General features: G+C 37.4%; 4 protein-coding genes across 5 annotated transcripts in view; all 4 read left to right on the forward strand.

Annotated features, from left to right (window-relative positions):
* The first annotated feature begins 457 nt into the window (after window positions 1-457).
* LOC149065241 (serine/threonine-protein phosphatase 1 regulatory subunit 10-like) lies at window positions 458-78158 on the forward strand. 2 transcript variants are annotated; one of them, XM_089254200.1, is made up of 18 exons: window positions 458-949; window positions 22600-22656; window positions 23603-23719; window positions 41024-41121; window positions 62176-62262; window positions 62907-63091; window positions 63537-63605; window positions 64592-65248; window positions 65463-65690; window positions 66453-66610; window positions 66774-66987; window positions 67621-67785; window positions 68103-68221; window positions 70180-70310; window positions 70428-70503; window positions 73286-73447; window positions 75983-76337; window positions 77147-78158. In XM_089254200.1, exons 2-18 carry the CDS (start codon window positions 22654-22656, stop codon window positions 77248-77250), a joined length of 2928 nt encoding a protein of 975 aa, XP_089110326.1. In that variant the 5' UTR covers window positions 458-949; window positions 22600-22653; the 3' UTR covers window positions 77251-78158. The 2 variants fall into 2 exon arrangements, with proteins under 2 accessions (XP_089110326.1, XP_089110327.1); XM_089254201.1 differs by lacking the exon at window positions 23603-23719 and having other exon boundaries at window positions 482-949.
* Window positions 78159-90015: 11857 nt separating this feature from the next.
* On the forward strand, window positions 90016-124464 carry LOC149065242 (uncharacterized). The gene is made up of 3 exons (XM_089254211.1): window positions 90016-90119; window positions 93705-93878; window positions 121850-124464. The coding sequence occupies exon 3, from the start codon at window positions 122155-122157 to the stop codon at window positions 124156-124158; it is 2004 nt and encodes a 667-aa protein (XP_089110337.1). The 5' UTR covers window positions 90016-90119; window positions 93705-93878; window positions 121850-122154; the 3' UTR covers window positions 124159-124464.
* Window positions 102867-112006, forward strand: LOC149065243 (uncharacterized). Its single transcript, XM_089254161.1, has one exon. The coding sequence runs from the start codon at window positions 103365-103367 to the stop codon at window positions 105699-105701; it is 2337 nt and encodes a 778-aa protein (XP_089110287.1). The 5' UTR covers window positions 102867-103364; the 3' UTR covers window positions 105702-112006.
* Window positions 124465-142894: 18430 nt separating the features above from the next.
* Naxd (NAD(P)HX dehydratase) overlaps window positions 142895-144179 on the forward strand; it is a 2184-nt gene continuing 899 nt past the window's right edge. Inside the window, exon 1 of the mRNA XM_089254212.1 lies at window positions 142895-144179. This exon is cut by the window's right edge and continues 899 nt beyond it. Within this exon, the coding sequence (XP_089110338.1) occupies window positions 142956-143933 (978 nt within the window). The 5' untranslated portion in view covers window positions 142895-142955 and the 3' untranslated portion in view covers window positions 143934-144179.

Raw genomic sequence — 144179 nt, forward strand, 5'->3', positions numbered from 1 at the left:
TTTTCTTACTGGTGAGTGGACGGCGTGTTGCGCTGAGTGAATCACGTTGCGCGCGGCACAGGAAACCTGCTCCTAGGAAAACCCGGCTTGAGGGGGATCGGGGCATAAAAATATATTCATTTGCGCTAATGCGCATGCACGCTCGAATGTGAGGCAGAATCTGGCAAAAAAGTTGCCAGACGAGGAAAAATTCATTGTGGAGATGAAGGACTACTGCAAATCACAGCGCATGTTACACAACAAAAAAAAGAATAGAACGTTGCGCACTCGACAAAAATGTTATAAGAAATATTTTCATTCACAGTTATCAAAATGTATTTCATAAAAATTTACGAAAATTGTCTTAACTTTCATGAAAATGTAAAGCCGGATAGAGAAAGTCCCGTAAAGTGAGGGTTGTATGGTCAACACAATAAAACAATCGCGTGCTAGTCGTTGCAGAGGCATCACTCGCAAAAACGACACGCGACCGTGTATTCACTCATTCGCCATTTCGTCCTCGTTCTCTACTTGTAAAATTGTCAGGTCGTCCGCGGATTCTTCGGAAAATAAAAAGATAAATTATCCGTGTTATTTAAATATTAAACATAACTCCTTTAAAAAAAGATTTATTAAATAAACATAAATATATCAAAAGGAATAAAGATTTAATCTTCGGAAATGAAATCTGAGCGAGATATAAACGCATTTTATCATTGAGAGTTGACCTCCATCCATCCCATAGAGAAAAGAGGAAAAAAAAAAAAAAATGGCGCTGGCCGCGGAAGCCTATTCCCGATGGAATCATTTCCTCGAAGCGTCCCTATAATTATTTCGCTCGTTGAAAAACAGCGTAATTAATTACATTTTATTTATTTTTAAGAAATTGTTAATGTATATTGTCAACGGGAGCCGATTCGATGAGGAGGAGGATTAATCATTCCCCGACGAAAACTTGTTTATAGGCAAGGTACGTTTACATATATCGTGAAATTATAGTCAATTTTTTTTTTTTTTGATTTGTATATGTTTATTACAGGTGATGGCTACGATATAGTCATAATGATAATTTTAATGACGCTAGAGGGTTAAATAAATCCTATGGTCATTGAAGCGGTGATCGTGTTACCCATGCCTGACCCACATACTGCAGGACCCCCCTCTGGGGTCTTTGACGCCCTACCTTCAAGACGGGCTTTTCACGGGCCCTTCAATTGTGTGGAAAACAAAAAGGTAAGAATCGTTCCGGGGGCCCTTACTCTTGTAAGTGGCCCCCCATGATGTTACGTTATCGATGAGCGCTAATTTACGGATTTGGGGTGGCTTTTGAGTTTTTACAAAGTTTTTCAGGGGCCCAACCCGAGGTGTGAAATATGTGTTGACATTTTTTTTTTGTTTCTTCGGTATTTTTTTCGATTATTTTTGTGTTAGGTGCTATTTCGACACCTCTATTGATCCAGTCGTTCAGGCGCTAATAGCCATATTGTCCGCATATAAATATAGCATAACTATCAACAAATATATTTTATATTTTGTTGATAGTTCTCACAATGTGTGGATTGTTTATTATAAAAATGGGTATGGGTGGTCGTGGGTTTTATTTTGTAGGGGAGGGCTGTGTAATGAGATCATATCCTGGTTCTTACGTGGTTTAGTCCGCCATATTGGTCGTGGGCGATGTGCGCTGTTGCTATGGGCTAATGCGATTTAGGTGAATTGTTTGTTTTTCCTGTTTTAATTTTAGAAGCTGCGTGGGCGGACACGTGAAGAGCCACCCCCCACAAAATAAGGATTTGTGTGGATGAACTAATGTGGTGTTATGCTCCCCCCCCCCCCAGACCTTGAAGTCTACCTTGCACTGAGAAGCTTTCGTGTTTATTTTTGTGATGAGTAAAATGCAGTATGACACTTTACACATAAGGGTGTTGAATGTGGTCTATAATGGATCTTAACCTCTTGTGTTCCTTGGACGCTTTGCGACAATAAAGGCTCAATTATACATTGGGCGAGTAAAGTAGCTGGGAAGCAAACTGGTTTCAACTAGCACAGCAAATTTTAGTTACATTGGACTAGTAAGCTAGCTTACTAGACGAGCGAGCAACTTGTTATCTTTCTCATTTTTTGTCTATTGTCTTCCTCTTTTGTTGTGAGCCAAAGTGAGGGGGGGAAAAAAGTAGCCACACCCATGTTGCATCAGAGATAACACGCTGGCGAGTAGCGAGGAAAGTACCCTACCCTTTAATTTTTCGCGCACTAGCAGAGTGAGTGGCTAGTTTACTTGATAACGCTATTACACTTCAAAATTAGTAGCAGCGAGTAAAACTGCAAGTGAGTAGTTAGTAAACTCGCCTAATGTGATTTGAGTCTTTAGATGACCAGGGACCCCCATTAGGGAATATTAAATTTGTTAAGGTTCAGTTACATTGAGCAAGTTTGCCAGCCATTCTTTGGCGAGCAAACTGATTTCACCTGACTCAGCTTCTCGGACTACTTCTATAATCACTCACTGGATGAAGGAGCAAATATTTTTTTTAAATTTTTCTCGTTTGTGAGCCAAAGCAAGAGGAAATTGTCACACCCATATTGCACCAGGAAATAAAAATGCATGTGAGTAGCGAGAAAAGTACCTCGTATTTCAATTTAGAACTAGCTAATGTTATCAGTGACTTCAGTAGCAACAAAGGGCTACCAAATATGTGCAATGTAATTGAGCCCTTATGTAAGAAGAATAGATTATTACGCTCAAGACCCCCATCGAGATGTCTCCCTCAGATGCGTATCCTCAGTCGAACCATCGCTTCAATGTGAAAGATCATCGAAAAAGTTTTTCTTGAAACAAACAAGTTATAGATGAAGTAATAACATTTATGAATGTGTATTCATGATATGATTTTTATTAGTTTTTCTATGAAGTTTTGCTGATGCAATGACACTTCATGTATGGTAGTAGGACTTGACAAATTGGGCACTAACTGACCGGACCTAACTGAGTTATCCAAAGTCCAGCATATTTCTTTTGCCTGAGCTACTAATTAGTTTTAGGAACCAGTATAAATTCTTTAGTCGCCACAACAACCTGGGATTTGTCAAGTCTTACATATATACAGTTGTATTTCGATTCAATGTCGTCATGACCATTTTGATTTTCCCATAAGTTATTTTTTGAAAAATTTGCGACACTGACAGCAGCATGAGTATTTACTAGTTTTGGTAACTCCTTTACAATTTCATATTTGTTCATTTATTTATTTTTTCATTGTTTTCTGGAAAGCAGCTGCCTTATAATCCCGAGATTAGTTTTTTGGTGATTTTTTTCTGTGCCAAATATGTCCTTCGATCCGACAAAAGTTGCCTAGGTCATACGAATGTAAAAAGAAAAAGCATAGAAAACACCACTATAATGCAAAAAATATTGATAAACAATTACTGGATAAAAATATTCTCCGGTGATTTCTGTGTTAAATAATTCTCTGCGTTAAAAATGATTTTTTTGTTAACGATAAATATATTTACACAAATAAATGAAATAACGATAGCTGTGTGTATAATTGTCTAGATCAGAGGTTCTCAAACTTTTTGTACCTGCGGTGTTCTTATGTCTTATTCAAATTCAAAGCTTAGCTGTGAGCTCCGCCGACTCCCCAGTGTTTTTTAACAAAGTATATTTTCGAGAAACCTTTGCCATGGTCACCGCTCCACAGTGCCTCTGACAAAGGTTGGAGGTGCAAAGTTTGGGAATCCCTGGTCTTCTGGTCTGATGGATACTTTGAAATCTTCCCATTTGACGCTCCTCTCTCCAAAAAGGCATTAAATTTATACATTTTTTGCTAAACAAGCCTCGTGGAACAAAAACAAAGTCAAATAAATTTTAAAATCTGGCTGCCTATTGTATTCTGGCAGAAAGCTCTTGACGTGCCACCAAAAGTTCTCGGTGTTGGTATGACATCCTGTTTCGGAGTGGAGCCCACAAAATCAATGCTGGTTAACTTTCAAATGCTTGTATCTTCTCTCCAGACAATTATAAGACTTCTAACAAAAATTAATTTTCCTACATTAGCTGTGGTAATTTTAGATGAGGCATATGGACCAGGGTTTAAGCTACGGTCACATTTTTTGCAAAATGCAAAAAAAGTAGTTGCTACTTTCGCAAAAATGCGTACAGGAGGTAAGCAACGAGTGGACATCCAATCATTACATTACATTAGCATTGTAGCATTTTGCTAAAGCTTTTCTCTCCATTTTCGTTTTTTTGTGCAAGGAATTTTTTATCCAGCTTAAACCCTGATATGGACATGTTAAAAAACTTTGTTTTCATCATGTATTATTTATTGTTTTTCAAGATGTGTTATTAGACTATTAGTTGAAGGGTATGGGGGTTGAATCTTAAGCAGGAACGTGGCAAGACGGGTACCCCATAAGGAGCGTCCACTGCTCTATATTATCTTGAAATTGATTCACACAAGGAAAAATAATCGCATAGTTTCTTGTGTGAGTCTATAAAAATAATTAGTTTGGTCCACCTCACCACTTTCAGTCTGTTATAATTTTAATAAATTTTCTATCACATATATCAGATTAAATATAATAAATTAATTTTGCATTCCTTTGAGGGATGTCAGTCTTGCCAATCGTAACGCTCTTATGACAGGTTTGTATCTGAGTTGACGTCACGTGGAGCTAATTCAATACAGCTACTATATATAGCCACATATCATTGTTTGGCATAATTCTGGCAGTATAACAAGTTTGCCATTATATTGTATCACAGTTTAATGTATGTAAGGCCTAGAAATTGAAGATGAGGTCACTGAAAATTTCAGGGTTAGAATGTTTATAGATCTTCAAATTAAAAACAAATGATTTGTTAGGTCTAATCAGGGTTGTTTGGTTTAAACCATAACATTTTAACCAAGTGGTTTTTTCAAAAATCAAATAAAAGTGGCCCAAATATATTTTTTTCTTTGAAAAATATTGTATTGGTTCATTATTCAAAATTTTTCATTCTTACCACATTTTATATTCTTGGGGGCATTCTGATTGCATAAGTTTTTTTTTCCAAAAAGTCTACAAAAGTGACCTGAATGTGTATATTTTCTTCATATAAAGTATCTTAGTTATAATGTTAATCTTCTGTATATCACTTTAATATATTAAAGTGATATACAGAAGCCAAAATTTCTCATTCTTACATTTTCCAACTTTTGGTTACATTCTGATGCTCTATCTTTAGCAAATTCATGAATAAGGATTGCATTACACATCTAACTGTAATGGTGCATTATCTCATAGGGTTTTTTTTCTTCACAAAGAAGCAGAAACAGCAGTAACACCATCATGCTAAGTGCAGGTGGTCTTGTAATCCAATAAAGACACCAGCTGTCCCTAAAGGACAAAGACCAGTGTACTAATAGCTACATTACCCTAGACATTTTCATTTTCTTTCCCATAAGAAGTAGCATCTCTTACTGTATATCATCCAGTCTTAATATTCAATAATTTTTTTTATACTTCCACCATCAAGTCCAGTTAATCAAGGTTTTACTGCATAGTAGTAACAGATTTACGGTAATAAAATCGGCTATATACAGGGTGATTATAATTTAGTGTTGCTTCGACAACTATACAATGAGAATTACTGGTCAGAATGACTTGAAAATTTGCATGGATAATTCTGAAGCAATGAAAATCTCTTTGGCAAAAGAAAAAGGTGCAAAATGTACAAGTAGATGATGCTGTACTTGGCCAGCAGGATAATACCATTTTGTGTAATCACATAATTTCGGCACTTTAACAACGTCAGTGTGTGGATAGCACAACTTTTATCAAGATGCACATTACAATACCAGCAAAGCAGCTGCTGAAGAACCATTTTGGCAATAACAGCATGACATGTCACCTGAAGCCTAGACATGACTAGCACCATCACAGTTCACCTGAACTTAACCCTTGTAACTTCTGGCTGTGGGGAAGGGGTACCTCAAAATGTTATGAACAGTGGTCGAATTGCAAGCACATCCACATCGTGATCATGGCATATTCTGATCTGTTGTCGAACAAGCATTTTTATGCTTTCACTTCATATCTAGAACACAGTGGATAACTTATTCAACATTTCTTAAGTAAGTTGTAGTTTTGTGTGTTCAATTACTCATTTTTGTGTTGTTTCCATGAATTATGAAATTGTGCAATGCTAATTAAGTTATCATTTTGCCCTGACTGGCTATCATTTCCATTCTGCAAGCAAATTTCCCATGTGTTGGACGAGTAGTGTCGATTTTACATTTTTAAATATTTTTTTCCCTTTGCCATTTAAAGTTCCATTTCTTCAGGAATATTCATGTAAATTTTCAACTCATTCTGACAACGGTACTTTTTTTAGTGTTTTGAAAGCAGAACTTTAGTTATAATCACCACATATATATATATATATAAAATCATTAATTAATCTGCATTATTTGTGCTTCATTAAATATATTCACCTAATTTTTAATATAGTTTTTGCAAAATATCTTGCTAATTAATCATACTGAAAGTAACTGAAGAAAACATCTTTATATTATATGATTAATAACATTAAAAGAATTTTCAAACACAAATTCATAGTTGCGCAAAAAATAATTAAATTGTAAAAGTGGATTTTTGTTAAAATGTAGGAAATATTTGTGGATTAATTAATATGGGAATAGTGTTAATTACATTAATAAACATTTTATTTTAATTATTAGAAGTCGGAATGATTTTTCAGGAATTTTATTTTTAATGTTAATTCTATTTAAACCAAAAAAAACCGGTTTAAACAAAAAGACCCAGGTTTTTTTTAAAAACAAACTGGCTTTTTACCAACCCTGGGCCTAATTATAAATTACTGGTTAATCAAATGGTTAAAATAATTGGAATTATAAGTTAATTTGCTTCATTTTTATCAAACAAAATTTTTAATATTCAATTTGCGGACCTCAATTTGGTAGACCTTATTATAAGGCAGAGGATACTTATACGGAACCAGATGTTTGGTCAATACACTTGCAATGACATTATGCTCTTTGTCTGATCTCTTAGACACACTTGACATGGGGCGTTCAGTCCACGCACGACAGATTTGATTGTCACCTTGTTGGCTTGCCATCTTTTGAAAGTAACAAAACAAATTAATGCAGTGAGATTTTATTTTTTTGGCATGACGTGTCCCATGGGGCCAGTGGGTGTTTCGTTTGCTGCTCCATGCATCAAGTGCATAATGACTCTTCATCTCTAAACATAAGTAATTCGAAATGAAATCGCTTAAGTAACCGTCCGGAGATGATTAGACTTGATATCAGCTTTGAATACAAGTAAAAAACAAAGAAATATACTGATTATCATCTGAAAAATTAAAAGAGGGAAAAAGTTTTCATTGGGATTTCAGCTATTAACCTTTGTAATATATCAACTGGACAAACAATGAATGCTCTCGCTGGAGTCTGTTATATATATCTATTCTTGAATATCCACTTGTCATTAGTGTGCATTCGCTTTAAGAATGAACGCATGGAAATTACATTTTTTGTTCTGCTGTGCACAGAGTAAACATCTGGCTTTGTATACATATTCAAAACATTATTATGAATGTCTTTTTTTCCCCTAAAATTAATCATATAAATCAGCATTTCTCAACCTATGGTCCACGACAATGGCATAGGTAGTCTACAGACAGAAGACTTGGTAATTCGGCTCTAACTGATTTATTTTTTGTAAATGATAATACCCGTATGGGTTCAAATAAAAATTGTATCTTCATATTTAGGTTCGCCATACATAATCAAGGAAAATGTTGTAAATTTTGATTCCCTAAGTACAGGACGCTAATCGTAGTCAAAAGATGCAAATTTATGACAAGTTGGCTAATTCCAGCAGAAATGGGTGAAGGGAAGGAGGCAGAGTTACAAAATCGTAGTAAATAAAAATTTATTTGTGAAGACACTCACATGGCTACATGACCATATTTCAGTTAAAAAAATAAATGCAGCGGAGATCTTAAATACGGTAAAATACAGGACGTCACCAATTGTTATCACAAACTTTTTTATAAATGGACAAAATTCCCATATTGTAATTGAAATCCCTGAAAAATTGAGAAAAAACGTTGAACTCAACAAACATGCAAGATGAATAGTTGTAATTACAGGTACAATTTATCATAATTAGTTATGAAAACATTTATTCACGATTTTAGTAAACAATACACATTCAAGTAAGCATTGCTAAATAAAATGGGACAAATGTATAAAACAATTCGGAACATATGTGGTCCGTCAAATTGTTTCAGACATTTTACTTGTCCTTGGGTTCAGGAAGGTTGAGAAACGCTGATATAAATGTTTTAGATAGTGATATTTCACAGTACAGCAAAACCCAGGGCTTGACAAATCTTTCAGGTTGCCACTGCGACTAGAACATTGGCTCCTATTTTATTTTTATGTATCGTAAGTGAGCAGAGGAGAGCACAAATTTATTGGATATTGGGTTAGTGTGTGTGGTAGCATAGAAAGAGTCCCCTGCACGTGTAATTACAATGCTTACGTTGTTAGTTGTATCAGAAATTAGAGCACAGTGTTCGGTAGCTACGAGTAAAAGATGTCACGAGGAGTGCAGCTTTTGTAGAAACTGTTCCGCCAAATAACTTAACTTCTGTATTGTAAAACTGAAATCATGCCTTTAAATGAAACCATTTTTTTTTAAAATACGGTAATAAATTCTTCACTTTCAGATTTTTCTAATTATAGAAATTTATTAATTTCTTGATGCAGATTCAATATTAATGTCACATTTTTGTCTCGGGTTGGAAAAGAAATATTAAAATTTATGAAAAGTAATTATTAATGGTTTCTAAACAACAAAATTCAAATTCCAGTGGAAAAATATATTTTCTGTAAAATCATGGCTAAAAACTTCCATTTTCCAGTATTTCATTTATGTGAACAAAGCTAAGTTGTACAACTGTCCCTAAAGCAAAATATGCCAAAAACTGTGTATGTGAAGAACAGAGAAATTTGTGCTTCTATAAAATAATATTGGGAAGAATTTTAAGAAAAATGGAAAAGATTATAGGAATTCTTACCGCAGAACAAAGCAGAACGTTGTTTTGGGGACAGTTGTCAGCACTGATCACATATAGCAGATGGCAAGAGAAAAAAATTGGAAATTTATTTTTCGAAGAAAAAATATTTTTTACATCGAAATACTCAGATTGCCTGATTGAAAAAAGTATAGATCACCTCGTCAGTTTTGAAAATACTTCTGTTTTTTTTTAAATAAAAAGTTATGAAGAAAAATTAACCAATAATCCTTAAAAAACGAAGATTAAAGAGATGGAAAAACATATATGCTTATAGAATGGTATTCAAATCCATAATCTTCATATTTGGGAGCTCTGTTTTACTGGCTACGCCACAGCTTAAGGTTCATTCAAGTATTATGCCAGCATCGATGGGGGGTAGGGGATTCTTATGTCATCAACCACTCTTTATGAAAATATAAAATATTCTTAATGGCATCTTACTCGTTGTGCCAAAAATGACTATCGGATCCTTCTCAGATTACTTAAGTAATCTGGGAATGGGCTGTGGGTAACTTGAGTACTAAACTGAGTAACTGCACTGGGTGCTGTTTAACTGTTCTAAAACTGCCATGTGTCACTCAAGGGAACTCTAAATGTGCCGCAGATTGCTTAAGTGTTTTAGAGCTGTGGCACGGGTCACTAAGTGATCTTAAAATGTGGCACCGGCTGCTTAAATGCTCTGGAATTATGCCATGGCTCATTTAAGTGATCTGTAAATGTGCTGCTTAGTTCATTTAAAAAAAAATTAGGTTTCAGCTGACAGGTCACATCAGATAACCCTCTGGGCCAAATTTGGTCCACGGGCCAGGGTTTATCATATATGACTTAGAGGGTGGAATGAATGAATTTCTTTAAAGAAATTTTTCCCTCACACATCTGATCCCACCAATATGTGTTAGGAGGCAGTGGGCAGAGCTGATGATGGAATTTTGCTGACAAGGGGAGGGGGGGGGGCAAAAATGGCTTAAAAATAGCTGACATAATACTTGAATGACCTCTTATATGAAATTTCTGTTCTAATTCAATGTATCAATTGTCTCAAGCTTAAAAAATAAAACCATTTAACTTTGCCAACTTTTTATTTGATACCAATGTCTAGGAATGTAACCTGTTTATAGATGTCCCAGACATATCAAACAATACACTATTTCAGACTGATTTTCTCGGGGAATGGGGGGAAATATTTGACACTTACGAAATTTTGCAGGTGCCTTAATTCTTTATTTGTCAAGCCCTAATAAAAAAACCTATTAATCATTGTAACAAAAACAAGCAAGCATCAGAAAATCAATTTCTGAATTAACAAATGTTTATCAATTTGAGTTGTAGCCTCCCTGCAGAATGTTTTGCATTGCTCTGTGATAAAAATTCCCACAATAGTAGAGAAAACAAATCTTTTTCCTGAAGGATTTTTTTGTGATGCATGTCAGTTCCTGATACATTCTGCTTTTGGGAAAGTTACAGTATCATTTGTAGAAATTATAATTAAATATTTAATATATATCATAAGCAGGGGGTCTGTCCATCCAGAATTTGGGTCAGTTTTCCAGAGTTTTCACAAAATTCTAGATCTGAAAAACGGACCCTTCACAAAATAAAAAGGAAACGATTTCATTTTTTTTGTGATAGATTATTTTGCTTCCCATAAAAAATTATGTTTCATAAAAAATAAGGAAAATTTCACAAAAACAAGACAAAATCTGGACAGACTCCTGATAGGGCTTGACATTAGTGACACCTTAGCAATTAGAAAATCCATATTGGCACCTAAAACCCTCAAAACACACACACATTTTCATGTTGGAGGACTTGATGTCGCAAAATAAAATTAAGGGTTCGCAGCAAGAAGGTGGTTAGCGTTATTTTTGGTACTTTTGGAAAAATTGAAAAGAAAAAACTGAATTGGATTTTGTGCTTTGAAGTGAAGTCTACGCACTTAGGAACTAGCTGCTGAAGTTACCTTCTCGCTCCAAACAAAGGTTTTTTTTACAAGAAAGTGTAGTTGACTCAAAAATAAAGCTAACCTTCTTCTTGCTGCCATTCTATTGTTATTCTTCGACTAATTTACAGGTTACATAATTTCAGTGCACAAATTTTTTTTTTTAGTTGGCATGGTGACTGAAATTGGTCATGTCCTGCTATATCACTAGAAATGGACAAATATTCGGCCGAGTATGTGAATCTAAGCACAATCTAATTTTAATAAATTATTTGAAATGTTTAAATTTATGAATTAATGATAGTGTTTAAATATATAAGTTGAAATGTTATAAACTTGAAATGTTTTACTGAAAGTGAACATTTCGTCAAATAAAAAAAATACCTAGTTCCTATGGGGGAATTAGGCCATTGCCTAAATTTTTTTCTGTTTCGGAAAGCCCTATTTCTACCATAAATCGTGGTTTGTTGAATATGTCTGATACTAAATCTGAAAATTAGACTGCAAAGTATTTTTATATTTCATAGTGTTTAAAATCTGAATAGACAAAGCAAAAAAATGAATTCCACAGTATAACATCATTTAATACAGAAGTGACACCGTACATCCTCACTCTCTGAACATGCAAGAAAAAAAAAGTCTGTTAAGAGCCAGGGCTAGTAAGTTTTCACTAGTGGGAAAAAAACCACCCAGCAAAAATAGAACAAATTTAAAATTTGAACTATAATTTTTATGGAACTAGATTCAGGGAATATTAACGTGTTCTGCGAAGGTGTAATTTTTAAACTGGAATTTTTCCCTGTAATCAGTGATTTTTCTTTTGATCAGACAAAAGGGTTTGGAATAAATATAAATACAAACTTTCTGCCAAGAATTGTTTGTAAATAGTGTTTTCTCACATTTTCTTGAAATTCTTCTAGATTGTTCTGCAGTAGCAGTGATTGTTCAGCAGTGTGCAAATTTAGACATATTTTGATTTTGGGCGAGAAATGTTTTGTTCAAAAACTTTAAACAAATACGAAAGGTCAACTGATAATAAAAAGCCCTCGCAAGTATACACCTCTTCAATAAAATTGGTTGGAAAAAATTAAATGGAGGATAAAAAAAAAAACTAAAGTTATGGTTTCCAACAACTATTGATTGTATAACATCAACAATGTCTTTTCAACTGTTTTGCTACTGTCCTGGCAAGAACCTAACTCTGGTTAGAGCGAAAAGTAAATTTATGTATCGTTATCGAATTCCTGGGTGAAAAAAAAAGTTTTGTCTTTGAAACCTAATATTTTATTCTGCCCCGTCCTGATTTTTTAATGGCATGTTGGCTAATACAGTATATTCAGGACTCTTTTTTTTGGTAAAATATCCTACATTCTCGGTTTTGTCTTTTTAGATTTTGTCCTACTTTTCTTAACAAATCCTATCAATAAAATTAATGTTTTAATTGATGAGGAAATTATTGATGTATTGCAGATCACAATTGATTCTGGCAAAGCGGAAATTATAGTTCTAAAGTTTATTGGGGGGGGGTGGTGAATGTGAACCACATTTGGTTTATTAATTTTTGAATTTAATTTTGAAGGTTTAACAAGTAGAGTAGTCATTAATAACTTCTGCTGTCTGGGTGAAAAAAAGAAATTTGTATTTTGTACTTTTCATGGTCTTGGCAGAGCCGTCGTAAAGATATGTCTATTCTTTAAAAAAAAGATAGACAACCGACTGTGCTTTTGAAAATGGTCTTGAAAGAGTGTCATTCTTGAAAAACTTATAATAATTTGCCGTGTATTGGCAGAGTTGACAGACACGACTGTGGAAGGCTCCAAAAAAGAATGTAGCGTATTATTGTGAGGAGACAAAAGAATTTGTGGTTGCTAGTGCCCTGTTTTGGCCAAAAAAATTGTTTGTAACCAAGTCATGTCTGTCATTTTGCTTTGGCTTGAGTCAATCTTATAAGATACCAAAGTAGTGCTTAGTGCTATATATAAAAAAAAAATTGATTTTAAAATTATATGTTATGATTATGCTGTCGGGGTGGGGTATCCTTCCGTCTTACATTTTCTTATTTTTTGAGTGGGAGCCGTGAGTATATTGATTATCTCAATGTTTTTGTTGTACTGAACAAGTTAGTAATTCAGAAGGATGCTACATGCACTATTAAAATATGTTAAAATGAATTTAAATTTTCCATAATTATTGTTGGGTTGCCTACAAGCATGGAAGTTTTACCTTGTTTTGTATTTGTTAGTCCACATTGTATATGCTTGGGACTCTTTCTTGTCAGATTCATGGCTGTCAAGAGACTTCACTGGTTGTGATCAGAGCAAGAACTTTTTGGTATGTGAATATATTTCATGTACTTCTGGATTCTCCCGAGCTATATACTGCCTCATTATTTATCTTCCAATTTGTTATCCTTACCACATTATATGGAAGCTTTGCAAAGTAACGAAATTTACCTCAAAGCTATAAAGGAATCTGGCTTTACGGGAGTTGCTAGAGAACTATTCACATTAATTAAATGCTCAAAGCGTGCGTTTTATTGTTTTACCCAAAAAGTGTTTCCTGAAGTGAACGATCTTGTCATTTTTTGGGATGCTGACCTTGTGGGGGGGGGGGGGTATACTATCCACCCATTAAATAGGCTGGCTTAGTATAGAAATGCAGCGATGAAATCAATAATTTTCGGAGACTATATTTTTTTCTGCTGCTCAAAATATTTGGGCTTTTAAATCTCAGGAGTGGGTCTTCAAATCGGGAAAGTCTCAAAAGATTAATCGGTAACGAATGTTTGGTTCTTAAGGAAGTTTGGTCCTCCCTCTAACTGATGTGGAAATAGTTTTGTTCATACGCACGTGCAAAAGAATATTTTGAGTGTTATTTATGATCAACTAACATAATTGGTATATAATCCATGGTTTCGCACTAGAAAAACATTACTTATTGTGGGGTATAAACTCAAGATTGTTTAAAACTTGTGCACTTTAGAAACTTTGTTTTTCTGAACATTGTTTTCAGTGGCGGTCAAAAAATCGAATAGAATGTTTGGTTTCATTCTTAAAATCTTCACATTCTCCTAAAGCAGCGGTTCTCAACTGGTGCTCCGCTGAGCCCTTGGGCTCTCTCTAGGGGCTCTGTGGCCGCTCGAGGAAAATTAAAAAACAGTAAAATTTAAAAAAATATTTTGAAATAGTAAAAATAAATCGAACTTTTCTTTGATTAACTTGGCCTACGGAGCTCGCCACAGAAATTTTTTACTTAAAAGGCTGCGTGAGTCAAAAAAGGTTGAGAACCGCTGTCCTAAAGTGATACTTCCACTTTTCTGAGGCTTAGTTCTGGATTGGAGTATGTTGTCAGGTTTCAGAGACTATACTTACAGAGGGACATTGACTGATGGATAAAATAGGCCGTGAGTTGAATGCCAGCCCAGTTTCCAGATTGGTAAGAGACAATGTTATGTTGTAGTATTGCGGGGAGTTTTTCTCTAAGGGAGGGTTGAGAATAAATGAATAGCTTGTCTGGGGGGGGGGGGGGTCGTGAATTCTAACATGCTTAAAAAGAAATATTATAAACATATTGGGATGAATCGAGAAGCTATACTTGGATGAGATAACCATAATTTTTTATGGGCAGATATTTTTATTTTATAATTATTTGGTTTTATTACTCTTATTGGGTTGCTGTATTTTTGATATAGTTTAGATCATAGTTTCCTAACCTTTTTCCCCCCTTCAGAAATTCCCTCTCCCCCCCCCCCATGCAATCTAACCCATGGGATCCTGTGTTATATCCGTAGCTTCTACCGCCCCCTGGGACATCCCATCGCCCCCAAGGGGATGTTAACGCACACGTTGGAAATCACTGGTTTAGATATATTTGGCATCCATATTTTTCGTAGGCATCTTTTTTAGCCATCTGTCGGTTGTGGCCTTTGTATTTAATGTAGTTTTTGTTGAAAGAGTCCACAGTCTTGGGAGGGACTGCAGGGTTTAAGCTACCCCATCATCGCCACAGTGGTGGTCGGCTGAAGTTTGTTTTCGGTGATTCTGAACTTCGAGGCGCAATCGTTTCAATGGGGAGATTGGCTCGAAGCCAATCTCCCCATTGAAAAGTCTCGCCACAGAGAGCAACAGGCCTACAACGATACAATTACTCAATCATTACATTTCACTCATAGCTAGAAAAAAAACTGACAGATGGCAGCACTACACAAACAAACTTCATGTCAGGTTTCACTACACATACACACACATTTTAACGTGTACCAATTGGTTAGAGGTTCCACATAGCAATATGAAGTGCATGTCTGGTTTTGTAGTAGTAGGGTTTAAGCTATGGTCACATTTTTTGTTAAATGCGAAAGAAAATCTTATGAAAGAAGTAGTAGTTACTTTCGTAAAAATGTTTACAGGAGGTACCAAACAAAAATGCATCCAACCATAAATCATTAGCATTTTGCCAGAGTCCCCTTCCACCATTTTCATTTTTTTGCTAAAGAAATTTTTTATCTAGCTGTAACCCTGGGTGGGGGGAGGCTGATATTGGTTTGTTACCAGAACTTTTTCGGGGGGGGGGGAAGAATCAAACATGTTTGCTGCCCTCTTTGCTCTGTAAAAAGGGTTCATATCTGTAAAATATCGTAAAAAAACTATAGATACTGCCAAATAGGAACGAGGATTTCTTGGAAAAGGGTATTGCTACGACCTTATTGTAACTTTTTCTAATGCTTCCAGAAACATAACTGTGCATCGTAGAAAGCCATGGGTACAAAGCTCAGTTGTCATTTTATCAAGTTGACTTCAATTAGGAATGGCAGATGATGCACGTGTATATTTTGATTTTCCACGTGGGTATTTTTATTTGAAAACAATGTGTTGCAAGAAAACTTGTGGGCGGATCGTCAGTAGGCTGATTGGATCGAAGCAGTTAAAAGTGACCTGTATAAATCGTGGTGCCAACTTTGCGACAAAACTCACAACATTGGCAGATAAGTTATCCAGAACCCTACCGAGCATGTGAAATCAGGAGTTCAGTGAACAACCCCTGATAGCTAAACTTCTCAGTTCTAGCGCTTACGCGAGTGCAAGCCAACTGTAAAGAATTTTGATGCAGTGAAACCAACTACATTTTTAATTGGGTTGCTATATTTTTGAAATATATGACATTCATATTTTTATGGGCATCTTTTTATCAGCCACCTCGTTGGGCATTTTGCCTGTTGTGGCGTTGTATTTGTACATCTTTGACTAATTATGTCACAAAGGAAACAACTTTTAGGGTTTAAATCTTGTGGGCATTGAAATTGCAGAAAAAGGAAATCTGTCATTTCCTAATTGTTCCATTTTTCTCCATAAGCTAAATACGTGTAAAAAAATCTAAGATTATGATGTCATTGATATTGTAATTGAAATTATTAATTTTATAATTAATTTTTTGTAAATTTTAATTTATATAAATTTTTTGATTTAAAAAACCCCTGGAAGTTTTTGAAAATTTGACTGGAAAACCTGGGAAAGTCAAATTTTTTTACGGAAATGAGTATGAACCCAGTGTAAAAGTCTATTCTATAATTTTGTTTCCTTGAAATTCACTGCATGTGGCAGTTCTTCTTTTTTGTTTTATCTAGTTCTAGCCCCAAGTCGAATTGAAAAGGGTTAGGCGTTAGCTAAATTTCTTGAGGTTGAAAAAAATTTTCTTGGACTGAGAAAGAGAGACCTTGAAGTTGGTAACCTTGTTTCCATATTTGAAAAAATTCTGATATGAATTCTGAAAATTGAACCAATGCCACCTGCTTTAATGGTAGCTGCGAACGGATAAAATGCATGACATTTGGTTGGAAATTCGAAAGCTGAAAATAATCTGGTTCCCTAAAGTTACCCCTGGCTATGATACATATCTACTTCTAGAAATTTACTTGAGCAAGTTCTCAAAGGTGTTGGGAACGGTACCCAATAATTTAAAACTAAGCACAGAGTGTACATCACAAGTGTTGTACTTTATTGTGCTTAGCTCAATTTTAGCTAATGATTCTCTTCGCTTGGATGTGAATGTTATTTTTTCACAGATGGTATGTTGGGTAATGTGGAATACTTAGTATTTTCTGAGTTTGGCTTCAATATTTCTTTAAGGGTCGAAAAGTTCAATGAGATAGAAGAGGAATGATCTGGAAAAACAATGTGTCCTGTTCTGTGTGGGGCCCTCCTTGACTGTTATAAGGCAGAATGGGAAGATTGTATTTATGACTGTTAATAGACTGACATCACTCCATTAACTAAAAACTGTTTTTTCATTCTCATATTCATTGTCTTGTTTTTGATCAATTTGAATTAGGTTTCATTTTGAATTCCCATCTAAATTTTATAGAAATACTAGCTATAACACCCACAGTGCTGCCTGGGTTTTCTTCAATTACTGAGAGGATTGAAAAGTGACAAACCGTTAGGGATATGCATGTCTGAAACATTGCTAGGGAACCATGGTAACCAAAGTAAACATTCCTAAAGTGATTGTTTAGGCCCAGAAACCATTCTTGCCTGACAGTTTTTTTTTGCCCATTTCAGGCATTTCCCCTGTTCTGACAAACTTTCAAAATAAGTTCAATCTGGGCCCCTGTTTCGCATATATACGTAATTTGGTGACGATCAATCTAAAATTGTAGATTTGTATAGAGAACACACACATACAGAAAATCAATTTTATAGATTAAAATCATGACAGAAACCTGAATTTTAATTGAAAAAAATAAAGTATTACCCAAACTTTCTATGTATATATTTTAAATTAGACTTTATGACAAAAAAAATTAAGCGAAGTGTGCATGTATAGTCAGACCTGCCCACATTTATCGAGAATTTGGTTTTAACAAGCAAGTTAATGTATTTTGTTTTGGTGCTAATGTTAAGCTGTAGCAATGTTATCAGTAGGGCTAGGATTTATGACTGCATATTTTGATATTTTTTACATGATAGAGCATTATTTTCAGTAATTTTAAGGCATTTTCATGATCTTAAGAATTCAATGTATATTTTTATATTTTGGAGCATTATTTTGTATATTTCAGCATAACAATGAGGAGGGCCCCCCCCCCCAAAGCTCTTTTCTCTAATTTCATTTCCCGCAATTGCCAATTTTACTTAACCTTTGTCATAGTTTTTGGCAATGATTGGTGATTTTTTTTGCAATATTAGCAACTATTGGCAATTTTATTTTGTTTACTTTTCATATAACTTTTGACAATTTCCTATATTTTTCTCGGAAATATGGTCAGCTTATTTGTGAAAGCATTTTTTAGATTTTTTAGACAAATGAATTTTTTATGGCGTATATTCTGTTTTTAGGTCATAAAAAATCTTTGCCCTTGTTTTTAACATTGACCCATATTTGACTAGGCATTGAAAAACAATTTTTTTTCATGAAATTGAAAAAATCAAATTTTCTCATAGCTTGAAAAATCTGTTTAGTTGAAGAGCAAACACATATAAAATCAAAAAAATTTGATAGCTGATTAGTTACTGTCCTAAATATGAGGTGATTGTAAAATGCTTATTGCAGGGTTTAAGCGAGATAAAAATTTCCTTTAGCAAAAAAGTGAAAAGGGTGGGGGGGAGTTTTTGCAAAATATTACAATGCTAATGATTAATGGTTGGATGTCTACTCATTTCTTACCTCCTGTATGTATTTTTTTCGAAAGTTACTACTATTACTTTTGCATTCTACGATTTTTTTCACATTTTATGAAAAATGCGACCATAGCTTAAACTTTGGTTCATTGTTTCTTCAGCTAGATGGAAAGGAAGAAAACATTTTAAGCATAAGCGCTTACATTGAATTTTTTGCTAATTGTTGGTTTCGTACGCATTTTCCTTGGCACCCATTAAGATTTTTGTGATGGTAGGTTCATTTGAAAGTCAGCATTTTTATTGCATTACTGATGCCATTAAATATCCTTGAAAGAACAAAAACTGTTGATTAATTTCAATTTGCTTGAAGCGATATTGAGCAAATATAAAAAATATTATAGAGGGGTTTGGCATAGTAGGGTCAGGTGGGGTAAAATGGTCATAAAAAAGGTGTTTTCATCTTTGAAGACGTATCCTATTTTTGAAAAATTCATATGGTTATATCTTTTGGCTGATATTTTACGTTACATTCTTAGAGAGTATATTAGCACATTTTTCAAAAATATTTTTTAAGTGCAAGTTTTTTTTCAGCAACTTTTATGACCACTACCCCATGGGGTGGGGTAAAGTGAGTAGTGCATGGGGTAAAATGGTCATACCAAATAATGAAATTTTAAGAAAATAATCAGTGGGGATTGAAATTTTATTTAACACATTTATTAATCATTTTCTACTTTTAAATTTCTAACTTTTAATGTAATCTATGGTTAAAACTTGGCTTCATTAAGATCTTTGAATACAACTAATCCCTTATATCATTTATTTCCTCATTTTCTGGAAAGGTATGAAAATTCATTATTTAGGCTTTTTCAAGATATTTAACAGATAATAAATCATTATTAAGCACTTGTCTGATAATTTGCATCATTGGTTTTTGTTCTCTTCATAATAAACCAGCACCCCACACACATCCTTCTGACATCTTTTATAAAGTTTGAATAGTTATATAGATTTGCCTCAGATCTTCAGGAAATTTTTTCTTTGTATATTGGAATTTTATGAAATTTTTGCATATTTCTATTTTGTGTCAGTCAAAGTTCAACTATTTCCTTAATTAAGGGTTTTCCTGTGCCATCCTGAACATGTTTTCATTTTGCCTTTAAGTTCTGTCTTACCCTTTTGTTTTAAATGGCTGAGATTAACGAGGGCAAGGTAGTCAGTATATGGCTCGTTTCAAGTCTTTCATCAGACACAATACTAATATTAGCTAATCTTGACACTTCTTCACCTAAGTTCAAGTCAGCCATTCATGAAGTTGATTCTGTATCTTTATTTTACTTGGTCGGGAATTGGGAAAGTTCAATATCTACAAAAAGGTGGGGGGGGGTATTGAAGGCTTGAAATCTCTTGTTCAGTTTCCTTCACACGTCAACCATGATTTTCTTCTATAATCCTTTTTTCTTGACTTGCTAATGATCCATCTTCTCTAAGAGTGATATGGAATCTTCAACTCGTGTTCTTACAGCTCACATGATACTCTGATGCTCTTTCCAACAGCTAGCAATACTAATGGAAGGATGTCAGAGTACTGTTGTATATTCTTTTCACATATAGGTTCAAACACCTACTTTCCAAGCGCACTTTTGCTCTGGAAAAGAAAAAAAAAACTATAATAAGTAAAAAGTAGATTAAGTAAAAAAACCTATCAAGTAAAAAAAATTCTTATCTTACTATTGTTACTATTATTACTTATCTACTTACTATTCTTATATAAAGTTCAATTATATGTTCAAAATAGCTCCTAACAACTAAGTGTTAGTTAAGCCTAATGCTATGACCACTTTACCCCACATTGTTTAAATTACTATAAAATATGAAATATACTGATTACAACTTACCAGTGAATGAAATGTTCTTGAGACACTACTGGAGTGCCCTGCACAGCCAATCTATAAAAAGTTTGAGCAACTAAAATGTTAGAGGGAAGTTAATCATGCACTCAAAGAATGGAACCCGAGCTTGAACAATAAAAAACACTGTTTATTGCCACTAAAATGTTACTTGGCATAAAATTTTAAGTGAAAAACTTTGCTACTTGCAAGTGAAAGTTAAAACAGAAATTTGGTAGCAATATCAATTGAAATTCTGAAGGTATTGCCATTTTATGTTCAGTATGACAATTTTATCCCACCTGACCCCAAAGTATATCCAAAAATTTCTAAAACCCTAAGTAATATCCAATAGTTATCATAAACCAGAAAGTGCAGATGTGATCCTATTAAGCAAAAAATATTTCCATAAACCACAATCATGGGTAAAGTATTTAATAAATAGATAGGTTTGTAATATCGATATTTTTGGTCCTATTGAATGGTGTGCACTGTAGCAATTTGTTAAAATGAATGAACCACAGATAAGTTTGAAAACATTATTAAGGATGGTTTTTCCTGATCAAAAATCTGTTCCCGGCTCTCAAAAAAATCTGGTTGGTGCCTGAATATTTTTTAATTTGCCAACCCACAACTTCGGTATGTAAGAGAATTGTATTTTTCCATTAAAGGGTTGTGATGTACACAAAATAGCTTTATTAACACAAGTTTCTTGTTTTTTCCCACTCAATGAGCATGTGCTTATATTCTTGTGGGGCAAAATAATTTGGCAAGAGGAGCAATTGTGGTGCCAGCTGGGAAATATCTGCACTTAGAAGCACTGTTTAAAAAAACTGGGTGAAGGTTAAGATGAACATCCTTTAAATTTTCATTGCGAAATTCCATCAAATTGTGATAAACTGCTTTGAAGTGAAAGTTTATTCAGAATGAAGCTGATATCTTCATTTTGCACTATATGCATTAACTCATTCGTATTTGTGTCCCTTTTTGTTATTTATTGAGTTCACTTGTCTAATACATGCAGATGAAATAGAAAGGGCTTCTAGAATGTCTGCACAATCACGTTTAAGATGGTCAGTCTCATAGTGCCAGTTGAAGATATTCAAGTCTGAATGTTTTTAATCTTTTTTCTCTTATGGGAGAATAGATGAACTTTATCCTAATAATACTCGGAAAAATCGCTAATGAATAAGGCAAATACAAGGAAACTTCAGAGTTTTGTATTTTCCTTGTCTTTCATTTTACATGAAATAGAAGTAAATGTGGACAATGATTTTGAGATGGCTATAAATAAATGTTGGCACTTATTTATAGTGCACACCGTTATCAATTAGAACAGTGATTCTCAACCTGGGGCCCCCTTGCGGTCCTGGGATATTCTAGGGGGGCCACAGGATAAAATCAAAAGAAAGGTGATGACATGTGGTGAAGGAAGTCATAGAGAGCTGTGAAGAGAAAAGCTTTAAAACTGTAACATAGTTGAAAAATATTGCTACTTTCAGAATCAATCAGATTCGTCCATAGAAGGGGGCGTCTTAACCTTTGGGTCTATGTGGGCATGACCCGGATCTTCATGTCTATAATGGAGGGAGGGGGACTGCACTATATGGGATCTGCTACTATGATTTTCATATGTAAGATGTTACTTAAAGCTAAGTATGGAGGGCCGCCAGAACAACGGTTGATGTGTTGGTAGGGTCGATTTATCGTGCATGTTCGTTGAATCGTCCCGTATTTCACACAGACAGTTTTTTACAATATAATTTGACTCCTGGGAGAGATGATAATCCACCATTTGAATCCGTGCCTAGCCAGGATTCCAGAGATTGATCTGATTTATTAAAATTTCATACATAATAAAAAATAGAAAGTATCTCACTCTTGGATGAGGGTAGAGGGGGCTCTGGATAGGACAGGGGGCCACGAGAAAAAAGTGTGGTCCATGGGGGGGGGGGGGCCATGAGCTGAAAAAGGTTAAGAAACACTGAATTAGAACATTTATTAGATAAATCTGTGTTCGTTAGATAAGGCTGTTTTTGTGTGTCTTCGATGTTTCTAATTTGTTAACTTCTTCTTTAATAGGTTCTCATGGTTGGAATAAGAATACAGTTCAGATCCCTGTAGAAAATACCTGTCATGGTAAAGTACCATTTACTTCATCTATTCTGTAATTCAAATTTATTTTGCATTGGATTCAATCGATATTTCGAAGTATTTTTTTTTTCCTCCTGAATGTTATTCTTTATTAAGTGAAGTTCTTTTACTCTTTTCAATTTTTCTTGCATCCAAATAGTCTTGTTCAACATTTTTGCTTGTCCGACTGTAATAGGTTAATATTTAATGTAATACTGACAGTTGAAGCCTTTAATAAAATTTGTTTTCAACGTATATGTTGTGAAGTAGTAAATGAGATAAAATAAAAATTTGTGCGAGAGAACATGAGATTTATGTCAATTTGAGATTTTCAGAACTTAAATAGCAAAACTTTTTTATTTTCATTTCATTTTACTTATTTTTTGTAGTTGGCAATTACTGGTAGTCATAAGAATTTTTTGTTACAATTTTAAATGCATGGAGTGTCTTCTCTGTCCTGATTATTGGCCGATGGTATGATAGATTCATAGTGTGGTACAGTTTCACTGTACATTAATTCATTAGGAAATTACTCAAAATTGATACGCTCATTATTTGTGTTTTTCTTTGTGTTAATTTATCAGGATATAATTTGACTATCTACGTAATAATATACCTTAATGAAAATTTGTATAGATTGCAAGTGTAGTGTTAGTTTGTAACATATATTGTCTTTTTTTAAGCAATTCAAATTTAGGTTTTCTATTTTTGGGATATTCTCAATTGAATTTTTTCATCTTATTTTTGCTTTCTTTTGCATTCCACATAGGGGGAAAAACTCAATTGCAAAATATCTTATCTTTTTTTTAATGTCTTATCAGCATTGGTTCTGTGTGATCTGCAGTTCAGTGTTTCTTTTCATAAATTTATGTGTTGGTGGAGGAAGACAGAAATCCAAATTGTTGAGGGATAGATGTTTTTTTAGATGAAATGTTTTGTTTTTTAATGACAGACTAGGTTTTTGAAGTTGGTTCGTCATGGAAATGGGTCTTGGCAAGCATTACCCAATACTGAGGCTCAGGAACTTGAATCACCTGCTCCTCCTGTTAGTACCTCTTTAAAGAAAAATGTAAGTACCACACGGAAAATATTCCAGACTAGGGAACAAAAATGAACTTAAAAACTCCATGCTGAATAATGCAGCATAACATATCTTTGCAAGTCGAAAGAGAAAGTTCTGTGCCTGAAATAGTGTATGTGGTACAAGAAAGGCACGTTTTTTTTTTTTTATTCCTTCCTGTATGTGTTGATATGCTTTCAGTGCTCTGCTATGGAAAAAATGCAACAGCAGATCTTATGTTCAAAACCATTTTCCAATAACGAAGGTGAATGCTTTGTCTGGTATTGGTTTTTTTAAGCTTTGCACTGGCAATTAGTCTTGCTTGCATGTGTATTCTGGTGTTGTACACTTTGTGTTATTACTTTCTGCTGAATGTGCATTGTGACACTGGCATGTTTTTTTCCCCCTTGTGCTTCTGTTGTAGTGGGATTGGTGATGGGTTTTATTTCTATTAGTGATGTAAAGCTGTGTAAAAAAATAGATCCTTAAAAAATATATTTTCTTTATTAAATTCTTGCCTCGTATGCTTGTATGTCTTCAAAAAATCTTTAAAAGAATCTGCTGATAAACTACAATTCATTGTGGCATCATCCTAAATTTTTTTTCTTCTGAAATATTATTCATTAAGTGTGTTAGACCCACCCACTTTTGTCATTCAAGTTTACCCAGTTTTTATATAAAGGAATTTTTCAAATTTATCCTATTTAAATTTCTATTCATCTTGAAAAATGTGCATGTGTTATGGTATGAAATACTTTCAGAGCATTGATAAAGAGCTCATTACAGTTTTTTGCGCTTTATATTCATTGAATTTCTTGATGTTTGCTTTGCATCATTTATCACCAGTTCTCCCAAACCTTCACAATAGATTAAGCATTTAATTGTATATGTGCATTTATATATTTGTGTAAGGATTTTTTGCCCAATTATATTTATATCCTTATTTATATTGCAAATCTTGTTACAATATTGGCTCTCTTGTATATTATCAGTAATGAATTGCCTATTCTATATAATTTGAAATATATCTTAATTTATTCTAACATCAAGCATATGTTTCTAAATGACATTGTATTTTTCATTAATTTCATTAAGTCTTAAAAAGTTTGAAGGTTTGGGAATTAACTGAAAACCTGTATTATAATTATTTTGATAAATATAAAGCATCAAAATTTGAAATTTAGGTGGTCATGACTTTCAAAGAAAAATATAATTTAATAAATAATTTTTTGAAAATATAGTGTGAAAGAAGTTTCAGTATGGTGGTCTTTTATTATGGAATAACAATATAAAATTTTGTGGAAATTTGTATTACTACAATAATTTATTTCGCTGTCAGCCTATTTCTACTGAATATAATGAATTAAGATTGTATTGCACTTTGTCCAACCATGGAATGTGTAATATGATTCTCATGGATTTTCATTGTGCGAAATTAAAATTACCTGAACATAATTCAATTTTTAAAAATGTTTATGAATTGTGTTTAGGAAACAAGTTTTTATTAAACTTCATTATTTCTAACATCTTTTAAATTCATAAATATGTCATTGAACATGTGAAGCAACATCTTGCTTTACATCTTTGAGAGATATTCAGAGAATTCCCAAAGAATGGGTGCATCCAGAAGTTTATTAAATTACAAAAAAAAGAAATGTATAAAATCATTAAAAAATCATTGCCAACTTTGTTATTAGGATATAAATATTAACAATAAATCAAATCCTCTGTTCGATCTAGCAATCATGCTTTACATAGCGTCCAAAGTACTTCATATATAAAATTGTAATCGCTGTCTTTTGATCACTGTTTACAAGTTGTATTGATGTCATTTGTGGTGGTCAATAGAATGGTCCATGTCTGGTCAATTGTATGCCTGTTGTATTGTGCAACTATTGTCACTTGTTCTCCATCTATTACTGTTGCAATTTTAGACCTTTAGGATTGCAAATTTCCTGTCCTCCGTCACTGTGGGATAGGGGTCGCAAATAGTATGTCTTTCTTGGTGTATATTTTTATCTCTCCGGCTTATACTCTTGAGCTGAAGAACATGGATACTTGTAATCATGCAGCTGATGTAGGTTGAATTCGAGATATCTTGAAACATTTTTTAAGACGCAGGAAGCTCAATGGGTTATCTAGCGTCTTTTTCCAGGCAGCCATTTGATGTTCCAACAGGTTAATAAACTGATATTGTACAAGGGTATTGGGTTACATATAGAACCACAGGGAACCAAATATGCAGACGACATGAAAGGATTGTCATAAGCATTTTCTGTGTGTTTAGAAAGGACCCTGCTCAGTTGCTACGGTTGTCTTTACTTTCTCTCTGCCACATTGTCTAACACCAAGAGACTTGTCATTGGGTAATAAATGTATCTTGGTCAGCATTGATATCCCCATAGTCAACTGCCATTGATGTAACAGCTCTTTTAGAATGCCGTAGCATTGCAATTGAAGAACTTCCTGGCTTGTCGGTCACTTCCTTTGCCAGCTTATGTTGAAGTATATTATCTGTAACCAGAATATATGTATCTAATATAACAATACTTTACCGATCATCAATTCTGATCATATATCGCCATTCAGCAATTTCCAACCAGAGGAGTTGAGTGGGAAATGAAGGCTCCATCCATTGGTGGTCGTCTCAGGCTCGGTAGGCAAAGAACTTCTAATATTCTATGCCCGGATTAGAACCCATGGAATTTTCATAGTGGCAGACGAGCACCTTACCAATGTGCCACTCGAGCGCTATCTAATATACCGGGAAGTATATTATCTATAGCCACAGGTTTATGTATTATCAGTACAGGAAGTCTGAATTAAAGGAATCATTATGGTAAATTGGACAAAAAAAATATTATTTAGGAACCCAGTAGTGTGCAAGAAGATTGGTTCCGATATAGTATTTGGAAATGAGTTTAACAATGAATGTTTTTGACATTTTTTCCCAATATTACTCTATCTTATTTGAGTTAACACTTTGGGTCCTTAAATGATTCAATATTTTCTGATAGGGTGTTTTTTTAAGATATGTGGGATGGGATAAATAGTGTTTTGGCCAAATACTGGATATTCAGAGGCTGAATATAGATTTTTCTTAAAATTCATCACAGTTGTAAATAAAATTGTTTTTAATTGAAAATAAAATTATTAGTAATTTCAAATGATGAATTTTAATTATGCAATTTATTTAAAAAATTTTTAATTGAAATATTTTTATTGCCATGATACAGACAATAACATGATATAATCAAATTTAACAATGCTGTATTGTATTTTAATATTATAGAATCAGTTTTTTTTTTGAAGTTGCTACCATTTTACATCTAATTAAGAAAACTAGTAATGCATCATAAAATTTTTGACTTATTTTCTTATTTTTCCTCTTTAGATGTTCTTTGCCCCTTTTGTTTATTTCAGTAGCTCAATATGCATCTTGTCTAGGTAACATCCTTCAGTTAACTTGAGTAATTCATGCTCACTTCCACCTTGCAGTAGGATTCTATTTTTGTTTCCCCTATTTTAGAAATTCACCTTGACATAACCTTTTTCACAGAAAGGATATACACCACACTAAACTCATCAGTAAATTTTCAATTTAATAAATATTCCAATTAATAGTTCTAAGTCTGTTTTGGATGTTTAGATTTACTCAGATATTTAGCCAACCAGAATATTCGGTAAAAGAGCAGAATGCAGAATAGCGGTCAAATATTTGTCCCATCTTTATTTCCCATCATACCCCACAAAAATACGTCTTACTAAGTGGGATGCATTGTATATCTACTTGCATTACAAGATATTCCAGCAGTAGCATTTTTTGAAAATTAAAAATGTTATATAAAGTTGCATTGATGATGACAACACTTACAAGACAGGAAAGCTAAGAATTACAAGTGAGATAATTGTTTTAATGTTACCAGTTTAGTGCAATCATTGGACTGGGTCTTCGTCAGCTATGAAGGACCTCCTTTTAATCCTTAGGCAGCTTTATATATGAATAAAGGCATTTATTCTTATCAGAAATGCATCCTTTATTTTGGATGGAGCTTGTCACATGGGGAGAGAAGGTGCCAAGCAGAATAAAATTCTTTTTTGGACACATACCAACAGTATTTGCATTTCAGCTTTAAAATTTCCCCAATAAAGTCATTTCTTGTCTAAATTTATAAAATAAATTACCTGATGCATCAATTTGGAAAATTGTGTAGCCTGTGGAAATTTGAAGCCGTGTGAATTTGAATAAATATGCAATTACCCAAAATAATAAGATAACTAAATATTTAAAATTTCTAATTAACAAAACACAATATTCTAATTAACAAGCGCAACAAGTGCTAAGTGTATCTCATAAATCAATGTAATCTAACATTAGGAAAATAAAATTATTAGCCCCCCCCCCTCCATTCTTAATCTCCTTTAAATATTAAGAATTCTTACTCCCCCTCTCAAGTGTGGTGATAATTTCTTGGTTCCTCTGAAATAAATGGGTGTTATTTGTAACACTAAAGTTTCAGATATTAAAAATTGTACACTTGCATCTTCATAACTTTTCCGTTATACCTTATACCCAAATGTAAATAGACATGAATATATTATAAAGCATTAATATAAAATGGGTTTCATCGAATAGCGATAGACTATCACCTCCTGTATATTCACTTTTATAATATGCATCGTTAAATCACAATTCCATTTTGTATATTCTTACCTACATTTTTTTTTAATGACAATTGTTCAAGATGGATATGAATAAATATGGAAGTTCAGTTGCATCCATATCCTCATGCAAAAGATACACACCAAAAAATTAGTGGCACAAGTTCATTTGCTTAGTTTTTTCCAAGGATATGTTTTGCTTTATTTGGGGGAGATTGCAAAATCACATCTCTGTACCCCCCTCCCACACACACACACAAATATCCCAGTGCACAAAATGTATATCAATTACTAACTAAATAACTTAAGTTCTTATCAAGATGAAGAAAACTTGTGTAATAGATTTATCCCTAGTTTTGTATTTTAAGTATCTGCTTATGGAAAAAAAATCCTTCCTTTACACCAGTTTTATTTAAAAATTACTTGTTGGTGATCTGTGTATTATAACCCACTATATAACGTTACAAGAAAGTCATGTGAAAATATCTTTATATTCATGGGTTTGCACGTATCAAATTTGTATTTTTTTGCTTGTTCTTGCACACAAATATAGAGCTTTGACTACAATCTTCAAATCAATTTACTTTTTTTTTTTTGCATGCAGCTTCTGTATACTTGGCTGTTATGTGTTGATGGCATTGAGTCTGTTTCATGAATAAAAGGTGTCATTCATTTTTGTATGAGTAAAGTTCTTTTGAGAGCATGAAAATCCAAAGCAGAATACTGAAAGCTTGTAAAACTTTTGGGTAGAAGGGACATTAATAATTTTTATGTTGTGCACCTTGCATTCATAATTTTAAATATTTGGCAACTTCCAGTTCTATATGGCATGGTTAAATATTTAATTTGTTTTCGACTGCGAAGATGAATATTACACATGCAGTATAAGATCAATGAATTCTGGTTCTGATAAGCTCGTGGAAAGATTACTACTAGATTTATTACTAAAGGTACCAATGTGCATTTTACCTAAAAACCTTCTGATTTTTAAGCATTATAAAAATCTTCTGTAAGAACAAAAACTTCCTGTTTTCTTGCAGCATTCCGTCAATAAAGTCACTAGCACAGTACAAAATTGCAAACAATCTAAAAATACATTCACTCTCAACTGATTTCAGTAATAACTTTCTCTAATAACGCTCTTAATTCACTTCAAGACATAATGTGTTCTAGGTGCCTCCTGGCTCTTGCCTTATGGTGATATCGTCCATTGCCCTTGCAGACATGAGTACGTTTGGAACTCCTTTCATTTAATAAATATTGAAATATATATAAAATAAATCGTCAAAATTACGTAAGGTGACGATCAGTCAAATAATTAATACTTGTATAATGAACTATTCATTGACATCACATCAATTTGTTCACTGAACATCCGTGATAGCAGAGTGTCCTGTCATGCTGATTGAATTGTTAGTTTGTTAATTTTTCAATCCAATTTAATATCTACTTGAATTTTGTCAAGATTGTAGTTTTTATTAGGGAAAATAACTAACTATATTATAACTGTAAATAATTTCACTGTGCGGTTATAGAATTAGGGTATTGTGCATTCAAGAAAGTTTACAATGTCAATATGTAATGAATAACCTCAATAAACAGAAAAATTTAATGTGTAAAAAATTCCCAGATTTATCCAAATTTTTTTTTTTTTACTGTGAAATTTTAGAAAGATACAATACAGGAATAAGATTCCTCAACGTTATTCTCCGTTAGTTTTTTCACTTGTCTCAATCATTTATTCATTTGCATCAATGTCTAAATACTTCATGTACCGATGTCATACTGTCCTTGTAGTATTCAGCGAAGGTGATGAAACCTGTATCACATTTCAGGACAACGGTACTAAAAAAGTTGAACTTGACAAAATTTTTAGTCGAGTCCAAATTGAATTATAGATTATATTTCTCGTTTCTTCCACAAAACACTTGCCGATTGTTTCTCGTTTGGCACAAGCTAGCTATTTTGCTTTTAATGTTGGGAAGCTATCATTTTGGGGATTATTCTGGCTTGGTTCTAAGGAACCATAATGTATTAATATGAATTGGTTGATCAACCATTGAAATCCCAGCTAAATATTTGCAGCTGGTTTTAGGTTTTGAGAAATGTAGGAATTCGTGAATTCTTTTCAAGTCAGTTTCCTTCATGTTCCTTTTTTATTTCGAGAGATAATGGATATCGGATAACTTTTTTTCTATGGTGATTCTAACAAAATCAGTTTGGCTAATTAGTGTGACAATATAATCATTTGACCAGAAAACTTCAGATATTTCTGATCTGTATGTGAGGCTGGGGAGCATTGTGTGTGTGAGATTGAAGTATGTTGCACTTTGTCCAACCATGAATATCTTGCATGATTTTCATGGATTTTCATTGTGCAAAATGAAAATGCCTAAACATTCTTGGTACTTTATACATTGACTTACAAAGAATTGTTTGGGATACATATTGTTTGCTCAATTTTTCGTTTCAGAATGTATGAATTGGTATGTAATGAATCATGAATTTTCAATATTTTACACGAAGATGGTGCATTTTACACAACTGAAACTAATTAGGAGAAATGTTTATTTCTTATTTTTAAACATTTTAATTGATAAAATATTGACAAAGAACATTATTAGGTTAACACAGAGTTGTGGCACAAGAGTTAATCATCAATTAAATTTAAATAAGTGGCACATGTCCACTAATTATTTTGAGCATTGTATATTAGCAACAATTAAGTGACTTATAAATCTCGCAATCTGTTCTTCCTGCAAGGAAAAATTAGTCATTATTTACACTTGAAAGTGTCTGCATATTAGTTCTTAGTTATTTACCTTTTTGAACTCTGTAATTTATGGTTTTTACTCCAGACTAAGAAATTAAATCTTTTTATAATAATTTTCTTATGTACATAAATTTTTCTGTAGCTTTTCAATTCTTTATCAGATATAAATCTAGGTTATTTTATTAAATTATTTTTTAAATGCACGGAACTTTCTCTTTTGATACAATTAAAATGATTTTTCATACGAAAGAATACCAAGTTCCATTTGGATGAAGGTTTGTTTTAATTTGTATTACTTGATTTTATGAAGATATCAGTTGTATTTTCCGTGTGTACTTTGGAAAATTTTTTCAGATTTTTTACTCTTGATTATCAAAGTCCTGTTGTCTTTATAAATGTCGAACATTACTATTTACATTCAAAATGCTTATCTGCATATTAATGGTGCAAGTTTGCATTTGAACTGAAGTATTTAGAAATTTTCTTTTTCTTATTACCTTGAACCTAAAGGTTATCCAGTTTAAAAAAACTTCAATCATTTAGTATCCTACGCCTTTTCTTTTCTGCTATATTATGCACAATATATGTAAATTTTAAAGTTTATGGTGCTTTATTTTGGCACTGTTACATTTAGTGTTTGCTTGTCTTGTATTTCTGACAAGAATGTTGTATATTTTACTGGTGAATTGATTTATATATTCATGATTACATGATTTATCAGTCATTATCATCCACAGTTAATGGAGTGGTTTGTTTTAATTATGAAGCAATTTAAATTATTGCAAGTGAAAATTTGAAAACCTTGATAGAATGTTAGATAAATACATTTTCTATTTACAACCACTGTTCTTTGTCACTGTGATGTAGCTTGCCAAATTCTCAAAAATGTCAGAAAATGCTACTTAAAATTTAATTCATGAATTCAATTGTGCATTTTCACTTGTAAGGACCCAGATTTTCCCAGAAAATGGGTCATATGGACCCAGAAATGAACTAGAATAGTGATATTGCTGATACTCCTCGAAGTAAATTTCTAATTAGGCAAATGTTTTTTCAGTATTAATGAAAATTTCCTGAGTTTTATAGAAAAAAATATTCAGCAAAAAAGCATTTCTCTTGAGTCAAGTTTTTCTGAATATTGCAAATAATTTGTCTTTTGAGGAAAAGTTATTAAACCTGTCAAATATAATTGTGGTGTTTTATATGTGGTAGCACAATGAAATTTTGCTTTACCTAGATTTTCCCCATTTCCTCTTGCAGTCAGGAATAATTTTGTTATGTATAGGTTAATTACAAACGGGCACTTGCAAATTTTTGTTTATTTGACCTTGTATATAATTACATTAATTATATAAAACTTCTAACACAATGTAATTATAGAGATAGAGGGGAAAATTTTTTCCCATAAGTACTGTAGGAATGTATATGGATTTTATATTTTCAAACGTACTTCTGCATTTTGTTGATTATGTACATATCTGTGTGGTCTTATTGAATGAACAAAAGTTTTTGCATAGATATGCAGTTTGTAATTGGCATAAATTTTTTTAGCTTATTAGTTTCCAAGAGTTTTGTTTGCTTTTATTGATTAGGCATTAAGGATGATGTCACAGTTTGTTTTAAGCTACTGTTTGAGCTTGCATGTTATGCCTTCTTTTCTTGGCTTTTGTGTTTGTATGTAATCCTTATGTTTTCTCAACTTATTTACTACTTTATGAATTTTTGGAAATGGTCAGTTATTTTGTTTCATGTTTAAAATTGTATTTTAATGTTTTTTGGAATTTTTTTCACATTGATTCCGATATGTAGAATTTTATCAAGATTTTTATATATGTTCATGAAAGTTTTCCTCTTATAAGAATAATTCATCATGCCATTGTAATTTCTTATTCAACTTTTCCCATTCAATTTTATTAACACAAAAATATTGGTCACTACCACAAAAATCAATAAGTTCATGCATGATGTGAATAAGTTCAACTTTGGATATTGGCGAACATTACTTACACCTCCCCCCCCCCCCTTTTTTTTTCTTCAGTGGATAACACCAATATTTTTAACGCCCCGTATTTCTCAGTGGAATATTTTTGTGATCCTTTCACCTGTTGAAAATCAAAGCCTATAGCTTTAAATTTTTTGCTGTTCTGGTAGTCCTTAAATGGGAAGGAAGATCGGCCCATGCATATATTTTTGATGTACAGTAAGTTACAAACCTGTGAAATTAATTGTCAGGGAAAAAAATTAAATCGGTGTATTTGATATTTATCTTGATGTCTCCCTCTCCTGAAAATGTTTCATTAGTGTTCTTTTTTCTAATGCAGCCCATAGGATCCCCCTGTACTGCACCTTCTACTGTCCCTTTAGTTCAGCCTAATGGCTTTGTTCTGGAAGAAATATCACCTATTTAGTAGAACTCTGCATTAACTGTCTAATCATACTATTAGCTCCAAATTGTAGCTTGACTATTATTTTGAATCACATTGTTCTCATATAACGAGACCTGTATGAAGCAGTGTGGCAAAAGACTGAAATAATATCCTGTTTAAGACAGGTTTCTGTGTATTTCATTATAAAAGCAAGCCCAAGTGAAAAACATTAGTTCAGTGTGTTTAATAAACAGTCAAAAGTGTTGCATTCAGTCCCTATGCTATAGTGGTGCCGTCGTGATGAACTCTTATCGTAAGGACCATGGTTTGATTCCAATGATCACTTATTAGTAGGTTGCTGAAGTTTGGCTTGCATTTGTGAAAATTGAAAAACAATCTTCCATTTAAATTCTCTCTCCATAGAGTCTGGCCTACAACATTTAAACTTCACAATATAACGCCACCAAATTGTTCACTTCCAAAATCAGAGGACCGATGGCAGCACTTTTTAGACACATTACAAGCATTTCTCACACAGAAAGTAACTTCATGTTGGGTGCATTCCAACATGCATTGATTCATCAGAATTATTTGATTTTAAGTGCATAGTTTAATGCAATAAATTTTAAATTCAGATACCATAACAGTATTTGAAACTAAAAACACTTTGATATTAGACTCGTGAGATGAGAAAAGAAATTGTATTGTTTTTATTGATAGCACATTTCTTTATATATGTTAAGAAAGTTGAATAACCAAGCCTGTTGACTCATGATAAATATTTAGGATTGTATATTTTATTTTCGAGTATCATATTTGCATTTCATTTAGAATCTGTTCAAAATTTTATTTTAACTGAATTTTAGTTCAGTGAAGTAGAAAATGATAATAAACAGTAATACCTCTAGGTTATGGGATAGGGGGGGTCAGACTATAACCATGTGATTCCAATTTGCATGTTTCAAGGTACAATTTTGCCCACAGACATAAATATCAGTTATTTGGACTCCAAAATTTAAAAGACGAAAAACATTACAATCTTAACTGTTATAGCGATAATCCAGAGATATATCATCAAACTTGATCTGCTGCATTTTATGGTCTCCCCGAAATATCTTGGGTTCTTAACATGCTTTTATTTCCAATGTGGCCATTATAATGCAGATCAGGAATATTTTAAAAACCACTTACAGAGTTAAATGCTGTTATTCCTGCACAAGGTACTAAATGGAAGGTAAAGTTATTTTTGTAATGAGCTAAGGTATTGACAAATCAAATGAAAAATTAGGTGGCAGCTCAAGTTCTTGGGAGCCAAGCATATTTTTTCTGAAAAAAAAAAATTATTCAATCTTTTCCAGGATTTAACTATCTCTTTCCATGTCAGTTGAAACTTTTTTCTGTAAATTTTGCAAAACATTTTGACAATTTTACATTGTACTGTGATTTAAATTTAGCAATAACACGTGGGAAGATTTTAAGTAATGGTGCAAGATTTTTACTTGCCATGACAACCTAAGATTTGTCCATCCCTGATATTACTGTATTCGTTTGATTGTATAATTTCTATTGCTGAAAAGGGTCTCTTCCCCTACATTGATTTAATATTTGAAAAAGTAAATGAAATAGTTTTTTCCAGGGCATTGTGTGTATGCCGATGCAATGTTTATCCAGAGAGTTAGGTTGACTTTGAAATTTAGAATTTCATAAATCAGGGATTCTTAATGGTCATGAAAAATTGGCATGATACATTTGCCAGATTTTCATTAGAAAGTTACCAGATTTTTACCTTCCTAAAGTTGGCAGGTCTGAGAATATAATAAAAACCAGTTTATTGCTTTTTCATAAAGCTTGTGGCCCCCTACTCCCTCTTACAGACTTTTCCAGTTGAATCCTTGGACCCCTGGTCAACGTGCTGTCCATATTTTAATCATGCACAGACATGTTTTTCTGAGTGTAGAATTTCTAAATCTGCTGGATGACAAAATTGTGGTCGGGCAGATGGGGGAAAGGAAAGATGGCACACATATATATATACACACATTATTTTTATGTACACAGAATATTATTTTTAAAGGAGTGTCCATTTTATTGGCACAGGGAGTCAGTGGACTTTATCTTACTGGCACAAATTTTCCTAGGAACACAAAATTGAGTACTTTTAGTCAAACCCCTTCCATTGAAATCGAAAAACAGAAGTCATCAAGAAATTGTTTAAAAATTAAAAATTTGAACTGATATAGGAAAATAAAGGGAGCTCAGAAGGTTCAGAGTCTTCATAGAAAAATTCCAATGCCCCCTCTCAAAAATCAAGTTGCCCAAGCCCCACAAAATGGCAATCATCTTTCTAGTTAGATGAAAGACATTTACTAGAAAGAAACAATTGTGAACATGTTAGCAGTCTCAGCTTGAGGGAAAGAAAACCAAAGTTCCTATGCGAGGGGAAAATTTGTTCTTATGGGGGAAAATCGAATATACACATAGTAAGGGAGAAATGATCACACCACCACCCCATTCATTTGACCCCGTAAATAAGCATAACATTTTCTAATTTTTACAGCATTAAGTGCTTTTGTAAATATCCTTTGGGAGGGGTTAACTTTAGAGTCAATGTATTATATTGAATTTCTGGTAAACCTTCTCTGATTTTCTTGCAAACAAAATGCATATGAATGTGTGTTACATAATTACTGGCGAGTGATATAACACTTCAGCTGCCATGGTACAGAGTCATATATTTGCTGACACAATTTACCAATTCAGTCTTGAGTTGCTGTAACCAGAGAAGTTCTTAAATGGCTGAACTTCTTGCCACATGAATTCCGCTTCTGTTAAGGAAAGAGTGACCCTTTGCTTTTATTTTGAATTCCAGCTGGCAGCATTGCAGAAGACAGTCCATAGTCGACTTCCTGTCATCCTTATCTCCAGTCTAGTATGGGTCATGTAGCCAACGAACTCTCTTGTACTTCTGGAGTATGAGCTTTTTAATGTGTGTCCCCTTGACTTCTCAGGGAAGTTCATGTGAGGGTCATCACTTGCTCTTGCCATTTCCACGTCTCTTGGGTGAGATGCCTTTAGTTGATCTCTGTGAAATGTGAACTTTGGAATAAGAAATTCGCTAAACAGCCAGCATCAGTTTGGCCTTTTGACATCGGAAATTGGCGAGATGACTTGTATCTGCTTTGACCATATGTAGGGCTGCAACTAGATATTTTGTCATCCTGTGGCAAGCACACACATTTTGGTACCACCGTGTAATGTTAAGGAGCAGTTGAAAGGTGAATTTGGCTGTCCCCTTTAGTACAGCGCCTGAGGCACCAGACCCGCCTGCTCCTCTTAGTTGTGGCCCTGCCCATATGTTACATTCAGTCTGTATGTCTTGTTTCAGGCCCAGTGGCGACATTCTATTTGAGAGTAGCAATGACATAATTTAACCTACTGGTTCGAGATGATTGGCAACTTGGTGCTTATAATCGATGTTTTGTCGTGTTTTTAAAGAGGGAAATCCCTATAATTTTACTTTGATCAATGAAAAATCTCTAGAATATTTTAAAAATCCCTTTTATATTTTGTACAAAATTTAGATCAATGCAAAAATCTCAATTTTCAATCTCCAAAGTTGACAGCTATGCAGTGGTTACTCGTAGATTGATTAGGAAACTAATCTTGATAGCTTTTCTTCCATGCTTTTGTCGAAGACATCTTAATGTCCCCCCCCCCCCCTCCTCCAAAGCAGAATGTGTGCATTGTTCTGTAACAAGCCCTCAGCTCGCTGGAAATTTTCTGCGGTATAAATCCCCATGAGTGTTTTCTGCCTTTTTTTTCTTAATATTCTTCCAAATCGTGTTCTGCAGTAGCTCTAATTGTTTTGGGACATGCTTTGCAAATTTGGGCATATTATGTTTTGGGGAGGGATATCACCATCAACCACGGGCGTATCTAGAGCTTGCTGTCGGGTGGCCATGGTTTTACAAATTGTTAAAAATTAGTCGTAGTGTGAGCATGCGCCCCATATTTTCCGGAACAGTCCTGGTTTTTCTGTATTTTTTCTCCTTGACCTTTTTTAAAGTGTTTTCCCCATTTTTTTAATCTTTCTCCCCCCCCCTCTGAATTTGTTACTCAAAAATGTTTGCAGGGGTAATCTTCAACGGATTGATTGAATGCAATATATAGCAGTTCTGAAAATTTCATGAATTATCACATTTTGCTTTGGGGGGTGATGAGGATGATTCCATAGATCCGCACCTGCAGTCAATGGGGTTCTGATCTTTCAGCATACATCTTGATTGTTTCTGTATTTGTATGACCCATTTTTCGATGTCATGCGTATGTAATTCTGTCCAGTCACTGTATTCACTTTTTCACTGACACAACTGTAATCTGTACAGATTTCTAACAGTCAGTGATTCCGAATTCCTTTCCATTGAAACAAATTTCATAATATTCGCCATGAAAGTTCATGGAAGCACCATGCAAAGTTAGCTGGCGGATATCAGTCTGACTGACATTAGAAGCATACAACACATTTAAAGGTAACACTTTTGTGACTGTGCCATCTAAATTTTTAATAGCATATTGCCAGAACCTATGGCTAGCACGTGAACTGTTGTGCCATTCGCGACTTTAGTATTATCTATCCTAATTATCTAATGATGTGAAAAATTGATATTACTCACGTGGCACCAGAATCCATAATCCAGTTTTTTGACGATATGTATAGTGAAAGCAAGGTATCCTTTTGCTGAGCTGCCCTTACTTTCCCAAAGCAGAATATGTCAAAATCTGATGTACATCACTGAACAATCAGTGCTACTGCAGAATTATCTATAAGAATTTTAAGAAAGATGTACAAAACACTACTATGTATTAGAATTTTTACTGCAGAATATTTTTAGTCAGCCAAGGGCTCATTGCAGAACAATACAAAACATTGTTTTTTGGGCCTTGCTTTATTCCCACTTGATGTATTTCCTGTATCTGTTTGTGGCCAGTCTTGTAAAAATAGCACTTTATGTAGGTTTTTTTTCCCCGATGTTGCTTGATCCGAGCTTCATCGTTCTTGTGGATCCAGGCAGCATCAAGTTTTGCTGCCTTATCTTGTATTCAGCGATTTTTGCTGTACAACAGTGAACATCAACTCTATTTTGGCATATGTTTCTAGTGATGTGGGATGCAAAGAAGCATGTAAACTCGACCATCTCAGATATGTCTCTGGAGCCCATAACCTGTGGGCAAGCAGGGTGTGGAAGGAAAAAGACGACAGGACACATAGCCAGGAAACTAAATACGTTTAGTCTGACAAATGACATTTACCGAAGAAAGAAAATGATGAATATTTGTATGTATATATATTGGGTTGGACAAAATATGAGCACCTGTGAAAAATTACTTAGAGGGAACCTGTCGTATACTCCTGCCCTCTAGTGTGGAAGAGTGCCACCTAGCAGGCGAGAATGTGCACACATCAGTCTAGTCGTAGCAGTGATATCGTTCGGATGCGAAATCGTACAGGGGCGTTTACACTTCATTGTGGTTGACCTCACAGATTTCAAAAAAGGCATGATTGTTGGAGCCCATTTTGCTGGGGCCACAGTAAGAAAAATTGTCACCCTTGTTGGTGTTGGGAGAAGTACAGTGTCGACTGTAATGACAGCCTATAGCAAACAGAGACATCAGCTGTCAAGCATGAGTGGCCGGAAGTCGAAGATGACTGATCGAGAATGAAGGGTTTTGAAGCGGATTTGTGGCCAGAAAGCAACAGCATCCCAGGCATAATATCCGAGATGAACGCACATCTATGGGAAGATGTATTGACAAAAACTATCCGCCGTGAACTGCATGCAGCAAACATACACTGTAGAGCTGCTATTCTAAAAGCATTGGTGACACCATGTAATGCCTTGAAACGGTGAACATGGTGTCACGAACATGAGAATTGGACACATTAACAATCGGAGAATGTCATCTGGTCAGACGAATCGTCATTCACGTTATTCTAGACTAACTGATGTGCTGGCTTTCTCCAAACATAAACATAAGCCCATGATGTTGTCTCCTTCCTACTGTTAAGCATTCAGTGATGGTGTGGGAGCCTCATGCCTCTCAGTGGTCTCGATCCACTTGTCCTGGATGGGCGGGTTAAAGCATCGGTTTATGTTGGTATTCTGGCCGACCATCTTCATCCAATGGTGCAATATTAGCTCCCTGATTCTCAACTTGTTCTAAAATAATTCACCCGTTCACACTGCTAGAATTGTCAGACTGGCTTGATGAACACGATGAACTGAAACACCTTGTGTTGCCCGCTCAGGCCCCTGATCTTAATATAATTGAACCTTTGTGGGGTATTTTGGAGGCCAAACTGAGCAGTAGATTTCTACCTCCAAAGACACGTTCTGAATTAGTGGCCTTTTGCAGGAGTGGTGATTACGTATCCCCGTGACTGTTGTGCATGACTTGTATTTGTCCATCCCACAGTGGATACAAGCTGTAATTAATGTAAAAGGAGGGCCAACAGTCTATGAATAAAGATTGTCTCATTTAATAGGTGTTCATATTTTTTTGTCCAAACCCTGAATATATATATATATGTTAGCAGTCAATGTGAAGGAAAGGAAACCAAAGTCCCCCTATGTAAAAAATTGCACATATGGGGAAAAATGTAAATACAGTGATACATCAGTTTTAGTCGATAATATGTCTGAAAGTAATCAGTGAAATCCAAAACCGGCAAAAACAGTCATTTCCATATGAATCAATGTAAATCCAATTAATTTGTTCTAGACACTCCAAAATAATGCCAAAAAACACATTTTATAGAGAATAAATGTAGTGTTTAATACTAAAACAATAAGAAATTAATATCAAATAAACATACGACTAATGTAAAGAATGAATCAACAGTTGACATTTTTATACATTTCTGAAGATTCTTCTCGGCTTATGGAAGGCGGTGAGGGGGGTATAGATATTGTTTGGAATGGGAATTCTTCTCATAAGGACCTTAGGTATCAAGGCACTATCTGGGGTCACTTTCCTTGATTTTTTTTTTTTGGCACCATGACCAGCTTTTCAGTCAGTGGACCCATGTCGCACAAGAAAGCTGGCCGAAGAGGTCTGTTTCCATGCCTCTTTAAGACTTGTTTAATAATGCCCTGCCCCATTTTAGGCAAGTTGCAGATACGACGAAATCAGAGGCAACTGACTGAAACATTTTTTGCAGAAAAAAGACGAAAACTAACAATGACCGAAGTCAATGAAAACCGGGGTATTACTTTATATGCATAGTAAGAGGGGGAATGATATCACTCCAACAAAAATGATTTGCTGTCAAATATGACATAGAAAATTTCTTTAGTGTGTGTGTGCTGTAGCATTTTCAGCCATACGCGGCTTACAGACAACTTTGTCCGTGGTTGAGAACCCTGTCAAAGATAAATGTAAAAGACATGTTTACACTTTTCTAGCAGGAACTTAATGATTGGGTTTTCAGATTTTTGATCATTTTCATTGCAGGCTCCCATTGATCCCACACAGCTATTGAATGCGCTTGCTCCTCTTCTATCATCTTCAGGGGGAATAAATTCCATTGAAAAGGCTCCACAGTTTGCTAGGTAAATGAAACTTTTCTAGCTTCAATATGAATGTGATCTAAAACAAGTAAAAGTGTTTCATTATAAACTTGTTATCTTTTTCAGACCAAGCGACATCTGCTGCTTGGCTGATGAAAGGGATGTATGAAGGAAGGAGAGCTAAAGTGCCTACATAGATAAATAAAACTAATTGATTTAGCTTTTTTCAGAACCATTGCTGTTCCAGGAACCAAAATAAAAACAAATTAATATTTTTTTCTCTTTCAGAGCTTTTTAATGCTTTTTGAAAATATGTGTTTGCATGCAAAAAATCAAAACTATTAATCATCCCCTGAAATGGAAAAGTTATTACAACTAATTAAAACCCGAATAATTGAAAAGTATTTGATAGGTGATTATATGGAACTTGTGAAGTATCAAAGTTAAAATGAATTATTTTATTCGTTAAATCTTTTTCCCAAAATTTATTTCAGAATCCTAAATAGAGTTCCCATGCATTTAATGTGTAGCCTCTTCTTCCCGGATCAAGCCAACCTATAGGATCAAAAATTATACTCTCTAACTTCTGCTGAATTCATGGACTATTCCAGCATTATAAATGATTAATTTGGACCATTTCAAATTACTTTGAATTTCCCTCTCTAATTTTTTGTTTGTCTCATTTCATAGAGATATAATCTTAAAAATAATATTGAAATAAATATACACATTTGATTTCCAAAATAATTTCTTTGATTTTGACACAATTAAAAAAGAAAAAACAAGTAATCTCTCGATGAATCTAATCAAAATATCTATTTCATAGCAATTGGATCCTTTTTGTTTTTGGGTTAGCGAAAATTAGTTACTAGAGAAATAGGTTTTCTTTAATTGTTCAACTTCACACAGAAGTATGTAGATTTGGATAAAACAAAATTTAGATGTTTTAATTCCTGCATTAGTATGTACTTGATTATTCTCGTGTGAGTTATTACCATGGAATCTTTTTAAAAATTAGAAATCAGTGCTTCACTTTGTCAGCTTTTCTTTTCCAGTGTTTTTGATGGTGGACATCTAGTTTTTATACAATAGTAATTTTATTTACGAATTTTGATCGTTCATCATGCTGTAGAAAAATGTGAAAGTTTACTTTATGTGAGGAAACAATAGGAATCTGCATATCAATGTTACCAGAAGCTTATTTATGTGAACTTTGTCAAGAAATGGGTCATCAGTTCATCAAGGATACATGGCTTGGCATGTGTGTGCACACACCATCTTCAACGATGTTTTATGTTGCAGAAATTTGCTTGGTTTGAAATTATTGGCCGTCACTTTGTTTTGTGTGTATGTGGAATTGGCATACCCTCTCAGTTTTCTTGAAGTCCTACAGTTGATTTAAACCTTAACACAATGCAATTTCCTGTTTGAGTCAATTTATTTGGGAGAAGATATTTAAAAAAAAGGAAAGAATCTTCCACAGTTTTGTGTGTGTGTGTGGGGGGGGGGGCTTTCAAATCCTTATAAATTGAAAACATGGTGCAAAGAAATTATCAATGATTGCCTTGTGGAGGTCTTCCAATTGCTTTTAAAATATATCTCCATCCTAATATGCGTACATGCATCCATCTTAACGAAATCCCAAAACTTTTCTCTAACTCCCACCCCCATTTCATTTGTAATCACCACCAAATTTGTTTACCACGACAGCCCCAATTGTGGAGGAAATTGTTGTACAAATTTTTTTTTGACACAATAGTGTTCCAGACTCTGCCACGAAGCTGGGCTGAAAGAGATCTCGGCAACGGGATAAGTCCAGTGGCGAAGTTCTGGCATTCATTCATTGTTGACGTATTCAAGGTAGCCACTCCTGATGTCGTCAAATAGCTAATTCCTTAAGACATTTTTTATTAAAATTATTCAAAGATTACCAGACACCCTAAGTTGAATTAAACTTATTAATAAAAACCATTATTTGTTACATATATGGTTCTCTAGTCTTATAAGTCATATTTAATGTGTCAGTGCATGTAAAATATTTTACGAAATAAAATTCCTGTGCAACCAACATTGAGTTACGAAGTGTTGAATCTTGGGAATATCAAATTCCTTGCCAGAAAAAGGTAATTCAATTCAAGAATAATTCAGTTTAATTTTTTTTGTACGATCCCGTGTTCTATAAGCTATATTTAATAGAATTTCATGCACTAAGATTGTTAGCAAACACAAAAACCCCTTTTCACCACCATAAAGTAGATAGTAAAAAGAAATTGAGTTATGTAACTTTGTAAGAAATTCTTTTTTATTTTTACCCCAAACACTAAAGGTTGAGAAGTTATATATTAGGTGACAACAAGAGTTTGATAGATTGTGAGGGCGGATGCATTTGTTATGGGCAAATTTATTTTTATTTTTTTAAACAAATGACATGATCCTCACGTACTCCCAAATGATCCGCAAGATCTGTCCAGGGAAAAATTTTGATTTGATAAGAGAAGCTTTTAAACAATGTATGAAGCATTAATATTTGTGATTGGACCAATAGGGAGACCATAATGTGATATGCATGTACAGGATTCTCAGCAACCTGGAAAGTCAGGAGAATGGAAAATATTTGATAAAGGTCAAAAATTTTGGTTTTCTGGACAAAGGGGAAAAACCTGAAGTAAAGCATTTGGAAAATTAAGATTTGGAATTACATTTCATTTCTCAGGAGTTTCTATCACTGAAATGACCCAGCAAATTTTGCTGGGAACCTTTGATTGACAAGGTAATTTATTGTATGCGTAGCGTCCACCCAAAACCACTATTTTATTTTTTGCTTTAGCCAGAGTTCAAATCTTTTTGAAGAATATGATGGGTTGAAATCAATTTCAAATGGATGACAACTAACTTTCTGTGCACTTTTGTGTACAAAATAACCTTGGAGCAATGTAATGAAAAAATATTCCTTATGGAGACAAAAAAACTATTAATACAGGGTAAATTTTAATTATTTATTCATTTGTTGTAGCTATTAGCTCCGTATAATCAGGTCAAATTTGGGATATGAGTGAGCATTTTTGCTCATTTTCCAGACTGTATTGGTTGATTGAAAATAGGCTTTATTCGAAAATCTATTTCACTTACGATCTTGAATGATAGTAAAAATGGAAATTTTGGCATACTGCATAGTTAGCATTTTGCAAGAAAACAAGGAGCGTACATTTTCATGACAAATTAACATACACAATGGCTAGTATGTGATTAGAGCTGCAGAAAGGTTTGTTTCTTTATAATGCATATAGCTAGGGAATTGGATTCTGAATTCTGAGAGGTTGAGGTCATTCCACATGCAGAATGGTTAGTTGCTTAAGGATGAAGCTAAAAATGTGAACGATATTCTTCTGGGGAGTAAAGGTAAGGTTTATGCACAAAATATACAAAAATTTATATAGAATTTTCAGTGATATTTGACCTTCCAAAAGGATGCATTTGATGTCATGACAATTTCGATCTGATTCACACATGTCAGTGTGGCATTGCGTCAAGTCCGATTTTCAACTGGATACTATGTTCTTATACAATCTGAGTGAAGTTTACAGCTGAAGATTTGTATTATGCCTGTTGTATTTGCTTTTTGTGGTCTTGAAACTTTGTTCCAGGTTAATCGGTTTTCACAGTGGAGATAATAAAGGTTTGTGGCAATGATTACAAATCATTTATCGATGAATTAAAGTGTGCTCACTATGAAGCATATTAAGAATAACATTTATAATTATTTATATATATTTAAATTATTAGTGCTATTAAGCACCGTTTATATGAAATTATTTTCCTGTTTCATAAGAGATATAAAAATTAAATTTATAAATCAGTTCATAGTAGCCATAAAAATGAACTGAGCAATGTATAAATTATGGGCAAAAAATTTCTATCTTGTGCAATTTTGAATTAAGAAATGACCAGTTTATATAATTTGCCTTGGAAAAATATTGCTCTATTCAAGGGAAGGCTGAAGTTGACATTTTTATCCCATTCGTGATGAGAGTATATATAGTTTTTCTCAACTGTATATTTACAACTTGAGAATGGGCACCAGTCTGAATGTAAAAAGTGCAGTAAAACCTCGATAAGTCTTCACCTCACGTTATCGAAAAATAATGACTTAAGCAAAGTGCCGTCAGTATCAATGTGCAATATTGTGAAAATTGTGTAAATTTAAAATAACGTTTATTAAAATGTGAATCTCAAAATTACAATATTAATAAAATTTATATACTGCAAACAAAATAGTAATTACTTTTTTATCTTATTACTTATTATGGTAAATTATACTAGTAATTTTTTAATTTAGAGACATCAGAGCAACTATTAGCTTTTCTTCACAACAGAACTATTGCGCATTAATTTTAAATGCACATGAAATTTAATTGCGGTGTTTTAATTTTTCATTAGCAGTTCACGATACAACTATAAGGTGACCTTGAACACAGGATCTACTTTTGACTTGAATGAAGACCCTGGGCAGGGAAAAAATAAACTTTAGAACACTTGAAAAGAATGTCTAGTTCCAATAGTCGGAAAACAAACTTTCCCCCAGCATAACTTACGTTACTTAAGCTGTTCCGTTTTGGTACATAGGCTTTTACGAAGACTTTCAAGTATATGGCAATGCTGTTAACTAGCTTGTTTAATGGGAGCCATAAAAATCTGTTCTCGCAAAATTTTTCATAGTGACGAATAAACAAGAGTTTGATTCTTATGAAAGCTGGAAGGGCCTGAAGAAAAACGACTTAACGAGGTTTTACTGTATATATTATACAAAAATGCTGCTAAACACAATTCGTGGCGCACCATTTTTCTTTACAAAAATATATTTGAAAACAAGGAGAAATAATGTGCTATAACTAATAAAACGAAAACTTGTGTCATAGTTGAAACAGGAGAAAAAAAAGTTCTATAACTTCAGATTGACGGATTTCGATAACTTACTGACGGATTCTTAGTTTAAGATAGAGCTGCTTGAAATACAGCTCAGTTCAACACAGCTTCAAATACAGGCTGAGCTGACATCTTATGGTTGTGTAGATTTCCCCTTCATGCTACTTTTTGGCTGTCGTTATTTTTTCCAAATAAACACAATGTGGCTGCGTATTGTTCCAATATTGATTTAAAGAATGTCCTGATTAGTATTGCCAATGAGACCAACCAATACAAGAAACTAATGACCAAACATTGTAGATGCATCCGCTTTTGTTATTGGCTCCTCTTGCTATGTAGTTCCAATCATTGCCAAAAGGGAATCTAAATTTGGGGAATGGAGGGTGTATTATCTCCCTAAAGTACGTATTGGTACTGGTTACAAACTAGAATGATTGCTTTGTATTCTATGCAGAGTAGTTCTGCTTACAATACACAGACTGGACAGTCCGACTACACTACTGGGCTCGAGCGTCTGTGTACTGAACGAATACGTTTCAATCTAGCTAGTTTAATAATTTGTTCTTGGACAACTCGTAGTTCTAGACTCGGTAGTTGAGCAACTGTATCTCGTCCGCATCTCGTATTGAATGCGCATGTATAATCCATAATAAAACGCAATTAAATTCAGCAGTTAAAGCGTTAATAAAGTTCAATCAGCAGTTAACCCCTTCACTTACAGGGTTTTAGCCACAAATTTGAAATATCGTTGATAAAACTAAAAAACTGGTTTCCTTGTTAGCATACAAGGGAAAAATAAGCGCAGTAGATTTTTCACTTTAACACCTCCCCTATTTGTTTGTTATATATATATATATATATAAAAGAAATGTAGTGTGTGGGAGGGGAATCGAATAAGAGAGAATTAGAGAATGTGCACGGTGAGAGGGAAAAACACTTCAGTTCATAGGGTTACAATGAAATTTCGCGATAATGAGAAAAAAAGGTAACTAAACACGGAAAACTTAAATAAATTGCTTCCATTTGCGTTCTCGTCCCTGATGGTTAAGGGGTGGTGGTGTAAAACTATTTCTGCTATAATTGTGCTGCCATGTTTTATCAGTGGCTGTGAACTATCGTCTATTTTATGATTTAAAAAATACAGCTCTAAGGCCGGTATTACACTATAAAAGTTGGATAAAATCCCTTTTATAAAACTTAAAATCCAACCAATGAAGCTCATAGGTTACATTCGAGCAAATGCAAATGATAATCTTATTGGTTGAATTTTCTAAGTTTTATAAAAGGACTTCTAGAAAACTTTTATAGTGTAATACCGGCCTAATACGCGATTAAGTTTTATAAAAGACTGGATCACCTAGCATCGTATAGCCACTCCACCCGACTATAAATATTTGTTAACCAATCGCATACGATTAGGTATTGCAACGTAACCAAATCTCGTCCCGTATTTTTTAAAATTTGGGTTCCAATTCTTCCCCGGAAATGGGCTTTTCATCACTCCCGTCTACATGCTTGAATAGTACAGATGGTACCACCCATTAATATAATCCGGTTTCCATTGTGAAGTAATAGATCTTCAGTATACAGGAAAATTGAAGGACTTGCCATCTGCCTTCCATATTGTTAAGTGAAAATTGCAGCACCGTTAGTACACGAAATGCCTATCTCTGACATCAAAAATATGTTTAGGCCACGCGCAACACTTTCTGGCCTGCACCAATTCATTAGAAATAGCCTGGAGTGCATAACATTTCTGAAAATTTATTTGTCAGGGAACAAGTTAAGATTAAATGAGTTGCTTGATGGTTGGTCAGTTTGAACATTATGCGCGTAAATACTAGCCTGTAAAGAATCGTTCGGAAAAAGTGAGACCATTTTGAAGCTAGTTTTCTTCAATGCCAGAAAATTAAATATCGGTAGTTGAAGAGATAAGCAAACCTAGTGTTATCCGGAAAAATTATTTTGAGTGATTTCACTCCTCTCCAAAAGTTGGGGGGGGGGGGGGGTGTATTTTGTTCAACTAAAATCAGAACTAACTATTGAAGAAAAATTATCTATAAAGGAAACATTTTCTGGATATTATGCTGAGGTGAACTCTAAAAGAAAGGTCATCTTTTCTCCGCCGGGACAGGCCTTTAAATTATCTAAAATTTAAAGGAATATTTTCATTGCTCAACGAAATTTGGAGTGAAATTGAATTTTTTGATGCGTATTGTTGAACTCTTGGCAAACCTTTGAGATATACCTTTCTCTTTGCGGGAGAAAAATTATTTTTCCCGTTCTTACCTGTGTCTCAAATCACCAGAAAGCAATTCTGCTAAGATTGCTATGCTCCTTATATATTTACAATGGGATTGCAAATAAATCCTTGAGCAACCGGTTCTATATACACTATTTGACACGTAGTCTATTACAGTATTCCAACTTATTTGATAAATAAGTGGATTATAAGATATAAGTGAATAAGATTTTTTTTATTCAAAATTTTCAGATAAAGTACTGAGGAATAAATGAAAAAAAATCCCCATTTTTTTTTTTCCTCCCACTCAGTTTCGTAAGATGTAACAATTTTTCGTGTGTTGAAAATTAACAAACAAAAAGTCGTTCATTGGTGGTGGTCGTCCGACGTTGTTTCCGTTGCTAACCCAGACCCCCCACCCCCGGATTGCGTGATCTCGTGCATTTTAATATGAAGGGTAATAAACGTTCACAAAAAAGAAATTGTCATGGATGCGCAATCTCCGGTCTGCCGTTTGTTTGTGTTTTAAATTGTCTGACGATAGATCGAAGTTGCGCATAGTTCTTAGCCAATGTATAGAAAAAAAGAAAAGTATAATTTTCAAATAGATTTTATTTGAGATTCATTTATTTCAATAATCGCATATCGCGTTTTGACCTGAAAGTCTTCACTTGAATATATATATTTTTTTAACATAGGAATGGTACAACCTTTTTGTACAGATACGTATAGTCAGGGCATTTGTGCGAGTAGTATATTTAAATTTAGTCGAGATATAACATAGGATTGGCGAAAAATCGGTGTATGAGAAATCGGAAAAATACATATGCATTTGTGGACCCACTTATAGCCCTAGTCATCGAAAATCCAGATTTAAGAACCAAATTAATGCGTTTTGTTTGATACAGTGCTGAAATTGTATGACAATTCTGTTGATTTTAGCGAGCAATTTGAAAGGCGAAAAAATATAAAAAATAGGATGAGACGTGCACACAAAGTGAACCACACAAAACAGTTTCTATTGCCTCTCGTAATATGGAGATAATTTGAGGGATATACGCCAATAAAATTATTCAACAAATGACCTATCACCCCTTAAGGTTTGTTTTCATTGTGTAGGGACAGCAAACACTTCGTCTAGAACAGTGACCCTTAACCGGTGGTGTACTACTATAAGTACTAAAAATATTTTGTGGTTTGGTTACATTCGTGCCTAGTGTTATCAGCATGCGGCGCTTAGATTTGACTGTCGTGTGTCAGAAAAAACGCCAAAAAGTTTAATCAAGTGTCAAACAAACGTTGTGTTGTATCTGGAATCAGTAAGCGAAAACGATTTATCCTTTTTTGTGCCAAATTTCAAGAAATGTTTAATTCAAAAACTGGACAAACGTTTTTTTAAATGTTAAAAACCCGAAATTACCAGTAAACCATAGCAAAAAAAAGAATTTCATATGTAAAAGAATTTGTGAAAATTAATCGATGGATAATTAATGTAAATAATTACAAAAACTAAATGTTGAAACAAATACCACTCATTAATCAAGGTTATGCGGGGATCAAGGACCACTGGTTTAGAAGGGGTAAAGAATCTGAAAATGATAAACACGTATCAATTTTAATCTAATGTTTAGCTTGCAATACAAACTCCGTGTTTGAGCGTGAGGATCATTAGCGGAATTTATTTTCCGTTCTTTTTTTTTGGGGGGGGGGGTGTGCGCAAAAGCACAGTTTTAACTGTCAAAGATAGATAGGCATTAACTCCTTTAAAAGCGAGCTCCTCCTTATGAGCGGTTCCGACTATAACTTTAGAGGGGGCGGAAATAAGGACCCCCCCCCCCCCCCCAGAAATTTGTAATTATACTTCGAATGGCGATATTTTTCTATTCCCATATAACCGTTTCAGACATGTACGTACAAACACGAAGGAAAAAACAAAAGCACAGTTTATTTTCCGTTCATTTCATGAAGGGTTGCCTTTTCTCACCAGATATTTTGATAATCTCGGGAATTGGGTCTTGACTTCAAGGAGGAATGTGGGTGTTTTACGGGTTATATTTGAAGAAAACAACCCCCATGTTTGTGCGTACTAGGTTTGAAAGGGATAATTCGGGAAAATATTGGCGTGTACCCAACTACGTAAATTCGGGCGTAATGTGAACGATTCGATATTTTTAAGTTAATTGAAAAAAAAAAATATTTTTTTTAAGCCATAAGGCCTGTCTATAGTGTAAACGGGCATTAAAAACTTCGTTGGCCGAGTGCCAGGAATATGATTCGAGCGGTCGTTCCTTTCCCCCACTTTTTCATCCAAATTAGTCATGCAGGTGGGTACGTGTAATGCAAACATGGATAGATTTTAACGTAATGTTTTGTGTGTAATCAAGTCAACCCAGAGAGCTTATCTGACATGCATATTTCCAATTTTCTCCGATCAGCGTCATGTGTGATATTTGGGAAAGGAAATAAAGTTCATGCAAAAATTACTTCCCAAAGTAGTCTTTTCTAAGGCTGGCATTACAGTATAAAAGTTTGATAAAATTATTTTATAAAACTTGAAAAAGGTAACCAATAAGCACATCTGTTGCATTCGAGCGAACTTAACTGATCCGCCTCTATTGGTTGCATTTTTCAAGTTTTATAAACGAACTTTTATTAAACTTTTATAGTATAATCCCGGCCTAGGGTCGGGATTACACTATAAAAGTTGAAAAAGAAAAATGCAACCAATAAGAGCATCTGTAACATTCTAGCAAAAGCAATCGATCACCTTATTGGTTTTACTTTAGAGTTCTGCAAATGAACTTTTATAGAATAATATCTTTTATAGAATTGTAATCCCGACAAAGTCGGGATTACACTAGGATACTTAGGATTTTTGAACATACAACCATAGCGCCCTCTTTACCGAGATCATTGATTTTCCTCCATGGTGTGTCTGTAATGGATCTTCTCAATTTGTTGTCTTCCCACTAAAATACTTCAGGGCAAAGCATCTCCCGCGAATGGATATCAAGTCGAGTGCGTGGCTTTTTTGTTTGCAATTTTTTCTCCATTGTACTGTGGGTGCACAGAATTGAAGAGACTTGTTTCCAAAGAAACGAAGTAGACACCGTTTAATTTTTATTTCCGTTTCAGAAACTTGATCGAAGCCCAGAAATAGATTCCTCCCACCTCATCGATCTGGGGGGGGAACTTTATTTTTTCTTTGCCGGTGGAGAAAGAATAACCATGCTGCTACGCAACTTTTCTTATGCTAGTTGCGCTAAAGGAGGAAAAAAAAGAAATCGGTTTGGTTTTTAGAGAGTTTTCTCTTTTCCTCCGATTCTTCGTAAAGCTGAAATGATACTTAGCGGGCATTGTGCCATGAAAATACATAGAAAATGACTTCATAACTAAATAAGACAAATTTCATGATATTGAGGTTTATCGTTCATTCCAGAGTCAGGAAAAAATTGAAGCTCGTTAAGGGTTCTACGTGGGAAAAAAAGAAAGTTCGGTTAAGGACAAACTTACGATAATACAATGTTAGGAAACGTCGTTTCTCTTGTGACTATGGGTCCAGGAACAATTTCACATCGGTTCATAAGTGCCGAAACTATTGAAGAATGAAAAACGTGAATTAAATCGTTTGGATTAAATGAATTTTAATAAATTTAAATGATATCACGTATTACAAAACCAGTGATTGTGGAGGGGAAACATTAAATGATTTGAGCAGGAACACCGTTATTTGCCGTTGAGCGTAAAGTTATTGAAGATAGTGATATCTGCTTTCGTCGTTTTTTTTTTCGTCGATAATCCGTTCGAAAAGAAGCTGCGAAAACCGAGGTAATTATTTCGATATGAATCGATGTAAATCAAATTAGTTCTAGAAACTCCAAAACGATACCAAAAACAACTTATATAGAATAGTGTTTAATACTGAAAACAGTAAGAAATTAATAGACTAATGCAAAGGAAAAAATGGACATTTAATGACATTTACATTTTTATACCTTTCTGAAGAGGACTTGGCGTATGGGAAGCGCAAATAGTATTGTTTGAAAAGGGAATCCTCCCTCTCTCTCTCAAGTATCAAGGCACTATCTGGGGTCACTTCTCTTCTTGGTCTTTGGCACTAGGACCAGAGTCAGTGGACCCCATGTCGCACAAGAAAGGTTCCCAAACGGGTCTGTTTCTGCCGCCTCGTTTGCGTTAAAGAAGGCAAGGCAAGACAAACAGTTGTAGCCTTCCTCGAAGAGTTACTGGCTCTGGAAACGTTCTTTTGTTCCATGGAATCGTTTGGCTAGATGCGCGGGGTTATGCTGAGACAACAAGAGAGAAAACGCATACTGAACAGGAGAACGAAAATTAGCAACGAGTTCACGTGGGCACGCCGACGAAATCCGAGGTATTAGTATTGGGAAGGCTCAAAACCGGGTAATTCTATAGGTACAATGACATTTCGATGTAACGCCGATCGTTTTTAGGCCCCTTTCACAACGCATCGGGGTTTTTTCTGGGCAGTATGATGCTGGCTGTCTTTTTTTCGTGGGTGGAGGCAGTGCCGACTATCCGAGAGGGTACGTTACGGCCCTGTAAACGAGAAAGAATAGGGGGCCCCTTTAATGGAGGACGGATTTTTTTGTCCGGTGGCGCTGATGCAGTCGGCCAACCAGATGGCATTTTTCCGTCCGGACGAGACGGGCGTGTGAAAAGTCGCCCTTTACGTCGACGTCAATTTTCGAAGGTTCCAGTTAGCATAATTGGCAGGTTGAATTTGCCACTCGCTTGTGAAGTCATTTTTATTAGATCCGTAGTGGTGACGTTACACCGACGTTTGCCTCTATTTATGGGAATTGTGCCCGGAGAGCGGATACATATATATGCCTGTGATAATCGCGAAACTACTACGTCCGTAGAAGACCTTGCGAAGGACCGTTGAAAGCGTAGGTTTTTTGATGCCCCCCCCCCCCCCCCCGGTCATGTCCGTTCACGCTATTTTTTATATTAAAGGGAGGGTCTGGCTTGAAGTATACTGCTCGAAGATGTGGGCTGCAGCTGTAACAGATTTGATCCAAAATGCGTTTATATATAGAGGGCGTTTTCCTAGGAATAAGAGTTTGGTAAGGCCGTAACAAAAGAGGGGAAACCTGGGGAGGAAGGGTCCCTTAGTTTCTGCCCAAAATATGAGAAATATCGTCACCTTATGAAAACCGTACAGCAAAAATTCTCAACTTTACAGGGAGAGCAAACAAATAAAAAATGGGTCGTCTTATTGAATAACATCCAAAAGCGTAATTTTTCCTGTAGAGGTTTTCATTACAAGGTGACGAGGTATGGAATGACATGTTTAAGTCTATTCTTAGTCCCCTCTACGGAATAAATTTGTAGCTAAGACCAGGTGGGGGGGGGGGGGGGGTTTGAGCCTTAGAACTCTTGTAGAAAAATGACTAAATCGATTTACTGCCATTTGCAGATGGGACAGACGTGCCGATTCATTGGTTTTCTGTGGTTCTTAACTTCGAGGCGCGAATGCGAGCCTCTCTCTCGCAACAGATCTACAACGGTAGATATTTCATCATTACACTTCTCACAATTTGAAATATAGATGGCAGCACTGGATACGCGCTCAGACTTTCGTTCTTGCGCTTTTGGCACTTCATCGATAATAAATTGCTCTTATAGCCCCCTTCTCATCCACCCTATGTTAGTTTGACAGCGTAAAAGTGGATAAGACTACAATTAATATAAAGTATATATAATTTAATCCACAAAATAAAGTAATGCATTAATGGGTCTTATTTCCTCAGTCTTGGATTACTATTCAAAAATATAGTTCGAAGGTCAGAAACATGATGTATACAATCATCCCTTTTTTACGATTGCTTCCGCGTCCGAAATGCACACATATGGTTCTCAAATTTTATTCACCGAGGTAAGTGGTAATGCACTTATGAATCATCCCCCAACCCACCGTGCAGCATTTCACAGGCTTGGGGTAGATTTTTTTTATATTATACAGACTGGTGTTTCCTAAAGTGCATCGCCCATTGGGGGTGCTTTGAATTTAGTATAGAATCCTACGGGTTGGGCGGGGGGAACAAAAAGTTTGGGAAACTGATATAGAACAAGAGGGCTTCATCTGCTTTGTGTATCCCTGGCTAAGCTTTTATAATAGGCCTCGTGACTAATTTTTTCCCCTAAAACGTGGGTCGTGTGATTGGAAGGGGGGGGGGGAAAGAATCTGGGGCCCCTTATATATATATATATATATATATATATATATATATATATATGACTAAGTTCAGTCTCGTGAAGTTGTCGGCCCCCGTTTTTTTACTACTGCACGGATTATAACACCAAGACTTGCGCCCTCTCGCCTTATGTTAGGTTGGCAACCGTCCATTACTAATGGACTCAAAAACGCCCGAACTAAAATTGGGGTGTATGGCCAATTTAAGTGTAACCCGGTCGATAACTACCTACAGTAGAACCCCGATTTAACGCCACCATTTATTTAGCGCAATTCTGGTGAGTTGAGAACCTATTACGGTTCTACACGTATAAGACTTAGAAATATATGGCGATAAGCGGATTTGGCGCAACATCGGAAGAGGGGACGCTATAACGGGTTCGACTGTATTTCGCGTTGACATGTAATGTTTTTTAAATTTCTTTTCTCTTATTTCTGTCGTGGGCACTTAAATCCAAATTTACTATCGAAAATTTCTGTTCGTTAACTGTGATGTAGCAACTTCCAGATGTTTTCTGCAGTGGTTCTCAAGGTGTGCTTCGCAGCACCTAGGGGTTTCGCTATGATTTGGTGTTTTGATAGATAGCCGCTCAGTGCTTTCACGCAAGTTTTTTTTCTAGAGATCAATGGTTCTTAACCTTTTTTCTATCCCGCGCTCATAGTACACACTTCCCTCATCACTCACTGTATTACCTGTTCGCCAAAAACTTCGCGAACAATTAATTTAATTTACGTGTCAACGCAACAAAATTAAAATAAGCGTTCCCGTCGATTTTTTTGATGACTAATTTAATCATTGTTTGTTTCTTGAATATTTTGAAAATATGAGGGTTTTTGTTTTGCTTTGAAAGGAGGCTACCCGCATACCGTAACTGACATTCAAGGAATCTTTGCTTTTGTTTTCCGTCAGCAAAAGTGATAAAGGGACCGTTCAAGTATTACGTCAGCAATTTTTCAGCTCCCCCCCTCCCTCACGTCAGCAAAATTTCATCTCTGCCCCCACCTCCTATCACATTGGTGGGATCAGAGACTACACGAGGAGGGGGGGGGGTGCATAAGAGACCCACCCTTTAAGGATAAATCCTTTGCCCGTGGACCAAATGTGACCCGGGTGTTATCTGATGTGGCCTGCCCTCTCAAACCTAATTTTGTAAAAATGAATTGAACGGCACATTTACAGATTGCTTAGGTTGGCACAATTCCAGAGTTTAGGTGGAATTGTGCCAGGTATTTAGGTGGCTCGTGGCATATTTTCAGATCACTCAAGTAGACCTGTGGCATATTCACAGATCACTTAAGTGGCCCGCGACACAGTTCCAGAACACTTAAGCGATCCGTGGCACGTTTAGAAATCCCTTGAGTGACAGTTGGCAGTTTTAGAGCACTTAAGCGACCCCCCAGTGCTGCTCTACATCACTCAAGTTATCCCCGGCACATTCCCAGATTACTTAAGTGATGATTACGGATCACTTGAATGATGCGTGGCACAGTTGGAGAGTACTTAAGTGGCCCAAACACATTTCTAGATCGCTTGAAGGATCCACGAAACATTTAGTTCCCCGAAGTGGCTCTCTAAGAAACTTAACACGGGGCCGTCATTTCAACTTTTGCCGGGGGGGGGGGGCGGCCGTGGCAAAGAGCATGTACTAAAGGTACGTGTATATATATATACCATTTGTAGTGTATTTTCAAAAGCCCCCCCCCCCTAAATGACGGGTCTGACTTATCAATAGGGAAATTGCTAGTTCAGGTTCCATTAAGAATATTTCATATTGTTATAAAGCGTGGTTGATGACGTAAGCATCCAAACCCCCTCCCCCCCTTGTCAGCAAATCGGGGGACCCCCCCCCCCCCCCATCGATGCTGACCTAATACTTGAATGATGATGATGAAATACGCCTTTCACTGAATTGGTACTTGCTTAACAGAAAGCGCAATACAGTTCCCATTGAATAAATTTAAAGGACGGTGGACGAATTTTTCGTACTGTGGATATAGTTGTTAGGTTCTTATTCCATTGAGAACTGGAACGTTCTCTCTTGAAAGCGTGTATTGCTACCAAACCCTTCAATTTATGAGACGAGTAATAATATTCAAAAAATGATGAGACGCAGTATTGAGAATTGTGTTTTATATATTAAAGGAGAAAAATAAAACCCTCAATATTTTTTTTTCAGCGTCGTTTTAGATCGATATGAACAGCCCCCCCCTCCCCCCACCCAACCACGTCATTAATTAATACATAACGTAAGCGTAACGAGAATTTTTGTGGGAGAGTAAACGTGATTTTTGCCGCCCCCCACCACTCGTTATTTCCGTTTCCTCATAAAATTTGGCTCTAGAACCACATAACTCGATGTAAAAATAGCTCAAACGAGTAAAGATATGAGACCTTAAGGGACGGATCAGTCTCTCTCTCTCTGTGAATAGGATTTTTTGTTTATCTTTGAACAAGGGACAAAAAGTTGATCCCATCATAGGCGTATACATGGGCAGGGCGGTCGCCCGTCCCCTTCCAGTAAAAAAAACCCGTGTTATTGGAATGCACTTTTCCACCCCCGTTCGAAGTGCCTATATCTGCTCATGGGTGACACTTATTGCGATGTTTCACTGTAAACGAGTTACCCGATTAAAAAAAAATAAATGATATGGTGTTGCCTTGTCTGTCGATGAGTATGGTAATGACGTAGAACCGAAATCACGTATTCACGCGTAGGCATATTTCGCGTTAACTTTGAACTCCACCCGATACCGAGATTACGATTTGAATTATTCACTGATCCGAATCTTGAGGTCGCATCCGAGATCAGGATTGTGTTGATTTCTAGCAAATTTTCGATGCTCTTCACCGCTTTGGCAAGGGTTCAGATTTCACTATGTCTGGAATGATTTGTTGATCAATGAAAGCTGCATTGAAATGCTTATGAAATTCCGTTTTCTAGCAAGTATATTTCATATCGACGTGTCTATAACTATATTGCTAATTCGAAAAATGAATAAAAGACTAACGATCTCTCTGCAACAGGGGTCTTCAACGCATTATTTTCAGGAAATTTTAAAAGTTTCCCTTTTTTTTTTTGTTCTGATTCATCACCAATATGGGATAGGCCAGAGTTTCCCTAAGTGGGAAATTACGTTTACAATATTTGATATTGTGGATATAATATGGGAATCGTTCAAGGTGTTGGGAGAGCGATGCGATGGACGAAAAAAATTAAATGGGTTCGTATCAAATCTGCGAAATGGAGCTCCTTTTAATGTAATGATCGTAATTTTATGCAAATTAGTTTGGAAGCTCGGGGGGCGACCGTTCTAGAACGGTTGCATAAAAGTGTAGTTGCTTCACGCGAAAGAAACTGATAGGACTTCTGCGACACATTCTGTAGCAGAAAGCCTCCGCGCGAAGCTCGTGACGTCATTGAAGTCGTCCATTTCACCTATAATCATTGAATATACTGCAAAAAAGTAGATTTCGCATACGTCGGACTTCAGTATCCAATGGTTACAAATGAAAATTGACGATTTCAGTGACGTCAAAGCTTCGCGCGGAGGTTTTCTGCTAAAGAAAGTTTTGCTTCTAAGATGGCTTTTTTCCAATACTAAAAATTTATTTACACAGGGGTCTTTGAAAAATTCTCGTCGAAGGGTCTTACGTCATTTCGAGTAGTGCCTAACATTTTTTCATCTATGCTCCCCCAATCAATGAGCGAGACCCTTTCTACATATTTGAATAAAAATTTATAGCGAACAAAAGTTTTATAAACCAAGTCCATCTCCAGACTGCTATGCCCTGTTGTATAGGTTCTATGTTGGGCCTTCTCAACCAGGCGTGGATCCAGGGCGATGTGGCGGCAGGCACATCTGTGTGGATAATTTTATTTCACCGGTCAATGTTTCTCAAAGTGAAATGTATGTATTGTATACGGCGTAGGTGCAGATTAGTGTGCCTAGTTATGCTTCGAAGTGGCTATTTTATAAGCGAAAATATATACTAAACTGTTCTGGTAATCTCGTATGAATGATGAATTGGGGTAAGGGAGTCGTGGGTGGCAAAAGTTTGAGAATCGCTGATGTAGGTCCATTGGATCGTCCCGTGTTTTACGTGATACAAATTTTCCCCACACCATTGTATAATATGGAAAATCGCAGAGTATCAGATCTCATCATGTAGGTAACCCACGGACCTAAAGCTTTCCCGTGCCATGTATACTTCACTTTTTTAAATGTACCTTATTTCTTTCACTCAAACTTCTTTTCATCAAATCCGTGTATTTTTTTTTTCTCGGCTCGTGAGGCCCCCTAACGACGTGTCACGGCTCCGTTTTCATTTTATTTTCACTCGTGTCCCTCTTAAAACATCCCAGTACGGCAGGGAAGGCCATGGCTCCCGTGTTGAGAATCATTGATCTGGAGACCTTGACCTGACTTCCACATTCTGCAGCGGGGCCCCTGTGTAGTGAATTCATAGTGTGAGAAAACCAAAAAATATTTAAAACTGCCCCCTGTTGGAGCCTTGTCAGCTCCACTCTCGTGGGGGCCATGGAGCCAGAAACGGGAGATTTTTTCTTTTTTAATGTACTTCGGGGGAGACCGCATTTCTTCTCTTTTCCGTCACAACATTTCAGACATGAAGTATTTCTAACATTCATTATAATATGCTAATTATACTGTTTTTAGACTGGGGAACCCTCGAATCTCATTGTTTAACCTTTACAACGGCAATCCCGAGATATCAAACTTGATCTACTTTATTTGGATCGCCTCGAAATTTGTCAGGTTCTTAAAACGCTTTTATTGAGTTATAAGCGAACAGGGAAAATTAAAGGGTTAAGGGGTCTCATGATCCCTTAAAGTCGAATTTTCAAAAATGACTTCAAAAAATATTTGAATCCAATTACGAAATTTTTACCATTTTATTTGTAATTGGTTGAAATATTTTTTGAAGTCGCTTTTGAAAATTCGACTTTAAGGGTCGTGAGACAACAAACCTTTTGTCGTCTCTTTTCAGCATACGCAATTTGACTGATCCCTCATCCAAACTTGTGAAAGGAACAATTAGTAATAATCGGATTCAACAAATTTTGTCAATTGCAATAAAAATAAGAGTTCGAGAAATATGCAGCTGATACTTTCGCAAGCAACGAGATTCTTCGGAGTAAATAGGACAAACGGAAAAAAAAATCTCCCCATCAATTTCACGTCTAGAAGGATATGTCGTCGTCTCTCCCTGTATGGTTATCGCGATTTCTTTTATCTCTGGCTTTCTCTTTCGGTTTTCAGGCCCGCTCGGATTGGAAGAACAGCAAAAAATACTATGACGTGTGTGTGTTCGCGTTATCTTCGCTGCTGCAGAGGGCGCCGCCTTGTCACGCGATCTTTTTCCGTTTTCGTTTCTTCTCGGAAATGGGTGCCCCGAAATCCTTCCTGAAGTAGTACTTGGGATGTCGCAAGCAGTGCGATACGTCAGTGTCTCCTTTCCCCCAATTATTTTCAATGGATGGTTTTACGGTTATTTTTTTTCATCCCTAAAATTTGCGCTCTCTTCCCCCCCCCTTTTTTAATTTTACCGCGGTTGTATCAAAAACGGGGAAAAAAAATGTACCCGGAGATTGAAAACGGAAAATGCCCGGGAAAGGAGGGAAAAGAATCAAACATCCGAAGAAGTGGCATGTTAATCTTTCCACCTCTAATTCGCTAGGCTTCCCCCAAGAAAATTCTCTGCTAGGGCCGGCTTTTTGGGCCACGAGACCGCACCGGGCGCCGTTCTAGGAGGAGCATCTAATCCGAGATGAAAGGGCGAAAAAAATTAGGTTAAATTATTTCTGCCTGCTCTCTTGAGGAGGGATGCTAATTCCAAGATGAAAAGGCAAAAACTGAAAAAAAAAATGATTGAACAGAAGTAATTATATAGAGAATTATTTCAGTCTATGGGATCTGAAATGTACAGGATAAGTATAATTAAAGTTCCCATACTGAGAAAAACTACTCATCCGAATACAACCAAATTTTCAGGATATCTCAATGAGATCACAGGAAAGAGATTTATAGAATAAAAAAAATACAATTTTTTTTTACTGCCAGGTAAAAAAGTGGCGCTTTTTAATATTTCCCTTTTTCCCATGGTCCCTACAGCACACAAGCCAAGTTTCAATGGAATTCGTCCACCAGAATAGGGGGAAAGGAGCATGCATTAAAAAGTGACTTTTTCACCTGGTGGTAAGAAATTGAGCTTTTAAAAAAGTTTAATTTATTAAAAAAATTTTATTGTATCAAGTGGTCTCATTAAGATATACTGAAAATTTGGTTGTGTTTGGATGAGTAGTTTTTCTCAGACTACTTGGAGTATGAGACTTTAGGTATGGGAACTTTAATTATACAATTAAATTGCCTTATATTTCATCATTTATTAAGGGGAACACCCCATCAGGCAGAATTTTTTGCCCCATGGGTATCCATTATTGAAAAGTTCACTGTATTACATTTCCTCATGCAGTTTCCTTTCCATTAATATGACAAAATCTGGCTGTTGATTTGCCCACATCAAAAAGTAATTTTAATAAGAGAAAATGGGGGGGGGGGGTTTGCTAGAAGAAGAAAAGGTCGGTAGAGCAGGGGTAGTAGCCCATTAATTGTCATCCAAGCATAAATAGAGTTGTATTTTAGAATGGGCAGTAACATCTGAAATGCATACACAATGCTAATATATTTCGTATAAAAGGTTGTATGGAAAACAAAAATCACTATTGCAATGTGAGTGCCAACATGACAAGCTTTAACTCTTCCTTTGATCATTATTTTTGAAAAGATGGACATTAAAAAGAAAAATCTGTCATAGGACGTTATTACACTATAAAAAAATTGTTATACCACTTGTGTGTGAAAAATGTAATCAATAAGAGTATCGGTTACATTAGATGAATGTAATCTAAATGCTTATTGGTTTTTTTTTTCCAAATTTGTAAAAGCTCCTTTTATCAAACTTTAATAGTGTAATCCCGGCCATTTACACATTTTCATGCATGTAATTCAAGATTCCTTAAATCCTTCAGTTTGCACGGCAATTAAAAAACATTTTAGATAGATCACGAAGAGGTTTTGGGTCAATTCAAGAGGGTGAGGAACATAACAGAATATTGATTATTTTACATGGAAATATTTTATTCAGGGTATAATATATTTCAGGAATGTATTAATTTTTTCAGTTGAGGTACACATTATGCTTTGGTTTATACTAAGGAGGAGGATCTTCAGGGTGCGACAGCTTATTTATATTATTTTTTAAAGCACAATATTTGCTATTTATACTATTTTTTAAAGCACAATATTTGCTATTCCTCACTTCATTTCAATAAAAATTACTAATTTATAAATTTCTCCCTTCACAGGTTCAACATAAGATAATAATAAATCTTTCTCTTTTTACAGATTCACATAAGAATGATTTGGTCCATTATCATAGTATCAAATTCATAAAATCACATGTGGAATATTTTTTAAATTTTTATTTTGTTTATATAAGTAAAAAAAATATAGTAATACAAAAAAGCAGTCAGGGCCGTAACTAGAAGTTTGGGCAGAATCAAGTTTGTTCTTCCTGATGAAAATCCTAGTTATGGCCCTGCAAGTGTTACTGAATTTTTTGTTAAGTTTTATTAAATGCTTTCAATCTGAACATTTTCATTTTATTTCTTTTTAGTTTGATGAAAAAATTCTCAAAAAAGCTTGTCAGTCGCTGCGTCTATTGTAACGTTCTCAAATCTACAGAAAAAGAAACATTATCCAGGTATGCATGAATATATATTTATTTATTTATATATATATTCAATAATTAAAGTGTTCAACTGAACAGTGGTCTGTGTCATTTTCTGAAATTTTAGAAGGGAATCAATAAAATTCATCACTGAATTAGAAAAACCATATTTTTTGTATGAATTGCAGTTGTTTGTTCTTGCCCAAACTTGCTTTAGGAGTGTGTAACGTAGCGTTATTCAGTCTCAATGATTTTGAAAAAATGTAAAATAGACCGTTATTCGGCAGAATGCTTCAATAAGTTACTTATCTCTGAGGTGGAAAGTTACTTTCAAAAGAAAACTTTTCAAACCATGAGGTGGAAAGCTGTCTAAGTCTTTCATAAAATGTGTGAGGGCTTCCCAATATTCAAAATCACTATGACAAGCTTCGCTTCCAACAGTGCCTTTATAGAAATAGGAAGTTCAGAGAAGCCATTATTGCTGAGCTGAATTCAATGAAATTCTACCATCTGACTTTAAAGTTCTTGATATTGTTTAGAGATTAGATAGCATTGATTAGGGATAGATAATGCAGTTTCTGAATTTTTTTGAGAAATTTTCTTGTCTTGAAATTGCCAATTTTTTTGAGAAATTTTCAAATGTATTGATCATCCTGTTTGATTTTTTTCTTTCTTAGGTTCCTCAGTGAAGGAGGTTGGGATACCATAAACCTGTGGCTCACTGATGCACACACTACAGAGAATATTTATTTCATCATAGAGTTGCTCGAACTCTGCAAGCTGTTACCTATGACGATCGAGAGGCTGAAAGAAAATAACACTCCAAAGGTTGTGAAAGGACTAACTAAAATTCAAAATGACAGTAAGTTTTCGCTACGAAATCAATGCTTAAATATAAATTTTTCACCTGATTATTTTGAATGCAATTTTTCAAATCACTGTAACCCTTCCTTACATCCGGCATATAGGAGGATAAAGAAGCAGCATGATATAACTGACAATTTTATTTGGATTCTAATGTTAGCTCATTCCAGGGTCAGTTTAGTCCAAATTTGATGGTCGAAAAGTTTCAAATATTTTCAAAATTATAAATGTTCAAATTTACTTAAATTCAAATTAGTCAAGTTCACCTGTGTTTGTGTAGCCAAAGTGTACAACAGTATTTTTTGTTTTTAGCCGAGATGATTCAAGAAAATATCGGTACTCTAAAAATTAAATTTTCTAGAAACATTTGAATTCCATATTTGCAAGTGATGAACACATTCGAAAAAAAAGCTCCATATTTATCTGTAATATCTCAATTTCAGGAGTGAAATCTTTATCTGATGAACTTGTGACCAGTTGGATGAAGATAATAAAAGGAGATAAAGCTCCAGGTAATCTTGATCACTATATGGATGAAACTAAATTGTCTTAAAAATTAATTTATATATATATATATTTTTTTAATTTAATCTCCATAATAAATTTGGTTGCATTTAACCCTTAACTGGTGGTGTGAAAATTCTGTGCATAACTGGCACCGTGGGGTCATTTTGACCCCAGCAAGTATTAATTCATTTAAAAAATCAACAAAAAAATTCTTCATAAAAGCAATAGGTTTTTTTTACATAACTTCATTCATTTGTCAATTAATTCACTAAATAATTTTTCAAATTTCTTTAATTATTTTAAAGAAATTTGTCAAAATCAGTCTTTTATTAAGACACATTCGAAAAAAAATTGAGGGATACGTGACTTTTTAAAAAAACGTATATATGAAATTTTTGAACAGAATTTTCATGGTTAAAAATGAACAGATATGATTAAAATATGCTCAGAAAATAAAATTAAAAAAATTTAAATATTTACTATATTTTCACAAGCACCAAAATTAGTCTTATTCTATGTCGGAAACAGTCCTTACAAACACCATCATGGCATGTTGATCACACAGATCTTGCATACAATTCATTAACAATACAATCCTCACCTTGGATATCCAATGTTTCACCATTAATTTGAAACTGTTATCAGGAGAACTAGCACTCTTCCGATACGTCATTTCGATCTGAACACCCCAGTCGTCAGACAAGAAAAAGACATGCAAGTGGTGAGGTGTTTGATCAATGATGGGGGGGGGGGGGAGAAAAAGTGTAATAACATCAGAAATTTGTCAAATACTTGTAAACAACTAGCTTGAAAGGTACTGACAATAAGATGGTCCAGATGCACTGCTTTCTCAAGGGGTGGCAAGATGAACAATGCGTGGGGTCAAAATGACCCACCCCACCACGCCAGTTAAGGGGTAAATTAAATTAAGTATACTATATTTTATTCTCATTAAATAACACTAATACTTTATTGTTTTTCATTTTGCTAGTATCACCTGTAAAGTTAAAGAAAAAGAAGCCTGTGGAAGAAATCAAGGAAGAGAAAGTATTACGGAAGCCTCTGAAGAAACTCGATTTAACAGACACAGAGAAAAAAGAAGTGAAAAAAGTGGAGAAGAAAAAAGATACAGAACTTCTAAAAAATGACAAAGTGAATGCATTGACAAAACGCTCAAAACCAATGACCACAGCAAAAACTGAACCAACTGTGTCTAAACTTTCTAAGAGTGTTGTGTCAGTTAACAAAAAAGAATCGCCGCCGCCAAAAAACACTAAAGAAAGTGGAGCTCAGAGTAAAACTTCTAGTCAGGTTCCTGTGAAAGCTTCCAAAGAGGTTCCTGTGAAACCTTCCAAAGAGGTTGCTGCTCTGAAACCTTCCAAAGAGGTTGCTGCTCTGAAACCTTCCAAAGAGGTTGCTGCTCTGAAACCTTCCAAGACTGTCCCATCGAAAGTTTCAAAGGAATTGCAAAAACAGCCGATAAAACCTAGAACCTGTAAAAGGACTGTTAGTGAGAGCAAGGATTCAAATCCGTCAGATAGCTTGGAAGATGTGAAGCCTAAACCAGAGCCCGAACCGGTTGTAAAGAAATTAAAAACAGATAGGCCGAAAACTGTGAGATCCTTTCAGACTAAATTCAGAGCAACTGGTAAGCCAAATTATAGTCCTTTGTACAAAATCCAAAATGAAAATGGTTCAATAACAAAATCACATTCCATTACTTGATTTCAAGGAAAGCAATGAATTTCCTTGCGTTATAAAAAGTGCTTTATTAAATTTTTGCTTTCAACTAAATATTTGGTGTATTGTAAATCATTATCAAAAAATGTTTTAAATGTTTGATTGTTTATTTCTTATGCAAGGTCTGGAAGTTGAAGTGCCTTTACCGAAGAAAGTTACTAAAAAGACACCGACAGTTGACAAATCTGCAGCTGCTGCTGCCGTGGCTAAAACAACTGCAACAAAGAGACTGAATCAGAGTTATCCTGATCGAATTACTGAAAAGAAACTTAAAGTAGAGAATCTCTTCAATGTAGATGATGTAGCTACACCAGCTGGGGGAATAAAGTTGATTCCAGCTAAACCACAGCGTGAGTGTTAGTTTTCTCATTGTCTCTGTAGTTTTTGCGACTATTTATTGAATTTTTTAGGCCAAAGAACATGAAAGAATTTGCAGATTGGGTCTAACAGAAAAGTCAGTGGTACTTAAAAATGCTCTGTACAATGGCCGTGAAATTGAATTCACTGAGACCAGAGTTCTCTCTGAGACTATCTTTCTTGAAACTTAGAGGCCATTGAAATACTCATACATTAAAATTCCTAAAATCAGAGAGGTAGCATTAACGTTGTTAGGTTATGGATTCCTCCTGTGAAGAAAAATATACTCTTTCCAATCAAACAATATAGACAACAAATCTGATAACTCACTGCTTGTCCCATTTTCTAGACTCCAGTGACCAATCAGACCAGAGCAGCATGTGCCAAACCATGAACGCTTGCTGCTATCATTGGAGAGTTATTGATATACCCAATTCTCTAAAAAATTAAATTATGATATGGAAAGCCATACAAAAATCTTGGATTTGCAGTAGCAACATATCTTCTAGTTAAGATTCTGGTTGACAATCCTTGATAACAAATTTTATCCACTAAATAAAAAAAAATTAGTTTGAACATTTAAAAACATGATAATAAGACCTCCCTGAATGGGGTTTTGAATCTTTTAAATTAATTTTCTATTCTATTTCTCTATTTTCATGCTGTGCAGTTTGGTGTATGTCATGTTCTTCTTTGCTGACGTAAAAAATAGTTTCTTTGGAAAATTTTCAATTTAATGTTTCTTTCACGTACAGCTGCTCACATCCTTCAAGAGAGCACCAGTTTTATGGATGCTCTCACTGCTCAGCCTCCACCGCCTATCAAGCGAAAAAAGAAATCTGTGGAGAAAAGTACTACACCTCCCACAACTCCAACCTCCCCTCCATCTACTATGAAGGCTCCGAAATTAGAGGTAAGTTGAATAGCTGATCTGTATAAATTTCTCTTGGTTTTGATAGTTTTTCAAGATTTGAGTAACTTCCAATGATACAATTTGTTTCTTCCTCAATTATACTATGTAAGTTTTAATAAAAAATTTGTAGAAATAATCATTAATTTTTTTTCAATCCATTTAGTTTTACAAAGACACCTTAGATATGAGCTCAGAGGATCCTGCAAGTAAAGATGATGAAAAATCCAGCAAAGAAATCAAAGAAGAATCTGAAATAAATGACGACACGAGTCCATCTTCACCTGTTTCGGAAGGAGAGACCACAGAGGTGAAAAAAGAAAAAGGTGCTAATTCAGAAAATGATGATTCTGTGGAAACCGATGCCAAAGTTGAAGAAGGTAACTTCAGATAAATTTTCTACATTTATATGAATACCAAGGAAAAATGCCCGATGCTGCCTGGGTTTTATCCATATCAGGTGGGTGGGGCATGAAAGCAGTGACAAAACATTGTAAGGAGATAAAAGTGTTCAAAAAATTTAAAAACGTGTTTTCAAATACTCATGGTAATAATCAAAGTGAATATTCCTACATTGTTATTGCAGATAAGAAACAATTTTTAATTTTGTTGCATTTTGACCAAGTTTCAGAGTAGCCTATCAAATGTTTGGTCCTATTTGGTATACATATGGAATTATGTGTATAGATCAATCAAAGATTGTTAAATTGTATGGAGAAAATACACAGAGATAAGTGGAAAATCACTTGCATACAGTGAAAATCCTCCTGTATAACGATACCCTCTTAATGATAATTGCCTATGTAACAATATTACTCTTGCCCCGATACATTTTACATATTGTTAAGATTCCATCTATAACAATAATTATTTTATAATACATTTCTCTGGTGTCTTAAGTATTGTCATATAGGTTTTTATGGTAAATAGACATAGGTTTCATGCTTTTGTACATTCTTTTTTCTCTATTATGTTTTGAAATATCTTTTACAAGTGATTATTTGTTGTCTTAGTTAAATCAGAGGAGGAGCCATCAGAAGAAGAACCATCGAATCCCAATGAGCTTAAGTCTATTTTGGCTCACGGGAAGAGACGTTTAAAGCGAAAAAGTGTGAGATGGGTAGAGGATGAGAACCTGAAGATGGTCCGGTATTTCGAATTGGATGAAACGGAAAGAGGTAATGATAAAACATGATTGTTTTTGCTGTAGATCACTTGTATTTTCGACAGAAAATCATGTTCTAAAAATTTTATATTGACTGGATTTTTATACAATTACATAGTTATGCAGAGTCAGTATTATATTTTCCTTTGTTAATTTCAATAGAAGTATGTTTTCGAATTTCAAGAGCTTGGTAAATAAAAACCATCAAAAATGTCTCACTATGTTCCCATCATTAGAAATTCTAGAACATTTTTCTACTGTTTGTGATAATGTAGTTTCTGTTATCTAAATATTGTGTTAGTAATTATAATTTTTTTACCTTTTCCACAGTCAATGTTTTTCGTAGTCGCACTTTTGGTGAAGCCAAGTTTATCGAGGCAAAAAGAGAAAGAGAAGATCTTAAAGCTGCTCGAAGACATGCCGGTGACAAGATGGAGGCAGCTATTCCGGTGAGTGTTTATTCTTCACTTATTTTATTTTTTAATGCTGATTTTGTCAAATTATTTGCATAAAAAAATAATCTTAAATGTTACAGAGCATATGATTAAATTATACACATGAATGGTTGATATGCACTTAGTGAGATGTCTTGATAATGAATGCTGTGGTGTGAGTTTTAAATTTATTAGAATTATTGTAGTTGAAAACGATCATGGGAATTAAAGAGCATGGAAGAAAGACTTTCTGTATATTGATGCTGGTATGAACTTGGGAAAGAAGAGTTTGTCGTATCTGCTGGGAATTGGTTTTTTGTAATCTGGACAAGCGCTATAACCAGTATACCACAGACACACAATTTTTTCCATATTATAACACTCTCTAAAGTTTATCTCCACCATTGATATCCATAAAGTCTCTTTCTTTGATGTGCTATGATGTGAGGTTAATGAGAAAATGACATCTCTTTGATAAAAGTCAGTGGAACAACAAAAATTGAAAATTTGGAAGATTAGGTTTTTAAGTTACACTTCTTTCTTCCAGAGTTTTGGTCAGGGAAATAATTAAGCAGATTTTGCTGGGAACCCTAAAAATACATTTATATGTTAGATGTTGGTTCCTTTTTTTTTTCGCTTCATGCTAAATTTTGCTTATGCTGTTCTGAAATTTGCTGAAGCCATTTTGGTGCCACAGTTTGCTAAGTAATCTAGCCGTATGTGTGCATGTGAGGTCCATCAGACCTACACACACATACTCCTAATAAAGTGGACTTGTTCTCTCAACCCAAGCGTGTGGACTTCATTCTTTCAGTGGTTATGTTCAAGGTTGTTATCTTTCTAGTCCTGGGAAAAAGCATATCTTTTTGGTTCTAAATTAGTTATATGTGCTGAGGAAAATTACTGGGGGTTTAGTTAGTACTGCATCCATTTTCGCATGATTTATCTCATGAGAAACACTTGATGACCTCAGAAACATTTGATGATTCTTACAAAAAGGAAATGGAATAGTTAGAGGCTATTTTAGCAGCCAAAAATGGTGAAGATTAAAAATTTGTCCAATATGATAATGAAGTGAATGATGTGAAAATTTTAGCAACCAAAAGATGCTTGATGGGCGTTACAAGTTGGCACAGCCTGAAAATGATGAAAGCAATTGAAGTTTTGAGTTCAACAGTGGTGCTTTTTATTACTTAAAAAACATTCTCTATACTTAACCCATCAAAGATGTCTTTAATTTTTTGAAATTAAAAAAACCACTGAGTGGAACCATTCCCCCATTTATTGGCAAAGAGAAAAATTAAAATTTGGGATGGCAAATTTTCTTACCAACCAGCATCATAGAGTTAAATATCATCAAACCTTTAAGCAGCACAGTAGAAATCACTTAACCCCCTCTTCAAAATGCCCTCCTTTTCTTAAATGGTAGGCTTTCTTCTGATTTTCAGCAGGTGCAGATTAAGGGAGCATAGGTAAAAGTGTTCCATTGAGAAATCAACATCACATAGTACCTGGGCTTGTCAATGTTAAAATAAGGGGCTTTTAAGAAGACGAAATATCTCGTCAATGTTGCTTCAGGGGTTACAAGTAACATTGGGGGGGGGGGTCTTAAGAACCTCACATACCTTTCCAGGGTTTAAACTACTCATTCTGCTAGGTAATATCAATTTTAAAATGCATAACACAAAATCTAATAAAAATTTGTTGACACCTTGAGATGGGTAACTCCTTTTATCAATCTTCTGATCTATGACTGATCTGACCTAAAACCAAATGTTTGGAGCATAAAAAAATTTGGGAGTGGCTGTAAATACGAATACAAATGTGCGATAAATGAAAGATTTATGGTGATGGAATGATGCATTTTTAAGAGTTTTAATATTTTATTCTAGTTTTCTTGTTCACCATTTCGCTTTCAATGTTAGTGTGGGTGTGTTTGTGTGTGATGTTTCATGTTGTAATGTCTCTTATAGTGGTGGACAACACCCATATTGATAGACTGCCCTCCCCCACTCATTGAACCTGGTGTGTACAGCGAGGAGAAGATCGTCCAAAATCTGAGGCAGCAGTCAATCCTTCAGGAAATATATTTCAGTCGTGAGATGTAAGTAATCGCAAGTTCAGTGTTTTTTGATATATCAAGATTGTTACCTTTACATGTGGTTTTCAGTGTATTTTTTGATTCAATTTCGTATAATTGAATTACCTTTGCATATTTCAGGTTGCCTGATTCTCCTCAGGAACCTGATGTCGAATCTGTTCCTCTTCAGGAACCGAAAGTCATTCCATTAGATGAGGTTAGTTGCTTTATTAAATTGCTTCACTTAGCCTTTCTTTTGAATTGAAACTAGAACGCTGATCCAAGGGCAGTGCGATGGGTCCTCCCTCCCAGAACAGCTGTATAATTTCAAAACACATTTTGGAGAAGAAGAAATGAGCACCTCATTAAATACAGAATGTTTGGTATTTTACTACTATATAATAACCACCCCATCCTTGTTTCCCACACATTTCACCTGAATCAGTACCTGATTGAAGTACAGCATTTAAAATGTTATTTGAAACGCCTAATATAATGTTGAAAAAAAAAAAAATTTATATACTCTTCCACCACCCCTCGATTTGCGATGTCATCTATAAAAATTTGTTTTCATGATTTTTTTTAATATTTCATCTTCTCTGTGAAAAAACAACTGCAGATAGAATGCAGCAGCATATATTCCACACCAAGAAATTCAGTTTTTTAAAAAAAAATATAATATGTGGATTATACTAGAAAAATTATGTTAAAATTCAAAACAATTTTTTTCTGCTGTGAGTAGGCCCATGATATAGGGTCTCTTGCATCCCTTTGTTAAAAATAATGAAAATATTGCTACCTAAAACATTAACTTATGAATATAATTATGAATGAATATTATGAATATAATCAGCTGCATGTGTTACACATATGCCACAATTCCGAACTAACTGATAAAGAGTAATATCAGAATTTTCTTATGGCTAGTCAATGCTGTTGACAGCTCAGAACAGGCTTGTTCAGAACTTAAATATTTAGACGCCCTGTATACGAGAAAAGATTTGTACTTTCAAAAGTCTTGTACCAAAAAGGATTCATGCACACAAAGTGATAATTTCCTTTTTGCTGAAAGAACGTAGGTATCCAGAACTTGTTTGAAGAACCTTGTACTAGAGAGATCAAGCCATTATTATAAAAACTATATACTCGCATAGGTGCCAATCTTATGATTTTTAGAGCTCTATAAAAAATCTGATAGGAAACCAAATTATTCAGATTTTTTGTAAATATGTAAGGAAGTTCCTGAAAGTTCTCGAATTGGTTGTTTTACAAAAATAAAAAATCCTTAAAGAAAATCTTTCAGTCCTTACAATCGTTGGCTGATTATGTTTCTGTGACAAAAAATTCAGAAAATTGAGATATCAAAAAACTTGAAATTGTTGATTGTTGCCAAATATGATGGCAAAATTGAGGAAACTTGCATTTATTGCTAGAATGGTGGGGAAATGAAACACCCACTGCAAATCACAGTGGATTAAAATGAATTGTTAAAAAAAAAAAGGTTTAGCATTACAAATTTGATAAATATTCATATTTATAGTCATAATTATCATAGTATAATTTGTAAGTTTCAACGGACATTTTAATCCTTGATTTTAGTGAAAAATTGAAACTGATGTGTGTGTTGGTTTCATTGATTATACGGAAAAAACAAGACATCTAAAAAAAAAAAAATAACAGCCAGGAAAAATACTGGAATGTTCCGGGAAAACAGATTATCGAGGTTTTGCTGTATTTCTAAGATAAAGTCACAATGCATTTGAAAAATAATCTGAACCTTCAAAATGTTTTCCTTCCTCCCATTTATTCGGCCGACACTTTGCGAGACAGCAGTAATGCATTTTCCTGTTGTATCTAGCTATCATGCCTTCAGGCAAGAATTTATGGGCATACAATATGTCTACCATTCACAGGCCACAAACTAGTGTATCACAAACACGTGCTGTGTGGATCGATACCTTTTTTAGAACTGCTTTCACCTAGGGTCATCTTAATGCGTGGGTTCACTTAGGCACTGTTCGGGGGGCCTTAGATGACCTTGCATATAGTCATTATGATCACTCGTGTCAAACTTGCAAGAGGAAGGGATCATGCACACACACACAGTGCATTGCTCAGCCTGGGGCCTTGTCCACAATGCTGCAAAGATAGGTTGAGTATTTGAAGGCAGAGTGGACCTCACTTGGCTGGCCTGCCAGAATTAGTGCTCACCTGCTATCAGGGTGGTGTTTTGGTGAAATTGGAGTTTAATTATTTTTCTCAAACATTGACGTGCATATAAGCCAATATTTATTCCCCCTCTTTCCTAACTAGATCATGGCCCATCACTTTGTACTAAAAAGATTTTAGCAGATCAAAGACCTAGGCCATGCAGGAAAATGGGCATGTGTGTTGTGAAGCTTGTTTCTGTGTAATGCTTGTAGTGCTGCTATCTACTATCAATTTTTAAAACTGTTAGTGAAGTATTATGGTCAAATGTACTGTTGTGGGCCTGTTGCTCTCTGTGGCGAGACTTTTTAACGAGGAGATCAGCTTGCATTGCTTCCAAAGGTGGGAACCACTGAAAACCAACACCAGCTGACTACCACTTTGTTGACGTTGGGATTTCTTCTTTCCCTCCCCCGATGTAGGACCAAATTTTTTAACGTAAAACTTTACTTATGCGTATAAACGGTAGTTTTGTAATACCTTGAAACTTCATAAACTACCTATTATTCAATTCTTATTTTTTTCCGTTACATTTTGGTGTAATGGTTCTCGTCAATGTCGGAACTAGTGGGAAACAAAGAGAGGGCTCATACACCATGCAACAATTGTGGGGGGGGGGGAGAAGCAAAAATCACTTGTGAAATTGATATACAAAAATCCTTGTTACGGCCTTAGTTCTTGTTATCTTCAAGTTTTTTTTAAATTTATTTTGATGGATGTTAAATATACTTTGAAAATGTTGCTTACGGGAGAAACCACCTTTCTTTTTTTCCTCTTTCCGTTTCACACAGGAAAATGCTGGACCCATTGCAGATTATTCCCATCAAGAGATTCCTAAGCCTAAACCGAACCTGCCAGAGGTGCTTTCGTCGTTGATAAAGATTTCCAATTCCTGGCCAGCTCAGGGAGAACAGCACCAACAGATAATTCCGCCAAATCCACCAATGAGCCAGGTACAGCAGATCGTCACCGTCTGTGCCGCAGGATGATGAGAAAACTCTCCTCTTTCCTGCTGCCGCAAACTTTCTAGTCATTTACAATTGATATTTGTCTGTGATATATATATTTTCATTATGCGAATAAATTATTTTTACTCTTTACTCTGCGTTTTGTGTGTGCCTTAACACAAAACATACAAAAAATAGTTTCTTTAATTGGTAATCTAACAGGTGGTGGAAAATTGCATTACCGAGATTCAAGCTTTAATGAGTGTATGAATATTGAGGGAGAAAAATCGATATAGTATCCATATTAGTGAATACAGACATTTCGCTAAATTTTAAATTTCCATAATATTTTGGGAAAATCTGGTAAATTAGTAATGAAGGATCAAACATGAAAATGGTATTGTCAAAGTTAGCTTTTCACGATCGAATGTGATTTGATCAAATCAAGACTAATTCTATGAGCTCTCATAATGTCCATTTATAAAATTGAACGATTACGCCATTTTCGTTTTGCATTTTCAGTGGGTTCTATACGAATTTATTGAGGTCTAACGATAGAATGGGTTCTCAGTGGAAAAAATATAATCCACCTAAAACTTACAATTTTTGGGTAATAGTTCAAAATATAATCAAAATTATATCTACTGATAAAGAAATGGATCTTTCTTTTGTGCACACATTTTGCGTTCGTCAAGTAACATTATGAACCAGAACTTGCATCGGAAAGCAAACCATTCTTCAGTCGAATTATCACTTGATTCCACTGGGAGCTTCAATACATTATTTATCATCCAGTGCTGGTTTAATTTCACTTCAGCTCCAGGTCTCTTGACAGATTTTTAGAGATGGTGCAATAGATGTCTATTGGTAGCACCAAGGATTCAACACTTCCTCCTTTGTCCACAGTCCAACCATCTCTCTTCTTACTCTGTTAAAAAGACAAATCAAGAACTCCTCACTTCAATAGAAACATTTAGTTTCTTTTTTCGAATCTCTCGTTTCTATATATATATATATATACATGTCATAAATATAATTTAAATAGTGAAATAAGAGAATATCCTTGAAGGTAAATATTTTTTCCAAGGTAACTGATATCAAGGACATTTCTGTGGGTATTACTTGGTTATTTGGAACATTAAGATGAAGAAAACAGAGGACGTCTATATAGATATAAATTTCCCGTTTCACTTAGATCTACTACTCCTTTCCTTAGAACGAAGAAAAATGGTCTACATTTTCCTTAGTCAGAATATGGGATCTAATGATGTATCTAAAGCGTCTTGTCTTTCTGATCAACTCTCCGGTGTGGTTGCTCTTGGAGACCATCCATACTTTTGGGAGAGAGCACAAACATACCCAAGATGGTCTCTCTGGGCAGTCATATCTGTCTTCCTGGTCTCTATCCAGGAAGTGATATCTCATTTTACAATACATTGATTAGGATGTAAAATTTATAAAATCTTATTGAATCATGAAAAATGAATTAATAAATTAATCACGTATTTCGGTCAATTCAATAATCAATTTTATTTTGCTCAAATACAGCTTAGTATTGAGGTTATTGCTGCTGTATTATAATTTTCCTTTCTCGTCGATGCTTTTGGCAAACATGGAAGTCTGATTGAGGATTTGCTCTTTAACAGTGAATAATAAGAACAAAATTCGAATCATCTTGAATTACTTTTGAACAAATTGATATCTTTCAATCGCTATTATATTTTTTTTATGCATTGGTAAAGTAAATGAATAATTCGGCAATTTTTCAAAATAAAAAAATTCTCTCCTAAATGAAAAAATCTTTTTCCATAATTCTGATAAATTCGGAGTTCCATTATTGAGTGATTATTTAAGCATATAAATTTTTTCAAGTCTTTTTCTCGTAAAACGGTACTGGTAAGGTAAATTTAAATGCTGAAGTCTTGACCCCCTTCATGAAGTTTTCTGTGCCTGAAGTCTTGGAAAGATAGGTGAAGTTGCTTGCCACATTTTTCGGGGAGTGTCCAGACATGAACATATATACCAATAAACACATTGTTCATAAGATTCAAGTTTTTATGATTAGTTTAGATTTAAAGTTGAATATTCTAATCACGTACCACTAAGATTGATTTGAACGTGATATAAGCGTTATTTCCGAAAACGTTGGTTTCATTTTGAGATTTTTTTAAACTGCCTCTTAAAGAATTTGATTCATCAAACACTATTTAATCCATCTGATCAAATTTCAGTTCCTATTTGGTCAAAAATCATTCTATAGAATTTTAGCATCTATATCGTATTATTTTCAGCATTTACCAAGCCTTTATAGAGGTTTAAGAAACATGCATATATATATATATAATATTATAGAGAAAATGCATTTCACGCAGCAGGATAGCAGCATTTGAAATTCAAAAACATAAATTTTAATGCTTTTTCGGATTCATATTTGATCCTTCATTTGACATAAAATTTATTATTTCTTGATGCGTTTGTTTCCCAAAATAACTTATAATTTTTTTTTATAATTTTATTTATTTCCTCTTCCCCTCATTATAGGCGAACCCAAGTCCTGGTATTTTATCTATACCAGCCCAGATGAATATGGTACCTTTCGAAGCGGAAGAATCACGTTCTCAGGGTTTAATACCGCCACAAGGTCCCCCAATGTTCAATTCCCAACCGATGATGGAACCAGTGCCAAATAGCTGGGGGTCGCCAGACAGCATGATGCATGGAGAGCCACCGTTCTACGGAAACTTTCAGATGAATCAGCAGATTGACATTAGGCCCCCTTCACACGGTATGCCTCCGTCTCGTAATGTCCGGCCAAGGGGAGGACCGTCAGCTCCTGGTAATGACATGTATCGTCCTAACATGCCTAGGGGACCACCGCCTTTCAGACCACCAGCAGGTAAGGAAAAAACCTTAAAACTCTTCATTATAGTATGGTCACTTTAGTATGTGCTGTGCCAGGAGGTATGTGTTGTATTAATTCTGCTGCCTGTAATTCTTGGCATCCCTTTTCACGGGTCTTTCTTTGTTCAAAGGAATCTGGTGGTGGTGGGGGAGGGGAGCTTTGGACTCCGGGAGAAGAGTGAGCGTACACAATTAGGGGATGTATAAAAATTTGTTAAAAAATATCTACACAGTTTTATGTGCACACTGAACAAAAATTCATAAATGAAATAATTTCGAAATTCAAAATTAATGAAAAAAATAATTTCATAAAATTTTTGTATCAATTTATAATAGAAATAATTTCTAAATTAATGAAACGTATAATTTCATAATCAGTGCAAATTTTGAATTTGTGGGGGAAAGAATTTCGGTACTTGTGAAACAAAGGAACTGATCAATAAAACAAATAATTTTAGAATTCATGAAATTGTACTCAATCAATGAAAGAAATAATTTCGAAATTGAGAAAGATATAATAATTTTGGGAAAATTAAAAAGTTCAGAATAAATTAATGAAAGAAATAATTTCGGAATTAATGAAACTACAGAATAAATTAAAGAAATTTCAGTATTAATGAACAATGTCATTCACACGAAAATTCAGAATTAATGAGCGAAAGAAATAATTCTTGGAACTCGTGAAAAAAATAACAATTTCAGAATGGATGAGTTGATTCATTAAGACCGCTATCAGATTATCAATAACATACACTATTTATGCATTCCACATTTCTAATGATCGATATTTCTTTCTTAACGTAGGTCCTCGAAGGAAGACTCTCTGTCGTCATTTCGCTGCCGGTGGCTGTAGGTTTGGGATAAACTGTAATTTCTTACATCCAGGAGTCAACGGACCGCCTTTATAATATTCTCAATGATATATATTTGGGACAAAAAAAAAACTTGTGCCTTCCAGCTGAATGTGACATTTAATGTACATAAAAAGAACATTTGGGGTGAAAAAAAAAACTTCAGTATAGGTGGCATCACTATTTTTGTTTCTCCGCTCTCGTGAACGCACCAGAACTCACCGATGTTGCCAGAATTTCTATTGTATATAATTTGTTCATACATTGTACATAAGAAAGAAAACATGCAAGTTTTTTTTTACAATCTTCTCTTGTACAAACTATATTTTCTTGTATGTATTGTGTAAATATACTGCTTCGAAATCATTGAAATCATGCGTTACGAACGTTCCATTAAGTTTTTGAAATGTTTATTTCGAAACACTGTTATCATATGATGCATTTTTTTTCCACACAAGTATAAATCTGTTTGATAATGGGGAAGATGCCAATCAAAGGTATTATTGATGTTTGCGGGAGAAATATAGCAATACTTATATACCAAGTTTTGTCAACAATCTAGTATGTTAAGTTATAATAATTTTCAATACCTTCGAGAGTGTATGTTTCAATGACATACAACGGATGCTCCAGATATTTCATGTAATATTTAGTTACCCGCCTACTGTGTTTATATGTGACTAGTCAATGGCTGCCAGTTTATAATTGTCGTAAAAAAATGATTTTATTCAGTCTATTGGACTCATTAAGTGTACCGAAATTTTCACGTATTGTATAAAGATAATGGTTTTTCCCCCTTTCGTTAAGACCATCGATAGGTCTGAATCGTGTTAATTTTTGAAGGCGGTTTATGAATTTGCAATTTATGTTGTTTTACGTATTCATTGTACAGTTTGTATATTGCGTGGAAATGTCCTTTTTATACGAAAACATTCATGTTAATAAAAGAAACAGAATCCATTTCATATGCATGTCGTGTTTCTTGCCTGACTCGTATTGTATCCTTTTTTTCCTTGCCTTTGTACTAATGCTGTGATGTTCGATTGAAAATTAATGTAGCCATCTGTCGATTACCGCGTTAGCAATATTGTTTTGCTCTTGAAAGGAAAAAACAAAACTTGCCGTAAAAAAAGTGGCAGACCTACAGCATTTAAATTACATCCAGTAAAAATAATTGTTAAATACCAGTTTCATACTTGGAAGATAGATGGGAGCACCTGCACTCATTATAACCTACAACTTTGGTGACCACGTGATCCACAATTCCCGTATTTTCACGTAATTTGGCCGTCCCGTTTTTTTTTTTAGAGAAAGGAGCCATTTTCACCGAAGAGAGTACTTGAAGTTATTATTTCCCCATCTTATGATTATGAGAATTGAATTTTCATATTAATATTCGTCAGGGTTTTTTTTTTTAATGTTGAATTTCGTAGAATTCATTTCAATGCACTGCCATTTGCAGCAGCGCTTCATTTCCCGCCAGTGGTGATTTTAAACAGGAATTGGCGACTTCTCTTAACCTTTAGCATCGTTTTTGGCGATAATTATTGATTTTCCCGTGTTTGGGACCCCATATCCCGTATTTTTCTTGTGAAAATATGGTCAGTATGAAAATTTGTTGGTTTTTGCGATAGGTCAAGGTTGGGCATAGTTCGTTTAATAATAATAGGCAACGATACTTTGAAATGTCATTGTAGAATTTTCAATATCAAATTGGATATGGACCATGTAAAATAAAGATGAAAACTGCGCTGCCTTTATTTTCGCATATTTCACAAGATGCCATCTATCGTCTACAAGTTGAATGTTACCGCACTGGTTAGGAAAGATTTTGATTAATGTCTTAACGTTTTAAAACGTCATGGCTTCCAGGTAAAATGCTTTTTCCGAGCCCCCTCCCCACCCGACACAAAATGCCTGTTCACCAATTTGTATATTTAATCTCAAAAATCTTAACCAATCTCATCATCATCATAAGCGCACCCCTGCACTTGAGGCGGCAGTAAATTCATAGAAATATGTGTGCGCCATGCCTTAAGATGGCACTGATCCTCTCTAGTCCCGAGAAGAAGCGTTCTTTCTCCTAGTAATTATTTTACTCGTATTTTTCATTTTTACAAAGAAAGATTATGAATACCTTATTCCCCCGCATTATCCGGCATGCTGAAAAACTCGAAGGGCACCGGTCGGACCGTCTTAAGCGCACCATGGGCCCCCCCCGGGCCAAATGATTTTTCTGACGCTCTACCTGGCCAATTTACATGTATGCTCCTCGAAAATTTCAACTACCGTATATCTAATTTTTTGAGGCGTCCGGGTGGTCCTATGCATTAAGACGGCACTGGACACTGGCTTTGTGAATGATGGGAGTCTGGTCCGTTCAAAAAAAAAAGAAAATTTAGCTCATCAGATATAAACTGAAGAGCCAAAAAACTGGTACAGGCATGCGTATGCAAATAAAGAGATATGGAACCAATCAGAGTGCGGCGCTGCGGTCGGCAACGCCTATATAACACAACAAGTGTCTGGCATAGTTGTTAGATCGGTTACTGCTGCTACAACAATGGCAGGTTATCGAGATTTAAGTGAGTTTGAACGTGGTGTTATAATCGGCGCACGAGAGATGGGACATAGCATCTCCGAGGTAGCGATGAAATTTGGATTTTCACGCACGACCATTTCAGGCGTGTACCGTGAATATCGGGAAACCGGTAAAAAATAAAATCTATGACATTGCTGCGGCCGGAAAAAGACCATGCAAGAACGGGACCAACGACGACTGACGAGAATCATTAAACGTGACAGACGTGCAACCCTTCCGCAAATTGCTGCAGATTTCAATGCTGGGCCATCAACAAGTGGCAGCGTGCGAACCATTCAACGAAACATCATCGATATGGGATCCTTCGGAGCCGAAGGCCCATTTGTGTACCCTTGATGACTGCACGACACAAAGCTTTACTCCTCTCCTGGGCCCGACAACACCGACATTGGACTGTTGAGGACTGGAAACACGTTGCCTGGTCTGACGAGTCTCGGTTCCAATTGCTTCGAGCTGATGGACGTGTACGGGTATGGAGACAACCTCATGAATCCATGGACCCTACATGTCAACAGGGGACTGTTCAAGCTGGTGGAGGCTCTGTGATGGTATGGGGCGTGTGCAGTTGGCGTGATATGGGACCCCTGATACGTCTAGATACGACTCTGACAGGTGACAGGTACGTAAGCATCCTGTCTGATCACCTGCACCCATTCATGTCCATTGTGCATTCCGACGGACTTGGACAATTTCAGCAGGACAATGCGACACTCCACACGTCCAGAATTGCTACAAAGTGGCTCCAGGAACACTCTTCTGACTTTAGACACTTCCGCTGGCCACCTAAATCCCCAGACATGAACATTATTGAACATACACTGTTCAAAACAATTAGGGGAGCAAGCAAAAAAGTGAAGAAAACCGTGCGAGACAGCCACGTATTGGCATACAATGGATAGTACACGCGTATCAATGCGCAATACAGAAAAAAGACGTAAAAAAATTTGGAATTAAGCTTTAATTCTTTGAAAATATGGAAAAAACATGAAAAGATGATTTAGGGCAACAATTTGGTTACATGTAAACGATAAAAAAAAGTACTGTTTAGACATGATGCATGAGTTTTAATAGGGCGTGGGGGTTTCCTCGAACAGCTAAGACTGCTGCACACCTGTTTGCCATGGATGCGATGAGGTTATCGATCAGACTTTGGGGAATACTGTTCCACTCCTCAAGAAGTGCAATCTGCAAGTCTCGGACAGTAACAGGCGGCCTTGGTCGCGCACCAATGCGTCGTCCGAGCATGTCCCAAACATGCTCGATTGGATTCAGGTCAGGAGAGCACGCTGGCCATTCCATACGCTGTATTGTTTCAGCTTCAAGCATGTTCTCCACCAGACGAGCTCTATGCGGTCGGGCATTATCATCCTGGAAAACAAAGGAATCTCCAATGGCTCCAGCGTAAGGGATGACATGAGGTCGCAGTATCTCGTCTGCATACCTTCGGGCCGTCAAAGTGCCATTCCGAATGATATGCAGGTCCGTACGTCCGCCTATGCTGATTTCACCCCATACCATCCAACCAGCTCGTCTGTATTGTGACCTTTCTCGAACGAATGCGGGATTATTTCGAGTGCCCCTGTCCCTCCATACCAGAACACGTCGGGTGTCACACTCCAGACTGAATCGGGACTCGTCTGTAAACAGCACTTGGCTCCAATCATGTTGCTCCCAATCTCGATGTTCAGCAGCCCATCTTCTTCGGGCCGCACGGTGGCGTGGGGTCAACGGAATGCAGACCATTGGCCTACGTGCATAGAGCCCTCCCTCGTGAAGCCGATTACGTACTGTTTGGCTGGACACCCTTCGTCCTGTTGCCAAGAGCAACCGTCTTTGCAGCTGCGTAGCATTCTCTGTTCTGTTTCGACGGGCTGTTAACCGTATATACCGGTCATCAGTTGCTGTATTGGCGCGTGGCCGACCTTGCCCTGGTCGACGTCTAACATTTCCTGTTTCTTGGAATCGATTCCACAGCCTTGCAACAACACTTCTGGCGACACTACGTTGTGTTTGCCCGGATTCCAGTCTGCCTATAACACGCCATACCATGGATTCCGGTAAATCACGTTGTTGAGACATCCTCAAGTCACCTTGTCTCAAAAAAAAAAAATACTGCGCAATCGAATTTCACAGTTACGGCAGTAAAACAGACGTTTCTGCAACATCCCGATTTCTGCCCTTATCTCCTTTTTCTGGTTTTTGACGTCATGAACTTTGATTTGCATATGAAGTTTTCTTCTTCCGTTTCCTGCTAGGCTTTAAATTATGGATGATTCATTTTATGTTACTTATCGGTATACATCTTTGCGTAATTTTGTTAAAACCATGCGCTCCCCTAATTGTTTTGAGCATGAATGAATGACGCCATGGTCTCTGCCACCGGACTTATCCCGTTGCCGAGATCTCTTCCAGCCCAGCTTCGTGGCAGAGTCTGGAATAAAGTGAGTGTGTACACCTAACAGTCTGAGTGTGTAGCTAGAGTTGTGTATGATATTTCAGTGCTGCCATCTATACTTCAAATTGTGAGTGAAGTGTAATGATTGAATATTTGTAACGTTGTAGGCCTGTTGCTCTCTGTGGCGAGACTTTTTAACGGGGAGATCGGCTCGCATTTGCGCCTTGAAGTTGGGAACCACAGAAAACCAACTTCAGCCGACCACCACTGTGGGGTTCGAACCCGGATCCTCGCATCGCGAGTCCGTCAATTTGTTTTGAGCAGTGTATCTGGGATGCATTGCAACGTACTGTTCAGAAGAGATCTCCACCCCCTCTTACTCCTATGGATTTATGGGCAGCCCTGCAGGATTCATGGTGTCAATTACCTCCAGCACTACTTCAGACATTAGTCGAGTCCATGCCACGTCGTGTTGCGGCACTTCTGCGTGCTCGTAATTATATGCCGCGGATCACTGAAATAATCTGAGAATGTGGCGCGGGTAACTTGAGTGATGTAGAACCGGGGGGGCCACTTAAGTGGTATAAAACTACATCACATGTCACTCAAGGGATCTCTAAATATGTAACGGATCGCTTAAGTGTTCTGGAACTGTGTCCCGGGTCATTTAAGTGATCTGAAAATGTGTCACGGGCCGCTTAAATGCTCTGGAATTGTGCCACGGGACACTTAAGCGATCTGTAAATGTGACGCCGCTTAGTTCATTTTTACAAAATTAGGTTTGAAGAGGGCCGGCAGCATCAGATAACCCCCAGGGCCATATTTGGTCCGCGCGCCAAAAGCCTTTATGTGATTTACCATTATATGGCTTAGAGGGTGGGTCGCGATGAATTTATTTAAGATAAATTTCGAGTTCATAGCCTTCAAATAACATTGAAATTAACAGAAATTGATTATAGTAACATATAAAAAGGTATTGTCTTCCGAAATTTCAACATTTACAAAAAAAAAATATATTTTTTGCATTAAAAAAAATAAATTTTTGATCGTGGAAAGAGGGCACGAGCCCCCCCCCCCCATGCCAAGTATACGTCTCTGATCCCACCAATATTCGTTAGGATTCAGAGGTGCAGAGCTGATGACGAAATTTTGCTGACAAGGGAAGGAGGGCGTCAAAAATGGCTAAAAATTTGCTTACGTAATACTTGAACGGCCCCTTTTATGGAAAAAAAAACCTGTGGAAAATTTTAATACTCGCTCTATCTTAACCAGGATGAAATAAGTACTTTTTTTTTTTTAAATCCGGCTTGAGCAATGGATACCACCAAAGGCAACAAACACACATCTTTGGTAATTCACTAAAAAAGTCCTCTCTCTCTCTAAATGCTGTTTATCTTTTACGTCAGATACGAATACTTGCCAATTGCTTATTATCCATGTGCATTTTTACAAAAGCAATACTCATTCGAAAAATTATACAAATGTGATTGAACACTTTCGTTAAACTTCAAAAATACGCATTTATTCTGGAATTCTTCAATTCCATACAGTTGTGTGCATTTACACTGAAAAAGGTCGAAATTTGCAAATGCATATGCACGTAATGCATTTGCGTATAATCCCATCTCTAGTTATGAAAGAGGTCATTTGAACTCACCCGATAAGTTGTCATCAAAGAGAGGAACGAATATTAATGGTATAGTAGCTGTGTAATGCTATAGAGTAGCCATGGCCCCCCCACAAGGCCGGGGCTGACAGGGTCCGGGACAATTCTCATAATTTTTTGCTTTTTCACGCTATACATGAACTACAGAAGGGCCTGTGAGAAGTCTGACAGGTATATACGCCAAATTCGTAATTTAGCGTAAGCGCTAGATTTCATACTTTCTTTCAGAAGTATGCTATGCTATATGAAACCCCCAGAGACTTCCAGACCGCCTGTCTCGTTTTCTGGGGACCCCCTGGTACTGGCAAATCTGCACAAGCTGCACTCAACTATCCTGACGCGTACCACAAGATGAGAGGTGACTGGTGGGGACGGATACATGGAACACGACGTTGTAATCATCAACGACTTCTACTCCTGGCTAACCTTTGACTCCCTCTTGAGACTGATAGACCGATATCCTCTACGTGTACCCATAAAAGGAGGGTTCGTACAGTTCAAGGCACGACTCGTTATCATAACGTCTAATCAAGACCCGTTCGACTGGTATCCTAATATCGTAAACAGATCTAATATCGTAACAGACGTATCAACATTATCATGAACTTTGATCAGGATTAAGGCAAAACATCCCAGCCTAGGGGCCCTATTCATGGATGTGGGGGGCCATTTTAGTAGCTTACCATATTAATGGTAATGAAGTAGAACCGTCGTAATCTGCAAAAAGTAATACGTCACTCCTACAGTTATCAAGCTTATTTCATGTTATCGTCCATTGGTTAATTTGTTTTCGTTGGGAATATACGAACAGGTGGAAAGAGGGAGAGGGGGAGGGGGGGGGGGGGAGTAGGATGATGACGGCCGAAAAGTCTTGGACTTGAAACGTCTGGACATTTTGACACGCTTAGCACGGGCATTAGCAGTTGGAGGGAAAAAATAGTAATAATGATCCTTCTCCCCTCGCTTTTACTAATGAATTGTGCCCACCGTGTGGTCAGTTTTATTACTTCACGCCTGGAGCAGGGGAGAGGGGTTTCTGTCCTATACCCTCAAAAAAAAAATGTCCATCTTTTGGGAGAGTTTTTTTGCCAGAGGAATCGGCATTGAGTGTTGTTTACTTCCTATTTCCTTCCCTATTTATTCCCTCCCCACTTCAGTTGCTGTCAGTGAGCAAACTATGGTATTCTCGAAATGGATATTGCGGTTTTCTTCTTCCAGATCTGTTTTTTCCGACTGCATTTTTCATGTTATCTTAGGGCAAGTTGGGCCATGGTTAGAACAGCATATGCCCTGCTTGAAGGGAACTTGGATTCGTCTGGGAATTTCGGGGGCGTTGGTCAAAGCGTGTACAACCGTGTGGGGGGAAAAAAGACACATACGCAAACACTCATGCCAATGAAGAGATATATATGTTTCAGATTGAAAAAAAAGAAGCAAATTCCCCTAAAAAAAAAAAGAAGAAAGAAAATGATTCTGAAAACCTAGAAAGGGGAGGACAAAAGGACGGATTTTCCAAAACGTAGGGGGACGCTCGGAACAGCCGCGTAGCCAGAAATTTCGTTCGGTGGTTTAAAGTGATAGAATAATAGATTTGGCCATCTTTTCCCCTTTTTTCGGTCATTTTCTCACATTTCGGGGGTGGGGGTGGGGGGAACAGACCCCCCTAAGTCCCCCCCCCCGCTACGCCCTTGGCTCGGAATGACACTAAAAAGGAGGACGGTTGGTAACCCTACCGTATACTAATTTATAAACAATTACGCATGTTATTTGGTGCTGCCATCTATATTTTAAGAGAATGTGTCAAGCAATTCTGATATTTTTGTAAGCTAAATCCTAAACTACAATTTTTGTGAGTGATTTTGCATCCCCCTCCCCCCACGAAAAAAATTGATGTTTTTAACGGTGTATTTTCCCCACCTAAATTGTTCCACCCAGGGCACAGTTAGCCCCCCCCCTCCCCTCCAGTAGTTTCGGCCCTTCCTAAACCAATGGTGTGTAGGTTATTTCTTCACCACACACCGAACTCCGGCCACATCACTACACTGCAATTTCCTGCCGTTAATGAGCTGGGTCGGAAACGAAGGAGCAATTGTACAGGTTGGAAAATGTCGCGTCTTTGACACCTAAGAGAAGCGGTATAACTGAGTTATGAACGGTTATGTGGTTACGTAGTGTTACCATCTAGCTTCCTAAAAACCTTGCAAGTCAAAAATCGGCAAGTGATTCGATTTTGTGACGAAATTTTCGTGAATTTTATAGTTCGAATCTTTCCCTATTGTGTATCTAAATCACTCGTCGACTAACAACGGAAACATGGACGCGTCGATGTGACAAAATGAAAGTGAAAATTCGAAAGACGTAAACGCAGTAGAATTCGGTCGCATTGTTATCAGAACAATGATAACCTGACTGTTATCATTGGAGAAAGAGGTGAAAGTGAGGTATAGAGAGAAGTAGAGAGAGTGATCATTGCACTGCACATCCGCAATCGCTAATGTCGATGATTACTATTATTATTTCTTTTTCTCGCAACGATTAGGAAAGGGCCACACGAGGAAAGAAAACCGAACAATCTAAAATGTGGTTTCACCCTGGGCTTTCTCCCCGCCCCCCATCTTCCACTGAAACCTAAATAGCGCCATTAGCCCAGATACGCTACGCCAACTCTACACAAAGAGCACCCAGTTGCGTAAAAGAAAAAAAAGGTGTCCCCTTCGCGAACCGGTTTAATTATACTGTCGTTACATTCTGTATAAGTTACCGTGGTGTGTGTGTGTCCAGTGAAAGTAACTTCCGTTCGCGTCTTTATTTGTCACCGACTTAACACCAGTTTCGCTTCTTTTTTGGCGCCATAATTTTTGTTTATTAATCTTGAATAAAACTAGACCGAGGCCAGTATGTGTTCTGTGATAGTATCGCTTATCATTCATTTCATTGTATGGAATTAAGCTCTGTGCTTCCAAATAATTCTAGAACACTAAATTAAGTTTAAAACCCTATGTTAGAGCCCCCCCCCCCACTTCCCCTTGATTTATTTTCATGGGGCCCTACAAACGTAGTGAATATTCAATTAAAAAACATTAATCATAAGATTCACACATCCTGTTACGTCCCTACATAGAGGCAAAGAAGGTACCGTATCTTTCAGAAGGCCTCGCATTTCGCCGATCGTCATTTTATGCGCCTTCCCCCAGCACCTCCTAGACATAGGCCTCCGCACGGGTTTCCAAGTTCGTCATCAAGACTACCTAGCAAGTTTGCCACATTTTGAATCACGGTATCCTATTTCGTTTCTTCTTATTTTGGCGTAGAATCTTCCTGGTTGGCTCTCAAATACCTGGAAAACCAGACACACTCCCACGTTACTATTCCTATGGAAACCAAACAAAATGGTGATTGGATATGGAGCACAGAAATCGTCAATTCTGAGCCCGATCATTTCTTTTTCGCCCCAACGATAATATTGATGAATGATATGATGAATTTTTTTCCCCTGAATATTCTGAGGGGTAAATGGACTACTTGCTGATGTCGCGAGTAGCGTGCGAAGGCCTATCTCTAAAAGGTGCTGTTTCCGCACTGGTGCGATACTAAAAGCAATGCAGCTTGCAACTCAACATGGATTGGTTGAAAACCTGAACGCGTAAGGTTGAAGCCGGGTTTTCGTAGGCTTAGAATTTCTGCGCCGTGTGCAGCGTCAAAAACTCTGATTGGTCAAAAACCTCAAATTCAGGTTTTTTTTTTACCAATCAGCGTCGAATGCATGCTGCATCGTTTGTAGTACCACGTCAGTGCAGCTGTGGCGGTCGAGTGGTCATAGTAATGGACCCCACCGTCACCACAGTGGTTGGCGCTTGCAGTTGGTTTTATGTGGCTCCCAACTTAGAGGCGCGAATGCGAGCCGATCTTCCCGTTGAAAAGTCTCGCCGCAGAGAGCAACAGCCCTGCAACGGTACAAATATTCAATCATTACATTTCACTCATACTTCGAAAAATAGATGGCGGATGACAACACCATAGCATGCATTACAAAGAAACAAACTTCACTTCAGGTTCACAACATTTACCGATTCGTTAGAAATTCCGCATAGGAATATGGACCTGCTCAACACCTTCTATAGCAGTGGTTCTCAACCTTTGGAAGATCGCGGCCCGGTTGAGTATTTTTTTTTTCGAGTGGAAGGCCCGGTCATAAGCACGACTAATAGGAAATGAATGGGGAAGAATGAAACGATGAATCACTCACGGCCCGGGTTGACTGGTTGACTGATGCTAGGGCCCGGCGGTTGAGAAACACTGTTCAATAGCAGAAAGCCTCCGCGCGAAGCTTTGACGTCACTGAAATCGTCCATTTCACCTGTAGCCATTGGATATAGCAGTCCGACGTGTGCGAAATCGACGACTTCAGTGACGTCACGAGCATCGCGCGGAGGTTTTCTCTTATAGACTCTAGAATATAGCATCCTTATACAATCCTTATATAGTCGCTTTACTTTCTGCTATAGAAGGTGTTGACCAGGTGCATGTGTGGTTTAGTAGTAGTAGTATCACGTCAGTATCCTGCCTACTGGTGTGATCAAAACTGTTCAGCTGAAGTCAAGAGTTTCATGCTGGAGCGCATAGATCTATAAAATCATTATATGATCTGATGAAGGCATGCCCCCCCCCCCCGACATAAGCAGACTTGGACTTGAATCACTGTCGGGAGGAAGAAGGGAGGGGCGATTTCTTTAAACGCTTTTATGAAGGTTTATAAATCAAAATTTCTTCGGAAATCCCATGGCCACCTTTGGATGAATTCATGGAATTCTGAGATGTGATCAGGATTTCTTTGATCAGAGCTGGGGCCCTTTCAGCTTCGTGCATTGTCTACTTCTGTGGTTATCAACCCAATGCACTTCAAGTGCCACTAGGCCATGGGCTTCCGACTGGTGTTCCGCGAAACCCTAGGGTTCCATGACAGCTTTTTTTGGGGGTTCCGCATGATCAAAAGCCACGGAACCCTTACAAATTCCGGAATCCAGAGAGTTTTTAACGACTTTAAGATCAAGGACGTAATATTGCGTACAAACGCCAGTGGAATAAAAAAGTTCTCTCTGTTTTCTTTTTTTCCTCTCCTCATCACCGCGAAGCTTTGTTGCAACTCTACGAAAAAAAAAAATTGTTATTTTTACAGCCTTGAATTTATCCTTCTACTATGTACATCCAAGAGCGAAAGAGAACGGGTAGGTGAGGGTGAAAAGGAAAATCTGTTCATGAAAAATAAAACCCTCCCTTATTTTTTGAGACCCAATTTTTGGTTAAAAAAGGGGGAGGGGGGTTACTTGCATATATTAAAATACGCCATTTTCTCGAAGAACCGTGACTGGAAATGTAGATGGCAGAAAACCAAATTACGCAAGTGCAATCAATTCAAAGTGTATTACTCAAACAACTTCACAAAATTTGACTGTTTTTGTCTTCATCAGATGGCACCACTAAAGCAACGAAACTCTCATTACTCCTCCAGAACTAACATTTATTATATTTCTGACATCACATTCATTTCTCGAAAAAATTGCTTTGAACCACGTAAAGCTGTAATTAACCCATATATGGTGCAAATGAGAGTCCTCGAAACGTATTGAGGTCGACGCTCGTTATAACGATCCCCCGCATTATAGCAACCATTCCATTACAACGACTGGTAGGAAAAGTCCCAAATATTTTCATGACTGTGCTATGTTTTCCTCCGACATCCCAGTATTAAGTCCGTTTTTCATGGAACCAGGAAAAGGGGTGGGTCGTTATATATAACAAGCGTCGACTGCACTTTCTTGACTCGACTGGATTACCCATGGCTTTGAGACACATTACTCTTCAAATACTAAAAACCACACAGGGAACATTCTGGTAACCTCATAGTAATTTTAAAAGAAAAATCTACATTAAAAAGGTGTGTTTTAAATTCGAAAATACACTAAATATGTAGTAAATTAATTTTCAACGAGAGCCATTCGGAAAAACAAGATCACGTTCATATTCGCCAATTAAAACAGAGCTCTTATCCAACAACACCCACTATCTATGAATGAGAAAGCGTCAATGATTGATCCGTCGCGAAGACGCCGCTTCGATTCCGGCTCCTCATTCATCAGTTGCTCCCGGCGCCGACCAACTAGAACTGAGTGAACTGTTTTGAAAACATCTCAGGAATGTTTACACTTGGTTGAATATTTTTTATTGTTGTTTTTCTCCACGCACGGAACTCATCAACTTGAATAGTGAGTTGTTTCGCTTTATAATAATAATAATCATTATTATTATTATTATTTATTTTGCATATTATATTTGTTGACGTTGCGATATTTATATGCTTGTTTAGTATGTATGTGTGAGTGCCATTGGAAGTAATAAATAGTAAACGATTTGTTTACCTTTTAAAAATCTATTATCAAAGTTTTGTATTAATTTCCACATTGAAACGAATTTAAATCCTCGTGTTTAATTTATTGGCGGTTTTATCGTTAATCGTTGGCTTCATTCATTCGAAAATGATGTCTTGAATTTTAGATTATTGTTGTGATCACAATTTGGCGATTTTTATCAACCAATGCCATTCTTGTCGACCCCGGTTTGGCGATAAAGTTAAGCTACAGTATTCTGGAACAACCACAAAAGGCTTCTCTCACTAGCAATCATTGTTGCCAACAGCTGTTATTTAAATTACGAAAGATATGAACACACTATGTCAACATGATGTAAACAGTGTCCTTCCCTCACATAGTGTTATAGATTTTTAACACATCCTCACGCAAGCAAGAGACCCTAGACAATTGGATGATTATAACTATCAAATTATTATATGGCTAAATCACATCTTTTGGCAGCATGAACCGTATATACTCACATATAAGACAAGTTTTTTTTTTGTTGTAAAATTTGTTTCTTAATTTACGGGGCGTGGTGTGTTGGCTTATACACGGGTCAGTTTCTGAGGAGAAAATATTGACTGTCACTTTACTAAATCATCTAGCTACATGGTGGCTAATTTTCCATAAACGTGGTCAGTGCAGAGCAAACTTCGCAGTGTGCCGTATTTTGATCGATTATCGCATATTACCACCTATTAGATTGTTCATGTAATAACTTGAATATGAAATTTCTTTTGTAATTCTATGTGCTCTTTGTCAGCCATTTAATTGATTGACGCATAAAAAAGGTTGCCACATTGGCAGTGACCCACACTTATGGGAAATTTACTTGCATGGCCTCAGCATGGTTAGCTTTTGAAGATTTCCAACGTCATCGGACTGCTTTAGATGGCACCACAAAGTCTGTAGAGTAATTTTATATAGCCATGTTCAAACCCCACAAAACCGTTGATGTTAACGCAAAAGCAAAAAAAATCAAAAACGTCATTGGCTGTTATATCTGGCTCTATTCATTGTTAGCTTATGCTCGGGCGTGGTAGCCCAGGTTGATAAGATACTCGCCTAAAGTACCAAAGGATGTTTAGAGGTGTCGCGAGTTCAATACCCGGTTCATCAGAAAACTTTCCTGACACAGGAGTACAACAAAAACGGCGACGTGACCGCTGAAAAAACTGCTACCGCAGGGAGTCCCCCATTGAGGGGTTAGCACATCAACCTCTCGATGAGTATAGAAAACAAGCTGCCATTCAGAATCGGCAATAAATTGTAGGTCACGGCCTAATTAGACCTCGTACAGAAAATGACCGTGGTGCGACAAAAATGATCAAATGTTAGCTTCTGCCCAGTGGACTAACACAGATTTTGTAGCTTTTACATGCGAGCATCACAAGCCTTTTAAAGATTATTTAAGGAATTTATATGGACAGAATGGATGAGTCCCGAAGATAAAGTGGTGCTGCGTAAAGAGACCCTAGTGTGCCAGTGTGTTCACAAGAATATTAACTTGGGTATCTGTCTGGTAGTTCAAGTTCAAGGTGTGTTCACAAGGTGTGGAATTCTGTTTCCACAGAAATCATCATCAATTCCTTTAAAAGGGGATGTATCAGTAATGTAGTAGATGGAACTGAAGACTACATCCTCTTTGGAAATGGCGGCGATGAAGATGAAAACGAGAATGTGTCACACTGTGGCATGATGTTGACGACTTCGTTTTTTCGATGTAAAGCTTGGAGAATCAGAAGAAAAAAAATGGATTGAACTATTTTTCATTGTAACTTTTATTGCATATGAAAATATAAAAAAAACTTTCCCTCTAAAACGCTCCCAAGCCCATTTTCCCTCTAAAACTGAATTTTTTGGGGGTCGGCTTATACACAGGTTTTCAATTTATTGCAGTTTTGGTTGTCCTGAAGTGGGGGGGGGGTAATATTATTATATTATTCATATTACCATGAATAGTAACCCTATACTGTGATTGATCTTGATCTCCTATTTATGCCATCAACAATTTGTAGTAGAGCGATCAGGCCAACAACATTTAAATTTGCACATAATTGTTTCTCAAAGTGTGTATTGTGGCTCCTGGGGGGGTCATCTCCATTCTTTCTTAGAAGCGTTGTGATTAGCTGGTGACATTAATCTTAAGTAGACATCTATATCATCAATTAAAAGCAGGCTATATATATATAGGGAAAAGCGATAATACACGCAAAAATACTTTGCTCAAAGATAGTAAATACGTTAGCTTGGGGTTTCAAGAAGCCTTCACTGCATTTCTATATTCAAGCAATAATCTGCCTATTTGTCGCTTTTAAATTTAGAAGATAGGTGGTAGCAGTATTGACTACATAACCATGGGGGGGAGGGGAATGCATTTCGGAGCTGACTGATCTAATGTATACGCATATATATATGGGAATCTGCATCATCGTGTCCCTCCCGTAGTCGTTCAAGTCTGTCTTTGCCTATGTGCATAACACAGCATTTCAAAATGATATCCACAATAGGTACACAATGTATAACAGCAGTTTTGGCATGTACCGATTCATTCGAAGTTGCTCCAAGGAATGTTTTCAAGGTGTGTGCGGTTTAGTAGCCTATGGGATGTTAAAATGAAGCATTTCGCTTTAGCTGGCTTGATGGAAATAAGTTGTCTGCCAGGGAGGTTTCGAGATGCACAATTATATAATCAACCACAATTATGTTACTAGTCTGTACAACGTATTGGTACATTACTCAAAATACTTTCTCTGGTAATACATATACTGCATAGACACCTTTAGATATCTCCAAACCCTGTTACTGTTGGTTTTCTTGTTTTCTTCCAACTACTTAAACTGAATCTTCAGGATAGAGAAATCGCCTAAACAAATTTTTTCATTAACCATTGTGAATAAGTTACATTGGAGTTACATTGTGCCAGATCAGAACCTTAAAGTAGTAGATGTGTGACAAATGTCACAGGAGTGGTGTCTAGAACAATAATGGTAAAATTATCTGAATGTTAGGCTGTTGAAATGCTTGCGGTGTTAGGAAAAATCATTTCGCTTTCACCTGTAGAGGAACTTTATTCTGCTATCAGATCACAATTCCACCTATACGAGGTACTTTAGCGCTCAAGCTTCACCATATTTCAGGGACCATTTGTATGGTGATCAGCATTTTTCTCGATAAACAATGGTATATGCCTTTGTCTTAAAAAAATGTCAATTCCAGGGTCTCACCTTTACTAATGCCCTATCAGCCTCCCAACAGTGTCGTTTTATAGGGGGCCAGGTAAGCTTGAGCTACCCGTGGATGAGAACTTCGGAATTTCAAAAATTTGAACTTTTAAAAGAAGTTTTTTTTAAAAATATATTTTTTTCAGAAATGGCATTTGTTACTGCGTGGAAGTTATTTTTAAGTCCTAAATCTTACTGTTGCTATTTATTTCAGGAACATAGAAAACAACTTGCTGAGGCTCAGGGCTGTGTGCATTGCGATTTCCTTCAATTACTCTGTCTTCTCGCTACCTGTAGAATTCATCAACTTGCTCGTCCTTCTATCCTCTTGTCATGTCATTGATTTCACTTCCAAGGAAGCAACTGTGATTTGCGATGGTCTATAGAGGTATGCTGGTCTTATTTATCGATACATTGTCAACAATTAAAGTGCACCTTCACCCAGGGTTGGTTTCTCGCACATGCCGAGGGCCCACAAATTTTCAGGTCCTTTAAGAGTTGTCTGCCTTTTTTATTATAGGCACAGCCCCCCCCCCTTCCCTTGCCTCAAAGAACACTATATGTAAGGGGTTCAAAAAATTCATATCTGCCTAGGGCCTGAACTTGAGAGAAACTGGCCCGTCCTCACCATTGGTTCAAAAAAATATCAGTGTGGTTACTCTTGCGAATCAGTTTTTATCATGGATTCTTTACTTTTTTGTCGCGAAGTCTCTAAAGTACTATTGGAAAATAGTTATAGCAATTGTAATTGATTTTATACAAAAGGTGTCCTTGTATACACCTTTTTACACCCTTTATATCGATCTCGCACAATTTTTTTTAAACACAGATAATTTTGCAATCAGCGTGCAATCTTTGGGTCATTCCTTGGTATAACCATATTAGGAGTATCGTTCTATTTCATTTGGAGTTATAGTTTATATTTCCTTTATAGATGTCTTTCAAATGTTTATTGAATGATTGATGCATGATTGCCATTTGATTGACTTTTATGGAATATCAATTCTAACCAGGGCCGCAAGTAGTGTGTTACTGACGGGTCTGGTGTCCCAGGCATTATCTCCAGAAGGGGTACTGAATTTACTCTTTATAACTGCTCTCCTACATCACATGAGGGAGCCGAAATACATGCTTGCCCCGGGTGACAAAGCATCTAGTCTGCGACCCTGATTCTAAATAACGTAAATTGTGTTGCCAGCAAAATTATCCTGTATTCACATCAAAGTCATGTCTTCTGTATAATATTGCTATATCGTAATAGTAGCATGAAAACAAACATATTGTATACCAATTGGTAACATTATCAAAGTAGACACACAGTAAAGAAATATGGCCTGCAAACCAAAAAGTTAATACCAAGAATTATAACAATTATCTTGTATATAATGATAAAATTACTCGAGGAGGCTTTTGCATAATAATGTAGGCCTATATTAAATTAGATTACTTTGATAATGATAATTTTTCCCAGTTTCTTGAAAACCATTGTATGGAGATTTCACTGTATCCCCAAGGTCAATCTATGATTTGCCAAGCAGAACCATGAAGTCTTTGTTCGAAACTTCAGATGGTTTCAAGGAAACATATATTTGCTGGATATTGTGCTTAGGTGAACTCTGGAAGAAAAGTCCCCTGGTCTCCACCGGGACCCAAAACCAGACCCTCTTGCAAACACCGGGCAAGCTTGCTACCATCGACATCACTGGAGGCACGACTCTGCCTTTCTTGTTCCATCACACTGTGGCATGAGGCGCTGAAGTAGAGGCATTAGTAGCCTCATCACTTGACTTCAGCAAATGGCCCCATGTGAGCCGGTAGAGATAGAGAGAAATTCTTTTTTTCTCAGATGACTTTTCTTGCCGGGTTCACCTAAGCATAATATCCATAAAATATCTGTTTCCTTGATACATTGGGCCGAGAAGAAGGAAAAGCCATCTATTTTTCTTCAGCTGGTTTATGTCAAAATCAGAAGCACACACGGGGCATAAGGAGCTCCCCCCCCCCCGCCAAATAAAAATTTGGTTTCTTAAAAATATTTTCATAAAAAAAATAATGTAAGAAAATATTTTACAGTGCACAGCACTAATGTGATCACATCGGGACTCAGGACTTCTGATAACAATAACCAATTGATAATTATATCTACAAAAAATCCCAAAGTGAATACTGTGACCATATGTCTTGCTTGATCAAACAGAATGTATAAAAACAGGGCAACCCAGTTTTTACTCTCTCACATAACTGGTTGCACTATGCTCATTTGTGCCATATTCTTTTTTTTTTCCAATTGCTATAAAACTGTTTTTGTTTCAAGCTAAAGTCCTGTATTTATCATTATTATTATCCAGCGATGATGAGAACTTTGGAGGGAACTGTCTAATGTGTTTTGTGAATGGTGATATTTTAAACGGACGGTAAGCTCCATTTAGCCTCTGAGAAAGTCTTTCAGTTGAGTAACTGTAAATCTGATCAACTGCAGGAAATCGACCAAGAACTGATGAAAGGAGCTTTTTTCTTTTACATTACATTTGTCTCCACTATGGTAAGCTATTGCAAAAGAAGCTTCGTTGCGTGATTGGATTTATAGTGGCTAACTATTGTGTGAATTGGGCATTGTGAACCGAGTATGAAATTGTTTATAAATAAGGAAGGGTGTACATCTTGTCACCTCCTACATAGATTTTGCAGGTTAATAATAATAACTAAAGGGAGAAATGTAATTCTGGTTAAATCTTAGCTTCAAAATGTGCAAGAAAAGAAACTTTCGCTAAAAAAAAATTGATAACATAAACCAGAGTCCTGATAACTCAGAAATGTAAAATTCTCTAGAATAATCTTTAGGAAAATATTCAAGAATATTCTCTGGAATATGACTACTATTATAAATGACTTGAAAATAATTCTTAGTGATTTTAATAAGAATATTCTTCAGTTATCTATAATAGTAATTCTTCTGGGGAATATTCTCAAGAATATTAATGAGAATACTATATTATAATAACAAATAATTTCAATAAATAACTTGAGCATATTCTCTGGAAGGACAACTACTATTATAAATACAGTAAAACCTCCTCTAACGGCCACATTTTGTTGGAACAGACAGCGTCCCATAGTGGGGAAACTTAACATTACAAGAAATCTCCGAACACCGATTAACAAATAATGGCCACTTTGGACATGGATTCCGGAAAAAAAAATATGTATATCGCGATGAGTTTAATAATTTTCAAGCTATTCTCAAGGGAGTTTCCCCACTATCCGAACTTTATGGGTTTATTGGGGGGGGGGGGGTGGAGATTATATGTGCACTTTTTTTTCCTGAGTACAAATGCTAGATAGGTATATTGAAGGCAGTGGAGAGGAAAACACTTGGGGAGATGATATAAGGAGACAACAGAAGAGACCTGTTGCCAGCACTCGAATCCTAATACATGTTATCCGATCACTGGAAACCCTTTGTTTATTCGGCACTCCTTACTCTAAGTGAGGGTTGGGTTCAAAAAAATGGTGCTTGCAGATAGGAATAGAAATGTCCAGGGAATTAATTTTTTTTAGAGGGATGTGTCTATATCTTTTTTTTTTTTAAATAAGAATGCATGTCAGTTTAGCTATTGGATTGGACTTAAGAACACCCTGGAAAGAACGACCTAGTGTGAACAAAAAAGAATTTGGGGTTGATGGTACACCGTCTTGGACCATATCAGTTTTTTTTCGCTAGTATTCTCCTGACCCCCCAAAATGACGGGCCTGGCTGTAGATTGATTAATCAATTATTATAATATTATCAAAATATAATCATGTATTTTAATATAATCAGCTATATAGCTGCAGTAATCAGTTAATTTTGAAATGGATTGTCATTTTACACGCTATGTACGTGGATCACAAATTTTGATTTTTTTTCCATAAATAAAACTACTTTCTCCCAATAGCGGTCACATTTTCATGGTCCTGTTAGTCGCTGTTGTTGGGAGATTTTACTGTAACTTGAGAATAATGCGTATCTTTGATAAGAATATTCTCCAGTAATTTATAATAGTAGTCCTTTCCAGAGAATGTTCTTTCTTTCCCCCCCCCCCCCCCCCGTCAGGAAGATTGGGGAAAATTACCAACATGGCTAAACTGGACGACTTGCAAAGAAATATGAGTGATAAAAAAATTTAAGTGTATGTACATTGACGAAAACAACAGTTCTGAATCTTCTTAGAATGAAGGTGATTATATAAGAACAGAATAGCTTCCTTTGTCAATGAACTTTGCTTTAAATTTTTCTCTTCGAAACTTTTCTGGAAATTCACTTGATTTTAAAAAGAAATTTTTTTAACCTTTAAAGGTTTTTCAAAATCTGAAACAAAAACTTTTGAAACCTCTCACTATGACCGAGAATATTCTCAAACTAAAAGTTGTCATTATGCCTCCAAAAATTATTTTGTTTCGAATGTTTCCGGTACTGAAAACCAAGTTATATTTCATAATATATAAACAAAGTAAGTATATATTTTTCAAATTATTTAAAAAGAAAAATGAATATTCTCTTGATTATTCTCCAGTTTGGAATATTGTTTGCAGAGAACATATATCCCTTTACATGATAACTATAAACAAATCCCCGCCCTTGTGATATTGGCCTGTTCTGTACTTTACAAAAGTTATAATAATACCAGAATGGTAACATTATCCGTGATTTTAACAAGCTATGCCTAGTAATATCTGACATAAAATACTATTAGTGAGCCTATATTTTTTTCCTCACTGGCTAACCCCCCACTTGCTATACTATATAAGTTAAAGCATTTATGCTAGCGTAAAAAAAAAAGAAATCTATAGTGTTTGGTCAGAACATGATAACTCCAAAATCACATTTTTGAGATATCATGTTCTGACCAAACATCACAGAAATGCGTACTAAAATTATCATTCTGGTCTTGGATTTCTTTGAGTATTTGGGGAAAGTGATAGCAATATCCGAAATGTAACATGTGATTAACCCGTGATTCTAATAGGCAGTCTACTACACATATTTTAATTAATTTCTGTTAATTTAAATTTTTTTTGAAGGTTGGTAAAACTCAAAATTTCACTGGGGAAAATTCATCGCCTTCCCTGTAAAAATGTTTTGCTTGTCAAAATGCTTCCCATTACAGTGATACACCTTCTCACTTACACGTTTCTCTCAGTTATAAGACGATTTGTTGCACTTTCCGTCAATAATATAGCATTGTAATGCTATTCATTTATACATCTTTTTTTCCCTGTTCCTTTGCACTCATGTATAAGTGAGAGATCACTGTATTGCTTATCTGTATTATGCATTTCAGTATTTTTGCCAATACAGTAAGAGGGCCATTTGATAAGTAAGGTAAAAAGGCTTTTTTTTTCTCTTTTGGAAAAAAAATCCTTTTTATTTTACAACATGGACTACAGCTCTACAATGATATTGTATAATTGTATTGTAATTGATACACTACAATAAACAATTTTTTTTCCATCAAGTGAAACTTTCAATACTGGAAGTAGGAAAAAATCATGATTGGCCAATCTGTAGAATTTGGTGGACAAGAGATTTGTGCTAAGCCTAATTCACACAATTTGGGCATTGGCTTGGTATGATAAGGCATTTTTTGTGCATCGATCTTGGCTGTTTCATCTGCAACTGTTCTTTCAAATTTTCCAGAAGCATGACATAACGTTCTCCAAGTATTGTCTGAAACTTCTGGTAGTAGTCTATAAAGAAAATGTCTAGAGAATCCCCTCCAAAAAAAGTGACCATCACCTTTCCAGCAGACAAAACAGTCTTTACCTTTTTTGGTGCCATTTTACTTAGCTTCATCCACTGCTATGACTCATGTTTTGACTCTGTTGTACAGTGGTGAATCCGTGTTTCACCCATGGTCAAAAATCAATGTCGAAAAGCTTCAGAGTTATGTGCCAATATTGGCAAATTTTCTTTTTAAATGTCTTTTGCATTGTAACCATCTTGTTTAAAGAATTTTGCTTTACCAATTTATCATGGGGGAATATTGTAAATCCATTCTATTGAGCTATCCACGACATGAGCTATCTCAACCCCCTTCAATCTGCGATCTTCCATGTTGATACAGTGGACCTTTTTCATTGATTTCTAAGGTGGTGGCCTAAACTGGACGCCCAGGGTGCTGCTCTTCTTAAATAGATATGCGGCTTGTTTAAATTTGTTTATCATAAAATAAATGTTCTTTGAGATGATGGGTTCAGAGTACCCATGGACTTATTCTGATTCAGCTTTGGTCTAGGCACCTTTTATAGATAAAAAAATTTCTTTCTTTCTTTTACTCATTTCTTTTACGCATTTACACTCACCTATTTCCAAAGTAACTGCTACAATCTGAAATTAGAATGACACCAAAAAATAAACCATAGAGCTCTTCATTCATGAGGTACCAATCCCCAGAGCTGCCTTCAAGCCGGGTTTTCCTAGGAGTAGAATTTCTGCGCAGTGTGCAGCGTAAAAACGCTGATTGGTTAAAAACCGGAAATTCAGGTTATTTTGACCAATCAGAGTTTTCACGCTGCACGCGCTGTAGAAACCTGCTTCTAGGAAAACCTGGCTTTAGGGGTGTGCGACAGGTGCGGTCCCACTAGGCCCTGCATTTTTGGGGGGCCCCCGCATTTACGGTAATGGAAATTTCTTTAGTAAATTCAGGAATTCTTAATTTTCATCAGTCATGGAATTCTGCAATTTCATCAATTGTGGAAGCATTTCTTTCATTTATTATTCTAATAAATGAAAGAAATTTTCAGGATCAAAATGATAAAACCATTTAAAATCAATCAAATCAAAGTGATGAAAATTCCTGTCTGGAACTATTTCTTTCATTTATTCGGAAGTTCCCTCGATTCTAGAAGTATTTCTTTCAGTCATACTGTTTATTCCAAATTTTCTTCAGTTCTGAAAATCTGGTATTATTTCTCCTTCATTCATTGTAAATTTTCATCAGGTTTGGAATTATTTCCTTCATTCTGAATTCTCATGGGTGTGTGTGTGGGATTTTATCTCTATTAATTATTTTTCTCATTTGTGATTCATCGATTCTGAATTTCCCCATCACTTCTCAGACAATTTCTTTTATCATGTCGTCCCAATTTTAATTGGTTTTGAAATTATTTCTTTGGTCAATTTGATTTTTCTTTCCGTAATAAATTTTCATTAAATTGTTTTGTTAAGTAAAATTTGTCTCTATATTTTTTTGTATGGAAATTTTTCAGCACTCCTGTGTATTTTGTTATAATGTAGGTTTTATTTTTTCTGAATGTGTGATTCCCTCTTTCCCACAGAATATATATAAAATCCGGCTAAGGGCCCCCCGAAATTATAAAGACTCCTCTGGCCAAGGGCGTAGTGGGGGGGGGGGGGGACTTGGGGGTCTGGTCCCCCCCCCCCCCGAAATGTGAGAAAATGACAGAAAAAAGGGAAAAAGATGGCCAAATCCATTGTTCTGTCACTTTGGTCCCCTCCCGAACGAAATTTCTGGCTACGCCCCTGCCTCTGGCCCATTATTATTCTCACACCGGGCCCCGCGTCTGGTAAGGGCGGCCCTGCCAATGTGCAGCATTCGATTGTTGCACCTCAGAGAGGGCGCCAGGTGAAAAAAAAATGTGTCGGAGAAGGGGGGAAAGAGCTTGTATTGGTATTAAAACGGTTGTAAATTTATTGAAAAAAAAAAAAAATCGATTCTCAGTCTCCAAGCTTAAGCTCCGTCCCTCCGGTACATAGGGGGCCTAATGATCTGCAGCGATTCATTGTTGCACCTCAGAGATGGCGCCACGTTACAAAAAAAAGCACCTCGCGAAAACGCTTGTGTGTGTGAGAGATAAAAAATAATTTTTATCTTTATTGAATCTTTTAAGCCGAGTTTTCCTAGAAAAAGGTTTTCTATGTTGCTTGAATCGTCCAGCGCGACGCGCCGTCCATTCACCAGTAGAAAAAGCGGTACGACTGTTTCTTTTACGGAGCGCGCAACGCGCCTCGCTCCAGCGTGATTTGCCGGCAGCTTCTGGAGGAGTCAAATGCGTCTTGCTGATCTCTTCAGTTTTGAGTTCCCCCCCCCCCCAAACTTCCGTTTGGCCTTTCCCACTTTTTTTGTTGTGCAAAATGTCAAACATACGTGGACATGCAGACGACAGAACTGGGTCATTCAAGTGTTATGCCGGGTTTTTCTAGGAGCAGGTTTTCTGTGCCGCGCGCGCAACGTGAATCGCCCAGCGCGACACGCCCCCACCCTCCAATAAGAAAAGCAGCATGACTGTTTCCCTACCGAGCGCAATACGCCTCACGACAGCGCTTTACGTCGGGCGTGATTGGCCGACTGCTTCTGGAGGAGTCAAATGCGTCGTGCGCCGCGGTTTTGCCGATATTCTCTTCACTCTTGTGTGTTTTCTTTCCCTTCCCTTCAAACAGGAGCATGCAGGCGACAGAGCAACTGATGCCAAAGCCATATACTTTATATAGCCGCCCTGATCTGATGCGCCTCGCTAAGAAAACACAAACGCGTAGCGTGATTATGTAACTCGTTTCTGTCGGCGCGAAATAGTCTAATTCGGTTCACGCTGCGCAACAAACCTATTCCTAGGAAAACCCGGCTTTACTGGTGAGTGGAAGGGAGCCGATATTGCCATATGGCCTGGGTATCTTTCGGTGAGTGGAAGGCGTGTCGCGCTGGGTGAATCACGTTGCGCGCGGCACAGGAAACCTGTTCCTAGGAAAACCCGGCTTTACTGCTACTAGCGCTATCTACCACATGGTTGGTCCAATATTAACATTGCTCATGCAATATTATATGCTGTATTTTTGAATGGGAATTAAAAAAAGAAACAGCCAATCTCCTTCCCTGTTCTGTTACAGATGTTTGTTCCGATGACGTCATTTCTGTCCTATTTTCTTGCTTCTCGTCGCTGAGCTGTTATAGCTCAGTCATGGAGGATAGAATATTCGTAGTAGTAGTTTCCCGGAAGTTGAAAAAAAAATTGGAAATAGTTTTCGCTAACCCGTTTTATCTTTATGCGATAATTGTTTGTATTAATTATCAATTAATCGATTTTTGGATATTATCGTTTAATTTCAGGCGGTACTAATGGAATAGGACATATTTACTTCGAAAAAAAATCGATGGATCTTAGAAATTTGAATTACGCTTTGAATCATTTATAATGAAATGATTTATATTTTCCCCTTTATGAAAATATAAATAAATAGAATAGCGTCAATATATATTTTTCATCGGGAAGTCTTTCAAAGTTTTCGTGGAATCCAACTTGTTGTTGTCGCTGTTGTAAAGATGGCGCTGCATAACAGTCGCGTTTGCGAAGCTGTTATAGAGGCCTCTGAACAGTGGACGATGTTATTTTTTTTTTTTAGCGCCCGTGTTTTTGTGGAGGGAGTCGTTACGTGAGATTTGAAATGTTTATTTTGTAATATTTGGCGATTTGATTGTGCATTTGAATCAGCGAGTTGGTTATCGACCAATCTGAACGCCTGATGGATGTGGATGATGGTCGCGGATGTGTTATTTCGTCCGGGTCGCTCGCCCTTCGTGGATGAGAGCTTTTCAATTCAACGCCACTGAGGATAAATGCTACTTTTCGATAAATGCTAAAACTGAATTCGTTTATCATGTTGTTCGCGTATAGATTTCGTCTTCGGTGTACTCGGATCTTTGTTTGTAAAAGTGGAAACTGACTTTCAAAGATATATATATTTTTTTAACCTTGTGTTTCCATGCTGTGAGTGGTCATCATTAACTGTGTCATTTCAAAAACAGCTGTTTCACTTGATACCCGAAGGAGTAAAGATTGCCATCACAGCTGTTGCTTGTGCCGGATAGTGCTCCTCATCATGTCCTTCTCTGTAATCACCCTGTCATCTTCGGATGACGAAGAGATGTCTGTGTTCTCCCCGGCGCCCTCGCTCTCATCCGGGAAACGACCGGCTGATGCCCCGGTCAGGACTTACAGTAAGTTCAACCTGCCGCAGGGCACCAGTATAACGTCCAACGGGACGAGCGCAGCCGACAGCAACGTCAACATCGTTCTTCCTCGCGATAGAGGGTTGTTGACCTCTTTCCTCTCGAACGAGTCGAAACCGGGTCCTCGTCTCCCGAAGGATGTCTCGTGCACCCTAATCAATGGCTTTTCCGGCAGTGTCACTGTAGAGAAGGGTAGAACTGCGAGGAAATCGGTCGGCAACAACTCTAAGAATCACGTGACAGTGAAGAGGGTGAGCAATATAGAATCTAAACGGAATATCGCCAAGAAGAGTGTGCGCAGCAGTGTCAAGAAAGCGGCAGTGGTCAATCGAATGGCACTGCAACTGAAGGACAGTGAAGAAGACTCAAGATGTGACGTAAAAAAAGGAATGAAGACCTACTCGGGTAAAGTGTATGCAACAAATCATGTAGCACAAAAAAATGTGAAGAAAGATTGCAGAAATAAAGTTGCGATGAGAAGCAAGACAAGTAACCCTGGTGAAAAGACTGTGATTAATCATGTGGTAGCGCACGAGACTAAAAATAGAGACTCGATTCAAAGCGGTGCAAAGACTGAAGTGGCACAGGAAGAGCTTAAGAAAGACATAAGACATATAGCTGCTGCAATTGAAAACAAGAGTAATAACTCTGGTGCTACAACCGTGCTAGATTGCACAGTATTGCAAGCGACGAGAAGTGAAGACTCTGTGCAAAGTGGCGCAAAGACCAAAGAGATGAAAGAAAAAATAGCAACAAATAATGAAATACTCCTAGAGGTGAAAAAAGAGGATTGTCCTAGCATCAAAGAAAGTAATGCCTGTACCTCTGATGTGTCCAGAACGAAAGAAATTGTAAAACGGGCAACTGCCCGGAAAAGAACGAGTTATGTGGATCCACCTCCGGCTAAAAAACCTAGACTTCCACCCATTTGCGGTAGAAAACTTTTCAACAGGTTCCTGAGTTTCATTAGCACGCGTCTCAAAGTCTCGGCGGAGGAAGAAACAAAAATTCTTAATAGGTTGGAGCATAGTTTCAATGAGACGGATCGAGAGTTTGTCGAAGGCCGAGATTTTTACTATCTAATATTGGGAACGGTGAAAAAAATTAAGGCTAATGAGACACTTCTGTATATGTACATAGAAGACGTCAGACAAGAGCTCAGGTTTCGGGACAAAAGACATGCGGAGACTGGCACGACTGATGAAGTAAAAACAGAAGAACCGGGCCTTTCCAATTCTGGTGCCGATTCTGATCCTAAACCATCAACCTCTTGCGTGGGTTCAGAACTTGTTCCTTCAACTTCTACAGTAGGAACATCGGCCGAAAATGAAGACCAGAATGAGCAAGATTTGAGACGGGTCAGGCTGATAGAAAAATTGAAACCTCTTCTACGCAAATTAGATAGGCGGATTCAGAAACTTCAAAACCGGGAGCTTGACTTGGATGATTTGGAAAAAGAAGATTCTGCATACTTACGTGAAGACAGCTTGAAGAAGAAATTTATGAAAACCTGGGATCTGATATGTAAACTTGAAAACTGCTCCACTAATGCCGGGAGGGAAGTTCATAAAAAGTACCGTTATTCGGGCACCATATACCAAGACATCAACAAAGAAGTCGAGAAGCTTGTCAACAAGCATAGAGTTTTCCCAAATTTCTGTGACATCTTAGACATTATACACTCTTACTGTGAGAGGACGCGTCTGGTCATGGCACCTACTCAGATACAGAGGCTGGCGGAAGAGGTCTTCTCAAATGTTGGAAACGACCTGAAGAACAGACGAATTCGAGATGACCAGGATACGCTAGGTAGTTACCTTCTCTGCGGTTCAGAGACTTTTGATCCTGCAGATGCAGACGAGACTTTGAAGAAACTCTTGGAGGAGAGCGCTGTCGAGGGAGAGAAGAAAATACAGAATGTTATAGACCATTATGCAAATAGACAGCTTGAACTAAAATTGGAGCCGGTAGAGGGCCAAGACGATCATTCTTCACGAGATAGCGAGGAAGAGGACAATGAGGAGGAAGATTTCAATATTGATAGTGCCGATTGCTCGAGTGACAGCACCAGTGATAGTGACGTGTTGTCAGATCAGGATGTGCCATCGCCAAAAGTTGAAGTGGAAAGAAAAAATGAAACCTCTCGAACACCTCGTCCATCTTCACCATCAGAAAAAACGGTTGACTGTATTGTTTTGAGTGATTAACTGTAGAGCGATGACTTTATGAATTCGCAAGATTGTGTGATTTGCCGTTCAAGATTTTTACGAGAAGCTTTGACTATTAGAGGTTGGTTCAATTGCATGAATTTGTAATTTAAAGATGATTTTTATTTCTATCACTGTATTATGGCATATATGTTGAAAATCTGTTTTACCAGTCATTGAAAAATTTAATTTGGCCGCCAGGTCAATGGATTCCTGGTGAAAACCGGGTAATTAACTTAATTGTAGTAAATTTATCGAATAATATTGTTTAAATATTCTCTGAGTTTCCATTCCTAGTTTTTACGAAAGATAGAAAAAATACAAGGGTTTTTTTTTCTTAAATTGTTGGCGACATTGTTTCAGGAACGCCATGCAACAGACGTATCATTTGTATTAGGGCTAAAAAAATTCCAGTAGCTGTCCCTATGGCGATGATGGTATTTGATGCCAAAGTTTTTGATGTGTGGTTACTAAATCAGAGATAACACAAAATTTATGAATTATCTACAATGGCGCAAATTATCATCAACATGAAGTAGGAGTCATTGAGTCATGGAAAAATCTACGAACAAAATTACGCTCTATGGTCAATTATTGCAGTTTGGTACTCTTTCATCGCTTTTCCCAGATTCAGCGATATCTGTCAAGGTAAATAGTGCATATAATATAAAATGCGGTTAAGATGTTAGCTTATCAAGGTATTTGATGTTGGTGAACTGAATTACTGTTTTGGCACAATCTCAAAATTAGCAGCGAATCTAATTTGCGAGAAATTATGTTGATTGACACTTTTTTTTGCTAAATTATAGCTGTTGGCGATATTTTTATGTATTGCCGAGTCACAATCTGTCCTGTGAACTTATAACAATGTCTAATAATTGTGAGCTATCAGTTTAAAGCAAGGCTTAAAAAATTCGTGGCACCTGAAATTTTTGTGTGTGTAGAACACACACAAAACTCTGAGAATATTTAAACATAATATTATTCGACGCGCACAAAAATTTCAGGAACCAAAATCAGGAGAATTAGAATGTGGAGTCCAAGGCAGGGCTGGGCAAATCGCCAAAAAAAAATTAGGCACCAAAAGAAAATTTTAGGTGGCAAAATATTTTTCCCCGGTGAAAGAGGTCTGAAATAATGCTGGGCATAGTGACACTCTTTCATGTGAGCAGATATGCTGTTGTACATTCCAAACATTTTTTGTTGCTCTCGGCCTGCACTTTAGTAAAATTACACAGAAAATTTTAGGTTCCAATACCAATTTTTTTAGTCGCCATGTCAACCTGGTGCCTGGGATTTTTCCAGCCCTGGTTTAAGGAATAGCACCAAACTTTCAGGAATTAATAGCAGTGTCTACCAACATAGGAAAAATGGGGGGGGGGATCAAAATCCCAAAAAAAATTGAAGAAAAGGATGGTTTTGGATCGTTTTTCGGGGGAGGGGGAGGGATGTACTTAGCTTCTAAGGAAATATTAGGTTTACTGGTGCCTAAATTTTTTCCGATTTGTCAAGCATAATGGTCACACAAAGTTATCGCAATCATTACACTTCATCAGCGAAGTAGTCACTATTGCCCTATGATATTTTTGGGTGTTGACCTGGTTTGACCTGGGTTTTTTTTCAATGCTTCTAAATTTTCCTGTCATTTTCCCCATCCAGATGGCAGCACTTCGAACACGTAAATAAAATGCACCAATAAATATGTTAGGAAATAACTGCGCTCTCTCTCTGGCATGCACAGATTCGTTAGAAATTCTTCAGAGGATTCTTTGTGAGGTGCGCATGTGCAGTATAATAGTATTAATTGTAGTATTCTGTGGGGAAGGGGGGTTCTGTAGAAAAAAAAATTTACAAGAGGTCTTCAAGCACAACAGTATCACCATGGACTCGGCTAGTGGGTTTGCTGCATTCCCTTATGATGAATAGAAGTCTTTAACAGAGGATACTCGAGTGCCTATTGCACAAAACAAAATGTCACTAGTATTCCTGACTGTCAGGGGTGTTGTGAATCACTTCCATTCCACATTTACTCTCGGGATTGTAAGCTCTGCGGCTACTTCCAACATTGCCTCTTGGCCAGGGCTTGACAAATCCCAGATGTAGAATTTTCTAGATTTGATTACTGAATCAGAGTCTAAGAATGACAAAATTTTCGGATTTAGTGATGTGTTTTTTAACATGAAAATGGGTCATCAAGAGAGTCTCGAAAGAACATTATTTACGACTGTTTTTCAAGGGGAAAACTATTCTTGGCTCCTGGGGAAGTTTTTCTGGCACCTAAATTCTTTTTTGATTTGTCAAGTCCTGGTCGAAGCCTGAAGCAGGGCTTGACAAATCAAAAAAAAATGTGTGCCAAATGAATATTGTAGAAGTCGAACATTTTTTTCCCTGAGCCCACACAGAAAATTTCCATGTAGCCATACTAATTTTTTTAGTTTCCATGGTGATGTGGGGCCCAAGATATGTCAAGTCCATGCTTCAACTTAAAATGGAGGAAGAACGGTGCTGCTTCGGCAAAGGCTTATCTGCCGCACTGCTGTTTTCGAAGTAAATGAAGGTGTCCCGCGAGCCCCATTGATGAGTTCTTTCTGGCAGTGTTGTGCCACAGAAACTCCCTTCCTAAGAATACTTTATTTTATATAGCTCCGTTCCTTTTTGTAAAAAAATTGTTACTATTATAATCTGATTATTTCCTCTTAATAGTTTTTATTGTTTCCACTATGCTGAGACAGGGCTATAAATAATAATGCGGGCAACAGTCAAATTTCATAGGAGAGCCAAACATTTCTTTTTTAAAAAAGAAAAGCTTTTGGAAAAATGTTTTTAAATGTTTCCAGGACTAAATAACGGCGCAAAGTTTTTCAGTGAAATTTTGGTGCTATAGACCTAAGAAGTTTTTGGCATTATGTCAAATAATGGTTTAACATGTAAATCTATTTAATTTCATCCATAGAAATGGAATTTTTTTCACTGAACATTTCTAGTGCTAAGCAGCATTGGCACGACATCAGGAAAGTGGGGAAGGGGTGAAGGTTTAACTGTAATTTTTAAAATTTTTTTTGTCTGATTTAGTAATTGTGCATATGAAATTTTAGGCGGAAACAGCAATTCTCTTAGTCGCTGTGGCGTCTGGGATTTTTCGAGCCAGTTCAGGGACAGACATTGAGAAAAGAAATTCATTTATGCAGGGGAAGGGGGAGCAGCTGTGGTAGATATGACATTGCCATTGCATGGTGTCTCTATACTAGTGTTGTCGCTATTGGAAAAGAAATGCTTGTAAATTTCATTTTCAGCAGTTCCTTGAGAATAAGTCGTGCGTGCGTGTGTTTGTCAATTTTCGATGCTGAGTGTGAATGAAATAATTTATAGAGCATGTCTGGTCACACAATTGTTCAATACAGAGCTTGACAAATCGGAAAAACTTTTGATGCCAGCTGCATTTTAGGAACAGAAAAATTATTTTCCACCTGAGGGAAAAAACGGTCCAGACTGATTTTTGGGATTGTTCGACCGTTTCCCAAGACTTGAAAGACACAGTGACCTTGTACCTGGGATTAGTCAAACTTTATTTCAAGAGATGTCGGGTAGAAGATATTTGAACTAGTTTGCGCTTTTCCCCTCCATCTGTTTTACTCAAGCCATAGTTTTTACCGAGTTTGTTTCTATACGATATCGCTAGCAGGAACATTCCGATCATGGTTTTAAAAAAAAAAAAGTTTTTGTAATAATGTGTGTGTGTTTTTTTAGTAAACGAGCAACTTTTATACATTTTAACGATGTTGGGGCAATTGCTCATGTTACTGACATTAACAGTGATAAAGTCGTTTCTCATATCATGTTGAAATCATATGTAGCCGATTCTGATGTTTGTTATTGCGTTGAATAATGAATATGATGTCATTGTTATGAGCGTTCAATATGCAAATGTTCTGTGAAGTTTTGGAGCCATGGCGGTATTAAATCTCTTCTTTTCTTCTGTCCATTCTGTTTTGTCTGAACGTGTCATTTTCCAAAAAAAAAAACCCCTTCGTTATTGCTTTAGCGTAACTTCAGTGCATGCTTGTTACATTGTTATAATTTTCTCATGATTTATTCTTCCGAGCACGTACATGGTACGCTACCTACGAACAATCGTCTGGATGACGTAATTTTGTACGTAAGCAGTGGGGGGGGGGGTAGTTTCGGTTGCATGCATTTTCTGTTGGTATGAACAGCTGGTAGCTCTGGCTACACAGACATGCAGGAATGGGAATAAGTACATTGACACTATGGACATTTAGGTCTTCCCTACACTGTGACCAGAACCATCTTAATAGCAGCATGGCCCCCTGCAAGTCTGAGACGATTGTTTTATTGCTATGAGAGGTCGCAAGGGTCAGCCCACAACCCTGACTATGACAGTACTGCTGTGGAACTGCAGATCATCTTTTACCAGCAATGACAATGAAACATGCCGTACTGTTATACCATTTTATGAATCATGATGTAATCAAATCGTGCAGTTGTGGACCAAGGGTCAAAATTGGGAAAAGGTTCTAATCGGTCCCACCAAGCTGTTTTAATTCAGCAGCTCGCTGCCTCCCATTCCCTAATGCATTTTGACTCAAATATGTCTTCATAACGTATTTCATAATTCTTCCATCACTAATTTTTACGAATGTGAAATCGATAGCTTGTAATATGGAATGTTTTCTATCTCACACCTCTTTGGGCTTGATTTCTGCATAAGCATGCGAGGCATTTGCAGAGATCCCCATTATTTTAAGGGCCTCATTTTCTATCGATTATATTCCCACAAATATCCTTTGATTCTGGCCCTGACAGCATGGGATGCAAAATGAGGGGTGGGCACAGTATTGGCAATATAGGTAGGAGTGCAGAGGTAGACTGTCACTTGCTATTTACACCTTTGGTGGTTCACCCTTTCCCCATACTGTTCAAAGAACCTGTATGTGCTTACGGGACAGGCCTCTAATGGTCATGGCCAACATTTCCCCTTCCCCACATTATCAGGGCCATAAGTAGGTGAGGGTAGATGGGGGGGGGGGGAAGTTGGTGTCCCTAAGGCTGAGTTAAGGGTGCTACTGTTTCTTCATTCAAAATTATGTTAATGGGGCAAGCCAAAAATTAACACTGGCTCAAGCCAACAGAGTAAATTTTCATTTCTAGTTGTGGCCCTACCCATAGCCCACCTTCTAGGAAAAATCAACCATGAATTCACTCATGAAATTGGTCTAGAGTAGTGGTTCTCAACCAGTGCTTCGCATAGCCCTTGGGGGGGCTCCACAGCAGCTTGGGGAAAGTAAAATAAATCAGTAAATTTGATTAATAAATTAAAAAAAGAGGCCCGCAAGGTTCCACCATATAAGTTATATACTAAAAGAGGCTCCTCGAGACAAACTGGGCTCCACCATTGAAATTATATGTTGAAAAAGCGCTCTGTGAGTCAGAAAAAGGTTGAGAACCGCTGGTCTGGTATTAAATCTCCCTTTGATCCCATTCGCCCAAACCACCATTTTAAAATTAATTTTTCAAGTTTCAAGACACGCTTGTGCTTAATGTACTTATCCTGTTATCAAGGTAGTAAAAACAATGGCAACCAGTGGCTAGAAAGTGTTTGTAAGGACAGTTATTGGTTGGTGGCGTACTGGGTAGTGTTCTTCAAGTGCATTATGGGAATGGATAGCATCATAAAAGTATTTAATGAAATTTTTCTGTGTTGATTTTTCCATACAAGAATTGTTTTTTTTTTTGTCATTTACTCTGTGCACTTCACATGAATTAAGATTTGGATGATATCATACGGAAACATGTGAACAGTGGTGTCTTAACGGGTGGGCCAGTGGCCAGATTATTGAAGGCACTAATTCAGAAAATATTTCTTTAGTTTCTGTTTAATGTGTTAATATTGTTGAGCTATTCCTGTATGTTCTGTAATAACGTCATGGATGCTAATTCTCCCCTCCCCCCTCAAGTGTAAGACCGGGAGCTAAATGTAGGATCGAAATCATCAAGACGCCCCTGTATGTATGTATAAATAAATAAATATATATATGTATTATTTGACCAGCGTGTATCGAAATTCAGATTCTTTCACACGTATGTCATGTACAGTAATATATGTTGATATGTATTGGAATTTCTTTTTTCGCATTTATTTTTCACAGAATCGGGGAAGTCCATTGTGTGTCACTCACTTTTTTATCCCGATACTCATTGTCTAAAGTATTTGTTGATGAAAAGAAAAATTTAATGCTTGAATCCAAATCTCTTTTTATTAAGTGTAATAAAAGTATTTTCTCGAATTTCTATTTTTGTTTGATTTGTGTTATTAGTATGCGGGACTTGACTGCCAACTAGTTTCGCCAAATCGGAAATGCTCTCAATATTTTAACTAACAATTTTCATTGTTGCCGTGATCGCTTGTGTTACTAACTATTACCACTACTGCATACATGGACCTCGTAGACATTCCTCCAGCGAATTTCTAAGGAATTGGTGCATGCCGGAAAATGTTGTGTGTAAATGGTATGGTGAATGTGATAAAGTAATTGTACATAATAACCGATTATTATGCATACTTACCAGTCGTTTTGGTAAATTTGATTACTTTATCACTTTTACTGGCAAATATGTATAATACTCAGGCATCATTGGTAAATTTGATAAATACTTGAAATTGTTAACGGCTTTATCTGTGATTATGCATAATACCCTAGTGTAGTTGGTAAGTTTGTAAACATGAAAAAAAATTCCAAATGAGTCTACTATGTGAGATGAATGTAGTCAGACTTTGATACAATAGTAACAAATTTTACAATCATATCCCGATATAATGATATAATCAGGGCTCCCACTCGTCCTACTTTTCTTACTTTTTGGTAAAATGTCCTACTTTCTTAGTTTTGTCCTACTTTTCCACCAAACCCTATTGACAAAATTTGTGTAATTGATTTTAATTGAGCAGGAAATTATTGATATATTGCCAAATATTACAAATGTTGGAGAATGCAACTAATGATTCTGCCAAAGCAGAAATTGTATCATTTTTAAGGTAATTTAGAGGGGGGGGGGGGTGTATGTGGATTGATTAATTTTTCATTTGCTTAGTTGGAGGGTTCAACAAGGCAGTTGGATACATAGGCCTATTCTAGGTTTGGTGATTCTGATGCTACCCAATAGCATTCAGTTGTTAAGGCAACATTCATTTTTAAGGCATGAAGAGACATAAACAATATTTACAATAATGATAAAAATTGTTTTTTCGGGTTCGAAGACCGTCGTCCGTTTGAGTTTGTTCTCAACGTTTCCCCAACACTAGTGGTTGGCATCATCAGGAGAATTGATAAACTGGATCAAAGTCAAGTTTTCCGGAGTCTCAGGTTGTATTTATGCACATAAGTGGCTTGAACTACACTATTGTTTTGCGATTGGTCAGTTGATTCTATGGCTGGCAGCGTATTGTAAACAGTTGTTATGCTGGTAGAACCTGATTGGCCGAGAGATGTGGGGACGGTCTTCGAACCCGAAAAAACAATTTTTATCAAATGATGGCCGCGAAAACCTTATAGAATATTTACAATGCTCAGCAAAGAGCTAGAAATGGAAATGCTTCATTCGTCAAAAATGATTACACTGGAATTGAACAGTAAAATGTGAACAAAACAGAAAAATTTAAAAAATGATGAGCAACGCAGTAAAACTATCTGGTTCACCTTGCCTTATTTACGACGGATCTTGTAATTTACACATTTTGCATTATGCTTTTGAAAGTGGTTTCGAAGGTGCGTCATTCTTAAACTTACATCTTCAAAATTTGCTGTGCCTTGTTGAAGAGAGTTGGCAAGCTCTTCACTTTGGAAGACTCCAAAAAAGAATGGAATATGTATATATAAGGAGAGACAGCAAAGAATTATCTGTGGTTGCTAGTGCACTGTTTTGGCCAAAAGTTGGTTTTGTAACCAAGTCATTTGTCATTTTGTTTTGGCTTGATTGAAATAGTGCTAGGGGGAAAAAAAAGTGAATTCAAAATTTAAAAAAAAAAAAAATTTCAGGGATTTTTTTCCATTATGCTATGATTATGTTGTCTAAGGGGGGTTACCCTCCCCCCATCCTATTTTTTAGTCCTGCGTTTTCCTACTTTTTCTCATTTTTTGAGTGAGAGCCCTGTATAATACATGTATGAATTGCCATGTATAGTCAGAGATGGATTTAATGGCAGGTGCACCAGTTGCCCCGACCTTTGAAGAGCTCCAAAAAACCCAAACTTGACATTTTTTTTCTAATTTAAGGGGCCTAATATTTTCTTTTGCCACCAGGGCCTCAACCGACTTTAATCCTGCACTGCTAAGTGCCCTGTTGCAGGATGTGGGGGAAGGGGCATGAATACTGTAAAGGCCAACAGCCGATACTGTCATGTGGCTTTGGTGCCTTTCGGCCTCAAAAATATTTTTCTTTAGCTCCAGGAATAATCAGCGATTGGCACAAAGCTACCATGGGAACGTCCATTGATAAAGAGCGATCACCATTTTGCAGACCATTCCGCGCTGATTGATATGGTATGATCAAGATCCGTGGAATATTCCGCTCTTGGAATATGGATTGGCAACAAACAAAGAATATACAATTTATTTGAAAAGAAAAAGATTAACAACAAGAATAAATCCATATTGTTCCGAAATATTTTTTTTTGAAACAAATTAATTTATTTCACTTGGAAAGAAATAACAATCCAAACATATATTTAGTGCGACTAGCGAATTTTTACATTCCTGTGTCTGTATGACAAGCATAAACACTGAAGGCGGAAAAAATTAGCATATATGAAATTATTATTTTTAAGAGTGTTTACCTCATGGGTGCACAAACTTGAGGGTCATATTTTGCCCAGGATTACTCTTGTGGGCTGTATAAGAGTTCAATTACTTCTTTGATTGCCGAAAAATATGAGTGAAAAACAGCTCATGAAAAAAATTAGTTCAGAAATCTTTTCAGCATAATTAGCATTCATATGCATATAATAATCCTAATTCATATGTATATAATAATCCTAATTCATATGTATATAATAATCCTAATTCATATGTATATTAACTATGAATAATCCTAATTCATATGTACATCATACTTCAAAGTAATGAAATGTTTTAGAATTTGCTTTAGTGGTGGGACGTTTGATGAAATACTTGAAAGGTCAAGTTTGTGCACTCATAATTTACAGGATAACGCTCTCTTCTGCAGTAAAATCTATGTTCAAGCAGTGGAAAAGCTTTATGGCATAGAATAGCATTAATGAACTTAAGGATGAACTTGGTTATGGTTTATACGGCTTTACATGAAACGAGTGGTGGTGATGAAAAATTTGTAAACAAGCTCAATCCAATATGCAAGTCATTTTTCTACAATTGTACACTGCCTGGCCAAAAAAAGGAGCATATTCTGATACTCCACTGGATCAGCTTTAAAACGAGTAACACTCCAATTAATTGTGACGATAAGTTTATGAAAGGTCATGCCCTATATAACCAATTTTTCATTATTAATCTTGTGGCTCACATTAGTGTTGAATTGAGTTCTTAGACTTCTTTCTGAACAATTCATAGGGGTAAACTTGTATTTGGTTCATGGGCTTGGGTCTCCCCCAATAATTTTTAAAGCCCTCTCAATATTTCAAATAACTTTGCACCTATAAGAAAGTGCCACAGATTTTGGATCAAACAGTTCTCGACTTAGTAGTGGCTAATCCAAGTATTACATCAAATGAAATACCGATTTTTGCAGCTGATACATCGTAGTTCGTGGCCAATAGATGTACAGTGAAACCTTGCTACATTGATATTCCGTGTAACGATAAATCCTTCTACTACGATGTAACTTCCTTCACAATTTCTTACTCGATCACATCTTCAACAATTTCTAGTTGAAGATGTGATCTTAAAGCATGGATAACAAGAGAAATTATCAGCGACACAAGGTTTATCATTTTTGCCAAATTTAGTGAAGGAAATAAACACGCTGTGTAAGAGTTCTCATATACTAACTATGGTATATCACCCTCAAGGAATGGCCTAATGGAAAAGTTAAAAAAACGGACCGAAAAGCACAGAACAAAGAAGTTGAGACTTTATTTTGCCATATGTTACGTTTGGGTCTAATTCTGCAAACAGGGAACAACTGCTTTAGTCCATTCTTCCTCATTCATGGACGGGATGCAAGAACTCCACTGGATGCAATATTACCGGATAATCCCAACCACACTCCCAGAGGCTATACAGCCAAATTAATAAAAAATGCAGAGGAAGCTCGAGAACCTGCAAGACTATATCTTAAAGGCCCAGGCAAAAGATAAGAGCCGTTACAATGAGGCTCATCACAATGTACAGTAGAAGAAAGGTGATCTTGTCTGAATTTTCACACCAGTCAGCAAAGTAGGTTTGTCCGAAAAGCTTCTAAAGTGCTACTTTGGGTCGTATCATGCTTTGAAGAAGCTGTAAGTGGTCACGTATGTGTGAAGTGGAACCATGTGAGGAAAAGTCCTGAAACAAGTGGCAATTAAAGGATATCATTCATGTTTTACGGATTAAGCCATATCAGGACCCAAAAGAGCAACAAAAAGATCTACATCCAGAGGAGTCGAACATCACAAGGAAATGTGAGCCAACATCCAGGTATTCATAATCTTCCTTAACTACTACCACTACTGCATACATGCACCTCATAGACATTCCTCCAGCGAATTTCTAAGAAATTGGTGAATACCGGAAAATGTGTGTAAATGGTATGGTGAATGTGACAAATTAATTGTATTGTACATAATAACCGATTACTATGCATACTTACAAATCATCTTGGTAAGTTTGATAAATGTATCACTTTTTTACTGACGAATGTGTACAATACCCAAGCGTCATTGGTATAAATTTGATAAATACTTTAAATTTTTAACTGCTTTATCTGTGATTATGCATAATACCCTAGTGAAATTGGTAAGTTCGTAAACATGAAAAAAAATGCAAACGAGTCTACTATGTGAGGTGAATGTAGTCGGACTCTGATACAATGGTAACAAATTTTACGATCATATCCCGATATAATGATAACAAAGTTTACTATCATACCCCAATATAATGATATAATACATGTATGAATTACCATGTATAGGAAGAACTAAAATCCACTTCAGTGTATAGTATATTTATTATATAGTGTGCTTTATCATGTTTACTAACGATGCGACGCATGGGTATTATGCATAAATAAATTAAATACATAAATAAATTTTTTTGTTTTTAAATTTATCAACAACTTGGGTACTATGCATAATCTGCGGTAAAAATAATAAATTTAGAGAAATTTATTAAACTTGCCAAAATGTTTGGGGATTAGGCATAATAACCAGATTTATCACATTTACCTTAACATATACATTAAAACCTCTTTTGTGGACATCAGAGGGACAAAAAAATGTATCTGTAAAAAGAGGGGTTAAGACCTTAAAAGGACGGGGGTTTAGGGACCGCTCAAGTACAGTGGAACCTGGTTAATCTGAATTTTGGATAATTCAAACTTTTACGAGCTCCCCTTTAATTAATTTTCTATCTAATTTATTGTTAAAATTTCTTGCTTACTTCAATTTTTTAAGCGAATGTTCTGAATAATTGTTCAAAGTTGGGAAAAAATCGTGTTTTTTGTATGAGCAAATTTAGTTTGGAAAAATTCAAGCAGTCAGAGACCTTTGTTTCTCTCAACCAAGTTGTTATACAACAAATCTTTGAAGAACCAAAAATACACTACATAATTCAAAAATTCTCATGTGATTTAAGCACACTATGGATGCCGTTTCTTCGATCTCCACTTCTGGTTAGAACTGCGATGCTAACATTCTGTCTGTTGAGCAATGAGAAAAGACACATGGAACTAGTCCTGAGGATATACCCCAGGTTTTGAACTTCAAATGGTGATTGCGTAAGCGATAGAGTATGAAAATATAAATCTGGGAAATTATCCAAGAAGGTCGTTTGGTAAGGTGAAAAAGGGTGTTTAAAAATTTCTTTTGGATGAATTCTATTTTGTTTTTCAACATTGTCTTTCTTCAAGCTCCACACACTTTATCCAATGATTTTGAAATTTCTTTATTCTTGTCAGAAAATTGGGTTTTCCTGTAACCCCTCGAAGCAGTCATTTATCGCTACAGTGGCCTCTTCACTTGATAAAAAACAATTTCCACCAAACCAAACTTCTAAGTTTGGGGGGGGGGGCGCAGTAGCCCGGTCGGTAAGATGCTTGCCTAAAGTACCAAAGGATGCATAGAGGTGTCGCGAGTTTGATACCCGGTTCATCCTTGTCAGAAAACTTTCCTGACAGAGGGGTACAACAAAAAACAGCGACTTGACCGCAGCAAAAAGTTGCTACCGCAGGGAGTCCCCCATCGAGGGTTTAGCGCACCAACCTCTCGATGAGTATAAAAAACAAGCCTGCCATTCGGAATCGACAATAAATTGTAGGTCCCGGTCTAATTAGCCCTCGTGTGCAGAAAATGACCGTGGTGCGATAAAAATGATCAAATGATCCAAGTTTGGGAACAGGAAAAAGTCACATGGGACCAAATCTGTAAAATTCAGTATATGAGAGATTGGTTGGTGCAAAGCCTAATTCACACTATTTGGCCATTGCAAACAGGTTTTGAAGAGTGATACTTATAGTGCTGTAATGATTCGAAAGTGATTGTGCTGCTATCTCATACAGATTACCTTACTTATGTGTACCTTATATATGTATTATATTTAATTTATATATGACCTATATATGACATCCGAAAGTATCTATGTAAATTGGTAAAGCCCTATCTTTCTGGTGCTTGCAATCAAATAGAGGGGACCCCATGATGCTGTTGAGTTTTCCAGACATGGGGAAAGCAAGATCAGGGCTACATGGGGGCAATGAAGGTTACATATTGTGGGTGGCATTTTTGAGGAGACAACACATTTTATGGGGTTGGGGGAGCTTTTCTTTGCCCTTGTGGAAAACTTGTATTTGCTGCCAGTGATGGCCAGGGTTGTCATTTCCATATTTCAATAAATCTTAGGAGGTACCAGATTCGTGGAGTTCCCATGAGACAATGTGCTGAAATCGCCTTGTGTTATAGAGCCTGTGTGTATTTCTGAGAAAGAGAGATAAATAGTATACTCTATTGTTGTTAAGCACAGCAGTGTTTTAATGGATGACCCAATGCGACCTAGCTCCAGAGCCACAAATGGGGCCCAAAAAATCATCAAGGATTTTTATTTACTGTATTTCCACATTAGCCGCCATGCCATAAAACTTGAGGGACACCAGTTTTTTTAATGTTGAACTCTGGTCCGTTCCCATCGTGCCGGGAAAAAGTGAAGTTCAATAAGGATAACAGTAAGCATTCAGCCAGTTCAATCGATTTTTAGAATAAAGATTTGAGCATTTTCCAGAATCTATGGCTCATATTTCCCCGGCATGCCGGGAAATACGGTTATGCTCAGCTTATTCATCTCCCTCGCTGTTTCCTGGCACACTGTATAATGTGGAGGAATATGGTGGTATTTTTTTCACACATTAATATTTCAATCCATTTTTTTACAGCTTTAGTAGGAGGGGTCGTTGGGCTTCTCAAAAGGCTCCTGAATTCGAACCGATTGTTAGAAATTGTGACCCTCAGAATTATCTGGCACCATTCAGGAAAATACTACACTTTTGCTCGTGGAGAAATGAAGCGACTTGCAAATTTAGGTCCTAACTAAATCTCATGGAAACCAAGCATATTTCCTTGTCAAGAAAAACAGTCCAAAATATACCCTCCAACTTGTTTGGATCCCTTTCCATGCTTAAATAAATTAAAAAAAATAATGTGTTGTCCTCGAACTCTTCAGTACAATCACAAGGCCACAACTGGCAAAATGCCCAACAAGGTGGCTGAGAAAATGATGCCCATAACCAATATGGATGTCATATATTTCAAAAATACAGAAACCCCCCTCCCCCAATTTAAAATGCAATTAGAAAAACTAGAAACAATATACAGTGTATATACATAAGATATTATACAATGCCCATAAATAATATTTATGGTTGTTGCCTTATTCTAAGTATGGATAGAGCTTCTCGATTTACCCCAACATGTTTATCGTATTTCTTTTTAAACGTGTCAATTGTGCTATTCCATTTATCAACACCTCTATTGGAGAAAAATTCCCCATGACACCATAACCTAGAATTGTCCCTTACCAATCGATACTGGTGTTCCCTTTGACGGTGTACTAATAATTCATGATCCATCCCATTGAAAATTCTGAACACATTGATCACAGGATACCTTTGTTCATCCAGTGTAAACACATTCAAAAAATGAAGCCTCTCTTCATAACTCAAACCCTGTGGGCCAACGAGAGCACACATGGCTCTTCTCTGCACCTCTTCAACTAAGTCTATGTCCCTCTGTAGGTATGGTCTCCAAAACTTTACAGCATACTTCAGTCAGGACAAACTAAGCTTCGGAAAAGTGGAAAAATGAATTTAGAAGAATGCGAAGAGACCTTTTTTGGAAACGAAATCAACCATTCTATCCACTTTTTTGACCATTGCTGAACAATGTTCATGAAACCTAAGCCACTACTACTAAACCATGCACACACCTTGTCCGTATTCGGAACTTCTAATGAATTTGTACATGTTGGAATGTGCGTGTTGTGAACCTAACCATAAAGTTTGCTTCTGTTTAATGCTTATTATAGTGCTGTCATCAATTTTTCTAACTCTGAAATGAAGTGCAACGATTGAATAATTGTACCGTTGTTGATCTTTGTGGTGAGACTTTTTAACAGGTCAGATTGGCTCGCATTTACACCTCAAAGTTGGGAACCACGGAAAGCCAGGTTATACTGAAAAACTGGCTTTAATAGGGATACAGATTTTTGGATGAATTCCATCTCTGCTAGTTGGTAGAGCACTTGACCAGCATCGAGGGACCCGGGTTCAAGTCCTGGTAGCTGTAGAGATGAAATTTTTCCAAAAATCAGTATCTCTACATAATTAGCCAGTTTTTCAGTATATCTTATATTAACAAATGGAGTGCACATCTTTCTCTATACACGGAAAACCAACTTCAGCCGGGGACCAGATTCAATCCCACCATGGTGGGGTTCGAATCTGGGTCCTTGCAATACGAGTTTTGCACTATGATCACTCGACCACCACACCCTAAGCTGCTCATCAATGAGAATTACAAAATCTGTGACCCTAGTTGCATCTGGGATAGTGACACCATTCAACTTCTTCTAAACCACACACGTGCCTCATCCATATTCCTCTACGGAACTTGTAACAAATTGGTACATGTTGGAATGTGCGTGTCCATGTTGTGAACCTAACGTGAAACTTGTTTCTGTGTAATGCTTGTTATAGTGTGCTGCCATCTACCACATATTTTTCAAACTGAGTGAAGTGTAATGTTTGATGATATAACCGTTGTAGGCCTGTTGCTGACACCATTTAACTGAGAAACGTGGGTTGTTCGAACCAAAATGAGCAACCATGCGCTTGTCAACGATAAGCGTCATGATCCATTCATTTGCCCATGCTGAAATCCTGTTTAAGTTGGTCTGGGGCAACTCCTTATTGCTTTGGTTCCCGACTACCCACATTAGCTTCACGTCACTTCAGGATTGTGACGGGACGGTGGTTCCATTCCTGCGCAAAGGCAGTTGAGTTTTCTTCCCTAAATTGATCTTCGCATAAGCCAGAGCCAGTTGTCTAAAATCTTGTATGGCAGCATGTAATTATTCTTTGATCTTGCTACTGTTAAACCTCGCATACACCTGGTAAATATTTCCACAATGTATTTTGTTGTATACCTAATGTGAAGTTGTTTCTGAGTAATGTCTGTCATGTGTTTTTTTAAGACGTGTTGCCATCGGTCTTCCGAATTCAGGAGCAAAAACCTCAGCGGGTTATTTTTGCCTGTTTTTATTATGCATGATTTTAAAAACGATAAAATTCGCTCATAATAAAAACTTCTTGCTAATAAACGTTGATCTTGAAATGTGGTCTTGGTAATGAATGTTGCATATGCGATTTTTTCCCCGCTAGTGTTAATGGTATTCTTTTTTTTTTTGTCTTCATAGATACTGAGGGACGGTCGCAGACTTTGCAGTTGCCGCCGCCACTGCAAATCAAGTCCGTGGTGGTCTCTGCAGTATGACTGAAATTGCACGGGAAAGGCTTTGTCATGGTATGTTATCACTGGAAAGAAAGAGAGATGACACCCGACTTCAATATATCGCACAGGTCGTACAGTTGATCTCCGAAACTGATACCTCCATCGCCCTCGCAGGTGAAAAAAATTATCATTTTGTCAAGAAAATTGCGCTGTCCGAGCGCATACTTCCAATCTGTTTAGTCCCAAAAAATTTTGCCAGATAGTTGCGCGATGTTGAAATCGGCATTGAAGAAGCCGTGTGTAGCTCATGTCTGCAATGGACGACGGGTAACGTTCTGCGAGACAGTGAAGATATACAGCACGGAAACTCTGTCCGAGCCATTGGCGGATTCCCCAAACGGGGATCTCGAATTGACTCTGGAAGATCTCGCCGAAGAATGGGATCCCTTCGCAAGCAAGTGCCTTATACTGTCTTGGCAGGACGACGAGGACATCGCCGAGACCCTGGATGGGAGGCAGTCAGAAAACCCCGAAGATTTCCTCGTGCACAAAGTTTTTTATGACCCGGCAGACTTGAAAGAGGCAGATTCTCACAATGAACACGAGGATTCCGCTACAAGCAACGAGCACGAGCCAGATTTTCAGCCATTTGTCGTTCACCAGGTCGAGAGATCTGACAGAGATTGTGACGAAGACGAGACAAGCTCGGATTCCGATTGCGCAGAGACTCCCACCGACGATACCTTGTCCGGAAAGCAGGAAACGACTGATGTGAACGAGAACTTTTGCGAGCTGAGCATCAGAAATATCGAACAACACAACAAGCTGTTGAAAACCGAGATTGTACCGTGCTGCGAGGAATCAACACAACCACCGAACTGCAATAACGAAAACGATACAGTTACCCTTACCAAGGAGGTAGGTCTTTCTCCTCCACTCAGAGAACTTGGCATCGATAAGTTGATATCGCAGTCGGCGGATAAGTGGCTGTTGAACCTCGATATAAGCCCTCTAAGCTCTGTGCAAGAAACCGACAGTGAGTCCAACTTGTCATCAGAAGATACCATGATCATGATGACTTCCGAAGAATGCGAGAAAAACGAGAAACGGATCAAAGAGAGTTTCCAGAAGTTTGAGTGGCTGAAGAAACAAAAGTGCCAGGAAAACGATGGATTCTCGCAGATCTCTTGCGCCGATAGTCATCCGAACGATACTCACTTGCAGGAGGAAGTATGTAATCTTACAGGTAGAGAATCCAATGCCGTAGGAGATGAGCTGGATATAACGGAACTTACTAGAGAAATGACTGCTACAGAAGTTACATTAATAGATTATGATGTTCAGAAGACGACCGAAAAACCTGCTAAACAGACCGATGTTATGATTACGGAGTTCTCTGAGAATGTGGGTGAAACTATTATCGAGAACAAGAGCGCCGTTCCTCATTCTCGCCGGGACAGCACAATTTCTTTAGACACTTCTCTGTCTGACGTAGAAATCCCACAAGATGTAAGAGAATGGAAAATCGAAATTGGGAAGGCTGTATCAGAAAACTCTGCAGAGGCAATGCTCAATACTTGTGGCAATACCTTTCTAGAACATTCTGCGGGTGCAGAATTGTCCAAGTCTATTGGCCAATGCTTCGAAGAAACGAACGTTACAGTGAGTGATTCTGCTGTTTCTTTCGCACGCAGCTCAAATTTAGGAAAGGCTTCGATTTCAGGCGATGATGGGAACAAGCCGGACGAGCTTGAGCTTTTCGTGAACCAATGCACCGAAAGAGTGGAACGGATACGCAAGAGATACAGCCTCAACGAAACAGCTGTGTGGTCCCCACGTCGAGGCATCAGACCAAGGTACGGGTCCACCGCCGAGATCGTCCAAAGATTGCAAGACGGACAACAGTCTGTGTACGTCAATAGCCATTACTCTTGGCCGAACTATATGTCATTGGGGCACGAGAGTGCCCACCTGAACTCGTCTTTTTGTTCCAGCTCCCTCCCATCTGACTTTTATAGCTTCCCACCCGAAGTCATGTGCAATACAAGGCCTGATATTTCCGAAGAGTTTGTCGGCAGGAGTAACGTAGGTGTCATCTACGACGAGACACCGAATTACACATCATCACCTGCGCACATTCCAACATCCTTCCTGTTCACGTTCGACGAACGAGGTGTTCCCGAAGGAGCTAGTCCACCAAGACTGTCGTCCGAATCCTTATATGAGGCCGAAACACAGTCTGACAGTATTGTATATTACTCAATGAAAGTTTAATTAATAATATTAGCAGTATTAAGTTTGAGTACAAAAACGAAATGTACGAAAATTATGTATTTTTTTAGGGGTAATTTTTTTTTTTTGGTTTTGATTGTTTTTCCACCCTTTTTTGAATCGTTCTTAAATGGAATTTATACATATTATATAACATTGTTCTGAGTTTTTATGTTTATTTCGTTGAATTGTATGCTCAACCGTCAAATTTTTTTTGGGAGCTTTTTTTTTATATTCGATATATTACATATACATCTAATTTATATGACCATTTGAATCAAAATGAAGAGATTAAATGATTGAAACGTTCTCATTTGCGAGTGGTTTTTTTTTTCTTTTTGTGGTTTCATTTTCTTTGCCGAAAGTACTGAATGCTCTGCTGTTGTTTTTGATGATATTTGTCTCTACAATAGGTGAAGAGAGATTCCAAGATTTCGACATCCAAAGGTCCTTGTCCTAACAATCGTATATCCGTGGTGCTTTAGTGCTTATTCTTGTTCGAGGGGCTCCCTTATTGCTCTATTCATCGATTAACCTGTTGCTTCCTTTCCCAAGTAATCATTTTTTCCTTGGCATTAATGATTAATGAAATTTGTCAATTAAATAAATGCAATTGCCTTGCCATTTTGTGCTAATGGTCATATAAAAAAATTTCTTATCCTCTAGGGGTGTAATGTGATACGCCTCCTCGTGGTGCACCCTGGGTAACGCTAAATCTATCATTCATTGTCACACGTCATTGTCTTCGCATATTTGTGTTCATATCATTCACATTTCAATAGCCCAGATTACATGTTTATTTCCACACACCTTACAGTACTTGTCTTGCGTTTTTGTTTGCCCTGTACATGTCCTTGTCTTTTTTGTACAACCCCCTCATTGTGGGCCCCGCTCAAGCGAGAAGGGGTCCTCCCAGACGGGGCATTGCATCTAGCGTATGCCCTATCTGGGACGCTGTCTACCCGCGTGTTTGCCTTGCGTGGAGACCCGTAAGGCTGGATATAGTGACAAAACTGTTACTAATGTGTAATACTACCGACTATGCCCACCATAGGAGTCCTACAAGGGGACGCGCACACGTAACCAATGAAGGTTAGTAGCAACGTAAGGTTAGGTAAGAGCTATACACCACTAAAACAGGCAAGTAGACTCATTCACGTTGATCTAAACGCGGCTGCTCGCCTGTTTCGGTGGTGTATAGCTCTTACGTTGCTACTAACCTTCATTGGTTACGTGTGCGCGTCCCCTTGTAGGGCTCCATGGTGGGCATAGTCGGTAGTATTACACATTAGTAACACAGTTATTATCTCCAAAATGGGGAAACACAAAATGCACCAAAACGTCAACGAAATGCTATGAGCAAAACTATTGTTCACTGAACCTGCTCCTACTGGCACTGATAAACCGCTGGCCAAGGTATCACCATTCTTAACAGATAAAGCTCTCTATTGACGTTAGATAATGTGGCACAATAAAATCAGTGAAGGCTCTTCGTTCAGGAGACCTAATTGAAACTAAAGCCGGGTTTTCCTAGGAGCAGGTTTCTACAGCGCGCGCAGCGTGAAAACGCTCATTGGTAAAAAAAACCCAAATTTCAGGTTTTTAACCAATCAGCGTTTTCACGCTACACACGGCGCAGAAATTCTACTCCTATGAGAACCCGGCTTTACACACCGAAACAATCCGAACTCATTCAAAAGTTCACATCTCTTGGAAATATTCCCATAACAGTAAAAATCAATCCCACGTTGAATTATTCACGTGGTGTTATTGCAGATATTAACTTGATTAACATGGATGAAGAACTACTAACGGAAGAGCTGGCGTCTCAAGGCCAAACATATGAGTCGCAAAAAAGATGGCAATCCAGCTCCATCACGTAATATAATCCTGACATTCTCATCACCAACATTGCCGAAAGATATAAAGATCGGTTATTATAGCGTGAAAATCCGGCCGTACATTCCTAACCCTATAAGATGCTTCAACTGCCAGAAATTCGGTCACTCATGTCGTGCCGAAGTCAACCCACCTGCGCCAAGTGTGGTGAGAAGAACCACATTTCGGACAACTGCACCTCAACATCATCCAAGTGCGTCCATTGCGGTGGCGGACACCCTACATATGACAGAAATTGTCCGAAATGGAATGAAGGAAAAGAGATCCAGAAGATCAAGGTCCTCAATAACATCTCATATATCGTAAGCACGCCGTCGTATAACCTCTAACCAAGCTTCAATAGGTAGTCAGATATCATACTCTAATATTGTAACAAATCCATCGTCAGCTAATAAGACTAACGATGTCACCAAAGCATCAGTAACAACTCAGACCGACCCCATAGCTGATATATCAACTCAAAATTCATCCAATCAACCGTGCAATAATTGTGGCTGCTGTTGCTCCGCTGAAGAAGCGGGGAAAGCTATGGCGAACACATTAAAACTATCCACAGGTAACTAAACCCAAAATCAATACTGCAAATGAATCAAAAAAGAAACCATTCAAGACGGGGTATTCCAAAAAAGCCATACAGAGAGCACTGAAATATCCCACAGTTAAAAACATGTTACCAATCGATGTTGACATATATCTCGACAATCCCGCAGAATCCGGTACTACTCGCCACAAGATTGACCGGAATAAATTCAAAGATCTTGAACCGTCTGCTTTCATTTGATTTTATGACCAACATTATTCAATTGAACATTCGTGGTCTTAGATCGAATTATCAAGATCAAAAGGATTTGATCGATCGCTATCATCCTGTTTGCGTGGCACTCCAGAAAACTTTCACGAAGCCCTCGGAGATATGGAACATCAGGCGACATTCCCTGTTCCGTATTGACTACGATGACGGGAGTAGAGCTTGCCGCGGTGTTGCTCTGCTGGTTCCGCATCACTTCTGTTCCTTCCAGCGCGCTTCCAATATGTTAGAAGTTCCTATGGAATCTTAAGGTGGAGGCGCGTCTGGTTTTCATGGTTCCGCATCACATGTCGTCGTGCGTTTTAACGCTGCGAACGAACCTGCACGCCATCGCGGTGGAAATCTCTACAGGCCTAAGAATTACCATCTGTTCTATTTATTTGCCACCAAATGACACCATATTACAGAGAGATCTAGAAGATCTGATTGATCAATTACATCCACCATTTTTTCTTCTTGGAGACTTCAATGTTCATAACATGATTTGGGGTTCAAACAGCAACAGCCCTCGTGGGGAAATGGTTGAACGTCTGATAGACAACATGGACCTCGCCATCATGAATGATGGCAGTTTAACTCATTTCCATGACCCAAACAATAGTTTCACTGCAATAGATTTGTCTTTACGCTCACCATCGCTTTTGCCACACTGGTCCTGGTCGGCTGATCCGGACCTCCACGGGAGCAATCATTTTCCTCTAGTGGTTACGTGCCTTGATTGAAGCCAAAGCATCCCTGACGGATCTCCTCGGTGGAAGCTTGTGGCCGCCCGATGGGCTGATTTCACGGTCAAGGCCGAAATCACGGAGGATATGGTCTCGCAACTCGACGTCGACCTTGTGACCAGTTGTATCATCTCTGCAGAAAATTAAAAAATCTCGAAACTTCCTGAATTTCCTAAACCTTGGTGGAACCACGAATGCAATTTTACGATTGAAGCACAAAAAAAAGCATGAAGTAGGTTCCGGCGGTATCCTACCCATGACAACAAGTTGGCATTTTTAAAAGCAAAGGCGATAGCAAGAAGACCCAGGCGCCAGGTTCAGCGCGAGTCCTGGCAAAAGTTTACTACAGGGATCAATTCATCAACTTCATCCAAAATCATTTGGGACCGGATCCGAAAAATCGGTCTCATCCCGTCACCATTTTAAATACCAATGGCACTATCATCAGCGATGTAAGGGATATTGCGGACACTATCGCCGCTGTCTCCAGTGATGCGAATTATTCCCCCATCGTTTCATCGCATTAAATCATCAGCCGAACGCAATCCGTAGTTTCTGGCCTTTTAAACCGGAAGGGTACAACTCATTGTTCATCCTTCATGAACTGACGAAGTCCTGACTCAGCTGCAGGGCCCGATGCCATTCATTATTCCATGATTCGGCATCTCTCACCAGAATCACTCACACATTTACTCATATTATTTAATCGGATCTGGGTCAGTCATTCATTTCCTGACACCTGGCGAGCAGCCATAGTTCTTGCATTCCCGAAGCCTGGAAAAATCCTCAGCAACCTAATAGTTATAGACCTATTGCTTTGACCAGTTGTCTATGCAAGCTCATGGAACGCATGGTCAACTATCGCGTTATGCACTATCTTGAGATTAACAATATTTTATCTGAACATCAAAGCGGTTTTAGACGGTTCAGGTCTACAACATGCAATCTGTTACGCAGTGAGACATCAATTAGACAAGCGTTTGTAAAGAGGGAGCACATGATAGCCATATTTTTGACAGAAAAGGCCTACGACCGTATTTGGAAGCACGGAATTCTTTCCGACCTCTATAACTGTGGCTTGCGGGGCAACTTGCCCCATAAGACTCAACGAGATGTTGAACCAACTCCCGTTGTCTGTTATTAGCGCACTCTACGTGGATGATCTGTTAATATCTTTATACCAATCAGTGAATATGAGGTCAGCCGAGAGACAATTGCAAACTGCACCCACAAAATCAGCAAGTGGGCTCATAATAACGGCTTCTCATTCTCCGCTGACAAAATTATCGCTGTGCACTTTTGTCGGCGTCGAGACTTACACGATGATCCAGAGATGTTCCTAAACAATAGTCAAATACCAATTGTGGAAAACAATAAATTCCTCGGCATTACATTTGACAAGAAGCTCACTTTCAAACCTCATATTGCACAGTTAAGAGCTCGTTGCATGAAGATGATGAACCTCTTGAAGGCTATCTCTTCTACATCATGGGGAGCAGACCGTAAGTCACTCCTCCACTTATATAAAGCTCTAGTAAGATCAAAGCTTGACTACGGCTGCATTGTATACGGGTCAGCACCTCGGAGCTATCTGAGCGTGGTCGACCCAGTACACCATCTCGCCCTCCGGATTTGTTCTGGTGCTTTCAAAAGTCACGCGCCACATCAAAAAAATACCAGGTATATTAAATTGGTCCTCTGCAGCCATTGCCGAGAAAGGTATTCTGTGAAGTGCTGTGAACTTTGACTCTTACGGGTTCTCCGCATCATCTTTGTCGGTGAGATCTTGTTCTACATATTCGACTCGTCTGGCAGATCGCCTGAGCTGGCCCCTGTTTGCTGATGTCGTCTCCTTATCTGGGCTGCTATCTTCATCCAGTTTGGCTTTTTCTGGGTGATTTTTCAGGAATCTGACCATTTCCACCAGCTTCTTTGTAGATTCAGGTCAGAAGTCATTACTAGATCATCCTCTTCATCGTATCATTTTCAATCCCTCATTTCATAGACTTTTTGCTGCTCGTCCTTCATGTGTTCCGGTCTTCGTATGAGGGCACTCGTAGAGCTACAAATAGACATCAGTCGCGTGGCGCCAGTTGCTTGGCAATTGGCACCATGAGAGCAGTTTCCGCCCGATGTCTCTTTTATTATCATCATCATCATACCCTATAGAGCCACCACAGCAGATGTCATATATCCAGTGCCGTCTTAAGGCATGGAGCCCACCTGGGCGCCTCACAAAAATGGGATCTGGTTGAGATTTTCAAGAATTTCAGGGTCAGAAAAATCATTGGGCCCGGGGGCCCATGATGCTCTTAAGACGGGCCTGCATATATCGACAGATTCTTTAGGCACAGGGGGAATAGTAGCGCTGAGAATAAAAACGCCGATATTTGAGGTACATAGTATAAGTAATATAGTAGGTACAATAGAGTTACTTTTCCATTTATACCGACGGCTCCAAAAGCCCTGTCCATGTCGGTTGTGCCTACATCTGTTGCGAGGAGGCATCTTTCAAACTTCCTTACACATTTTCTATTTATTCGGCGGAACTGTACGCTATCCTTCAGGCTCTACGTGATGTACGACGCAAACGCCACCGACGATGCATTATTTATTTATTTATTTATTTATTTATACAATATTGTTGGCCCTTGGGCCTATACAAGAGGATGCGATTGAGAATGACAAAGATATTGTTTGATGTTGGATAAAAAACTAGTGATAGAGGGAGATTCAACAATAGAGCTTGGGAGTTTGTTCCATTCACCAATGGTATGAGGAAAGAAGCTGTATTTAAAGCAGTCAGTGGAAGCAAAAATAGGTTTTATTTTAAGGGAATGGTCGAGTCTTCTAGAGAAGTAGGATGGTTTGGCTAAGATACCAGAAGTATCCATGTTGAACTGACCATGGAAAATTTTATAAAGCAATGTTAATCGAGAGATGAAACGAAGAGTAGAGAGAGGGAGGAGATGAAGTTCATTTTTAAGTTCGGACACAGAAATGAAAGATGACCAGCAGTCGTGAACAAATCGGGCGGATTTATTTTGAATAGATTCAAGTTTGTCTATATTACTGGAGGTGTAAGGGTCCCAGATTTCAGCGGCGTAGGAGAGGACGGGGGATATATAAGTTTGGTAACAGAGAAGTCTGATATCCCGAGTAGAGTGTTTAAGATTGCGGCGGAGGAAGAAAAGTTTGTTAAGACACTTCTGGTAAATGTAGTCGATGTGTTTGTTCCAACGTAGGTCGGCTGAAATAATGACACCAAGGTATTTGATATGTGAAACTTGGGATAACGGTAAATGATTGATGGAGTAGGAGTATTCAAGAGGAAGAAGTTTACGGGTAACTTTCATGTGAACCGTTTTTGAGATATTCATTGGCATTTGCCATAGGGAACACCAGTCGGCGATGGAAGCCAGGTTATGTTGGAGAAGTTCTTGATCAGATTGATGGTGAATGATACGGTAAATTACACAGTCATCAGCAAAAAGTCTAGTGGTGCAGTTGAGGGATTGAGGAAGGTCATTGATATAAATTAGGAAAAGTAACGGGGAGAGGACCGATCCTTGAGGGGTCCCAGACTTTACGGAGGCGGATGACGAGTTATGATCATTAAAATGAACAAACTGTTTACGGTGTTTTAGGAAAGCCTCCACCCAATTAAGTAATTGAACGTTAAGGCCAAGGCGGGAGAGTTTGAGAAGAAGTTTATCGTGGGGAACTTTATCAAAGGCTTTAGAGAAATCTAGGAATACGACATCAGTTTGTAGGTTTTTATCAATGGCTTCAGAGAGGTCGTGGATGAAGAGGGCCAGTTGAGAGGTAGTAGAGAGAGATTGTCTAAAGCCGTGTTGGTTGGGGAAAAAGAAGCTGATGGAGTCTAAGTGGATACGGATTTCTTTTGCTACAATATGCTCGAAGATTTTACAGCAGGAGGAAGTGATTGCTATTGGCCTGAAGTTAAGGGGATTGGAAAGTGAACCCGTTTTGTGGATAGGAATAATTTTATTGATTTTCCAGTCGTTCGGGAGGGTAGCAGAATTTAGTGAAACATTGAACAGGATTAAAAGATAGTCGGCGACTTCATCAGCACAGAATTTAAGAATAGAATTTGGGATGTCGTCAGGGCCAACAGAATGGGGTTTCAGTTTTTTCAAAAGTTTTAGGATACCTTGTTTGGAGAAGGATATAGGGGGTGCGTTGTGGATAGAATCAAAAAAAGAGTATTGGGGAGGAGAGGGGTCTATTGAGAAAACCGAGCAGAAAGCTAAATTGAATTCGGTAGCCATCTCTGAAGGAGAAAATGTATATTTATTTGAACTTCTCAGGGAAGTGGGACCAACAGATTTAGGTCTAAGGTAACTCCAGAATTTTGTTGGATTGGTTTTTAAGTAATGGGGTAGAGAATGAGAGAGGTATCTGGACTTTTGGACGGAAATGAGGTTTCTGAGGTCTCGGGTGGAGGCTGAAATTATGGATTTGAGTGAATTGGATTTGTTAGTTTTATATTTGAAGGCGATTCGGCGGATTTTCCTCTTTAAATGAATAATATCTCTGGTGATCCATGGATTAAAAAAAGACTTAGGAGAAACATTTTTAATTGGAACTGTAGTTAAGCATTTGTCTATAATACATTTAAAAGAGGTCCAGAGGGTGTGGATATTGTTAGAAGAGGATATGGATAAGAAATCATTGAAGTGAGAGCGAAAAATATTTTGCATAAGTGGATAATTTGCCTTGTTGAAATTACGTTTAGGGGCGAGTTTGTAGGATGGGATAGAGTGGCGGAGGGAAAAGTTAATGACTGGGATATTATGGTCGGAGCAACCCTCAAAGATGGAGGTGGAAAGGACTGAAATTCGGTTGGAGGTAGCAATGAGATCTAAGGTAGAGCTGGAGTAGAGGGCGGTTCTTGTGGGTTCAAAAATGGATTGGACCAAGTTAAATTTAAGGAAGATATCTAGGACTTTGTTATTAATTCCGTGATTGCCGGACAGGGATTCCATATTTTTCCAGTCAATGCCGGGAAGATTCCAGTCTCCGGAGATAAGAATAGAATGTGTGTTATAAAATTTTTCAAGAATAATTTCCAGTTGTTCAAAAAGGTGGAAATCAGGAGAGGGAGGGAAATAGACAGAAAAGATGGCAAGTGGGGGACAGTTGGGTTGAAGCCATTCGGCTCCAACAATTTCGAGTTCGGAATCTAATAGAATTTCAGTTAAAGGGATAGATTTTTTGAAAATAAGTAAGACCCCGCCCCCCCGAGAGTTTCTATCCTTTCGAAAAGCATTGTAATCGGGTGGCAAAATTTCGGAATTAGAGATTGTATTATTTAGCCATGACTCTGTAACACCAAGAAAATGGGGATTATGGATGAGTAAGAATGATTCTAGAAAATCAGTTTTGTTTTTCAGGCTGCGAGTGTTAATAGTTCCCAACTGGTAGGTATTTTTTAATTTGGAGGTTGTGTAGACGGAAGGGTTGCTCGGAGGGAGTAGCCTAAAGGGGGTACCGAGGAAATATGGGAGGAGAGGGAGGGCATAGAAAGGTTCGAAGCAGTATGAGCGGGGAAGATGGGGCGGATATCATTAATATCGGGATCCCAGACATATTTGGTATTATTTATGAGTGCAAAATTGTGGATAAGTTTTACTTTAATGCCTTCGTCACGGTATTTTTGACTGGCTCTCCAAATTTGACCACGAAGCTTGCGTGTATCGAAAGAGAAATCTTCTGAGATAGATATGTTGCTGTTTTTAAGTTTCGAGGCATTTTTTAGAATCTCACTTTTTATTTTAAATTTGTTGAATTTTATTATGGTAAGTCTGGATCCGTGGGTCTTTTTGGAACCTAATCTGTGACAGCGGTCTATCTCACTAGGTGTAATATTTACGTCAAGGTGATCAGAACAGCATTGGATGATTTTGGATTCGAGGGTGGAGGAGGACTCGAAGTCAGATTCTTCATGAATGTTTCGGAAAATCAAGTTATCCCGTCGAGAACGATCCTCAAGATCGATGACTTTATTGGTAAGGGAGGATTGGAGTTCAGAGAGATTAGAGGAGAGGTCGTAGACTTGGCTTTGGAGTTCCTCTACTGGGGAAAGTTTTTCCTCAACTGCACTAAGACGGTTGGATAGATCACTTAGCTAATGACTGAATGAGTCCTGTTTTTGGGTGAGGAGGGTAAGTTTGTCAAGAATGGCTACTTGGGTGTCTTGAATATTACGGAGAATGGATGAGTTATCCGAAAGAGTCGAAGATTCAGACGAAGGATTTGATCTATTTTGAGAGCGTGTTGGGGAGTGGCTGACCCTAGGCCCAGGGTTGGATTCGATATCTCCCGCCAGTAGAAGCAAGCTAGCTAAGTGGGTAAAAAGGACAAGAGGGAAAAAGGGAAGAGGTTTTGAATGGTGGTAACAAGGACCGGAGCGAAAAGGGTTTTTCTTTAAAGCACACATATATTTTAAGTAAAAAATTGATGGTTGAGCAAAAAATAGAAACACACAGTACATTATAATTTTAAACGTCGGATGCAGGATCGACACAAAGAATATTAAATTTATAAAGATTAAATAAGTTGGTATGAAAATGTGAAGCGAACTAACCTGTAAAAATAGACTTGAATATAACATTTTTTTTGACGAAATGTCGATCCTGCATCGTGAAAGTCCATGGGTAGCGACACTTAAATACAAGCGGTGAAACGCCCACTTCGACAGCGAAATCCAGGTGGCAGCAGTAGTTGCGAAACGAGACCACTCTCGGGGAGGGGTGGTTTGGCGGCTACGTTCCGAATCGAATGGTGACGTCATACGGCTCTTGTATCGGGAGGAGATGGCGGAGAAAAACCCAGAGACGGCTGCGAGACGAGACCATTCTTGGGGAGGGGTGGTTTGGCGGCTACGTTCCGAATCGAATGGTGACGTCATACGGCTCTTGTATCGGGAGGAGATGGCGGAGAAAAACCCAGAGACGGCTGCGAGACGAGACCATTCTTGGGGAGGGGTGGTTTGGCGGCTACGTTCCGAATCGAATGGTGACGTCATACGGCTCTTGTATCGAGGGAGATGGCGGAGAAAAACCCAGAGACGGCATGACTAGGGTGACCATACGTCCCGTATTTCCCGGGACAGTCCCGGTATTTTCTGTTTTTTTGGCCGTCCCGACTTTTTGGCAAAAGTGTCCCGGTTTTTCCCGTATTTTACACGAAGCCTACTTGAATTTTTATTCTTTATTGAAGTCAAAGATTGACATTATTTTTCAACTCATAAATTATTTTACGATAATTGCAACTATATATGAGAATATTAATCTCCCACATTTGTCTTGAACGTTTGTTTTTCGTGGAATACATTTTAATCTACTGCAATTTGCAGCGATGCATCATTTCCCGCCATTGTGATTTTTCCGTAATTTCAACAATATTTGGCAACTTTGTTTGGTTTTGGCGATAATTGGCGGTGTCCCGTATTTTCCCGTATTTTGAATCCCAATGTCCCGTATTTCTCTCGAAGAAATATGGTCAGCCTAGGCATGACGAGTATTTTTTCCTCCCAGAAGTGTACAGTAGAGTAGAGTCGATGGTTCCCGCAGGTTTATCACCAAGAAAATCTGTAAAAATAGACTTGAATATAACATTTTTTTTGACGAAATGTCGATCCTGCATCGTCAAATATTTATAGTGACTCTCTCAATGCATTACAAGCACTGCGTTCCTCTACATTTCACACTCATCCATGTCATTTTTCACTAACGGCCGTATTCACCAACACAGTTTCAACTGCAATCGCAGGTGAAAGGATTGAAGATCGAAACGGATTGGTTAAATTAAGGATTTTAACTAATCCGTGTCGATCGCAGATCGTTTAACCTGCGATTGTAGTTGTTGAACTGTGTTGGTGAATACGGCCGTTGATGCATTACCTCATTCATCATGGTACCACAGTAAAATTTTACTGGGTACCAGGTCATGTAGGAATACCGGGCAATGAGAAAGCAGACACCGCAGCTCGAACAACATCGAAAATTGACAGTAATCTTTTGGTCCCTGCCAGTGACCACTTTTCAACCCTCCGAGAAGTGATGCATCGCATCTGGCAGGATCATTGGAGTAACCAAGTAAATAATAAATTACATGCCATCAAGCCCACACTTGGCTGCAGGACTAACCGAAAGCCGCTGTGGTGGTCGAGTGATCATAGTGACGGACTCGCATCGCGAAGATCCGGGTTCGAACCCCACCGTCGCCGCAGTGGTGATCGGCTGAAGTTGGTTCCCAACTTCGAGGCGCAAATGCGAGCCGATCTCCCCGTTTAAAAGTCTCGCCGCAGAGAGCAACAAGCCTCCAACACTATAAATATTCATTCATTACACTTCTGTCATAATTCTAAGCTACGACATCATAATAATATGTTGGGTCATTCCATTTCAAATCACCCGGCAAAATGCCAAAATGACACCCATAGTCTTGAGATTTCAATGATTTTTTTTTTATTTGTTGCATTTACCATCCTTATTAACCGTGTGGAATATTATTTGCATATCTCTAAAACTTTTTGAGAAAAAAAAAATGTTGAAATTTATCAAAAACTGATGCAGATGACATTCATTCATTCATTACAGATGACTTTTCCGAGGCTCAATTTTTAAGCGGCATTGCTTGAGAAAATAAATTATAACTTTTTCAATTTTCAATATATTCAAGTGAAATTTTCACTAAAGTGTTCACAAAAACATACAGAATATGAATAAAAATAATTTACACACTTACATTTGAAATTTACATGCAAAAAAATTATGAAAACTTTGTTTTTGTGGAATTTTTCGAACGTATTTTTAGACCAGAGGCACAGCAGTTACCAAAACAACTTTTATTTTAAATTTCTCCTAAATATATGAAGTAAAATACTGGAGAAAAAGAATAATGGTTTTTTGACCGTTAATATGTTTATTCTGGTTCGCAACACAAAATTCATCGAAATAAGACTGGATCGTTCCGATTTCAAATTATTATTCAACTAGATACTGAAATGCAACCGATCATCCCGGATTCCAATTATTACTTTTTTTATTTATTGCTTCTACCATGCAAAGTTTCATGTACATGTCTCAGAAACTTTTTGAGAAAAAAAAATGTTTTCTAACCTCACGAATAACGTCTCTTAGGCTAACCCCATTCAAGCAATATTATTTGTGAAAATATATCATAACTTTGCAGATATTCAATACAATACAAATTGTCAGATTTTTTCAAACACCGCTTGTTCGTCTTAAAACATTCTCTCTCTTAGCAATGAGGTGTTACATGCTTTGGCAGAATTTTGAAATTAAAATGCTGTAAAGAAATTTTGTGGCACAAGATATTAGTAAATTTTGGTTATTTTTGCAAAAGGTTCCATGTTGCTGAAATTAATTATTCGGAAAAAAAAAACCAACTAAAACTACTCTCTCTCTAAAAGCTGTCGCTAGAATGTATGGTAAATGTAAAGTGAACAGAAAATTTTTTTAAAATGTTTTTGTAAAAACGGGGATTTTTATAGGAAAGTGGGAAACCACGGTTTGTTTCATCGAGCTTATATTACTAGAGGAAGCATCGAATGCAAGGAAATCACGTGACTAGGTGAATAACACAGTTTGTGCCGGACAATTTCCCCATAGAAATGTACTGTTCACTCTCGAAATATTTCCACTGCGGTGGTCGAGTGGTCAGTGACGGGCGAGGTCGTGGGTTCGAATCCCACCGTCACCACAGTGGTGGTCTTCTGTAGTTCCCAATTTCAAGGTGCGAATGCGAGCCGATCTCCCCCTTTAAAAAGTCTCACCACACATCACTCACGTCACTTCTGCTGAAATATAGATGGCAGCACTGAAAAAAAATCAAACAAAAGACTACATACGCACTCAGACTTAAGTATATACACACACAGTTACACTTCCGGCACAGCTCGCACTACGTAGTAAATCGCCCATAGATGGTGATAGACCTGAGTTGTGCTCGGTTTGAAAGAAAAGAGTCTCTAAATATTGCGGTTTAAAGATTAAAAAAAGGATAGAGAACTCATCTAAAGACGAAAAAAGATTAAATTAATTAATTATTTATTTATTTAATTAATTAATTTTTTCAATGCTGAAATTGTTTCTTTTATTACTGCTGGAATTATTTCTTCCATTATTTCTCATTCTGTAATTATTTCTCATTCAGTAATTATCACTTTCATCAATGCCAAAATTAGCTACCACAGGGAGTCCCCCATCGAAGGGTTAGCGCACCAACCTCTCGATGAGTATAAAAAAAAAGCCTGCCGTTCGAAATCGGCAATAAATTGTAGGCCCCTGTCTAATTAGCCCTCGTGTGCAGAAAATGACCGTGGTGCGACAAAAATGATCAAATGATATTCTGTTTTGAACATTGTCCCGTAACTCAGTGGTTCTCCGCATTTTGTTACCAGCGGCCCAGTCTTGCCCAATTCATGGTTCATTTGCGGCTCCCAAGAATAGTTTGGTAGAAACTTTTACTTATAAAAAAGCCACTTAAAAAAAAATAAATAAATAAGCATACAAATCAATATCTCCAGCTTGTCGTGACGCCCCTGACCAAGGACGGAACTGGAGGGGACAACTGCACCGGGCGGCAAAATTTAAGGGGTGGAAAATTTCAGGTGGAAACAAAGAACACTATTTAAACATTATCGAATTTTAAAATGGTGGGGGCGGCAAAAATCCTAGTTACAGCCTTTCCCCTGACAAAATAGCTACGCCCCATGAGCCACGGCGCACACTTTGAGGAAACACTGCCGTAACTCATAGTTATTATTCCACTCGTTTTCATCTCAGCAGAACATAGTTTAGGTTGAGGGTAAGACAAAAATTGATGGCAGAAATTCACGTTAAAAAAAAAAATTCAAGCACTCTTAAAAGCACTTGAAAATGATTATAATGTTTTCAAGGACTGCTACGATTTTTTAAGGACTTTTAAATAAGGACCTTAAAATGAACTTTTTCCCAAGGATTTTCTAGCTTGACAAATCCCAGACTCCAGGCCATCATGGCGACTAGAAAATCGATATTGGCACCAAACATTCTCTGTATGTGATTGCTAGATTGAAAAATCACAGGATGACAAAAAGAATTTCCTATTTCACTGCAGTGTGCCGTTCGACATGAGAAAAGGAGGTGGGTAACACTCCAGTTTCCCAAACTTTAAGGAACTTACCAAGGCACTTACCAAGAAATACTGTCCAATATACTGTCTGATACAAGTTGAGCCTTGATGAAGGATACAACGACCGGCCTAAGCATAGATGGCGGCAGCCCCGTTTCCAGAAATTTCGTTTGGAGGGGGAACAAAATTGCAGAACAATACATGGATAGGCCATCTTTTCCCCTCTATTTCAGACATTTTCTCCCATTTCGGGAAGGGGCCCCCTATCCCCACGCTACGTACCTTGGAGGACGGTATCTATGACAAAATTTCAAGAAAGTTCTCGCGCCTCCTCAGGGAAACATTTCCAATACATCTGGCTGCCCATTCGTATGCGTGTTTGTGTTCTTCACACAAGTTGGCATGGCTTTTTCTTCGGAATTCGCCTATATATATATATATATATATGTGTGTTTATGTATACTCCGCCTTGCTCCGGGCAACACCTTCTGGAGCAATCTTTTCCTTAGAAGGTGTTGCTCCGGGGCAGTTGTAGAGACGTCATGTTACTGCAGTGAAGGCTACTTCAATAATCAAAGCGCCGCTGAAAGGACGCCGTAAATGACCTCACCAGGGGGGGTATACTGTACACACAATGAGGAAGGAGATCGTACAGGAAGCGATATATAAAAAAAGAAAGGAGAAAACTGTTCAACAGAATCGCCGAACCCCCCCCCCCCCCTCTTCACTTGTTAAATGGTGAGTGGTGGGAACTGGTCGACGAGTCTATCGTTATAATATAGGTACCTGCCACAGCCATAGTACAGAGCGTTCAAGAGGATTCATTATTCATTGATGACATTTTCTTCTCCTGTCGCAGTCGATTTACAATCAGCAAAGAAAAAAAATCGATATTTTTTGTGATGGATTTTTTCTGATGCCCTAAGCATGTGCTTTGTTTCCCTCAAAATGGTTAAATCCTGCCTGTTGCGACCCAACGGCCTTTCTTTGATCACTTCGCACGATAGCCGTTATCCAAGCGCTTTGCCTTGTTCTATTTACCCGGGAAGGCTGGTTGTCTGGAATAAACTACTATATGTTCATACAGGCACGTAACTAGGCTGAGGCAATCGAGACATTGCCCTGGGGCCCCGAGAAGGCACGCTACGACCCTGTGTTCATAGAAGAAAAAGGTCACGCTAAACATGGAAAGATAATCTATCAATACATAATTTTTTTAAAATTAATTTTCAATTTAAAATCTTATGTAAGGATGACAGCGAGAGAGGCTTGAAAAAGTACAATAAAGACCTCGTTGTAACGTCAACACTAATTAGCGTCATCAAGCATACATTACACCAGGGGTTCTCAACCGGTGCTCCGTGGCGACGCGAGGAAAATAATATAAATCAGTAAATTTGATAGATAAATAAATAAAAGAAGCCTACAGGTTCTCTCTGCCATAAAAATTATGTACAAAAAAGGGCTCCTCGAGTCAAACAGGGCTCCGCCATAAAAATTATATATTGGATAGGGCTCCGCGAGTCAAAAAAGGTTGAGAACCACTGCATTACACTATAAACATGCCCCTCGCCACTCGGGGGACCGGGACGATTCCTCTCTATTATTTTTTTCACACAAAAAATTCACTAAAGAGTGGCTCGTGAGCTATGGCCCACCGAAGAACACAGCCTGAGACCCTGCTGCAGTATTGGGGATGCCTATTATCGTCCCATTTTTTTAGTGCCTGCCAGCATAATAAGTGAATCGGGATTACTCATTATCAAGTTATCACCCCTTATGGTCATTTTTATGTGGTTCCCTAGTGACGTTATACCGAGGACTTACTATTTATGATTTGTTGAATTCTAAATAGACAGATATGTTTTGCGTCACTTATGTATACCCATATTGTGCATGCATTTCACTGTTTATGAAGGGGATGGCCAACGTGCTTCCTTAGGTAATTTTTACTTTTTCAGTTGAAGAAATTATTTTTAATTTGTGAGCGATATTTTTCTTATGAATGAGTCTTGTAATCAACTTATAGTCTCCCCTCCGCACCAGCTTTTTATTGAATTTTAGGTTTCTCATCTTCGAAACACCCAACCAGCCGGGAAGAAAACTTGAAGGGGGGGGGGAACGTAACTATGATTTTTGCAGCCTGGGGAAAACATTATTTCATCGCCCCCACAACTTTCAAATTCGATGATTTTATAAAGGTCCTGCCCGAGGGGCTCTTGAACCTTTGAAAATCGTTTATTTATTTTTTATTTCACACATTTTTTGTAAATCAATATTATAATTAACTCGTCTTTATTTTATTCCCCCCCCCCCCCCAGTCAAATTTTGTTGCAACGAGGCTAGAAAAATGTTTTGGTATCGGTCGTTCGGTTCTTTGTTGTGAATGGACATTTAGAATGTGCTGTTTTCTCCCAAATATTTTTCAACCAAACATTTGGAGGATGGGGGGGGGGGCTGAAAGTAATTGGTTTTCCCGTATATATACGGGACTCAAGTGCGTACGAAGGAGAAGGAAAGAAGCATTGCATTGCTTTTTCAGAAATTATTATTGGGCGCACTCAGTCCCCTTACAAAATTTCTTGCGGAGGCTTAAATGGCGTCAGCCCCTAGGTTCCGGGGCCCATCCTGTACAGAGCGTAATTTTTTTTTATCTTGGTTTCAATATTATTTACCTTCCGATTCTCACCACCACCACACATATAGGCGCTGGAACCTATGGGATGAGGACATTTGAGCCCCCGCCCCCACAATAAATTTTGTTGTTCCCCCCAATAATTTCCGAAAAAACAATGCAATGCGCCTTCTCTCTCCCGCGTACTCGCCGAGTCCTGTATATACGGGACAACCAGCATCTTTCAGCCCCCAATGTTCTTTGTGTCGGTGCCTTTTCCACCACACATCTTTGGGCCTCCTTTCATGTTGGCATCATGCGGCACCCCGCCCCCCCTTTCCCTTGGTCACAGTGAACAAAAGAAGAGACACATTTGAGTTTCTCCAGGCACAAACAAGAAGAGACCCCTCCCCCACTCAAAGAAGGTTCTTTGAGTCAGTCGTGCCTTTGGCAGTAAAAGCACTGCCGACTAGACATTCATTGTTTAGTGGGCTATGGTAAAAGGGGGAGTGAAACTGGGGGGACTGAGCGGCAAGAAAGAAATGAGAGAGAATTATTTTTGCATGAACAAGAAAGCCAAAGACCATCGGGAGTATTTAAAAGAAATAAAATTTTGAGCAGATTGTTTCCATTATATAATTCATAATTAGCACAATTTTTGGTTAAAATTTTTTTTTTGGTCATAGCAAAATGAGGAAACCATTCACAAGAATTTTTGGGGTGGCCGAGCCGGCACTTCAAAAATATTGGGGGGTTCGGGCCCATGGGCCGGATACAAGTTTACGCCTATACTTATAGCTCAGTGCTCCCCCATACTTTCTCAACGGACGCGCTCGTCACGCCACCTCTTGTTATTCTTTCCTCCATGGCGGAAGTCACTATTGATCAGTGCTATTGATCGATCGGTTAGGCATGACTAGGCTGACCATATTTCCTCGAGAGAAATACGGGACATCGGTATTCCAAATACGGGAAAATACGGGACTTCGCCAATTATCGCCAAAAACGACGCCAAAACCAAACAAAGTTGCTAAATATTGTTGAAATTACGGAAAAATCACAATGGCGGGAAATGATGCATTACTGCAAATTGCAGTGGATTAAAATGTATTCCACGGAAAAAAAACGTTTACCAAGGCAAATGTGGGAGATTAATATCCCATATATAGTTGTAACTATCATAAAATAATTTGAGTTGAAAAATAATTTCAATCTTCGACTTTAATAAAGAATAAAAATTCAAGTAGGCTTCGTGTGAAATACGGGAAAAACCGGGATACTTTTGCCAAAAAGTCGGGACGGCCAAAAGAAGAGAAAATACCGGGACTGTCCTGGAAAATACGGGACGTATGGTCACCTTAGGTATGACACTTCATCCAATCGTAAATACGACCACAAAAACATCAACGGAACGAAAAAAGAAATAAACTCCGTGGATATAGTTCGAACGCGCATGCGTCAATGCAACCACAGGCAGTGTTGCCATTCTGTTTGCCATTACAAATATCCTAGTCGATTAATATTTATACAGCATTTGTGGCAACATTGGTCACATGTGATGTAAACAATGGCGTGATATTCTACCTTGATGAGGATCCTGCCGGTTATAAAAGTTCTCAAGTGTTTCTCTTCCTCGTTGAGCAGAATGGACAGCTCGGTACTGGTGAAGAACGTGTTATCGGTGATCCCACCGCTGAGTTTTTCGTCGCACAAAGGTGAATCCGGAAGGATCGGAGTTATCGGTGGCAGCCGAGAGTACACTGGGGCGCCTTACTTCGCGGCCATATCCGCCCTGAAAGTCGGTTGCGACCTATCGTATGTGTTTTGCTGCCGGGACGCGTCCACCGTCATCAAGTCCTACAGCCCGGAACTGATCGTGCATCCTATTCTGGATTCTGGCACAGCCCTGGAGGAATTCTCGGAGGTCTTACCGAAGCTGCACTCCGTAGTGGTTGGACCGGGTCTGGGTAGGGACCACAACATCCTGGACGCGACCCATAGGTTATTGGAATCCGTCAAGGAGAGGCAGTTGCCGATCGTCCTCGACGCCGACGCCCTCTTCTACGTGGCCCAGTGTCCGGACGTCATCCGCGGCTACGAGAAGGCCATACTGACTCCCAACGTTGTCGAGTTCAAGAGGCTGTACTGCGCGGTGTTCGGGAACAGCTCGTCCGCCAACGCCGCGGTCAACAACGACGCTGTGTGCGAGCTGTCGAAGCGCATGGGCCATGTCACCATCGTCCGCAAGGGTCCGGAGGATGTGATCTCCGACGGCTTCAACACCATAGTGTGTAAAGAACCGGGAAGTCCTAGGAGATGTGGCGGACAGGGCGACCTGCTGTCCGGCTCGATGGCCGTGTTCAACTATTGGGCCGATAAGTACTCGAACGAGTCGAATTACGAGCAAGCGGACTGCAAGCCTACAATTGTCGCTTCGCTCGCCGCTTGTATGTTGACGAGGAAATGTAGTTATCTTGCATTCCAGAAACAAAGGCGAAGCACGACCACTACGGACATGATTTCAGAAATTAGGACTGCGTTTACCGTTTTGTTCCCCGATGACTGACACCAATTGCTTGTTTAATTTTGTATATGTTACTGCCAAAGCCTGAAGTTGGCCAGTTCACTAACTGGCTGACTTAGTTGACCCTGGCCAATGTTCGAAATTCAGGCTTTTGCTGGCCCCTATGTACAGATCCCTATGATTCGGGATCTTCTCCGCATTGGCATATTTTGTGTGATAATTATGGCCATTTATGATTAGCCATTGGTAACCATAATTATTATGGTTAGTTACGGCAACTCTAACAGT

The sequence above is a fragment of the Pholcus phalangioides genome, unplaced genomic scaffold (assembly GCF_987345545.1).
Source record: "Pholcus phalangioides strain wild (caught in Gottingen) unplaced genomic scaffold, Ppha-v1.0 ptg000040l_1, whole genome shotgun sequence".
Taxonomy (NCBI): Eukaryota; Metazoa; Arthropoda; class Arachnida; order Araneae; family Pholcidae; genus Pholcus; species Pholcus phalangioides.

Coding starts and splice junctions, on each gene's coding strand:
- LOC149065241 (XM_089254200.1), top strand. Junction 63,092..63,536: donor AACTAAAATTCAAAATGACA/GTAAGTTTTCGC, acceptor TCTCAATTTCAG/GAGTGAAATCTTTATCTGAT. Junction 70,504..73,285: donor AAGTCATTCCATTAGATGAG/GTTAGTTGCTTT, acceptor CGTTTCACACAG/GAAAATGCTGGACCCATTGC.
- LOC149065243 (XM_089254161.1), top strand. CDS start 103,365: ATGTCCTTCTCTGTAATCACCCTGTCATCTTCGGATGACGAAGAGATG.
- LOC149065242 (XM_089254211.1), top strand. CDS start 122,155: ATGTTGAAATCGGCATTGAAGAAGCCGTGTGTAGCTCATGTCTGCAAT.